This window comes from Heterodontus francisci, chromosome 31 (genome assembly GCF_036365525.1).
Source record: "Heterodontus francisci isolate sHetFra1 chromosome 31, sHetFra1.hap1, whole genome shotgun sequence".
NCBI lineage: Eukaryota > Metazoa > Chordata > Chondrichthyes > Heterodontiformes > Heterodontidae > Heterodontus > Heterodontus francisci.
The window spans coordinates 17736413-17880591 of record NC_090401.1 but is presented as its reverse complement, the minus strand read 5'-3'; the positions used below and the strand labels follow the sequence as shown (position 1 = coordinate 17880591).

Sequence of the window (144179 nt, the reverse complement as noted above, 5' to 3'; positions counted from 1 at the left end):
ATAAATTGTTCTTGCTCCCTTTGTCCTTGTGGTACATTGGGCCAGCACAATAACCCTTTCACCTCTGTGTCCTGTGGTCCAACCCAGCGCAGAGTGATGAGTTAAAAGACTCAACTGTGTACAAGTTGTAACAGCCCCCTGTGAAATTAGTTCATTCCCAATCCCCTTTCCTCTTGGACTTGGGCCCACAGCAGAAAACCACCTTTCATTGGTTCAAAATTGTTAATACTATTCAAAGGGTGGCTGGTGTGGGAAATGATGTCACTCTAGTGCAGTAGGGAACGCACTTTAGTATTAGGACAGTGTAGCGAGAGCTTTACCCTGTATCTAACCTGTGCTGTACCTGCCCTGCTAGTGTTTGATGGGACAGTGTAGAGGGGGCTTTACTCTGTATTGAACCCATGCTGTACCTGCACTGGAGCTGCTTGATGGGACAGTGTAGAGGGAGTTATATTTGGTGTATAACCTATGGTATACCTGCCCTGGGAGCATTTGATGGGACAGTGTAGAGGGAGCTTTACTCTATATATAACCTGTGTCGTACCTGCCCTGAGTGTGTTTGATGGGACTGTGTAGAAGGAGCTTTACTGAGGGAAGCGAGAGAGGAAATAGCTGGGGCCTTAACAGATATCTTTGCAGTATCCTTAAACATGGGTGAGGTCCCGGAGGACTGGAGAATTGTTAACGTTGTCCCCTTGTTTAAGAAGGGTAGCAGGGAAAATCCAGGTAATTATAGACCGGTGAGCCTGACGTCAGTGGTAGGGAAGTTGCTGGAGAAGATACTGAGGGATAGGATCTATTCCCATTTGGAAGAAAATGGGCTTATCAGTGATAGGCAACATGGTTTTGTACAGGGAAGGTCATGTCTTACCAACTTGGTAGAATTCTTTGAGGAAGTGACAAAGCTGATTGATGAGGGAAGGGCTGTAGATGTCATATACATGGACTTCAGTAAGGCATTTGATAAGGTTCCCCATGGTAGGCTGATGGAGAAAGTGAAGTCGCATGGGGTCCAGGGTGTACTAGCTAGATGGATAAAGAACTGGCTGGGCAACAGGAGACAGAGAGTAGCAGTGGAAGGGAGTTTCTCAAAATGGAGACGTGTGACCAGTGGTGTTCCACAGGGATCCGTGCTGGGACCACTGTTGTTTGTGATATACATAAATGATTTGGAGGAAAGTATAGGTGGTCTGATTAGCAAGTTTGCAGACAACACTAAGATTGGTGGAGTAGCAGATAGTGAAGGGGACTGTCAGAGAATACAGCAGAATATAGATAGATTGGAGAGTTGGGCAGAGAAATGGCAGATGGAGTTCAATCAGGGCAAATGCGAGGTGATGCATTTTGGAAGATCCAATTCAAGAGTGAACTATACAGTAAATGGAAAAGTCCTGGGGAAAATTGATGTACAGAGAGATTTGGGTGTTCAGGTCCATTGTTCCCTGAAGGTGGCAACGCAGGTCAATAGAGTGGTCAAGAAGGCATACGGCATGCTTTCCTTCATCGGACTGGGTATTGAGTACAAGAGTTGGCAGGTCATGTTACAGTTGTATAAGACTTTGGTTCGGCCACATTTGGAATACTGCGTGCAGTTCTGGTCGCCACATTACCAAAAGGATGTAGATGCTTTGGAGAGGGTGCAGAGGAGGTTCACCAGGATGTTGCCTGGTATGGAGGGCGCTAGCTATGAAGAGAGGTTGAGTAGATTAGGATTATTTTCATTAGAAAGACGGAGGTTGAGGGGGGACCTGATTGAGGTGTACAAAATCATGAGAGGTATAGACAGGGTGGATAGCAAGAGCTTTTTCCCAGGGTGGGGGATTCAATTACTAGGGGTCACGAGTTCAAAGTGAGAGGGGAAAAGTTTAGGGGGGATATGCGTGGAAAGTTCTTTACGCAGAGGGTGGTGGGTGCCTGGAACGCGTTGCCAGCGGAGGTGGTAGACGCGGGCACGATAGCGTCTTTTAAGATGTATCTAGACAGATACATGAATGGGCAGGAAGCAAAGAGATACAGACCCTTAGAAAATAGGCGACAGGTTTAGATAGAGGATCTGCATCAGGGCAGGCTTGGAGGGCTGAAGGGCCTGTTCCTGTGCTGTAATTTTCTTTGTTCTTTGTTCTGTATCTAACCTCTACTGTACCTGCCTTGGGTGTGGTTGATGGGACAGTGTAGAGGGAGCTTTACTTTGTATTCCCAAGGATCTATCCTTGTCCCCCTCCTATTTCTAGTTGATATGCTGTCTCTTGGCTACATCATCTGAAAACACAGCGTCAGGTTCCACATGCACACTGATGATACCCGGCTCTACCCCACTACCCACTCTCTCAACCCTTCCATGATATAGTGCTGTAGCGCAAATATCTATGGCTTCCTTAAGTGGATTCCTTCACATTTGCGAAGATCATATAGGACTTGCATATCGATAGCAATGCCGTGTCCATGTGCTCATTTGACATTGCTAGCCTATTCACCAATGTACCTCTTAAGGAAGCCATAGATATTTGTGCTACAGCACTATATAATGGCGACCTAGACCCATCCACCATTGCATGAATCAGTATTCATTGAACTTATGAACTTGGCAACTCGCGCAGTTGAGTTCAGTTTTAGCGACATCATGTATGCCCAAATAAATGGTGTTGCCATGGGATCCCCTGTAGGCCCAGCTCTCGCAAACATCTTTGTTGAGTTCCATGAGAAACGTGTCTTTGAAGGAATGACACCTAACCTCCTACCTCTTGCATATTTCTGATATGTAGATGATACGTTTGATATATTTGAATCTGCAGCTGCATGCAATAATTTCCTTACACGTCTTAATAGGCTCCATCCTGCACTCAAATGAGCTCCCTTTCCTTGAGAAATTTATTATGGGTTTCTCCACCACGGTCTACCGCAAACCTGCTGGTCAGTACATGAGTTGGGATTCTTACAGTTCTACACGCGATAAGATTGGCCTTATTGGCAACCTTGTAAATAGGGCTCGAGCTATTTTCTGACCATACAAGCTTGATGCTGAAATCGGGCAAATCAAAGACATCCTGCGTGACAATGGCTACCCTGATCAGATCATTTCTCACGGTATATTGCACAAACTTATGAACGAGCCTAAGGCCGTCATTGTCAGTCCTGAAACGTACCCAGTCTACCTCAAATTACCCTGGGAGGGTAATGTATCCCAAACATTTGAGCAACAGGTAAAACTAGCTGTTTCACGCTGCTACTGTGCAGCAGCAACACGTATAGTGTTTGCCACTAGTAAGATGTTGCTGTCAAGCCAAAAAGACGTCATGCCTATCACACAAATGAGTATTGTGATATATGAATTTCAATGCCAGTGTGATGCTAGGTATATAGGCCGTACTTCCCAACGACTGACAGATCATATCAAACAACATATCCCTTCCACTGTTTGCAATGGGCAAGGTACAGGTCGTACCCAACCAGCCCGTGCTTGCAAAACTCAAAACACAGTGTCCAACATTAGATGTGATTCTGCGATTGGACAACATTTGCTAAATAATCTGCAGTGTGCTAAGAATCATGCTGACAACCAATTTTAGATTGTCAGTAGGGCTCACAGTGTGGCGTATTTGCGTGCACAGGAAGCTACATATATCAATACACAGGGCCCTGTTCTTTGCAGACAGAAAGAACATGTACAAACATTGTGCCTGTTTCAGCTTAACAAAATAAGTGACAGCCATTCGCTGATTCATTCCTCAGGGCAATGTCTTGAAAAATCAGAGTCATGCTGCCTGTTTTAAATTTCAAACAAAGCTTGGCAGTTAACTGTCAATCACAGTAAACTGGTGCATACTCCATGGCAATGCCTCTACCAATCTGAGTTCACTTGCCAACCAATCAGAACTCTCTTCTCATGCAGTATAAGTTATTCTTACGTATTGTCCTAATGAGTGCAAGATAAAAAGCTTCTTCCCTCTTGTTGGTTCCCTCACAACCTGCCGCAGACCCAGTCTCGCAGCTATGTCCTTTAGGACTTAGCCATCAGTGGTGCCATTCTTGGTGATGGCCGTTGAAGTCCCCCACCCAGAGTACATTTTGTGCCCTTGCTACCCGCAGTGCTTCTTCCAATTGATGTTCAACATGGAGAAGCAATGATTCATCAGCCGAAGCGGAGCAGTATGTGATAATCAGCAGGAGGTTTCCTTGCTCATGTTTGACCTGAAGCCATGAGACTTCATGGGATCTGGAGTCAATGCTCAGGACTCCCAGGGCAACTCCCTCCCAACTGTATACCACTGTGCCACCACCTCTAGTGCCAGTGGTGATGGTGGTGTCTGGGACATTATCTGTCAGGTCTGATTCCATGAGTATGACTATGTCAGGCTGTTGCTTGACTAGTTTGTGGGACAGTTCTCCCAATTTTGGCACAAGCCCCCAGATGTTAGTAAGGAGGATCAATAGGGTTGGGTTTGCTGTTGTCATTTCCAATACCTAGGTTGATGCCGGGTGGTCTGTCCAGTTTCATTCCTTTTCTTAGGCTTCGCAGTGGTTTGATACAACTGAGTGGTTTGCTAGGCCATTTCAGAGTCAACAACATTGCTGTGGGTCTGGAGTCACACATAGGCCAGACCAGGTAAGGACAACAGATTTCCTTCCCTAAAGGACATTAGTGAACCAGATGGGTTTTTACAACAATCGTTAATGGTTTCATGGTGACCACTAGGATAGCTTTTAGTTCCAGATTTATTAATTGAATTCAAATTTCATCATCTGCTGTGGTGCATTAGCTAGGGCCTGTGGATTATGAGTCCAGTGACATTACCACTATGCCACCGCCTCCCCTATATATCCCCTGATAGTAATTTCACAGAAGAGGTAGTTAAAGGGGATAAGGGTTCTAAACCAATCCTTAAAAAGCCCAACAAGGGAAGATTTGCTATTGGATCTAGTAATGGGGAATGAACCAAAGCAGATAAGAGAAGTAAAAGTAGGGGATCATCGAGGCAATTGTAACCGTAATATAATGCGCTTTGAGATGATAATAGAGAAGGGCGTAAGAATGATAAAAAACAGGTTAATAGTTTGGAGAAAAACTGATTTTGAGGGGCTGAGAATAGAACTTGGGAAAATAAAATGGGCAACAATATTGGCAAACAACAATGGAGAACAACAATGGGAAACATTTAAAAATGGTGTTTAACAGAGTACAGGAAAATATATTCTGCGAAAAGGAAAGAACAAACTAAATACTTGTGAGACTCCATAGATGAATAAAGATATAAGGAAACAACTGAGGGTTAGGAAGGAAGCATACATTAAGTACATAGACAGCAGAGGAGTGCATGATAAAAGAGAATATAAAGGGATTAAGAGAGATGTAAGGAAAACAATTAGGAAGGCAAAGAGGAACTTTGAAATTAAACAAAACCATTTTACAGGCACATCAATAAAAAAGAAAGGCTGAGATGGGAACAGGATCATTAAGAGATAGACAGGATAATACCACAGGTAACGATAGAGAGATGTCAGAAATATTAAATAATTATTTTGCTTCAGTATTTACCAGCAAGATAAGAACAGATAGACATGACATTGAATGATGAGATGAGCAATAGATAACTGCATTTAAAATTTAAAAAAGGATATATTGAATAAACTAATCAAACTCAAAGAGGATAAAACCCTTGGTCTGGGTGGATTACATCTATGCATTTTAAAAGAATCTAGGGAACAGAGCAGAGGTATTACGACATATATTTGGTAATTTGTTAGAAAAATGTGTAGTGTCGCAAAACTGGCAGCTAGATAATATAATTCCTTTATTTAAGAAGAGGGACAGAACATACCCAGAGAATTATAGGCTAGTCAGCTTAACATCGGCGGTAGGAAAAATAATGGAATCCCTACTAAAGGAAAGAATAGAAGAACACTTAAAGAAAAATATAATAATGAATAGTCAGTCTGGACTTCAAACAGGAAAATCTTGCTCGACCAACCTTATTGAATTTTTTGAGGAGTTAACAGAGAGAGTAGACACTGGTAATGCAGTAGATGTAATTTATCTGGATTTTCAAAAGGCCTTTGATAAGGTGCCCCATGAATAAGGTCAGAGAATTCAGAACATAGGCACCTAGGAACATAGGAGCAGGAGTAGGCCATTCAGTCCATCGAGCCTGCCCTGCCATTCAATATAATCATGGCTGATCATCCACTTCAATGCCTTTTTCCCCACAATATGCTCATATCCCCTTATGTCATTTGTACTTAGAAATCTGTCAATCTCTGCTTTAAACATACTCAATGACTGAGCTTCCACAGCCCTCTGGGGTAGACAATTTCAAAGATTTACAACCCTCTGAGGAAAGAAATTTTTCCCCATCTCTGTCCTAAGTGGCTTCCTCTTAATTTTGAAATTGTGTCCCCTTGTTCTAGACTCCCCAACCAGGGGAAACATCTTATCTGCATCTACCCTGTCTATCCGTTTAAGCATTTTGTAGCTTTCAATAAGATCACCTCTCATTCTTCGAAACAAGCCCAGTTTCCCCAATCTCTCTTCATAGGACAGTCCTGCCATCCATGCAACAAGTCTGGTGAACCTTAGTTGCACTCCCTCTATGGCAATAATATCCTTCCTAAGGTAAGGTGACCAAAACTGCACACAGTACTCCAAGTGTGATCTAACCAATGTTCTATACAATTGAAGCAGGACTTCACTACTCCTGTACTCAAATCCTCTTGCGATAAAGGCTAACATACCATTAGCCTTCCTAATTGCTTGCTGCACATGCATGTTAGCTTTCAGTGAATTATTGACAAGGACAGCCAGGTCCCTTTGTACAACTACACTTTCTAATCTCTTACCATTTAAGAAATTCTCTGCACATCTATTCCTCCCACCAAAGTGGATAACCTCACATTTTTCCACATTATATTCCATCTATCATGTTGTTGCCCACTCACTAAGTCTGTCCAAATCCCCTTGAAGCCGCTTTGCATCTTCCTCACAACACACATTCCAACCTAGTTTTGTGTCATCCACGAACTTGGAAATACTATATTGGGGCCCAAGCACTGATCCCTGCGGTATCCCACTAGTCACAGCCTGCCAACATGAGAATGACCCGTTTATTCCTACTCTCTGCTTTCAGCTTGTTAACCAATCCTTAATCCATGCCAGTATATTACCTCCTATCCCATGTGCTTTAATTTTGCTAACCAATCTTCTGTAGGGGACTTTATCAAAAGCCTTCTGCAAATCCAATTATACCATGTCCACCGACTCCCCAATTCTGTTAGTAACATCCTCAAAAAACTCCAACAGGTTCGTCAAACATGATTTCCCATTCATAAATCCATGTTGACTATGCCCAATCAGATCATTATTATCCAACTGTCCATTTATCACATCCTTTCGAATAGATTCTAGCATTTTCCCAATGACTGTCTGTAATTCCCTGTTTTCTCTCTCCTTCCCTTCTTAAATAGTGGAGTGACATTTGCTACCTTCCAATCTGTAGGAACTGCTCCAGAATCTATAGAATTTTGGAAGATGATCACCAATGCATCCATTATCTCCATAGCTACCTCTTTCAACACTTTGAGAGGTAGAATATCAGGTCCTGGGGATTTATCAACCTCCAGCCTCATTAATTTCTCAAATACAAACTTCTTACTAATACTAATTTCCTTCAATTCCTCATTCCCCTTAATCCCTTGGATCTCTAATGCTGGGAGATTTTTTTGTATCTTCCTCAGTGAAGACAGAGACAAAGTAATCATTTAGCTTCTCTGCCATTTCTCTGTTCCCAATTATAAATTCGCCTGACTCTGCATGTAATGGACCCACATTTGTCTTAGCCAAACGTTTCCTTTTTACATACCTGTTGAAGCTTTTACAGTCTGTTTTTAATACTGTTTGCTAGCTTACATTCATATTCTATTCTTCCTTCCTTTAACAGTTTCTTCTTCTTCCTTTGCTGTATTCTAAAATCCTCCCAATCCTCAGGATTACTACTATTTCTGGCAACTTTATAGGCCTTTTCTTTTAAGCTTATACAATTCTTAACTTCCTTTGTTATCCATGGCTGACTGCCTATACTTTTGGGGATTTTGTGCCTGAAGGAATGTATAGTTGCTGTAAACTATGTAATATTTCTTTAAAGACTATCCATTGCCCATGCACTGTCATACCTTTTAATGTATTTTCCCAACCACCTCAGCCAATTTGCCCCTCATACCTTCATAATTTCCTTTGTTCAAATTTAACACCCTTCCTTCAGATTGAACTACCTCACTTTCAAACATAATGTAAAATTCTATCATATTATGGTCACTCATCCTTAAAGGTTCTTTTGCAACAAGATTATTAATTAGCCCTTTCTCATTACATAAAACTAGATCTAAAATAGCCTGTTCTCTAGTCAGTTCCTCAACATACTGCTCTAGAAAACTATCCCTAACACACTCCAGAAACTCGTCCTCCACAGCATTAGTGCTCATTAGGTTTACCCAGTCTATATGCAGAATGATGTCACCCATGATTACTGTATTACCCATGCCACATGCTGCTCTAATCTCCCGATTAATACCATGCCCCACACTACCACTACTGTTTGGTGGCCTATAAACAACTTCTACCAATGTTTGCTGCCCCTTGCTGTTTCTTAGCTCCACCCAAACAGATTCCACATTTTTTTCTTCTGATCTGAGATCCTCCCTTACTAATGTACCGATCCCATCCCTTATTATCAGCGCAACACCACCTCCTTTTCCGTTTTGCCTGTTCTTCCTAAATGTCAAATATCCTTGAATATTCAGTTCCCAGTCTTGGTCACCCTGTAGCCACGTTTCCATTATAACAATTAGATCATACCCATTTATCTCTATTTAGGCCTTTAAATGATCTACCTTGTTGCAAATACTGCATGCATTCAGGTAGAGTGCCCTTAACCTTTTCTTTTTGACATTATTCTGCATTCTAAGCCTAGTTGATGCTCGTCTTTGTTTCGCCTACCTTCTAATGTCACTTGCTACTTTTCTACCTCCTGTTACCTGCTTTACTTCCTTCCAATTCGAGCTACCCCTCAGGTTCCTATCCCCCTGACAAGCTAGTTTAAACCCTCCCCAACAACACTAGCAAATCTCCCTGTAAGGATATTAGTTCCGGTCCTGTTAAGGTGTAGCTCGTCCATCTTTTACAGGTCCCACCTGCCCCAGAACCGGTCCCCATGCCTCATAAATCTGACGTCCTCCCTCCTATACCAGTTCTCCAGCCACGTGTTCTCCTATTCCTATGCTCACTAGCACGTGGCACTGGGAGTAATCCTGAGATTACTGCTTTGGAGGTCCTGCTTTTTAATTTCCTTCCTAGCTCCCTAAAATCTGCTTTCAGGACCTCATCCCTCTGCCTACCTATGTCATTGGTACCAATGTGGACCACGACCTCTGGCTGTTCATCCTCCCCCAGAAGGATGTTGTGCCCCTGCTCCGTGACATCCTTGACCATGGCACCAGGGAGGCAACAAACCATCCTGGAGTCACATTTACTGCCGCAGAAACACCTGTCTGATCCCCTGACTATCGAATCCCCTATCACTATTGCTCTTCCACTCTTCTTCTTACCTTCCTGTGCAGCTGAGCCACCCAGAGTCAGGGAACAAGTGGCAGAATGGAATGCGAGCTGGCTTCAAGACAGAAAACAAAGAGTGGGAGTAAAGGGTAGTTATTCAGAGTGGCAGAAAGTGGGAAATGGGGTTTTCCACCAGGATCAGTGCTGGGAGCACTGCTATACACAATTTACATTAACAATTGGGACTTTGGAAGCAAAAACACAATTTCTAATTTTGCGTAAGACACCAAATTTCTGGGGCGGGGCGGGGTGGTGGGGTTAGTTAATACTGAGGAGGACTGCAACAAATTACAGGAGGACTTCATAACTTGCAGAATGGGCAAATAATTGGCAAATGAAGTTTAACACAGATAAATGTGATGTAGTACATTTTGGTAGGAATAATATGGAGGCCACTTATTATTTCGAAGGTGCAAGTGTCGGAGAGGTAGCAGAACAAAGGGATCTCGAAGTACAAATACACCAATCACTATAAGTTGTGCGACAGGTTAGGACAGCCAGAAAAAAAACTTTATTTCTGGAGGGAAAGAATTGAAAAGTACGGCAGTTATGCTAGACCTGTATTGAACCTTGGTTAGATCACACTTAAGAGTACTGCGTGCAGTTCTGGTCACCATATTATAAAAAGGATACAGAGGCACTGGAGAGGGTGCAGAGAGCATTTACAAGGATGATACCAGAAATGTGTGGGTATACATATCAGGAATGAATGAACAGGCTGGGTCTCTTTTCTCTTGAAAAAAGAAGACTGAGAGGTGTCCTAATGAAGATGGATTCTCCCGTTACTTCAACGGATGAGTGTTCAGCAAGGAGACTGGTTGGTTCACCATTTAGGTTATTGTTGTCTCATATGTGATGTTAAACCAAAACTTGATTTGCAGATCTGATTGTAGATATTGCATATAAAATCAGTCTTGGAGGGGTGGGGTGAAGGCACTAGCTTGCTTGTCCAGTAGGGACCCGACTTTGTTCTCCTCAAATATTGAGATTACTTGATAACAGAGACTTCTCCATTTCAATCTGTCCATGGTTGTTTTTTCCCATGTAGTGGGGTCCAACTTACAGGTTCTGAGATTGGCTTTCAGAATGTCTTTGTATCTAAGTTTGGGATGTCCTATGGTGGGGTTCCCATGCTCAGCTGACTATAGAATACCGCTTTTGGTATGTGGGAATCCTCCAAGTGAACCACATGGCTGACCCAGTGCAGCCGAGCTCTGATGATCGTGCTCTTGGTCCAGGTATGCGGCAACTTGCAAGAACTTCAGTGTTAAGGATTTTGTCCTGTCACTTGATGTTGCAGATAGTTTGTAAGCAGCGAAGGTGGAATGCATCTAGTTGCTTTATTTTAACAATCTCCTGAACCAAGAATCCACAATGTGCAATGATGTCATTGAATCACTTCCACAGCATTGCGTTCTGGGTGAGATTTTCCTCGATTCATCTCAAACCGCAGTCACCAAGGCCATAAAGCAACTGTCTGTCAGTACGCCTCCGGGAACCAATGGCATTCCACCTGTAGTATTCAAGTACGGAGGAGCTCACATGGTTCGGAAACTCACTAGCCTCTTCTGATTAATCTGGAATCAGGGAATTATGCCCCAAGATTACAAGGATGCTTCCATAACTCACTTGTACAAATGGAAGGGAAGCAAGTCCATCTGTGACAATCATTGTGGTATTTCACTTCTCTACAGCAGAAACAATTCTTGCAAGCGTTGGTCTCAACAGGATTGTCAGTCATCTTACAGAATCGGTGTACCCAGAATCACAGTGCTGTCATGCTGGACGAGGAATAGTTGACATGAACTTTGAGGTGCGTCAAATTCAAGAGAAGTCCCGCGACCAGAACAAGGAGCTCTACGTGGTGACCAAATAGAGGTATTTAAAAGTATGAAAAGTTTTGTTAGAGTGGATACAGAGAGAGAATGTTTCCACTTGTGGGCAAGAGCATAACTAGAGGCCATCAATATAAGATAGTCACAAAGAAATCCAACTGGGAATTCAGAAGAAACTTTTTTATCCAAAGAGTGGTGAGAATGTGGATCTTGCTACCACAGATGTGTTTGAAGTGAATAGTATAGATGCATTTAAGGAGAAGCTAGACAAGCATATGAAGAAGAAGGGAATAGAGGATTGCAATGATATAGATGAGGAAAGATGGAAAGAGGCTCGAATGGAGCACAAACGCTGGCAAAGACTAGTTGGGCCCAATGGCCTGTTTCTGTGCCATATATCATATGTATTCTTATGTATTTCTATGCACTAACGGCAACCGTCCCAACTATTAAATCATATCAGAATTTGGTAGAACCCAGCTTCAGCTTGGCCTTTGTCTTTCAGGACTGTATTGCAAAACAGCAAAGGGCACTTTGGCCTTTCTTCAATGATGGAAAAATCCCAATGCAGATTAAACTGGACAAAATGTCCAAAGAGTTCTCTGCCTCGGTTTGTAGCATGCAATGCTCGGACTTCCTCTAGCACAAGAGGAAACAGTTGCAGGGAAAGACAGCTTTCCCTATATAACCCTGTCACTGAGCATCCAGGGGTGGGTTGATGGTCAGTCAGGCTGAGAGCAGGCATGTATCTTTATTGAAGCTCTTCACAATTGGTGACCAGTGCTCTCCGTATGTGGCACGGTACTCAGATGTCAATAAACACAAGGAGGGAAGGGAAGGACTTACATTTACATTGCGCCTTTCATATCCAACTGACATGGTAAATCAATTCACAACCAATGAGTTACTTTTGAGATGTATGTTACTGTTGTAATGTAGGAAAGCACAGAAGCCAATTTGTGAACAGCAGTGAGATAAATGAGATACTATGTGTACGATCATGTTCGTTGAGGAATAAGTGTTGGGTAGAACACCAGGAGAGTTCCCCTGCTCTTCTTCAAAAAGTGCCATGAGAATTTTCTCATCCACTTGAGATGGTAGACAGGGCACTGGTTTAGCCTTTCATCCAAAAGACAGCACCTCTGACTGTGCAGCACTCCTTCAATATAGCACTGAAGGGTCAGCATAGCCTACGTACTTAAGTCTCTGGAGTGGAGCTTGAATCCACAGCTTGTTGAATCAAACAAGAGTATTACCATTGGAGCCAAGGCTCACAACACCCCAGGGTGGTTGATGAGATGTTCTTGTACCAAGCTGATGAGGAAAAGTTTTGAAGCTTGAGATGACACTTGCTGGAAGGCACTACCTGAAGGTCAGGTATGAAAACATTCACTCACATATTCAGAGTCCAGTGCCTATGCAGACTGTTTTGCAGAGTGGCAAGCGGCTGCTGCTGGAGTTCTGGCAATGTGAAAAAGAGCAGAGAAATTCTCCCCAGTGACCTGGCCGATATTTATCCCTTAACCAACATCACTAAAATAGATTATCTAGTCATAAGAGTGACTTCACTTCAAAAAGTATCTGATTGTTTATAAAGTGCTTCGGTCGTTCTGAAAAACGCTAAAGAAATGTAAGTTCTTTCTTTCTTCTAAGAGCTAGGGTGCAGGTTGGGAACAATGGTGCAGTGGTTAGCACTGCAGCCTCACAGCTCCAGCGACCCGGGTTCGATTCTGGGTACTGCCTGTGCGGAGTTTGCAAGTTCTCCCTGTGACCGCGTGGGTTTTCGCCGGGTGCTCCAGTTTCCTCCCACAGCCAAAAGACTTGCAGGTGATAGGCAAATTGGCCGTTGTAAATTGCCCCTAGTGTAGGTAGGTGGTAGGGAATATGGGATTATTGTAAGGTTAGTATAAATAGGTGGTTGTTGGTCGGCACAGACTCGGTGGGCCGAAGGGCCTGTTTCAGTGCTGTATCTCTAAATAAAAAAAAATAAAAATAAAATTTAAAAAAAGGTCTTGGGTACCCCAAGGGTGCACAGAGGTATTGCAGCTTAACCAGCTAAAACCATATGACCTGCCAGCACAGAGGGCACTGCTAACCTTCCTGCTGCTCATTCAGTCCGGATCACCTTATCATGAGAATATTGACTGGAAAAGCTGTCAGCAGGTGAAGGGTAACACCATCACCTGCAAATTCCTCTCCAAGTCACATACCATTCTGACTTGGAAATATATCACTGTTCCTTCATCATCACTGGGTCAAAATCCTGGAACTCCCTCACTAACAGCACAGTGGGTGTATCTACACCACACGGACTACAGCAGTTCAAGAAGGCAGCTCACCACCACCTTCTCAAGGGCAATTAGGAATGGGCAATAAATTCTGGCCTTGCCAGCAATGCCCACATCCCATGAATGAATGAAACAAAAGCTATCTAAAGTTGAATGGCTCAGTGATAGGTTTAGCCCTTCAAATTACTAAGAAGTGGGTCTGGCTGGGCATTAATCAGCTGTACCCTGTGGACCTGATTGCCTCAACCTTTTACATTTGTTTCAGAGGACATAGGGAGGCCTCAGTTTACTATCTCATTTGCGAGACGTCACCTCTGACAATGCAGCACTCCCTCAAGAACTGCGCTGTTGTCAGCCTAGATTCTTTGCTCAAGTTTCTGGAGTGGGGCTTGAACCCACAACCTTTGAATTTAGAAATGTGAGTGCTGCCACTGAGCCACTGCTGATATGCTCAAATAAGGTGAATGGGATTTATTCCCTAAAAGGTGAGGTGGTATGCACGCCACATCGGACAGACAGAATCTCTACATATGCGCTCAGTTTTGAGATGGGTTTCCACATGTGGCAACCAGCCAGCCAAGCACGAGTGTACCTGGGTCTGGCACCAGTAAATACAGTTGCACCATGGCTTACAAGAGTTATTGTATTGTTCTTTTGTGCTTTTACAGACCATAGCACAGAAAGGGCATTGTGCGGTGGAAGCACTGGCTACCAGCAGAGGGCCCGGCTGATCCAAGAAGGTAAGAAAAGAGGGAGGAAGAGGAGGAAAGAAAGCAATGTGGAGGGAAAGCTTTGCAGGTTCTGATGTCAGTAATCTGAAACATTTATAAAAAAGACCTCTATGAAGGAATTTTGTACGAAAACAGTAGGAAGGAAGATGGAGGGAGCATGCTCGCTGGGAAATTGGAGTTAAGACAGGTTTAAGCTTTCAATCTGTATGGTTTACAGTCGGATTTTCTGACTACAAAGTTTAAATAATAAGATTCTTGTACAAGTGGACCACCAGTGTCTCAGTTGCCCACCACCGCCAGGCTGCTCTCTCTTGGGCCCATCTAGCACTATCAAGCTGCCAGTGCCCAAGAAAAACAACCAGTGTGAGTGCGTTTGATACTCACTCAATGATCCAGCATCAGGCTGGCAATGTTTCAGATACCCACCCACCACCTGCCCTCTGTACCCATCCATCCATCATCAAGACAACAGGGTCTCAGATACCAACCACTCCCTAAGCTAGCATTGTCTTCGGCGTCACCCACTACCAGGTTCACAGCATCTCAGTCTCACCCACCACCAATTATAAGCCATTGGAGGAGATGGTTGCTTTCAAACCTCAGTTCCTGCCTTCCCACCCCAAATGCACAGGATTTCCCATACACAGCGGGACACAAATGTGAACTGTCTCCAGGCATGCTTTTTTTGTTTAGAAGCACCCACTCCAACTACATAGACACATCCAAAATTAATCCAACTTAACTCAACTCATTTTCAATTCCCTCCTCTGGTTAGTTGCTCTTTGCTAGGAGATGTACAGGGTGGTCAAAGACTGGAGCCAAGCGGGTACCAGTGTCCCAGCCCAGATTATGCAGGCAACAACCATGACATCAGTTACTTCCACCCTCCCACTCCAATGTGTGGCTTATCTGGTGAAGAAGAGATTAGAGATAAGAGTTTCCTAGATACTCGTGATTGGTTACCAATCTAATCTGGCAACACTTACCTGATAGTCAATACCTCTCAACTTTAGCCTCTAACCTCTCCTCCTTTGCAAGCTTCCATGTTTCTCTGTAATATGGTTAGGGCTTCTCTGAAACTTTCTATCTTGTTCCTCCTAAGTTTCAGGCCAGTGTTTGCCTTGCAAAGGCCCCGTTCAGTCTGGGGACTGGATCCCCTGATGCCCAGGTTGCGTAGCTCGAATGTCAACCCTGGGCTCAGCATGTTGGGGCTGCTGGTGACCAAAATTTTTTTTTTTATTCATTCAGGGATGTGGACGTCGCTGGCCAGGCCAGCATTTATTGCCCATCCCTAATTGCCCTTGAGAAGGTGGTGGTGAGCTGCCTTCTTGAACTACTGCAGTCCATTTGGGGTAGGTAGACCCACAGTGCTGTTAGGAAGGGAGTTCCAGGATTTTGACCCAGCGATAGTGAAGAAACGGCGATATAATTCCAAGTCAGGATGGTGTGTGACTTGGAGGGGAACTTGCAGATGGTGGTGTTCCCATGCATTTGCTGTCCTTGTCCTTCTAGTTGGTAGAGGTTGCGGGTTTGGAAGGTGCTGTCTAAGGAGCCTTGGTGCATTGCTGCAGTGCATCTTGTAGATGGTACACACTGCTGCCACTGTGCATCGGTGGTGGAGGGAATGAATGTTTGTAGATGGGGTGCCAATCAAGCGGGCTGCTTTGTTCTGGATGGTGTCGAGCTTCTTGAGTGTTGTTGGAGCTGCACCCATCCAGGCAAGTGGAGAGTATTCCATCACACTCTTGACTTGTGCCTTGTAGATGGCGGACAGGCTTTGGGGAGTCAGGAGGTGGGTTACTCGCCTCAGGATTCCTAGCCTCTGACCTGCTCTTGTAGCCATGGTATTTATATGGCTCCTCCAGTTCAGTTTCTGGTCAATGGTAGCCCCTAGGATGTTGATAGTGGGGGATTCAGCGATGGTAATGCCGTTGAATGTCAAGGGGAGATGGTTAGATTCTCTCTTGTTGGAGATGGTCATTGCCTGGCACTTGTGTGGCACGAATGTTACTTGTCACTTATCAGCCCAAGCCTGGATATTGTCCAGGTCTTGCTGCATTTATACACGGACTGCTTCAGTATTTGAGGAGTCACGAATGGTGCTGAACATTGTGCAGTCATCAGCGAACATCCCCACTTCTGACCTTATGATTGAAGGAAGGTCATTGATGAAGCAGCTGAAGATGGTTGGGCCTAGGACACTACCCTGAGGAACACCTACAGTGATGTCCTGGAGCTGAGATGATTGACCTCCAACAACCACAACCATCTTCCTTTGTGCTAGGTATGACTCCAGCCGCGGAGGGTTTTCCCCCTGATTCCCATTGACCTCAGTTTTGCTAGGGCTCCTTGATGCCATACTCGGTCAAATGCTGCCATGATGTCAAGGGCAGTCACTCGCACCTCACTTCTTGAGTTCAGCTCTTTTGTCCATGTTTGAACCAAGGTTGTAATGAGGTCAGGAGCTGAGTGGCCCTGGCAGAACCCAAACTGAGTGTCACTGAGCAGGTTATTGCTAAGCAAGTGCCGCTTGATGGCACTGTTGATGACACCTTCCATAACTTTACTGATGATTGAAAGTAGGCTAATGGGGCAGTAATTGGCCGGGTTGGACTTCTCCTTCTTTTTGTGTACAGGCCATACCTGGGCAATTTTCCACATTGCAGGGTAGATGCCAGTGTTGCAGCTGTACTGGAACAGCTTAGCTTGGGGCGCGGCAAGTTCTGGAGCACAGGTCTTCAGTACTATTGCCGGAATATTGTCAGGGCCCATAGCTTTTGCAGTATCCAGTGCCTTCTGTCGTTTCTTGATATCACGGGGAATAAATCGAATTGGCTGAAGTCTGGCATCTGTGATGCTGGGGACTTCAGGAGGAGGCCGAGATGGATTATCAACTTGGCACTTCTGGCTGAAGATTGTTGCAAATGCAGCCTTATCTTTCGCACTGATGTGCTGGGCTCTTTGAGGATGGGGATATTTATGGAGCCACCTCCTCCAGTTAGTTGTTTAATTGTCCACCACCATTCATGGCTGGATGTGGCAGGACTGCAGAGCTTAGATCTGATCCGTTGGTTATGGGATCGCTTAGCTCTGTCTATCGTATGCTGCTTACGCAGTCTGGCACGCAGATAGTCCTGTGTTGTAGCTTCACCAGGTTGACACCTCATTTTGAGGTATGCCTGGTGCTGCTCCTGGTATGCCCTCCAGCACTCTTCATTGAACCAGGGTTGGTCTCCTGGCTTGATGGTAATGGTAGAGTGGGGGATATGCCGGGCCATGAGGTTACAGATTGTAGTTGAATACTATTCTGCTGCTGCTGATGGCCCACAGCGCCTCATGGATGCCCAGTTTTGCATTGCTAGATCTGTTCAAAATCTATCCATTTAGCACGGTGGTAGTGCCACACAACACGATGGACGGTATCCTCAATGTGAAGGCGGGACTTCGTCTCCACGGACTGTGCGGTGGTCACTCCTACCAATACAGTCATGGACAGAAGCATCTGTGGCAGGCAGATTGCTGAGGACGAGGTCAAGTATGTTTTTCCCTCGTGTTGGTTCCCTCACCAACTGCCGCAGACCCAGTCTAGCAGCTATGTCCTTTAGGACTCAGCCAGCTCCGTCAGTAGTGGTGCTACCGAGCCACTCTTGGTGATGGACATTGAAGTCCCCCATCCAGAGTACATTTTGTGCCCTTGCCACCCTCAGTGCTTCCTCCAAGTGGTGTTCAACATGGAGGAATACTGAGTCATCAGCTGAGGGAGGGTGGTAGGTGGTAATCAGTAGGAGGTTACCTTGCCCATGTTTGACCTGATGCCATGAGACTTCATGGGGTCCAGAGTTGATGTTGAGGACTCCCAGGGCAACTCCCTCCCTACTGTATACCACTGTGCCACCACCTCTGGTGGGTCTGTCCTGCCGGTCGGACAGGGCATACCCAGGGATGGTGATGGCAGTGTCTGGGACATTTTCTGTCAGGTATGATTCCGTGAGTATGACTATGTCAGGCTGTTGCTTGACTAGTCTGTGGGACAGCTCTCCCAACTTTAGCACAAACCCCCAGATGTTAGTAAGGAGGACTTTGCAGGGTCGACAGGGCTGGGTTTGCCGTTGGCGTTTCCGGTGCCTAGGTCGATGCTGGGTGGTCCTTCCGGTTTCATTCCTTTTTATTAACTTCGTAGCGGTTAGGTACAACTGAACGGATTGTTCGGCCATTTCAGAGGGCATGTAAGAGTGAACCACATTGCTGTGGGTCTGGAGTCACATGTAGGCCAGACCAGGTAAGGACAGCAGATTTCCTTCCCTGAAGGATATTAGTGAACCAGATGGGTTTTTACAATAATCGACAATGGTTTCATGGCCATCATTAGACTAGCTTTTAATTCCAGATTTATTAATTAAATTCAAATTCCACCTTCTGCTGTGGTGGGATTCGAACCCATGTCCCCAGAGAAATACCCTTGGTCTCTGGGTTACTAGTCCAGTGATAATACCACTCCGCCACTGCCTACTAATGAAATAGTACTTCATTAAATACCTGCATCCATCAGGGGGCTGATAAGTTTCATCTCATTAAGAAAAGTGGCCTCTAAACAAAGGAAGAGGGAACTCCCAACGGAAGGCGTTCCCCACCTATCCCTGCCCACTCTGATGCAGGAGACCTTGTTTAGGATGGATGAAGGTTCTGCCCAAGATATGACGCCCCAGAAATGACCTGCCTATTTACTGCACATACAGCTTCACTCTTTGCTGGAAATTCCAGAGAGTTTTAGGGCCAGAATGTTAACAGGAGAAAGAGCTTGCACAGTAGAGATTGTTTATGGGAGGGACAGCACATGCAGGGGGAAATGAGTGCATGCAAAGGGAGAGTACATGCACAGGAAGGACAGCACTTGCAGGGGAGGGAGAGTGCACATGTGGGAAGCAGACAATGCGTGAGGAAGGGAGAGCGCGTGCGTGGAAAGGAGAGGACATGCAAGGAAAAAAAGAAAGGCTTGCATTTATATAGCATCTTTCACAACCTTGGGTCATCCAAAAGCACTTTACAGCCAATGAAGTACTTTTAAACTTGTAATGTAGGGAGGGAGAACCTGTGCGGGGGAGGAAGAACCTGTGCGGGGGAGGAAGAGTGCATACAGGACAGAGCACGTGTACCGGATAGAGCAGGTATACAGGACACTGAATGTGTACAGCTTTCTTGCTCTAATTCATCTTGTCATTTTAAACATCAGAGTACAGACACATGCAGTTGTAACAAAGCGGAATCAGGTCTTTAATGAGACATCACAGTTCACAATCCAGTATATGTACACCATACAGTGGTTCACTTGCACTCTTATGCTAATTCTACCTTTGAACTCTCCATTCCATGTGTACTATCAATAAATCACTGTACATTAATGGCACATAAAAGTGACATCAGAATAACAGCACGGAGTCAGCAAAATGCACTTCACTCTTAATCTCCTCTAATCATTCTGTTACCATGGTTACATAGCCTCTTAAGCTCCACGGTTATATTTCCCTCACAAATTCTTTGGATCATTTTATTACTATAAACACACCATAAACATAGGAGACCTGATTAACATCTTCCAGAGTATCAAAGACATGGCTGAGTGAATTTCACACATTCCTTTATCTGAGAAGATACCCTTGCCTTAGGCCTGCTCACACAATTCAATTACGCTCAGCAGAAAGCAGTTTTAACTCATTGTATGATGAACCCAGAAACTGCACAGGACGTTGAGGTACACGGGTTATGTGAACTCTTGTTCCCATGTACAATAAAGAGCACGTGTATAGCACAGAAAATGTATAAAGGAGAGTACTTACAGAACAAGCCCTGTGATGTGAAGAGGAGTTCCCTTCCTGGAGAAGAAATATTATTAATTTGGAGGCACTTTATCAATGTTTTGTCTGGCCACTGCATCCAATGTAAATATCAGTTGATCCAAAATTAGTTCCATGTTCTAATGTCCTTTCCCTAACTGGAGCCTAGTGCACCCCCACCATCCTTCACCCACCACCCTTCCCCTGCTCCCCTCCCCTGCTCCCCTCCCTCCCTGTTTAACTTGTGCAACCACAAAAGTATTCAGTGTCTTTCAACTGAACAGCTACCACTTGAGAAGGGTTGGGTGTGGGTGGGGGGGGTGGGGGGTGGGGGGGGGGGTGGTGGTGGGGGTCAGGGGGTTCTTTGGCTTCACCAGGATTTCTACCCAAAGTGAACCTGATGGGTCCAATGGGGTCCTGTGTCTGCTGAGAGTGGGTGTAAATTCCGTGCATGGCTTTAGCAATGAAGAAGCAAATGATAGTTAATGGAACTGCTTCAGTGACCCCATGCCTGGGATTTGGGACAGGGTCAGTGCCATGTGAAGGTGGTGGGGCAGAGCTCCCTGCTCCCTCCCCACCCCCTCAGTCTTGTACTTTCACCAGCTCAAATAGCCCTTCAGAAACTTAAAACCAATTGACTGAGGCTCAGGAAACCCGTGGGTGAGGGAGGGACTTTATGCAGGAGAGGCTAAGCTGCTATCTGTGAAAGCTGGGACGTAGTTGGGCACTAAAGAGAGAACTTGAGAACTCCATCCTCAGATTGATAATGGTGCAGATTTAGGTTTCAGCAGCAGCCAGAGTAAGGTTAGGGCACTAGCAGAGGGGAGCACTGAGGTGCATACTGATTTTCCAGGTGATGGTCCAGATAGGAAGTAAGAAGATTAGCTCTGGGTCGAAAGGACTCTGAGATTCTGCAATTCCTAGATTCAGCCTGAGATTGCAGCCAAGGAGGCTGATGGAGTTGCAGCCAGTGGCAGCTGGGTGCTGGGGAGAGAGGAATGGGATGGCTTCAGCCTTATGGATGTTGAGCTGTAGGAAATTTTGCCTTGTTCAGGACTTAAATAGAATTACATAGAAATTACAGCACACAAACGGGCCATTTGGCCCAACAGTTCAATGCTGGTGTTTATGCTCTAAATGAGCCTCTATCCACCCGGCTTCATCTAACCCTATTAACATATCCTTCTATTCCTTTCTCCCACATGCACTTAACTAGCTTCCCCTTAAATGAAACTATGCTATTCGCCTCAACTACTCCATGTGGTAGCAAATTCCACATTCTAAGCACTCTCTGAGTAGAGAAGTTTCTCCTGAGTTCCTTATTGGATTTATTCACGACTATCTTATATTAAACTCACATGGGGCTGGATTTTATGGGCCCCCTGAAACAGGGTCGGTGGCGGGGGGGCCCACAGAATCGCGACAGGAGGCAGGGGACGGAGGGCCCGTTGCCTCCCCGTCCCCAAGTGATGTTTTCAGGGGTGGGATAGGCCAAAGGCAGCCTTCCTGCCCGGAGGCCTATTAATGGCCACTTAAGGGCCTCTTCCCCACCTCTGCTGCTAGGATTTAATTAGCAGCGGGCGGGGGTGGGGGTCCCTCCTCTGTGGGCAATCTGTAGCCCATTGGGGAAGCTGCTGGCAAAAACTGCACCTCCCTGGACCCCCCTCCCTCTGCACTTAATGACCGCCCTCCCACCACCCTTTCACCAGGGCCTTCTGGACTGGCCCCAGTGACCCTGCTTCGCTTACCTGAGGTCCAGGTCGACAATGCTGGATTTGGTCCAAGGCGTCAGCAGTACCGGTTGTGGCCACCGCTCCCAGTGGCAGTGCTGATATTGCAGAGCTGCTGGCCCTCTGATTGGCCAGCTGCTCTTGGAGGCAGGATCCCCATCTTCAAAGGGATGGGATCCAAGCACTGGGCATTTAGGTTCCAGAACAACGTAGGATCGCGTGAGGGGGGGGGGGGGGGGGCTCGAAAAGGCCAAGGTGGGATTCCCCCACCTTTTTGGCCCGAGCATGCATCTGTGGCACTGCCCGCTGTGATGAGGCCAGGCGCAGGTGGGCCGTAAAGCATGAATATGGGCACCATGCCAGCTCCACAGCAGCAGATCCTGAGCAGGCAGATGCACCGGGACCACATGCCCCCACTGACCTCAGCACAGCAAGCATTAATGGGAATCATTAACTCCAGTATGCAGGCGGTCCAACAAGCTCTATCTGATCTAACTGAAATAGATAACTTACCCCCATTGGGGCAGGACATGGCATCCAAGGTGTGGATTCAGAACAAAGTGGATGAATTGAAGCCGGGTGCCTGCCTGTGCCACAATATCCAGCCCTTGATGTTGGACAGGCAGTGAAATAGTACAGTAACAGACTGGGGTCAATGGTAACAATAGAGTTGAGTAAAGAGATAAAGTTGGTTATAGCATAACCTGATTGTACCTATGATGGAAATTTTACTGTATACCTGCAGATGATATTGCTAAGTGGCAATCTGTAAGGGTCAGAGTGCTAGGGTATATTGGAGAGACGAAACTGCTTGTGGGGATTGTACTGAACCGGTGATGGTACCGGACTCATGAAAGTACTGGTCTTGTGAAGATACTGGAAGGATAGCAGGGCTTTCGAGAGGGTGTGAAGAAATTTACGAGAATGAGGATTGGGGATTTCAGTTACGTGGATAGACTGGAGAAGCTGGGGTTGTTTTCCTTTGATAGAGGTGTTCAAAATTGTGAAGGGTTTCGATAAAGTAAATAAAGAGAAGCTGTTTCCAGTGACTGAAGGGTCAATAACCAGAGGAGACAGATTTAAAGTGACTGGCCAAAGAACCAGAGGCAACATGAGAAAAAAATGTTTTACACAGTGTTGTGATCTGGAATACACTACCTGAACTGCTGGTGGATACAGATTCAAAAGTAATGTGCAAAAGAGAATTAGGTAAATAATTACAAGAGAAAAATTTGCAGGGATAAGAGGAAAGAGTACTGGGACTAACTGGATTGTTCTTCGAAAAAGCCAGTGCAGACTCATTGGGCCAAATGACCTCCTTCTATGCTGTACTATTCTATGATACTATGATGCACGATGGTACTGGAATCGTGAGGGTAATGGATTCATTCCAGGATGGGACTCGTGACGGTAGTGTGATCGTGATAGGACTGGACAGTTGGTGACTTCAAATCCCACACAGCAGGTTGTGAAATTGAATTCCATTAATCTGGTAATTAGTGGGTTGGCACCAGAAAAAGATGAACAGGAAAACTGTTAGACTGTCGAAAAAACCCAACTGGTTCACTAATGTCTTTCAGGGAAGCAAACCTGTCACCTTCCGCCATTCTGACCTACACAGTACTCCAGTCCACTCTATAGTTGACTCTTAATACCCTCCGAAGTGGCCTATCACTTCGATGGTACACAGTCAAGATAAACTTCCACCATCAATGAGTGAGGGGCAACAAACTCGTGGCCTTGCTGGTATCACTCATATTCTGCGAACAATTAGAGAAAAGCCCTATTTTTACAGAGACAGAATGGTGTATTTTCTATCCATACACTGAAGAAACCTTTGTTCTTTTGGTGTGAGGCTCTTCTCTCTGTGCATCGGTCAATGTTACATTCTACACTTTTGTGTTGGACTATTTAATTGAAAGCATGCAGAAAACTGGTCAGAGTTTGAGTCTCAACTACTGGTGCTTTATGTCTCATTGAAAACCAGCAGGAGGACCCAGGATTTAATCAGTCTGTACTGTCCGGTAATGGTAATGTGAACACAAACACTCCCCATGATGACTACATTAGAAGTGCCTGGGAATATGTTTTAATTCATCAGTCCTGAGTGAGGATGACATTTATATCTGTACTTTCAATGACAGAATAATGTACTGTTTGTACTATTTTGATTGTCAGGCAAAGTATAAATAAAGAATGAAAGAGCGGATGTTTCTCTGACTTCTGCAAGTCTGGTGGAGCTGACACTGAGACACACACAGGTCATGTTGTACTAGACATGAGTGAATCATTCCCTTTATTCCACTCTGTACTGTTCATGTACAGGAGCTGACACTAAGACACACACAAGCCATTTAGTACCAGACAGGGTGAATCGTCCCCTTTTACCCACTCTGTACTTACACGTACAGAAGCTGACATGAGCTATTCAAACCAGACGGAATTTGAGCTGGTGACTGGAGCTTCACTCAGTAGGAGTGCCGGTCAGGAATGTGAATGTGTGGTCCTCACCATTTCACTCCATTTGTTTTAAATTAAATTTGTAAATGTACTCGTTAAATTGTAGTCAGTTAAAAGGCACAGCTTGTCAAAAGGGATCAGAGCATTCTCCTTTCACTTCTGGGATGATGGTTTAAATCTAAGTCACCCCATCTCTCCGACAGCTGCACTGGGGTCCTTTATGCTAAGCCAAGAGAATCTCTGCTTATTCAGCCAGACAGTGATTAAAGCAATGTTGGTACAATTTGTATAATACAGGTGACTTTTTACTATCACGCGCTTCCTGACTGTTCTTGGGGTGATTGGGAGTTGGGAAATAGATCCAAAGACCAGTGTTACTGAACAGTATTTTAGGGTTGGTCCTCTGCTATGTCATGAGAAATTGAGTGGGATAGCATCAGAAAACAAGGGAAAATCAAATGGTGAGGCTTACTGCTGCGTTCCCATCCCGACCTCCATTTGCCTCCCCACACCCCTGTCACCCTGAGGTCTGGAGCAAAGGCGATAAATGGAGGTGAGGAACAGATCAACCACAATCCAGTTCAATGGTGGAACAGGCTCAAGGGGCTCAATGGGCTATTCCTGTTGCTATGACTGGATTAAAGGAAACATTATCAAGCTAAATCGTGACAAAAAATGTTTTACAAAGATGCTCCTGCTAATTTTAGTCATGGATTTCCTTTATCATGTAGATCACTTGGATGGTGCAGTGAAATTTAAATTCTGTCCTTTTGCTTTGAAGGTTAAACCCCAGGCAGGACTGATGGGATACAAGTTTCCTATCCCTCTTTCTCTATACTTTAAATGCAAAATGTAGGTTGGTGCAGGTTGTACTAACGAGTGCGACCTCCACAGCACAGAGAGTTAGCATCTCAAATGGTAACATCACTCAGGGAGAGACCACAAATACAGATCTGGGGAATGGGAAACCAGGTACTGAAACAGTAGGGGTTGGCTCTTCTGAGGCTGAGGCCGAGACAAATTGTATGAGCAGAGTAAAAGGAGCTTTGCTCTGAATCTAACCACAGTGTAACTAATCTGCGAGTGCTTGACATTGACACCAAAGTGTCTGAACTGGAAGCGTTCCATAGCATTTTCCCCAGTACTAACATCTCTCAAGACAATTTCCATTGGTGTTAGTGAAGTCTGGTCAGTGTCTCATCATCTGGAATGCATGAAACAAATGGGAGAAACCTGCAAAAATGGTTCTGGCCCACTGATTGACAGCAGTCCTGTCCCAGCCCCTCTGGTACCCCCGTAGCCTCTAGTCACTGATATTGGAAAGGTTAGCCAAGACCTGGCAAGGAGGCTGCAGTGTTATTCCAAGAGAAAGACCAACCATTTGGAAATTACTGTGACCCCCCCTCCCCACTCCAATTCCCAAGGAGTACTTGTACCTTGTGCACAAATAAATAATAATTACAAGATCAATGATTGGCATTTCACAAATTATATGTGATCGACATCTCATCACTCCTCTGACTGAGGGTGAACTTGGCTGTTGCCCATAATTGTCAGGACTTCTGAAAGGTCAGAGAGTAATGAGGAGCTGGAATGTTTGGCTTGCTTTTAAACCAGAGATTCCTTTCATCAGAGTATAACTTTCCTGTTGGCTGACAGGGGATGGGATAGATTTGTCTATAGAATGTGTAGCCCTTCCATTAAATAGCAAAGCTTTGTTTATATTTAACCCAATACAGGCCTCACACCATGTTAGTTATTAAATAAAAACTAAACTCATCTCTGAGTGAGGCAAAGAGTGCTTGCAATACAAAAGCTTCAGACTATTGGTCTATCCCTATCTCTGTCACCTCCTCCAGCCCTACAAACCCCTGTGGGCTCTACGTTCCTCCAATTCTGGCTTCTTGTGCTTCCAACCCATTTTCTTTGCTTCACCTTTGGCCCTGAGCTCTGGAAATCCCTCCCCAAACCACTCAGTCTCTATGATTGAGTGGAGGGCAGGAGTGATTCAATAACAAAAGTGATGATGGTGCAAAGCAAAAGAAGATGATAATGCAAGGAGTACGGAAATAAATGATGAGCCCAAAGGAGGTATAAATGGTTACAACAGAACAGGACAGAAGGAGGGAAGCATGGAGAATCTGGCAAAGAGGAGAAGGCTCCTTTGGCCTGGAAATGTGATGTAAGTACAGCAGGTAAACCTCTGGGGTGTAGACCACCCACCTGGCTGTGTACCGTTAGGGGGTCCAGTTGGATTTGTGTTCCAATCAGAACAGGGGAAAGACAGCACACCAGCTGTCAAGTTCCTGAATTGGCATTGGCTGGAGCTGGTGACAATATATTGCAGTCATGGCTGTGCCCGGTGCAACACGATTCTCCTTTGTTCACTAAGAACCTCAGTAGGATTAATAGAGCTGGTCTCACTGCAACAGTAAGGCTAGCAACCCAGGACACAGCTGTGAGCGACCCAGGAGAAAAATAGAAACATAGGAGCAGGAGTAGGCCATTCGGCCCTGCGAGCCTGCAACGCCATTCAATACGATCATGGCTGATCATCCAAACTCAGTACCCTGTTCCCGCTTTCTCCCCGTATCCCATGATCCCTTTAGCCCTAAGAACTGTATCTGACGGGTATATCTAAAATCATTCGGGTATTTAAAAATTATGGTTTCTTTTACGTTCTCTTGAACACTTTTGTTTATTAGCTCTAAAAGCATTTGAAACAGGAAAATGTGCTGTTTGACTGTGTGGGGGTGGTTGGAGGTTGGAGGTCAAATGATGAAATCTCCAGAAATACATCCAGATAGAGTTGGCAACCGACTGACATCAGCTGTGCTGCTCTCGGTTTCAGCCAATTGAACTCCTTTGCTGGTCTTCCTGCAATATGAGGGAGACTGGAACCCATTACCACTCACCTCTGACCTTTCTTCTTGATCCTCTATAGATTTAGGTATTTAAAGCAACTTTAATTACATAGCATCTGTAAATGTTTTTGTGTATGGATTGAACAATGAATACGCCAATCGTCACTGGGTGTAGATGAAGCTTGAAGGGATGGTGTTGCTGTACTGGGACTTTTTAGGAAAGCTCAGTCACTTAAAGACCCACCTTCTACACTTCCAAAAGTTCTTCATTGGCTATAAAGCACATTGGGATATCCTGATGTTGTGAAAGGCACTGTATAAATGCAAGTATAAATACAGTTGAAACCAGCTAACTGAGTACAGACCAGAGCTTGAACCTGGGATCCTCCTCACCTGTACTTTATATCTTATGGAGATTAATGAACACTTGTTTTTTTTTAACACTGAATATCAATTTTTTGACAGAAGTGCCATGACAGTGTGATTTGGACACCAGCTCTCACATGATGTTCGGTTACTTTAGATGGTGAGTTATATAGAAATTCAACATACTCTGTGCACAACAATGGATCCGTTACATAAAGATATTGTTTATTAGGTACTATATGGAGACAGAGAATTGTATAACATGTAACAAAAAAAGTGTACACAATGTGTACAGTGTCTGTGTATATGCTGTATATGGCTTCATCCCTCCCTATCTTAGTATCCTCCTCCATCCCTCTGAGAACTCTATGCCCCACTAAGTCCAGCCTCTTGTGCATCCTCAATTCCCTTCGTTCCACCTGTGCCCTCAGCTGTCTGGGCCCTATTTACTGGGCTTCTCCACCATTCTCTCCTCCTTTAAGACTCAGCTTAAAACCTTCCTCTGTGACCTAAGCTTTTGGTCACCAGACCTAATGTCTCCTTCTTTGGCTTAGTGTCAATCTTTGACTCATTATGCTCCTGTGAAGCACCTTTTGGCATTTTACTATGTTAAAGTGGCTGTATAAATGCAAATTGTTTTTGTTATAACTATTGCATAAAGTACTATTGTGGCTGCAATATTATATAAATTGTACACATACTGTCATCGTCCTAGGTGCACGTGTACATGGGTGTGCTTTATACAGCCCACAAGTGCTGTATGAATTCACATCCACTGAACTAAGAAACACAATGCTCAGCAGGGCTCGCCAACTTTCCAGGATTGCCCTGGACCCTCCAGGAAATAACAAAAATTCTCCTGGACATGGCTGACAGCAACCCAGCAGAAAAATCATAGGGGCAATAAAAAGAAATAATTGTATCTTATTTTCATTTTCTTTGAACAATTTCATTAATTTGTTATAAAAAATATTGAAGACTTCACAAAAAGGTTCTTTGACTAACAGTCAAGAATCATCCAATTGGTTAACCAAGAGTCTGTTCGATCTTTGATGGCAAGGAAAGATGGTATACCACGATGATTGGTGTGTTGGGAGACCAATGGCGATGACATGGGAGGTTGGTGGCGAAAGGTCATGTGATGAAACTTCCAGGTGTTGTGTATCGTATGTCGAGTGTTATTTAAAGAAGTCTTGGGGGTTTTTTTTCAAAAAAATATACGTTATTCATCAAAATCTGTAAAAAAAATACACTACAAAACAGTTCAAAACAGCACCAAGTTGACATTCCAAAAAGTGCAAAGGAAATCAGTTTTCTTCAATACAGGAGTGAGTTGCCTTGCAACCCTTCCATTCCATTTTACATGCCATGCACATTTTACAACAAACCCATATTTGGCGTATACAGCTCGAGGGGTTTCCCATGGGTCCAGCCCCTCAGTTCACTATGGCGGGAGGACCTTACACAGTGGTCTTTTCCCATTGAGCCTTTGCAGCGGCTGCCCCAAGCTTTAGTGCGTCCCTCAGCATGTAGTCCTGGACTGTGGAATGTGCCAGTCTGCAACACTCAGTAGTGAACAACTCTTTGCGCTGGAAGACCAGCAAGTTTTGGGAAGACCAAAGAGCGTCTTTCACCGAATTGATGGTCCTCCAGCAGCAGTTGATGTTTATCTCAGTGTGCGTCCCTGGGAACAGCCCGTAGAGCACAGACTCCTGTGTAACAGAGCTGCTTGGGATGAACCTCGACAAAACCACTGCATCTCTTTCCACACCTGCTTTGCAAACGCACATTCCAGAAGGAGGGGGTGAGGCTCTGGGCATGCAGGAAGGATCTGATGGGGAGGGCCCTTTTCACCACCAGCCAAGCTACGTCTTGGTGCTTGTCCACATTGGTAGCAAAAACAGGAAGGCAGATTACTATCTGAACAGCTATAAACTGAGAGAGGGGAATATGAAGCGAGACCTGGGCGTACTCATACACCAGTTGCTGAAGGTAAGCATGCAGGTCCAACAGGCGGTAAAAAAGGCAAATGGTATGTTGGCCTTCAGAGCGAGAGAATTCGAGTACAGGAGCAGGGATGTCTTGTTGCAATTATACAGGGCCTTGGTGAGACCACATCTGGAATATTGTGTGCAGTTTTGGTCTCTTTATCTGAGGAAGGATGTTCTTGCTGTAGAGGGAGTGCAGCGAAGGTTTACCAGACTGATTCCTGAGATGGCGGGACTGACCTATGAGGAGAGATTGAGTCGGTTAGGATTATATTCGCTGGAGTTCAGAAGAGTGAGGGGGGGATCTCATAGAAACCTATAAAATTCTAACAGGACGTGGCAGGAAGGATGTTCCCGATGTTGGGGGAGTCCAGAACCAGGGGTTGTAGTCTAAGGATACAGGGTAAACCTTTCAGGACTGAGATGAGGAGAAATTTCTTCACCCAGAGAGTGGTGAGCCTGTGGAATTCACTACCACAGAAAGCAGTTGAGGCCAAAACATTGTATGTTTTCAAGAAGGAGTTAGATATAGCTCTTGCGTCTAAAGAGATCAAAGGGTATGGGGCGAAAGCAGGGACAGGTTACTGAGTTGGATGATCAGCCATGATCATAATGAATGGCGTAGCAGGCTCGAAGGGCCGAATGGCCTACTCCTGCTCCTATTTTCTATGTTTTTATCTTTCTATGAAAGTTCCCGTGATGAGGCATTCTGCCAAAGTCTGCTCGAGGAGCTATCCGACAGGATCCACCATCTCCTTATCCATAGAGCCTTGAGGACATTCCGTGCAGTCCACCGCCTGATGGATTGGTGGTCAAAGGTGTTTTTCCGCAGAAACTTTTCCTCAAAGGATAGGTGGCACGGCAAGGTACAACTGGATGGAGCGTTCCGCGGGAATGTGACCAGACCCATCCTTTGCAACACTGGGGACAGATAGAACCTCAGCACGTAGTGACACTTGGTGTTTGTGTACTGGGGCTCTACGCACAGCTTGATGCAACTGCACACGAAGGTGGTCATCAGGATGAGGGTGATGCCGGATACATTTTTCCCGCCCTTATCCAGAGGTTTGTACACCGTGTCCCTCCGGACCCGGCCCACTTTGCATCTCCAGATAAAGTGGAAAGTGGCTCGGGTGATCGCCACGGCACAGGAGTAGGGTATGGGCCAGAACTGCGCCACATACAGCAACAACGTGAGTGCCTCACACCTGATGACCAGGTTCTTACCCACAATGGAGAGAGAACTCTGCCCCCACATGCTTAGTTTATGGTGTACCCTGCCTGCTCACTGCTTCCAGGTTTTGGCGCATGCCCCGGCCCTTCTGAACCATATCCCCAGCACCTTCAGGTAGTCTGACCTGACGGTGAAGGGGACAAAGGATCGGTCAGCCCAGTTCCCAAAGAACATGGCCTCACTCTTGCCGTGGTTAACTTTGGCTCCCAAGGCCAGTTCGAACTGGTCGCAGGTGCTCATCAGTCCGCGAATAGACAGCAGATCTGAGCAGAAGACGGCGACGTCATTCATGTACAGGGAGGCTTTGACCTGAGTGCCTCTGCTGCTTGGGATTGTCACCCCTCTTATGCCCGGCATCCTTCCTAATGGACTCAGCAAAAGGTGCGATACAGCAAACAAACAAGACAGGGGCAGAGAGGACAGCCCTGTCTGACTCCAGATTGGATCGGGAAACATTCTGATTCCCACCCATTGATTGAGACAGCACTATTGATGTTTGTGTACAGCAGTTTGATCCAATTGCAGATTCCCTCCCCAAACCCCATTTTGGAGAGCACATCCATAATGTATGTGTGCGATATCCTGTCAAAAGCCTTCACCTGGTCCAAGCTGATGAGGCAGGTGTCCACCCTCCTGTCATGTACACAGGCGATCGTATCCCTGAGTAGCGCGAGACTATCAGAGATCTTCCTGTCGGGTACAGTGCAGGTCTAATCAGGGTGAATTACCAACTCCAGAGCAGACTTGACCCGACTGGCGATGACTTTGGGCAGAATCTTGTAGTCAATATTAAGCAGTGAGAACGGCCGCCAATTTCTGATTTCCACCCTCTCCCCCTTCCGCTTGTAGATGAGGGTGATGATGCCTTTCCTCATGGATTACTGACATGCTGCCGGCCAGGAGCATATTCTCGTATACTTCCAGCAGGTCTGGGCCGATCCAGTCCCACAGAGTCGATTATAATTCAACCAGTAATTCGTTGCTTCCGGGAGTTTTATTCGTCTCAAAGGACCTGACGGCATTTGTCAGCTCATCCAGAGTTAGGGATTTGTCCAGTCTCTGCCGCGTGCTGTCATCTAAGACCTCCATGATAGATGACAGGAAGGACTGGGAGGCTGTGCTGTCCGTGGGCTTCGCGTTGTACAGCCCGGCATAAAAGGACTTGCTGATATTTAGTATGTCAGACTGCAATGATGTTACCAAGCCATCCTCTTCCTTCAGGCTGCTGATCACAGAGCTCTCTCTGTACCTTTTGGGAGAAGAAACGCGAGCACATCTCATCCTGTTCAACGGAGCGGACTCTGGACTGGAAGATGATCTTGGAGGCCTCCATGGCAAAGAGCAAAGCTTGCTGGCTCTTCATCTCTTGGAGATCCTCCTTGACCTCGACCCCCATTGACTGCAGCCAGAGCAGATTTTGCATTCTTTTCTGGAGTCGGGACATTTCCCTCTGTCTCTCTTGCGCCCTCTGAACACCTTTGAAGATAAAGAACCTCTTGAAGGTCTCCTTGGCTTCTTTGTACAGCTAAAGAATAAGTCATTTATTATATTCATATTTAGCTATTTACATTCTCCACAACCTGTTTAGCCAGCACACCTCAACTTGCTTCTAGCTTCTTCCCAGCCTAATACCCATGTGACTATTACATCATCATCACTACACTGGGACGGATTTACTCTCTTTGTCTCAACCATTAACCTTTTCAAGCCCTTATACTACATCTACCCCCCAAGTCTTTTTCCCTATCTATTTTTAATATATATTTATTCATTCATTTTGACTTTACATACAACCCCATCTACTCCCAAGTCTCTGTTCCTCACAAATTCAGCCTATCAGAAGGCTTCACGACTCTCCCTGATTGTGTTCTTATTGGGTTCGGAATATCGGTAATCTTGCTTGAAAGTCTTTTTGGATGATTTGGATGGCCTTGACCAATGTTTGTAGTATCCTTTTGACTCTGGGTTTCTTGATCATCATCCCATTCATCCAGATAAATGATTGATTGTTGCTTCTGTGGAATAGGGTTAATGTTTCTTCTATTTCATCATATAGTACTCTCTACCGTGTGTGCTAGATACAATCTCTGACAATTTTCATCTTTCTGGATGACAACACCTTCCTGTTCTAGGTCTTGTATCCATACCTTCTTGCCTTCCTTTAGCTGAGGTAAGTTTCTGATACAAAATCTTTTGTTGTAATTGTGAGCTTGTTAGTTCTTGTAGTATTTCTTTCTATCTCGGACTTTTTGGTAGTCTTTGACGTCTAGCCCTGGAAGTAGTTTTCTGGGCAAAATGGGAAGTTGAGATTTTATCTTCCTCCCCATCAACAGCTCAGTAGGTGATAGTCCACACAACAAAGAGTAGATCGATAGTTAATCAATGTGGTTGGAAGACCTTTGTTCTTCTTCAACAACACCTTTATGGTTCTTACTCCACTTTTGACCTCGCCGTTTGACTGAGGATATTGTGGTAAACTCGTGAGATGTTTAATTCCGCATTTTCTTGCAAATTGTGTCAAGTATTCATTAGCAAACTGTGATCCATTGTCTGACATGACTTCGTCAGGGATACCCATGTGTCACAAAAATCTCCTGCAGATTTCGGATAACAGATTCTGTTGTTGTTGAGTACAACCTTTTCACTTCAATCCATCATGAGAAATAATCGATCACCGTTATATAGGATTTTCCATTGTGCATAAATAAATCCATCCCTAGCTGTTCGCAGGATCTGTTTGGAAATTTTGTTGTAATCAGAGGTTCTCTCTGCTCCAGTCTATGTATTGCACATACTTGGCAGTTCAGGACCATGTTTTATGTCTTTGGATATTCCTGGCCACCACATGGATGATGACCCCATGCTCTGCACTGTGTTATGCCCCTGTGGCTGTGATGTAGACGTTCCAAGTTATCTGATCTGAGTGAATTCGGAATGACGAGTCTGTCATTATACACCTGCAAATCATCGATGATTGTGAAGTGTTTTCTGAATTTGTAGAAAGTTTTCATGATCTTACCACAAGGACGTTCTTGAGGTCAACCCTGTGTGCAGTATTGATGTATTCGAGTATACTCTTCATTCTGCTTTTGGGCATGATGACGATCTTGCAGTTTCTATATAGTTGCAGGCCATTGCTGTGCAGTATATTGTGAATACGACTCTATCTCATCCACAAAGTTCATGTCCTGTTGGGTTGGATGGTCTACCCTTGCTCTTGATCGCACATCAGCGGAAGTTTGCATCTTTCCCTGAACATATACAGTCTTGTACGTATAATCTGCTTGAAGGTGACTGTTTGACTTTGGCAGTTTGGCTTCATCCACCTTTTCATTTTTTTAAATTTTTTATTTTTAGAGATGCAGCACTGAAACAGGCCCTTCAGCCCACCGAGTCTGTGCTGACCAACAACCACCCATTTATACTAACCCTACAGTACTCCCATATTCCCTACCACCTACCCACACTAGGGGCAATTTACAATGGCCAATTTACCTATCAACCTGCAAGTCTTTGGCTGTGGGAGGAAACCGGAGCACCCGGCGAAAACCCACACGGGCACAGGGAGAACTTAAAAACTCCGCACAGGCAGTACCCAGAATCGAACCTGGGTCCCTGGAGCTGTGAGGCTGCGGTGCTAACCACTGCGCCACTGTGCCGCCCCTACATCAAGTAGATGTAGGTCTATATATGCTTTTCTGTTTAACAGGGAAAATTCTTGTCTTTTCAAAACATATAGTGTTTCCATAATCTGTCTTCCTTTATATTGGTGAGTTACTCAAAGCTCACCCTTAACCTTCAGTTAGATCCCTCTTGACCATACAACTGTGTGACCGCTGGTTGTAAGCAATGTCTCATCAACCATGGCTCTTGGTCTGACAGAACTGTAACACTTACACCTGTGTCTAATTTGAAATTAGTAATATGTCCATTGACATAGATGTCAGCCATCCAAAATCCTGGATTGGGGTCATTAATTTCCCCGAGGATGTCTCCTGGTTTAGCTTCCACTGGAAGTTGTTCCACCTCATTCACCACTCCATGGGTGAAGACTTTGTGTTTTGTATATTTGAGAGAAGAGGTCTTGCTCTTTCCGAAGTGGCCTGTCTTTTTGCAATTAAAGCATTCCGCTTTATTAGCAGGATACTGATAATGTCTGTGGACCTTTCTGGCTCCACAGCACTGCCACAGTTTCCTGGTCTCTTGCACTCTCTCATCTGTGTGTACCTTCTTATCCAGAGATAGCTTTTCCATCTTGGGCTTCAGGAAGTGAACCATCAACAGATTTTTTCTGACTCAAGGTCTCTCCTCAGGCCTCAGAGTAGCTCTGTTTTGTCTTTGGACTCCTGCCTGTCGCACCATCTGAATTGTTTTCTTGAGTGAGGTCATCTTTGGACTGCAAAAGGCCTGGCAAGGACTCGTCAGCTATTCCCACGACTATTCAATCCCTGATCAACTCAGACTTCCGTTCTCTGTACTCGCAACCCACAGCCAATCTGTACAAATTCTGAATGAAAGCATCCACAGATTCGCCGACCTTCTGGACTCTTATTAAATTTTGCTCTTTCCACGATCTTATTACTTGTGAAATTAAAATATTTGTCGTATGCTTGTAAGACATCTTCAAATTTGTCTGAAGCTTCATTTATACCTTGCCTCACGATCACGTCATCAGAAAAGGCACCCATAGAGTATAAAAGAGTATTAACTTGCTGAGACTCTGATTTAGTACGTGGCTGAGAAGCTATTCTAAATCTTAGAAATCTTTTTCTCCACATTGACTAATTCTGTATTTGATCGGTCGTTCCCAATTCTGGAAGCTTTTAGGCATCATATGTTTCGAATCCATTCTTTGCTAGACTTTTTTTATTTAGGGTGTTCCCCTTTCTTTAAGAAATTTTGTTTTTACTTTTAAGCTTGCTTGCCTTAATGGAGGTGTCCCTGTTCTTTTCGGGAGTTCCCATACTTTTTGGGGTTTTGCGCTCTTCGCCCTCATGTTCAGCCTGAGCACAGGATTTGTTTTTTCTCCATCTTTTTCCTTTCTGTGCGCAATGCCATTAGAAAATTACTTCAACCTTTCAAAAGATTTCTTACCCAAACCCCAACCGTCATTACCTTGACTCGGCCAATCTCTGGATTCTTCTTGCAGGCCACCATGCTTCTGTGGTGCAGCCTGTATTTCTGTGCACTAAGTCCCTAACTGTCGATGCTGGAGCAGCTCCAGAGCACTTCACAGCCTCTTCTGCAGGCAAGCAGTTTTCTTCAGTCTTCAGGCTGTACTGTCCCAGCTAGTATTTTTCTTTAAAGTTTTTGGCTGTTCACCACTGCCACCATATTGTGTCTTGCTGTAGCGTAGATCGAGTGTTGTTTTAAGAAGTCTTGGGTTCTTGGTAGGGCGAAAGAATAACTCTTTTATTATATACACATATAACTATTTACACTCTCCACAAGCCTGTCTAGTCAGCACCCCTCGTGCAGCTTCTAGCTTCTTCCCAACCTAATACCCATGTGACTATTACATCATCATCACTACAGTGAGAAGGGTTTACTCTCACGGTCTCAAACATTAACCCTTTCAGGCCGTTATACTATACCAGGAATATGTCCAAATTTGGCAACCCAAGGGTAGCCCCTCCCTCAGAGCACAATGAAGAACTGAAACGTCGTGTTGCATTCACCCAACAGATACTGCCTGACTTTGCTGAATGTCTTCTGTGCTTTGTTTCAGATGCTCAGCATCTGTTGTATTTTGCTTTCTCATTTCTACTGAATTGTGTGCTGTAAACCGAGTGTATCAGGCCTGTGTCCTCAGTACCTTGCTCTACGGCAGCGAGGCCTGGACAACGTATGCCAGCCAAGAACGACGTCTCAATTCATTCCATCTTCGCTGCCTTCGGAGAATACTTGGCATCAGGTGGCAGGACTATATCTCCAACACAGAAGTCCTTGAAGCGGCCAACACCCCCAGCTTATACACACTACTGAGTCAGCGGCGCTTGAGATGGCTTGGCCATGTGAGCCGCATGGAAGATGGCAGGATCCCCAAAGACACATTGTACAGCGAGCTCGCCACTGGTATCAGACCCACCGGCCGTCCATGTCTCCGTTATAAAGACGTCTGCAAACGCGACATGAAATTGTGTGACATTGATCACAAGTCGTGGGAGTCAGTTGCCAGCATTCGCCAGAGCTGGCGGGCAGCCATAAAGACAGGGCTAAATTGTGGCGAGTCGAAGAGACTTAGTAGTTGGCAGGAAAAAAGACAGAGGCGCAAGGGGAGAGCCAACTGTGCAACAGCCCCAACAAACAAATTTCTCTGCAGCACCTGTGGAAGAGCCTGTCACTCCAGAATTGGCCTTTATAGCCACTCCAGGCGCTGCTTCACAAACCACTGACCACCTCCAGGCGTGTATCCATTGTCTCTCGAGATAAGGAGGCCCAAAAGAAAAAAGAAAACCAAAAGACATTAAAATCACTTTCAAGCCATTGCTGCCCCCTGGAGGAATGGTATATTGTTACAAGTGGAATATCACCTACCAAGTTTAAATATCAATGGCAGGAAGTGCTGGAAACGCTCAACTGCTCAGTTGCTATTTTGTGGAGACAACAACATCTTGCATTTATATTGAGCCTTGAATGTAATAAAAACCTCCCAATTTGCTTCAAAGGAGTGTTACCAAACAAAACTTGACATCAAGTCACATAAGGAGATATTAGGGAAGACAGCAAAAAGCTTGGCCTGAGTGCGAGGTTTTAAGGAGCATCTGAAGGTAAAAGCGAGGTAGAGAGGCTTAGGGAGGGAATTCCAGAGTTTGGGACCTCGGCAGCTGAAGGCCCCGGTGCCAAGAACAGACAAGTTTTAACATCAGCTGTACTTTTCTACAATTTTATTCTTTGTTTTGGGTTTTTACAAGGAAGACCGTTTCTCCTTAGCAATGATTTGAAGTGTTTTTGAGACACACACTCTTCAGTGAAGCTGTGCCGAGGACAGATGAGCTATCACACATTACTCACACTACCCCAGACATATGTACAGTATTTTGGGACCACAACACCAGTACTAAGTGCCTGGCACCCCACTCAACTGTTGCCGAGCCAGTGAACTCTGCAACTGCTCACCAGACCCACAAGGAAAAATGGGGTCTCTCCATTGTCACGGGAACATGGTAGACTTATGTTCATAACTGGCTGCAATTTGGAAAAGCCTGTTGTTGACTGTAGTTTTCAAACAGAAAAAGAGTTTAAGATAGAACAGGATAAAATCATAGATTGGTTACAGTGCAGAAGGAGGACATTCAACCCATCATATCCATGCCAGCCCTCTACAAGAGCAACCCAAATAGTCCCACTTCCCTGCTCTTTCCCTGTTGCCCTGCAAATGTTTATCTTCAGGCGTTTATCCAATTCCCCTTTGAAAGGCCCAATTGTACCTACCTCCACCACACTCTCAGATGGTGCATTCCAGATCCAAACTACTCACTGCATAAAAAGGTTTTCCCTCACGTCTCCATTCATTTTTCAGCCAATCATATATTGGTGTCCTCTGGTTCTCGACCTTTCCACCAGTGGGAACAGTTTCTCCTTATCTACTCTGTCTAGACCCCTCATGATTTTGAACACCTTTATCAAAACACCCCTCACCCTTTGCTAAGGAGGACAACCCCAGCTTCTTGAATCTATACACATAACTGGAGTCCTTCATCCCTGGAACCATTCTTATAAATCTTTTCTGTATCCTCTCAAATGCCATCACATACTTCCTAAAGTGCAGTGCCCAGAATTTGACACAATACTCCAGTTGAGGCCAAATAAGTGTTCTATAAATGTTCACCATAACTTCCTTGCTTTTGTACTCTATGATGCCTTTATTTATGAAGTCCAGGATCCCATATGCCTTTTTAACCACTTTCTGAACCTGTCCTGTCACCTTTAACGATTTGCGCATTTATGCCCCAAGGTCTCTCTGTTCCTGCACCCACTTTAGAATTTTACCCTTTATTTTCAGGCGGCACAGTGGCGCAGTGGTTAGCACCGCAACCTCACAGCTCCAGCAACCAGGGTTCAATTCTGGGTACTGCCTGTGTGGAGTTTGCAAGTTCTCCCTGTGTCTGCGTGGGTTTCCTCCGGGTCCTCCGGTTTCCTCCCACAGCCAAAAGACTTGCAGGTTGATAGGTAAATTGACCATTATAAATTGCCCCTAGTATAGGAAGGGGAATATAGGGACAGGTGGGGATGTGGTAGGAAGATGGGATTAGTGTAGGATTAGTATAAATGGGTGGTTAATGGTCGGCGGTGGGCCAAAGGGCCTGTTTCAGTGCTGTATCTCTAAATCAAAAAAATCAAATTTTATGTTGCTTCTCCTCTTTCTACAAAAATGAATCACTACATGTTCTTTACTTTAAATTTCATTTGCCACATTCCACCCATTCAACCAGCCTGTCCATGTCCTCTTGAAATTTATTACTATCCTTCTTACAGTTCCCAATACTTACAAGGTTTGTGTCATCTCCAAATTTTGAAATTGTGCCCTGCATGCCCAAGTCTAGGTCATTAATGTATATATCAAGAAAAGCAGTGGTTCGAGTACTGATCACTAGGGAACCCCATTGTATACCTTCCTCCAGTCCGAAAAACAGCTGTTCACCACTACTCTCTGTTTCCTGATACTCAGTCAAGTTTGTCTTCATGCTGCAACTGTCCCTTTAATTCCATGGGCTACAACTTTGCTAACAAGCCCGTTATGTGGCACATTATCAAACGCCTTTTGGAAGTTCTTATAAACCACATCATCTGCATTACCCTCATCACCTCTCTGTGTGACCTCATCAAAAAACTCAATCAAATTAGTTAAACGTGATTTGCTGAATTCACCACACTTGTCCAAGTTGGATTATCATCTCTAAAATCTTTCCCACCACCAAGATTAAACTGGCTGGCCTATATTTGCTGGGTTTATCCTGACACCCTTTTTTTGAACAAGGGTGTAACATTTATAATTTTCCAGTCCTCCTGTTTCTAAGAAGGATTGGAAGATTATGGCCAGTGTCTCCGCAATTTCCACCCTTACTTCCCTCAGCATCCTTGGATGCAGCTCATCCGGTCCTGGTAACTTACCAACTTCAAGTACAGAGTCTTTCTAATACCTTCTTTTCATCAATTTTTAGCCCATCCAGCATCTCAACTACCTCCTCTTTCACTGTGACCTAGGTAACAATTTCTCCCTTGGTAAAGACAGATGCAAAGTATTCATTTAGTAGCTCAGCCATGTCCTCTGACTCTGCGTAGATCCTTTTAGTCCCTAGTCAGCCTCAAACCTCCTCTTCCTTCCTTTTCACTATTTATACAGAGGACTGTTGGATTCCCTTTTATGTTAGCTGCCAGTCTCTTCTCATACTCTCTTTTTGCTTCTCTTATTTCCTTTTTAACTTCCCCCCTGAACTTTCTATATTTAGCCTGGTTCTGACTTGCATTATCAACCTAACATCTGTCTTATGCACCTTTATGCTGCTTCAGCTTACTCTCTATCTCTCTTGTCATCCAGGGAACTCTGGCTTTGGCTGCCCTATGTTTTCCCTTCATTGGAATGTACCTCAACTCTACCTGACCATCTCCTCTTTAAAAGCAGCCCAATGTTCTTTTACAATTTTGCTTGCCAACCCCTCCCCAAAAGCATGAGCAAACCCCCCATGAATGCAACCTGTCTGGCTTGTACAGGTCCCACCTCTCCAGAACTGGTCCCATTGTCCCAGGAATCTAAGGCCCTCCCATCTGTACCATCTCTTCAGCCATGCATTCATCGGCTTTATCCTTCTATTTCTAGACTACTAGCGACTGGCACTGGGAGTAATCCAAAGATCATTACCTTTGCGGTCCTGCTTGCTAGCTCCCTAAACTCTGCCTTCAGGGCCTCATCCCTCTTTTTACCTATGTCATTGATACCGATATGGCAATGACCTCTGGCTGTTCACCCTCAGAGTGCTCTGCAGCTGCTCAGTGATATCCTTGACCCTGGCACCAGGGAGGCCACATGACATCCTGGATTCATGTTTGCGGCTGCACAAATGCCTGTCTGTTCCCCTAACTAATGAACCCCTATCAAAATTGCGTTCCCAATCTTCCTCCAGCTGCTCTGTACAATTGTGCCACTTGTGGTGCAATGGACTTGGCTCTGGCTGCAATGCACAGATGAATAATTACTTTCACCAATATTCAGAACTGAATACCGGTTCAAGAGCAAGATGTATTCAGGGGACTCTTCACGACCTGCCTGGTCCTCCTTTACTGCTTGGCAGCCACCCATTCCCTCTCTGCCTGCACAACCTTAAGCAGCGGAGTGACCACATCCAGAAATGTGCTATCCAAGTAGCTCTCAGCCTCACAAATGCACCACAGTGATGCCAGCTGCTGCTCAAGCTCCAAAACCCAGAGCTCAAGCTCCTCCAGCTGATGACAATTCCTGCACATGTAGTTGTCCAGGACACGAGAAGCCTTTTGGAATTCCCACCTGGAGCAGGATATGCACTCCATGGGACTGAGGTGTCCTGTTATCTCTCTATTTATTAGACAAACTAAACTTAAGAAATAAACTAAAGACTTAATAAAGATTTATATTAAAAAAAGCTACTCACCAATCACCACCTTCACTTGTACTAATGACACATAGTTTTTTTTACCTTGCTCCCTGTTTCTTGTGGTCCCTCCACTCTGCTGCTCCGCCCCCGAACCCCTTCAGATCCAGGCTCTCCGAACAACCAAACACCTAGCTGCTGTTCTGTGACTTCACTCCTTGATTTATTTTGTTGATTTGTTCTCGCAGTGCTCACTCTCACTGCCACTCCTTTTATCTCTGTTATGCTCTCGGGCCTCCACTGTTGGAAATGAGGGGCCGTGGTTTATTACAGTGGAATAACACCCCAGTACACAAGGACTAGGCTCATTGTTTGGGCTGACAACATGGTCTAGATGGGGAGGCGGTGGCTTAGTGGTAATGTCACTGGCCTAGTAATCTAGAGGCCCAGGCTCTGGGGACTTGGATTTGAATCCCACCATGGCTGGTGGTGAAATTTGAATTCAGCTAATAAATAGTCTAATGAACATAGAACATACAGCACAGTACAGGCCCTTCGGCCCACGATGTTGTGCCGAACCTTTAACCTACTCTAAGATCTAAGTAACTACCTACCCTTCATTCTACTATCATCCATGTACCTATCCAAGAGTCGCTTAAATGCCCCTAATGTATCTGCTTCTACTACCACCGCTGGCAGCGCATTCCACGCACCCACCACTCTCGGTGTAAAGAACCTACGTCTGACATCTCCCCGAAACCTTCCTCCAATCACCCTAAAATTATGCCCCCTGGTGATAGCCCTTTCCACCCTGGGAAAAAGTCTCTGACTATCCACTCTATCTATGCCTCTCATCATCTTGTACCCCTCCATCAAGTCACCTCTCATCCTTCTTTGCTCCAATGAGAAAAGCCCTAGCTCTGTCAATCTTTCTTCGTAGGACATGCCCTCCAGTCCAGGTAGCATCCTGGTAAATTTCCTCTGCACCCTCTCTAAAGCTTCCACATCCTTCCTATAATGAGGCGACCAGAACTGAACACAATATTCCAAGTGTGGTCGAACCAGGGCCTTATAGAGCTGCAGCATAACCTCGCGGCTCTTAAACTCAATCCCCCGTTAATGAAAGCCAACACACCATACGCCTTCTTAACAACCCTATCAACTTGGGTGGCAACTTTGAGCGATCTATGGACATGGACCCCAAGATCCCTCTGTTCCTCCACACTACCAAGAATCCTGTCTTTAAGCCTGTATTCCGCATTCAAATTTGACCTTCCAAAATGAATAACTTCACACTTTTCCAGGTTGAACTCCATCTGCCACTTCTCAGCCCAGCTCTGCATCCTGTCAATGTCCCGTTGCAACCTACAACAGCCTTCCACACTATCCACAACTCCAGCAACCTTCGTGTCATCGGCAAACTTGCTAACCCAGCCTTCCACTTCCTCATCCAAGTCATTTATAAAAATCACAAAGAGCAGAGGTCCCAGAACAGATCCTTGAGGAACACCACTGGTCACCGAGCTCCATGCTGAATACTTTCCATCTACTACCACCCTCTGACCTCTATAGGCCAGCCAATTTTGTATCCAGACAGCCAACTTTCCCTGTATCCCATGCCTCCTTACTTTCTGAATGAGTCTACCATGGGGAACCTTATCAAATGCCTTGCTAAAATCCATATACACCACATCCACTGCTCTTCCTTCATCAATGTGTTTTGTCGCATCTTCAAAGAATTCAATAAGGCTTGTGAGGCATGACCTTCCCCTCACAAAACCATGCTGACTGTCTCTAATCAAACCATGCTTTTCCAAATAATCATAAATCCTGTCTCTCAGAATCCTCTCCAATAATTTGCCCACTACCGACGTAAGACTGACTGGTCTATCATTCCCAGGGTTATCCCTATTCCCTTTCTTGAACAAGGAAACAACATTTGCCACCCTCCAATCATCTGGTACTACTCCAGTGGATAGTGAAGATGCAAAGATCATCACCAAAGGCGCGGCAATCTGTTCCCTCGCTTCCCGTAATATCCTTGGGTATATCCCGTCTGGCCCTGGGGACTTATCTGTCCTCATATCATTCAAAATTTCCAGCACATCCTCCCTCTTAACCTCAACCTGTTCAAGTATATTAGCCTGTTCCACGCTGTCCTCACAAACGACCAGGTTCCTCTCACTAGTGAATACTGAAGCAAAGTATTCATTTAGGACCTCCCCTACCTCCTCCGACTCCAGGTACAAGTTCCCTCCACTATCCCTGATCAGCCCTACCCTCACTCTGGCCATCCTCTTGGTCCTCACATAAGTGTAGAACGCCTTGGGATTTTCCTTAATCCTACCCGCCAAGACTTTTTCATGTCCCCTTCTAGCTCTCCTAAGTCCATTCTTCAGTTCCTTCCTGGCTACCTTGTAACCCTCTAGAGCCCTGTCTGATCCTTGCTTCCTCAACCTTAAGTAAGCTTCCTTCTTCCTCTTGACTAGCTGTTCCACATCCCTTGTCATCCAAGGTTCCTTCACCCGACCATCCCTTCCCTGCCTCATCGGGACAAACCTATCCAGCAGTCGCAGCAAGTGCTCCCTAAACAACCTCCACATTTCTGTCGTGCATTTCCCTGAGAACATCTGTTCCCAATTTATGCTCCCCAGTTCCTGCCTAATAGCATTGTAATTCCCCCTCCCCCAATTAAATATTTTCCCATCCTGTCTACTCCTGGCCCTCTCCATGACTATACTAAAGGTCAGGGAGTTGTGATCACTATCACCGAAATGCTCTCCCACCGAGAGATCTGCCACCTGGCCTGGTTCGTTGCCAAGCACCAAGTCCAACATAGTCTCCCCTCTAGTCGGCCTATCTACATATTGAGTCAGAAAACCTTCCTGGACACACCTGACAAAAACTGCTCCATCCAAACTATTTGCACTAAGGAGGTTCCAATCAATAGTAGGGAAGTTGAAGTCACCCATGACAACAACCCTGTTACTTCTGCACCTTTCCAAAATCTGTCTCCCAATCTGTTCCTCCATGGTGACCATGAAACCATTGTCAATTGTTGTAAAAATCTATCTGGTTCACCAATGTCCTTTCGGGAAAGAAGTCTGCTGTCCTTACCTGGTCTGGACTGCATATGACTCCAGACGCACAGCAATGTGGTTGACTCTTAACTGCCCTCTGAAATGGCCTAGCAAGCCATTCAGTTCAAGGCAATTAGGGATGGGCAAAATTGCTGACCTAGCCATTGATGCCCACATCCCATGAATGAACAAAAAAAAGATGTTCTTCTATTCTCTTCTCTACTAGGGGTTCCATTATTTTTCCTACTACCAATGATGAACAATTCCCTGTACAGGTTGTACTGCATTTTATTGGCCCCCACTGAGACACACTCAGAGGTGGGAGTGCCCATGAAATTGAGACAGGAGGCGGATGGTTGTGGGGGGAGGGGGCGGGTGCGGGGTGGAAGGCCCGTCACCTCCCTGTCACCAAATGATTTTGTTCGGGACAGGATAGGCCGAAGACAGCCTTCCCTCCCAGAGGCAAATTGCCCCCACTGCTGGGATTTAACCTGCGACAGGGGGCTGGCCTGCACCAGGCAAGGAAGTCGCACAGTTATAGAAGGCACCCTACCTGTGGGCTTGGGGGGGCCCTCCTCTTGGGGCAATCTGTGGCCTACGGTGGGCCCCAACTGGGAAAACCCCAACTCCCTGGACCTCTCTCCCCCTGCACTTAATGCCCACCCTCCCCGCACCTCACTGGGGCCTTCCTTTTAAAATACAAGAATGCAATCCATCCAGACCATGGGTTTTATCCTCATGGTTTGATTAATTTATTCAATACTACCCTGTATTTTATTTTTAATGCACTTATCTCATTGTCATCTCATCATTCAATGTCAGGTCTACCTGTTCTATTTCCCTGGTAAATAGAGAAGCAAAATAATTATTTAATATTTCTGCCATGTCTCTATCATTACCTGTGGTATTATCCTGTCTATCCCTTAAAGATCTTGTTCCCATTACAGCCTTTCTTTTTTATTGATGTGCCTGTAAAATGTTTTACTATTTTGTTTTACGTTCCTTGGTAATTTAATTTCATAGTTTCTCTTTACCTTCCTAATTGTTTCTTTGACTTCTCTCCGAATGACTTGGTATTCTGTATCATCATGCATTCCTCTGCTGTTATGTATTTAATGTATGTCTCTCTCCTAACCCTCAATTGTTCCCTTATGTCTTTATTCATCCATGGAGTCTCTTTAGTGTTTAGTTTATTCTTTCCTTTTTGTGAAATATATTTTTCCTTCACTCTATTGAACACCGTTTTAAACATTTCCCATTGTTGTTCAACATTGTTGTTTGCCAATATTGTTGCCAATTTTATTTTCCCAAGTTCTATTCCCAGCCCCTCAAAATCAGCTTTTCTCCCAACTATTAACCTGTTTTGCATCATACTTATGTCTTTATTATTATCTTAAAGTGTAATATGTTCTGGTCACTATTGCCTAGATGTTCCTCTACTTTTACTTCTCTTATTTTCTCATTATTTGCTGTGGTTCATTGCTGCACTGTCTGAGGAGCGGTACTGAAGGAGTGCTGCATTGTCAGAAGGGCAGTACTGAGGGAGTGTTGCCCCATTGGATAGGCAGTACTGAGGGAGTGCCGGACTGTCAGACAGCCAGTACTGAAGGATTTCTGCACGGTTGGAGGGGCAGTACTGCTGGAGTGGTGCCCTATGGTATGGGCAGTACCGAGGGGGTGCCGCACTGTCAGATGAGTGGTACTGAGGGTGCGCTGCACTATCGTAGGACAGTACAGAGGGAACAGTGCACTGTCAGAGGGGATGTACTTCGGGAGTGCTGCCCTATTGGATGGGCTATACTGAGGGAGTGCTGCACTGTCAGAGGGGCAGCACTGAGGGAGCGTTGCATTGTTGGAGGGTCAGTACTAAGGGACCACTGCACTGTCCAAGGGTCAGGACTGAGCAAGTGCTGCACTGTTGGAGGAGCAGCATTGAGCGAGTGCTGTGCTACTACAGGGGGCAGTAGTGAGTGATTGATTCACTGTCAGAGGGCCAGTACTAAGAGTGTGCTGCACTGTCAGAGGGGAACTATTGAGGGAGTACTGCATTGTCAGAGGTGCTGTTCTTTGGATGAGAGATTAAAACAAAGCCCCATCTGCCTATTCCACTGGATATTATGAAATCCTACAGACAGGACAGGCCCACAAGAGGTACTGACCCTCCGACAGCACAGCACACCCTCAGTACCTTCGCTCCAATAATGTAGTGCCGCAGTAGTACCATTATTGACCTAGAAGGCTGCGTCCTTAAGGACATAGCATTCAGATTGGACTTATAGCAGGTATTGATAGAACTAACATGAGGAGCCATCGTCCTCACCAATCTACCTTTCACGGATGCCTATCTGTCCTTGACAACATTGGTTAGAGTGTCCACTGCATAGTCCTTGTGGAGATGATGTCCTGTCTTCACACTAAGTATACCCTCCATCATGTTATGTGACACTACCACCATGTTAAATGGGATAGATTCATAACAGATCTAGCAGCTCAAAACTGGCATTCATGAGGTTCCATGGGCCATCATTAGCAGTAGAATTGTATTCCATCCCAATCTTTAAACTCTTAGTCTGGAATAGCCCATACTCTACCATTACCTTCAAACCAGGAGTGTAGAAGTGGATGCCAGGAGCATAGGAATATAGGAACAGGAGTAGGCTGTTGAGCCGTTGAGCCTGCTCCACCATTCAATTAGATCATGGCTGATCATCTACGTCAGTGCCACTTTCCCGTGCTATTCCCATATCCCTTGATGTCATTAATATCTAGATATCTATCAATTTCTGTCTTGAACATGCTCAATGATTGAGCTTCCACAGCCCTCTGGGGTAGAGAATTCCAAAGAAGCACCACCCTGTGAATGAAGAAATTCCTCCTCATATCAGTCTTAAATGGCCTAACCCTTATTCTGAGACTATGTCTCCTAGTTCTGGACCCACCAGCCAGGGGAAATATGCTATCTACATCCACCCTATCACGCCCTGTAAGAATTTTATAAGTTTCAATGAGATCACCTCTCATTCTTCGAAACTCTGGAGAATACGGGCCCAGTTTTTACAATCTCTTCTCATAAGACAATCCCACCATCCCAGGGATTAGTCTGGTGAACCTCCATTGCACTCTCTCTATGGCAAGTATATTGTTACGACCAGGTGAGAAATGTGTCTAGGGGTCTTTTGCTGTCTTTATCTGGACTTATTGTAACAGTTTTATTTTTAAACACACTGTGCTTTGAGCTTCCCCTTTTTGTGAATCCTTGTTCACAGCTTTCCAATTATAAGGTAAAAAAACCAACACACCAGGTTTTCTCGGGTTTAAAGGAGAAAAGTGAAGTTTATTAAAATTGAAACTTAAACTCTAATACGCTTCACGCCTACGGATATACAACACGCCCACACTAGCATGCACACGTGATATACCCATGCAGATAGGGACAGAAAAGAGAAGAGGAAAATATAGTAGAGAGGGGTTTGAGGCAATATCAGAAGAGTTTCTTGTTTACTGTGCTTCGAGCTCACTTGATTGTAGGTAGTCTTGCTGTTCGTCGGGGCCCAGTGTTCTTCTTAAACCTTGTTCACATAGGAGACTTTTCTGTCTTTGAGGTTCACGTGTTTTCACAAGATCCAGTTCCGTGGAAAAGAGATGGTAGCAGGCAGAACTGGAGAGGTTCTGCTTCAGTTCCAGGAGCACACGGCTTTCTGATTTCAAACACTCTGTTGGAAGTTCAAATTCCAACAGCCAGCTAGTCATTTGACTAAAACTGGTCTGACCACTTCTTCTGTATTTGTGGATTCTGCTATCTTAGCAGTCAATCTGGAATGCTAGCTCCCCCCACCTTCAATGTCTGGTAATCAAAAGTTCATTGTTGGTTGAATGGGTCAGGGCATGGTACTTTGCCCCTTGTTCCAACACTGTCTGTTTCCAGTCAGGGGTTTGCAATTTTAAGTTTTAATGTTCATGTGGCAAAATAATGTGTCTTGGCAGGTGGGGGGTTTGTCTGACAATCTCCTTCCTTAGGTGAGGAGACTAAAACTGTACACAATACTCCAGGTGCGGTCTCACCAAGGTTCTATACAATTACAGCAAGACTTCTTTACTCCTATACTCAAAACTCAACATACCATTTACCTTCCTAATTGCTTGCTGCACCTGCATGTTAGCATTTACTGACTCATGAACCAGGACACCCAGGTCCCTTTGGACATCAACATTTCCCAACCTCTCACCATTTAAGAAATACCCTGCATTTCCATTTTTTGTACCAAAGTGGATCACTTCACACTTATTCACATTATATTCCATCTGCCATGTTCTTGCCATTCACTTAGCCTGTCCAAATCCCCTTGAAGCCTTCTTACATCCTCCTCACAACTTACATTCCCACCTAGTTTTGTGTCATCAGCAAATTTGGAAATATATTTGTTCCCCACATCCAAATCATTTATACAGATTGTGAACAGCTGTGGCCCCAGTACTGATCCTTGCAGTACCCCACTAGTAACAACCTGCCATCCTGAAAATGACCTGTTTATTCCTACTCTCTGTTTTCTGTCTGTTAACCAATTCTCAATCCATACCAATATATTACCACCAATCCCATATGCTCTAATTTTGTTTACTAACCTCCTGTGCAGGGCCTTATCAAAAGCCTTCTCAAAATCCTAATACACCACATCCACTGATTCTCCTTTATGCTATAAATAACATCCTCAAAAAACTCCAATAGGTTTGTCAAACATGATTTCCCTTTCATAAATCCATGTTGACTCTGCCCAATCATATCATTATTTTCTAAGTATCCAATTATCACATCCCTTATAATGGATTCTAACATTTTCCCTACTACTGACGTCAAACTAACAGGTCTGTAGTTCCCCATTTTCTCTCTCCCTCCTTTCTTAAATAGTGGGGTTACATTTGCTACTTTCCAGTCTGCAGGAACCTTTCCAGAATCTATAGAATTTTGAAAGATAACCACCAATGTATCCACTATCTCTATAGCCACCTCCTTCAACATTCTGGAATGTAGCTCATCTGGTCCAGGGGATTTATCAACTTTAAATTCAGTTAAATTTTCTTACTACCTCTTTATTAATACTAATTTCTTTCAGTTCCTCATTGTCACAAGTCCCTTGGTTCCATAGTATTTCTGGGAGATTTTCTGTATCTTCCTCCGTGAAGACAGACAAAATAATTGTTTAGTTTCTCTACCATTTCCTCTTCTCCATTCTCTTTTCTCTGCCTGTAATGCACCCACATTTGTCCTTGCTAATCTTTTCCTTTTCACATAACTAAAGAAACTTTGTGTTTCTTGCTAGCTTGCATTCATATTCTCTTTTCCCTTTCCTTATCAGTTTCTTGGTCTTCCTTTGCTAGGTTCTAAATTGCTCAGGCATACCACTTTTTCTGGCAACCTTATAAGTGACTTCCTTTGATCCAATGCAATCTTTAACTTCTTTTGTTAGCCACGGTTGATTCATCTTTCCTGTTGAGTTTTTGTGTATTAGAAGAATGTATATTTGTTGCAGACTATGTAATATTTCTTTAAATACTAGCCATTCCCTGTCTACCACAAAATCTTTTGGTGTATTTTCCCAATCCTCCATAGCCAACTTGCCCCTCATACCCTCATAGTTTCCTTTGTTCAGATTTAAGACTCTAGTTTCAGAATGAACGATATCACTTTCAAACATGTAAAATTCTATCATATTATGGTCACTATTTCCCAAAGGCTGTTTTACAGCAAGGTTATTAATTAGCCCCTTCTCATTACATCATACTAAATCTAAAATAGCCTGATCCCTAGTTGGTTCATCAACATTTTGCTCCAGAAACCCATTTCACACACACCCCAGGAATTCATCCACCACAGCATTAATGCTGATTAGGTTACCCAGTCTACATGTTAATTGAAAATCACCCATTATTACTGTATTACCCATGTTACGTGCACCTCTAATTTACTGATTTATACTGTGCCCAATATTGCCACTACAGTCTGGTGGCCTATAAACAACTCCCACAAATGTTTGCTACCCCTTGCTGTTTCTTAGCTGCATCCAAACTGATTGAGCAGCACCAGGCATACCTGTAAATGAGGTACCTTGCTGGTGAAGCTACAACACAGAACTACATTCATAAAATAGTCATAAAATAGGACAGTGTTACGACCAAGGTGGGAGGAATGCATTGTCTTTTCTAGTTCCACTTCTCCACAGATCACAACATATATTTAAATGTTTACCCAGTTACCGATAAGATCAGTCATGTACTCTACTCTTTATCCCAGAGTAAAATACACCAACCATGTTTCTTTACTTTCCCGTTACCACTCTCTTTGTCCCTGCACCAGTAACTCTCGTCATTTAATCTCTCCTGTCCTCCACCCCATTATAAACCTCCCCTTTTGTTCTTTATCCTGCTCTTCCCCCTGTCACTTGCTTAAAACCTATTACATTTCCAACTTTTCCCAATTCTGATGAAAGGTCACAGATCTGAACCATTAACTCTGTTTCTGTCTCCACAGATGCTGCCAGACCTGCTGAGTATTTCTAGCATTTTCTGTTTTTATGTTAGTCAAACACTATTTGCCCTTAACAAATCCGTGCTGACTCTCCTTTATTGGGGTATGTTTGTTTATCGCCTGTTAATTTTCACCTGGATTATTGTTTTCCCATCTCTGACATTAAAATAACTGGCCTGTAATTGCCTGGATTGTCCTTCTCCACTTTTTTAGACAAAGGTGTAACATTTGCAATCCTCCAGTTCTCCAACACCACCCCTTATCTAAACAGGACTGGAAGATTGTGGCCCAGTACCTCCACAATTTTGACCTTTACTTCCCTCTCCAATCTAGGATGCATTGCATTCAGACCAGATGATTTATCCCCTTTAAGTACTGACAGCCTTTCTAGTACCTCCTCTTTATCTATTTTTAATCTGCATCCTGACAACCTCCTTATGTGCCATAGGTTTGGCAACATCCTTTTCCTTGGTAAAAAAAAAATGCAAAATACACATTTAGTACCTCAGCCATGTCTTCTACCTCCAACAATAGATCTCCATTTTGGTCCCTAATTGGTCCCATCACTCCTCTGACAATCCTTTTACCATATGCCTATAGAAGGTCTTTGGATTGTACTGTATGTGTGCAGACTAGAGTCCTGAGTGATCAATTTATATTTTAATATAAATATATTATATATATTATAATAAATGTTAAAGCAGCATCGTCAGCAAAGAGGAGTTCTCTGATGAGGACTTTCCGTACTTTGGACTTCGCTCTTAGACGGGCAAGGTTGAACAACCTGCCCCCTGATCTTGTGTGGAGGAAAATTCCTTCTTCAGAGGATTTGAACGCATGTGAAAGCAGCAGGGAGAAGAAAATCCCAAAAAGTGTGGGTGCGAGAACACAGCCCTGTTTCACACCACTCAGGATAGGAAAGGGCTCTGATGAGGAGCCACCATGTTGAATTGTGCCTTTCATATTGTCATGGAATGAGGTGATGATACTTAGTAGCTTTGGTGGACATCCGATCTTTTCTAGTAGTCTGAAGAGACCACATCTGCTGACGAGGTCAAAGGCTTTGGTGAGATCAATGAAAGCAATGTAGAGGGGCATCTGTTGTTCACGGCATTTCTCCTGTATCTGACGAAGGGAGAACAGCATGTCAATAGTCGATCTCTCTGCACGAAAGCCACACTGTGCCTCAGGGTAGACGCGCTCGGCCAGCTTCTGGAGCCTGTTCAGAGCGACTCGAGCAAAGACTTTCCCCACTATGCTGAGCAGGGAGATTCCACGGTAGTTGTTGCAGTCACCGCGGTCACCTTTGTTTTTATAGAGGGTGATGATGTTGGCATCGCGCATGTCCTGGGGTACTGCTCCCTCGTCCCAGCACAGGCATAGCAGTTCATGTAGTGCTGAGAGTATAGCAGGCTTGGCACTCTTGATTATTTCAGGGGTAATGCTGTCCTTCCCAGGCCAATGAATTTGGCCTAACCATCAGCCTCAAGAAAACGAACATCATGGGGCAGGATGTCAGAAATGCTCCATCCATCAATATTGGCGACCACGCTCTGGAAGTGGTTCAAGAGTTCACCTACCTAGGCTCAACTATCACCAGTAACCTGTCTCTAGATGCAGAAATCAACAAGCGCATGGGTAAGGCTTCCACTGCTATGTCCAGACTGGCCAAGAGAGTGTGGGAAAATGGCGCACTGACACGGAACACAAAAGTCCGAGTGTATCAGGCCTGTGTCCTCAGTACCTTGCTCTACGGCAGCGAGGCCTGGACAACGTATGCCAGCCAAGAGCGACGTCTCAATTCATTCCATCTTCGCTGCCTTCGGAGAATACTTGGCATCAGGTGGCAGGACTATATCTCCAACACAGAAGTCCTTGAAGCGGCCAACACCCCCAGCTTATACACACTACTGAGTCAGCGGCGCTTGAGATGGCTTGGCCATGTGAGCCGCATGGAAGATGGCAGGATCCCCAAAGACACATTGTACAGCGAGCTCGCCACTGGTATCAGACCCACCGGCCGTCCATGTCTCCGTTATAAAGACGCCTGCAAACGCGACATGAAATCGTGTGACATTGATCACAAGTCGTGGGAGTCAGTTGCCAGCATTCGCCAGAGCTGGCGGGCAGCCATAAAGACAGGGCTAAATTGTGGCGAGTCGAAGAGACTTAGTAGTTGGCAGGAAAAAAGACAGAGGCGCAAGGGGAGAGCCAACTGTGCAACAGCCCCAACAAACAAATTTCTCTGCAGCACCTGTGGAAGAGCCTGTCACTCCAGAATTGGCCTTTATAGCCACTCCAGGCGCTGCTTCACAAACCACTGACCACCTCCAGGCGCGTATCCATTGTCTCTCGAGATAAGGAGGCCCAAAAGATTATAATAAATAATCAATCAGGACCTTCCCAGTCTCTGCATCTCAGCTACTCACTGGCTAAGCTTGCAGCAGGTATTTCAACCTGTAAAGCAGGAGTCTAGGTAATGTATAATGATATTTTCTGAGCCTTTGGGCAATTGCTGTGTTTATTTTAAGCAATACAGATACTGGTTCTGTGTGGTACAACCTGTCTGGGCACAACTCCATGGGTTTCTGTTTAACTCGTGACCAAACAATCACTGACTTCGTGGCTCTAAGCTTCATCTTATTAGATGACCTTTCAAGTCCAATTAATACTGTGTGTGACTGACCCGAACCCAGCCCGAAAGCCGGACCCGGAAGAGCGACCCGACCTGACCCGAACCCGACGGGACCTGACGACGTGTCGTAGCAGGCCATTACCTCACAGTTCACAATAGTTCCAAGTTTGGTGTGATCTGAAAATTTTGAAATTGTATTCAAGTCTAGGTTATAATCTATATCAAGAAAAGCAGTGGTCCTAGTGCTGACCCCTAGGGATCCCCACTGAGTACCTTCTTCCAGTCCCAAAAAACAGCCATTCACCACTACTTTCTGTTCCTGTCACTCAGTGAACTTTATATCCATGCTGGCATTGTTCCTTTTATACCATGGGCTTCAACTTTGCTGACAAGCCTGTTATGTTGCACTTTATCTTTTGACTTTTGGAAGTCTATATCAGCCACATTACCTTCATCAACCATCTCTGTTACCTCATCGAACAACTCACTCAATTTCGTTAAACACGATTTGCCTTCAACAGATCTGTGCTGGCTTTCCTCAATTAATCTACATTTGTCCAAGTGACTGCTAATTTTGTCCCAGATTATTGTTTCTGAATGCTTTCCCACCACCTAGGTTAAACTGATTGGCCTGTAGTTGCTGGGCTTATCCTTATGCCCATTTTTGAACAAGGGTGTAATGTTTGTAATTCTCCAGTCCTATGGAACCACCCCATATCTAAGAAGGATTGCTAAAGATTGTGGCCAGCACCTCTGCAATTTCCACCTTTACGTCGGTCAGCATCCTTGGATGCATCCCAACCAGTCTTGGTGATTTATCAAATTCAAGTATAGCCAGCCTTTCTAGTTTCTTTGATTTATCAATTTTAAGCCCATCCAGTATCTCAACCACCTCCTATTTTTATTACGGCTTTGGTAGCATCCTCTTTCTTGAGAAAGGCAGATGCAATGTGCTCATTTAGTACCTCAATCATGCCCTCTGCCTCTCTATGAAGATTCTCTTTTTGTTCCTTAATCAGCCCCACCCCTCCTCTACAACCCTTTTAGATTCTCTTTTATGTTAGTTGCCAGTCTCTTCTCATACTCTTTCTTTGCCCCTCTTATTTCCTTTTTCACTTCCCTTCTAAACTTCCTATATTCAGCCTGGTTCTCATTTGTATTAACAACTTGACATCTGTCAAACACCCCTTTTTTCTGCTACTTCTTTCTTTCATTATCCAGGGAGCTCTGGCTTTGGTTGCACCTATTGTTCTCTCTTTTGGGAATGTGCCTCAACTGTACCCAAACCATCTCCTCCTTAAAGGCAACCCATTGTCCAATTATAATTTTGCTTGCCAACCTTTGATTCCAATTTACCCAGGACATTGTCAACCCACTGAATCTGGCCCTCCAATCCAATTCTCCAATTTTTTTTACTCTAGATTGCTCCTGGTCTTTTTCCATAGCTAATCTAAACCTTATGATACAATGATCACTGTTCTCTAAATGTTCTCCGACTGACACATGATGCACATCATTCCCCAGAAGCAGTCCCAGCAATGCTTCCTTCCTCGTTGGACTGGAAATGTATTGCTCAAGAAAATTCTCCTGAACACCTTACAGAAACTCCTCCCCTCTTTCCTTTACACTATTGCTATCCCAGTCTAGATTAAGATAATTAAAGACCCCATTATTCCTACCCTATAGTTCTTGCCCCTCTCTGTAATTTCCCTGCAAATTTGCTCCTCCATAGCTTTCCCACTAGTTGGTGGCCTATAGAACACACCCAGTAGTATAATGACATCTCTATTTTTTCTTAATTCCAACCAAATAGATTCTGTCCTTGACCCCTCAAGGACATATTTCCTCTCCAGCACGCTAATATTCTCCTTAATCAATACTGTCAACCCTCCTCCTTGCTCTCCTTCCCTATCTTTCCTGACACCTTGTATCCAGAAATATTTAGTCCTGCCCTTTTTGAGCCAGGTCTCTGTTATCGCCACAACATCATATCCCCATGTGGCTATCTGCGGCTGCAGCTCATCCATCTTATTTACCACACATAGATGCACTGTAAACCTGAAATAGATTTTCATAGAATCATAGAATGGTTACAGCACAGGAAGAGGGCATTTGGCCCGTTGTGTCCGTGACAGCTCTCTGTAAGAACATAAGTACTAGGAGCAGGAGTAGGCAATTCAGCCCCTCGAGCCTGCTCCGCCATTCAATACGACCATGGCTGATCTCATCTCGGCCTCAACTCCACTTTCCTGCCCATTCTCCATAACCCTTCAACCCATTACTAATTAAAAATCTGTCCATCTCCTCCTTAAATTTACTCAATGTCCCGGCATCCACTGCACTCTGGGGTAGTGAATTCCACTGACTCACGACCGTTTGAGAGAAGTAATTTCTCCTCATCTCTGTTTTAAATCTGCTACCCCTTATCCTAAAACTATGACCTCTCGTTCTACATTGCCCCACAAGAGGAAACATCCTCTCTATGTCTACTTTGTCAATCCCCTTAATCATCTTATATACCTCAATTAGATCTCCTCTCAGTCTTCTAAACTCAAGACAGTAAAGGCCTAAACTGCTCAATCTCTCTTCATAAGACAAACCCCTCATCCCTGAAATCAATCTAGTGAACCTCCTCTGAACTGCCTCCAATGCAACTACATACCTCCCCAAGTAAGGGGACCAAAACTGCACGCAATACTCCAGGTGCGGTCTCACTAATGCCTTGTACAGTTGCAGCAACACTTCCCTACTTTTATACTCTATTCCTTTAGCAATAAATGCTAAAATTCCATTTGCCTTCCTTATTACCTGCTGCACCTGCATACTAGTTTTCTGCAATTCATGCACAAGGACACCCAGATCCCTCTGCACCGAAGCACTCTGAAGGTTCTCTCCATTTCGATAATAATTTGCCTTTCTATTCTTACGACCAAAATGGATAACCTCACATTTATCCACGTTAAACTCCATCTGCCAAATTTTGGTCCATTCACCTAACCTATCCATATCCATTTGTAAATTTCTTTTTTCTTTATTACAACTTACTATCCCACCTATTTTAGTGTCATCTGCAAATTTGGCTATAGTACCTTCTATCCCTGCATCCAAGTCATTAATATAGATTGTAAGTAGTTGGGGCCCGAGGACCAAACCCTGTGGCACTCCACTAATTACACCTGCCAACCAGAAAAGAACCCATTTATCCCAACTCTCTGTTTTCTGTTGGTTAGCCAATCTTCTATCCAAGCTAATAAATTGCCCCTAACCCCATATGATCTTGCCTTGTGTATTAACCTTTTGTGCAGCACCTTATCAAATGCCTTCTGGAAGTCCAGATAAACTACATCTACAGGATCCCCATTATCCACTTTGCCTGTTACAGCTTTGCAGAACTCTTAGCAAATTAGTCAAACACGATTTACCCTTCATAAAACCATGCTGACTCTGATGGATTGTGTTTTGACTTTCTAAATGTCCTGTTATTACTTCCTTAATAATGGATTCTAACAATTTCCCAATGACAGATGTTAAACTAACTGCTCTACAGTTTCCTACTTTCTGCCTCCCTCCCTTTTTGAATAAGGGCATTATATTAACTTTTTTCCAATCCACTGGAACCTTTCCCATATCCAGAGAATTTTGGAATATTATAACCAATGGATCCACTATCTCCGCTGCCACTTCTTTTAAGACCCTAGGATGTAGGCCGTCAGGCCCTGGGGACTTGTCTGCCTTCAATGTCAATAGTTTGCACAGTACTTTTTTCCTAGTGATGATAATTGTTCTAAGTTCCTCCCTTTCTATAACCTCTGCATTACCTGTTACTATTGGGGTGGTACTAGTGTCCTCCACCGTGAAAACTGAGGCAAAATACAGATTTTGTGTCTCGCCATTTCTGTGTTCCCCTCTATTAACTCCCCAGTGTCTCATCCTCCAAGGAACCAACATTCACTTTAGCTACTCACCTAAGTAAGAGCAACTCACCTAGTCCCACTCCCCTGCCTTTTCCCTTTAGCCCTGCAAAATTTTCTGTTTTGGTAATTGTCCAATTCTCTTTTGATGGCCTTGATTGAATCTGCCTCCACCATTCTCCCAGGCAGTACATTCCAGATCCTAACCACTTGCTGCATGAAAAAGATTATCATCATGTCACTGTTGCTTCTTTTGCCAATCACCTAAAATCGGTGTCCTGTGGTTCTGGATCCTTCAGCCAATGGGAACAGTTTCTCCTCATCTACTCTGTCCAGGCCCTTCATGATTTTGAACACCCCGATCAGATCTCTTCTTAATCTTCTCCTCCAAGGAGAACAGACCCAGCTTCTCCAACCTATCTGCATAATTGAAGTTCCTTATCTCTGGACCCATTCTCATGAATTTCATCTGCACCTTCCCTCTAATGCCTTAACATCCCTCTGAAAGTGTGTTGCCCAGAGCTGAAAACAACACTCCAGTTGAGGCCAAGCCAGTATTTTATACAGGTTTGTCATTACCTCTAAAATAAAAGCAAAATACTGCAGGTGCTGGAAATTTGAAATAAAAACAGAAAGTGCTGGAATTGTTCAGCAGGTCAGGCAGCATCTGTGGAACGAGAAACAGAGTTAATGTTTCAGGTCTGTTTCAGAACTGATGAAAGGTCGGAGACCTGAAACGTTAACTCTGTTTCATTTTCCACGGATGCTGCCTGACCGGCTGAGTAATTCCAGCACTTTCTGTATTTATCATTACCTCCATGTTTTTGTACTCTATGCCCCTATTTATAAAGCCCAGGATCCCATATGCTTTATCAACCACTTTCTCATCGTGCCCTGCAACCTTCAATGATTTGTGCACATATGCTCCCAGGTCCCTCTGCTCCTGCGCCCCCTTTAGAATTATACCCTTTATTTTATATTGCTTCTCGTTCTTCCTACCAAAATGAATCACATCACACTTTTCTGCATTATATTTCATCTGCCACTTGTTTGCCCAATCCACCAGCCAGTCTATGTCCTCTTGAAGTTTATTACTAGAATTAGAATTAGAACATTACAGCGCAGTACAGGCCCTTCGGCCCTCGATGTTGCACCGACCTGTGAAACCATCTGACCTACACTATTCCATTTTCATCCATGTGTCTATCCAATGTCCACTTAAATGCCCTTAAAGTTGGCGAATCTACTACTGCTGCAGGCAGGGCGTTCCACGCCCCTACTACTCTCTGAGTAAAGAAACTACCTCTCACATCTGTCCTATATCTATCACCCCTCAACTTGAAGCTATGTCCCCTCGTGTTTGCCATCACCATCCGAGGAAAAAGACGCTCACTATCCACCCTATCTAACCCTCTGATTATCTTATATGTCTCTATTAAGTCACCTCTCCTCCTCCTTCTCTCCAACGAAAACAACCTCAAGTCCCTCAGCCTTTCCTCGTAAGACCTTCCCTCCATACCAGGCAACATCCTAGTAAATCTCCTCTGCACCCTTTCCATAGCTTCCACATCCTTCCTATAATGCGGTGACCAGAACTGCACGCAATACTCCAGGTGCGGTCTCACCAGAGTTTTGTACAGCTGCAGCATGACCTCGTGGCTCCGAAACTCGACCCCCCTACTAATAAAAGCTAACACACCATATGCCTTCTTAACAGCCCTATTAACCTGGTTAGCAACCTTCAGGGATTTATGCACCTGGACACCAAGATCTCTCTGTTCATCTACACTACCAAGAATCTTCCCATTAGCCCAGTGCTCTGCATTCCTGTTACTCCTTCCAAAGTGAATCACCTCACACTTTTCCGCATTAAACTCCATTTGCCATCTCTCAGCCCAGCTCTGCAGCCTATCTATGTCTCTCTGTACCCTACAACATCCTTCGGCACTATCCACAACTCCACCGACCTTAGTGTCATCTGCAAATTTACTAACCCACCCTTCTACACCCTCTTCCAGGTCATTTATAAAAATGACAAACAGCAGTGGCCCCAAAACAGATCCTTGCGGTACACCACTAGTAACTAAACTCCAGGATGAACATTTGCCATCAACCACCACCCTCTGTCTTCTTTCAGCTAGCTAATTTCTGATCCAAAGCTCTAAATCGCCTTCAACCCCATACTTCCGTATTTTCTGCAATAGCCTACCGTGGGGAACCTTATCAAACGCCTTACTGAAATCCATATACACCACATCCACTGCTTTACCCTCATCCACCTGTTTGGTCACCTTCTCGAAAAACTCAATAAGGTTTGTGAGGCACGACCTACCCTTCACAAAACCGTGCTGACTATCTCTAATGTACTTATTCTTTTCAAGATGATTATAAATCCTGTCTCTTATAACCTTTTCCAACATTTTACCCACAACCGAAGTAAGGCTCACAGGTCTATAATTACCAGGGCTGTCTCTACTCCCCTTCTTGAACAAGGGGACAACATTTGCAATCCTCCAGTCTTCCGGCACTATTCCTGTCGACAATGACGACATAAAGATCAAGGACAAAGGCTCTGCAATCTCCTCCCTAGCTTCCCAGAGAATCCTAGGATAAATCCCATCTGGCCCAGGGGACTTATCTATTTTCACACTTTCCAAAATTGCTAACACCTCCTCCTTGTGAACCTCAATCCCATCTAGCCTCGTAGCCTGAATCTCAGTATTCTCAACAACATTTTCTTTCTCTACTGTAAATACTGACGCAAAATATTCATTTAACACTTCCCCTATCTCCTCTGATTCCACACACAACTTCCCACTACTATCCTTGATTGGCCCTAATCTAACTCTAGTCATTCTTTTATTCCTGATATACCTATAGAAAGCCTTAGGGTTTTCCCTGATCCGATCCACCAATGACTTCTCGTGTCCTCTCCTTGCTCTTCTTAGCTCTCCCTTTAGATCCTTCCTGGCTAGCTTGTAGCTCTCAAGCGCCCTAACTGAGCCTTCACGTCTCATCCTAACATAAGCCTTCTTCTTCCTCTTGACAAGCGCTTCAACTTCTTTAGTAAACCACGGCTCCCTCGCACGACAACTTCCTCCCTGCCTCACAGGTACATACTTATCAAGGACACGCAGTAGCTGCTCCTTGAATAAGCTCCACATTTCGATTGTTCCCATCCCCTGCAGTTTCCTTCCCCATCCTACGCATCCTAAATCTTGCCTAATCGCATCATAATTTCCTTTCCCCCAGTTATAATTCTTGCCCTGCGGTATATACCTGTCCGTGCCCATCGCTAAGGTAAACCTAACCGAATTGTGATCACTATCACCAAAGTGCTCACCTACATCTAAATCTAACACCTGGCCGGGTTCATTTCCCAGTACCAAATCCAATGTGGCATCGCCCCTGGTTGGCCTGTCAACATACTGTGTCAGAAAACCCTCCTGCACACACTGGACAAAAACTGACCCATCTAAAGTACTCGAACTATAGTATTTCCAGTCGATATTTGGAAAGTTAAAGTCCCCCATAACAACTACCCTGTTACTCTCACCCCTGTCGAGAATCATCTTCGCTATCCTTTCCTCTACATCTCTGGAACTATTCGGAGGTCTATAAAAGACTCCCAACAGGGTAACCTCACCTCTCCTGTTTCTAACCTCAGCCCATACTACCTCAGTAGACGAGTCCTCAAACGTCCTTTCTGTCGCTGTAATACTCTCCTTGATTAACAATGCCACACCCCCCCCTCTTTTACCATCTTCTCTGTTCTTACTGAAACATCTAAATCCCGGAATCTGCAACATCCATTCCTGCCCCTGCTCTACCCATGTCTCCGAAATGGCCACAACATCAGGATCCCAGGTACCTACCTATGCTGCAAGCTCACCCACCTTATTCCGGATGCTCCTGGCGTTGAAATAGACACACTTTAAACCAGGTTCTTACTTGCCAGTGCCCTCTTGCATCCTTGTAACCATATCCCTGACCTCACTACTCTCAACATCCTGTACACTGGCACTACAATTTAGGTTCCCATTCCCCTGCTGAATCCTCCTCATTGTTCATAATACTTCTAAGTTTTGTGTCGTTCACAAATTTTGAAATGTTGCCCTGTACACCCAAGTCTAGGTCATTAATAAAGATCAAGAAAAGCAGGGGTCCAAACACTAACCACAATATGTAGCTTCCTTCAGTCCAATGGAACAACTGTTCACAACTACTCTCTATTTTCTGTCCCTCAACTAATTTTGTATCCATGCTGCTACTGTCCTGTTTATTCCATGGGTCCTAACTTTATCAAATGCCTTTTGGAAGTCCATGTGCACCACATCAACCACATTACCGTCATCAGCCCTTTCTGTTACCTCATCAAAAATCTCAAGCAAGTTAGCTAAACACGATTTGCCCTTAACAAATCCATGCTAGCTTTCCTTAATTAATCCACATTTGTCCAAGTGACCATTAATTTTGTCCCAAATTATTGTTTCTAAGGTTAAACCGACTGGCCTGTAATTGCTGAGCTTATCGTTACATCCTTTTGAATAGGGGTGGAACATTTGCAATTTTCCCATCCTGTGGCATCACCCCTGTATCTAAGGAGGATTGGAAGATTGTGGCCAGTGCCTCTGCAATTTCCACCCTTACTTCCCTAAGTATCCTTGGATGCATCTCATCTGGTCCTGGTGACTTATCAACTTTTAGTCAACCTATCTAATACCTCCTCTTTAATCAATTTTTAGGTGATGCGGTGTTTCAACTATTTTTAGCCATCCAGCATCTCAATCTTCCAATATTTCCTCTTAGTCTGACCTCACTTAATAACTTACTATTTCATACTCTAATGCTATCTGTCTCTCCCAATCCTTTGTACACCTTGTTTCTCCTTCCTAATACTACATCCCAGTTTCCATCCTTCTGACAAGTTAGTGTAAACCCTCTTCCGCAGCACGAGCAAACCTCCCATGAGCACATTGGGCCTAAGTCTATTGAGGTGCAACCTGAGGCCTGTCCAGGCCCTACCTCCCCCAGATCCATTGCCAATGTCCTAGGAATCTAAAGCCCTCCCTCCTGCACCATCTCTCCAGCCATGCATTTATCTGCTCGATCCTTCTATTTCTATGCTCACTAGTGAGTGGCACTGGGCATAATCCCGAGATTACTACCTATGAGGTCCTGCTTGCTAGTCTCTTCCCTAGCTCCCTAAAACCTGCCTGCAGGACCTCATCCCTCTTTCTACCTATGTTGATTGTATTGATATTGATCAGTGACATCCTTGACACTGGCACCAGGGAGGCAGCATACCATCCTGGAATCACATATGTGGCCACAGAAATGCATGCCTGGTCCCCTAACTATAGAATCCCCTATCACTGTTGCTTTCCCAATCTTCTTCCTACCCCCATGTACAGCTGAGACAGACATTATGGTGTGGACTCTGCTCCAGAGGAACTGAATACCGTTGGTGAGCAAGATGCACTCTTGCACTGCCTGCCTGATCATCCTCGACTGTCCTACCCATTCCTTCTCTGCCTGCACACCCTTAAGCTGCAGGGTGACCACCTCCAGAAACGCACTATCCATGTAGCTCTCAGCTTTGCAGAGGCACCGTAGAGATGCCAGCTGCTGCTCAAGCTCTGAAACCTGATATAAAATAAAAACAAGAAATGCTGGAAATACTCAGCAGGTCTGGCAGCATCTGTGGAGAGAGAAGCAGAGTTAACGTTTCAGGTCAGTGACTCTTCTTCAGAACTAGCAGATATTAGGAATGTGAAAGGTGTTAAGCAAGTAAAGCGGGTGTGGGGCAAGCGATAACAAAGAAGGTGTCGGTAGGACAAGGTCACAGAGAATAAACGACCAGAAGGTCATGGAGCAAAGGCAAACAATATGTTAATGGTGTGTTGAAATACAAAGCATTAGTACAGATAGGGTGTTAATGGACTGAAAATTGAACAGCCACAGGTACAAACATGAAAAAAAAAGTGGGTAGGCAAACTGAACAAACTAAGATAAAATAAAATAAACACAAAAAATATATAAAAAAAAAGAAAAAATAACTAAAAATAAAAGTAAAATGGGGGGCCCCGTCATGCTCTGAAATTATTGAACTCAGTGTTCAGTCCAGCAGGCTGTAGTGTGCCTAATCGGTAAATGAGATGCTGTTCTTCGAGCTTGCGTTGATGTTCACTGGAACACTGCAGCAATCCCAGGACAGAGATGCGAGCATGAGAGCAGGGGGGAGTGTTGAAATGGCAAGCAACCGGAAGCTTGGGGTCGTGCTTTCGGACTGAGCGGAGGTGTTCCGCAAAGCGGTCACCCAGTCTGAGTTTGGTCTCCCGAATGTAGAGGAGATCACATTGTGAGCAGCGAATACAGTATACTACATTGAAAGAAGTACAAGTAATTCACTGCTTCACCTGAAAGGAGTGGTTGGGGCCTGGGATAGTGAGGAGAGAGGAGGTAAATGGGCAGGTATTACACCTCCTGTCAGTGCAGGGGAAGGTGCTGTGGGAAGGGGACAAGGTGGTGGGGGTAATGGAGGAGTGGACCAGGGTGTTGCGGAAGGAACGATCCCCTCGGAACGCTGACAGGGGAAGGGATGGGAAGATGCGTTTGGTAGTGGCATCATCTGAAACCTGATGCTCAGGCTCCACCAGCTGATGACACTTCCTGCACATGTGCTTGTCAAGGCGATGAGAAATGTCCTAAAGTTCCCACATGGAATAGAATGTGCATTTCACAGGATTGAAGCACCCTGCCATACTTGTATTTATTAGACTATTAATTAAAGTAAGCAAAATAAATTTAAATTAAGACTCATCAGCTATTCACCAATTAATTGCTACCCTTTTGCTGATGTCACTTCATTTTAGCAGTAGGTTAACTTAAATGTTTTAGAGTCCTAGAGTCATAGAGTTATACAGCACAGAAACAGGCCCTTCGGCCCATCATGTCCGTGCCGGCCATCAAGCACCTAACTATTCTAATCCCATTTTCCAGCACTTAGCTATAACCTTGTATGCTATGCTGCTTCAAGTGCTCATCTAAATACTTCTTAAATGTTGTGAGGGTACCTGCCTCTACCACTCCTTCAGGCAGTGTGTTCCAGATTCCAACCACCCTCTGGGTGAAAAAACTTTTCCTCAAATCCCCTCTAAACCTCCTGCCCCTTACCTTAAATCTATGCCGCCTGGTTATTGACCCCTCCACTAAGGGAAAAAGTTTCTTCCTATTTAACCTATCAGTGCCCCTCATAATTTTGTATACCTCAATCATGTCCCCCCTCAGCCTTCTCTACTCTGAGGAAAACAACCCTAGCTTATCCAGATAATAAAAACAAGAAATGCTGGAAATACTCAGCAGGTCTGGCAGCATCTGTGGAAAGAGAAACAGAGTTAACATTTCGGGTCAGTGACCCTTCTTCGGAACCAGAGAAGGGTCACTGACCTGAAACGTTAACTCTGCTTCTCTTTCCACAGATGCTGCCAGACCTGCTGAGTATTTCCAGCATTTCTTGTTTTTATTTCAGATTTCCAGCATCCGCAGTATTTTGCTTTTATTCTAGCTTATCCAGTCTCTCTTCATAGCTGAAATGCTCCAGCGCAGGCAGCATCCTGGTGAATCTCCTCTGCACCTTCTCCAGTGCAATCACATCCTTCCTATAGTGTGGTGACCAGAACTGTACACAGTATGCCAGCTGTGGCCTAACTAGTGTTTTATACAGCTCCATCATAACCTCCCTGCTCTTAAATTCTATGTCTTGGCTGATAAAGGCCAGGATCCCATATGCCTTCCTAACCACCTTATTACCTGTGCTGCTGCCTTCAGTGATCTATGGACAAGTACACCAAGGTCCCTCTGACCCTCTGTACTTCCTAGGGTCCGACCATCCATTGTATATTCCCTTGTCTTGTTAGTCCTCCCAAAATGCATCACCTCACACTTCTCAGGATTAAATTCCATTTGCCACTGCTCTGCCCATCTTACCAGCCCATCTATATCATCCTGTAATCTAAGGCTTTCCTCCTCAGTATTTACGACACCAATTTTCGTATCATACGCAAGCTTACTTATCATACTTCCTATATTCATGTCTAAATCATTAATGTACACTACAAACAGCAAGGGTCCCAGCACCAATCCCTGCGGTACACCACTGGTCACAGACTTCCACTCGCAAAAACAACCCTCGACCATCACTCTCTGCCTCCTGTCACTAAGCCAATTTTGGATCCACTTTGCCAAATTGCGCTGGATCCCTTCTTAACCAATCCCCCATGCGGGACCTCATCAAAAGCCTTAGTGAAGTCCATGTGGACTACATCAACTGCTTTACCCTCATCTACACATCTAGTCACCACCTCGAAAAATGTAATCAAGTTAGTTAGACTTCACTCATTATCTATATACCTCAGATTTTAATTTGATGAAAAATAGGAACCCTTTCGTGTTACTATCCTTTAATTTTAACTTTATCCACCTGGATCTAATTATTAAACACTGATCATAACTATATGATTTTTAAAATTCTTTCATGAGATGTGGGCATCGTTGGCAGACCAGCCTTTGTTGCCCATTCCTTGTTGCTCTAGAACTAAGTGGCTTCCTAGGCCTTTCAGAGGATAGTTAAGAGTCAACCACATTGCTGTGGGTCTGGAGTCGCGTGCGGGCCAGACCAGGTAAGAACGGCAGATTTCCTTCCCTAAAGGACATTAGTGAACCAGATGGGTTTTTACAACAATTCATGATAGTTTAATAGCACCATTACTGAGACTCGCTTTCAATTCCAGATTTTTATTGAATTACATTATACAATATATAATGTATAGGATATGATATGGAAATGTGTGCTTCTTCCTATTCCCTGTATCACACAGAAATACAGACTAAAGCTGAAACTACATATCAGTTCAATCAGCATCTGAAAAATTAAGATGGGCTTGAGTTTCTGTCATCAGAATTGGTGCATTTTGCAGTATCTGTGCTTTTTCTTTACATCTGTACTGCAGAGAATTAACACTCTGGTCTCCATATCATAAAAGGATATAGAGGCACAGGAAACAGTGCAAAAGAAGATTTACAAGGATGATACCAGAATTAAGAAGTTATAACTATCAGCAAAGTTTGAACAGGCCGGGTCTCATTTCTCTAGAAAGGAGAAGTCTGAAAGAGGTCTTTAAGGTTATGAAATGGTTTGATAGGTTGATGTAGAGAAGATGTCTCCATGTGCGAGGAGACCATAAATATCAGATAGTCAGTAATAAATGCAATAGGTGATTCAGGAGTAACCAGTTTACTCAAAGACTGGTTACAACGTGGAACACATCATCACATGGAGTAATTGAGGCAAAAAATATTGAAGAGAAAGCTAGCTAAACTCTTGAGGGAGATAGTAACAGAAGGATATGCTGATCAGGTTTGGATGAAAAGGGTGAGAGGAGGCTCGTGTGGAGCATAAACATCAGTTGGGGTGAAAGGCCGGTTTGTCTGCTGTAAATTCTATATAAATCTCAGTTTACTACTGGTTAAACTGCACCACTGCATCTAATCATGGACAAGCCTGCCTTTTGATTTGGTTCACCATGGTAATGCCCTTCATTTTGGCTTCCCCCTCTCACAGCACTTAAATGAACCTAATCCAAAGTTACAGTTGATGTCCTCTGTGATTGTGATGCATTATCCCTTCTTCTTCTCTGCAGCATTCAACATTCGACCACAGAATTCTCTTGATGTCTCTCCATCCCATTGAGCTCTGGATAACTGCCCTGGTTTCATTGCATTCCAACTGAACAAGGCCAGGCCAGCTCCAACAATCTCTACCTCACACCATTTCCTTCAGAGACCCCTCCAAGGATTCCATTCTCAGCTTCCTACTGTCCTGCGATTAACATCATCTGCACACATGACATCAGCTTCTACATGGACGCTGACGACATTCAGCTCCGTTTTCCCTCCCCTGCTCTGTGCTGCTTGTCTGACATCCAGTTTTGGATGAGTCCCCAAACCTTTGGCTCCCACCACAAATTCTACTTCCTTGCTGCTGACCTCAAGCTCAACGGGTCTATTTATAGCCTTCGTATTCTGTTTCAATTTCACAACCCATATCCTCCCCATCATAAAGGCTGCTTACCTTCACCTCCATAATACCACCTATCTCCACCCCAACCTCAGCTTCTCCACCACTGAAATCCTTAATTATCTATAGATGTGACCATTACAATGTTCTCCTTGCTGGTCTCCCATTCTCCAGCCCATGAATTCCATGACAACTAGGCTGATCATCTCCAATGAGCTCTTCTCACCCATTACTCCTGTTCTCACTGAAATACACTAGTTCTCTCAGCTTTGTCTTTAAATCCCTCCACGTAATGGTGCATCCTGATCTCTTCTACCTATTTCAGTCCTAAATACGCCCCTTACTCCCAAACACACTGTTCCTCTGATTCTAGCCTTTGCATCTCCTTTTCCCTCCAATGCTGGCAGACTCTTTAGTCACCTTAGCCCGTCACTGTGCTGTTAACTTCCTACAATTCTCCATCCCTCTTCCATTCAAAACCTTCCCAAAGCCTGTATCTAATACCCAGCCTTTGTTCAGCCATCCGACCCAATCTCTTCTCTGCTCAGCCTCAGTTTTCCTCATGTCTATCTGTGCAGTAAATTGGGATGTTTCTTGGGATGATGTGCATGTGGGCATGTTTGTTGCCACTATAGACATCACATACTGTATAGCAAGGGCTGAATCTGCTGGGGGGGGGGGGGGGGGTGGGGGGAGGGGGGGCGGCGGGTGGTGGTGGTGGTGTGCAGTATCAGCTCATGGTTACATGATTTCTCGGTTTTTACGCTATAGATATTATTCTCAGACTGAGCCTCAAAAGCCACTTGCATCCGATCTCTCAGTTTTGAATCACAGTGTACCTCGACCACTTGCCAACCTAGATTGCTTGTAGAAAGCTCAGTGATCAAACAGAGAGCCCTAGTCATGGCTTCGTGGTTTACTGGTTATATCAGGTGCCCTCATGATCTCATAGGGCAGTGGAAAAAACACCCGATTAGACAATCAATGCGGCCAAATGGATTTATTAAACAGTTACTGGATAATTCCACAGTAATAATGACACACTGTATGAGTTACTCTGGCCTATTTTTTTCTCTCTCTGATGGTTTAAGATCAACTATTCAGTAGGAACAAGGCAGGCTAAGAAATACTCCCAAAATTTTACTGGGATACTGGAAATTTAAATATGCACTTCTAAAACTCACTAAGAACTGCCAGCAAGACAAATGAATAGAAAACCTTCAGGATGCTTGTATTTGAATTGACTATCCGAAGCCATATTTATCCCTCAATCAACATCACTAACAAGATCATCATGACATTGCTGTTTCTGGGACTTTGCTGTGCGCAAATTGGCTGCTGTGTTTCCTACATTACAACAGTGACTACACTTCAATGGTATGATACTGGCAGTAAGGTGCTTTGGGATATCCTGTTGTTGTGAAAGATGCTATACAAATGCAAATCTTTCTTTCTTTGAATCTATCGACCCCTCCCTGAGATGTTTCATCTGTTCTGGGACAACTGGATCCTTGTCAAGGTTGAACTTGGTTTGTAACCTTGCATGTAACTATGGCAAAGAGAGAAATCAATTGCATAGAAGTGCAAATGCTTTGTTTTTTTAAATCACACTCGTCTTTATAATTTGCAAGTGCAGCATCACTTCCATAAGCACGAAGCGGTTAGAGGCTGTACTCAGAGATGCCCTGTTATATCTGGGAATGACGGGCATGGAACCAGAGGAAATGGCAGAAGCAATCACTGCTAAAATCACTGCAGTCCATAATTTCTGATGCTTCATGTCATTGAGAGACTCTCGGGGTTCTGTCAGATGAAGAATTGCCAGCTCAAGGGCCAGAGGAGGCCAGAAAAAACCAGTCCAACATTGCACCTGCTTTTCAGACATTGGATTCACCGCCTGTTGAAGCAACAGTTAATCTGGAAATGGGTCACTTGGTTAAATCCTTTGGGTAAGTACTCCAGATTTTCCCAAGAACTGAAGACACTAGGGATAGGTTGATCTTCAACTACCTGGTCTGACTGTGAAGAGGCTTCCTTGCAATTTTGAGGCCCTGGCCTCATGTAAATTTGACTGGTGAGCTACGGGGCATCAAACAGGTGTCCAGGTGCAGCTTGCAGAATTGAAGCCTCAGGATGGGGCCGAGACAGGTGCTAGCAGGGGGACTAGCTGCTGGGGGCCATTTGGGGTGGTGGGGGGGGGGGGGGGGTGGGGTAGTGAAGGGAGGGTATTGGTCTTGATTGCAGAAGGTGGGGGTCTTCGGGCTGCAGCGGCCCAGATTATTATAGTGGTCCTTACAATGTAACCCTTTTGCCGGGCCTCTTCTCTTCCATCTCTCGTGGTATTGGGTGGAATGTGCAAGGTGCAGGCTCCCTTTAGCCCTGACTGTAAAGGGCAATTGGGTCCTATTTGCACCATAGGACCTCGATTTTCATATCAAAATGTGGAAACCAGACACTTTAGCTACCTGGCGAGAGGCTCCTTTCAAAATGGAGCCGGCTGCATCATTAGTCCTAAGGGGCAGTAAGACTACCAACCCTCTAAGAGCCGCTATGCCCTTTATGGCCAGGTGAAGAGAATGAAAAATTAACCCCATTGACTTCCTCCTCTATGTAGTGGGGGGGGGGAAAGAGTGGGTTCAGGTGCAGCTTCTGCAATTCACTGAGCTGCCAATAGAGGGTGTTATAGTCTTCATTATTGGTGATGTGACTTTCCAGCAGGAGGCAAATCCCAATCAGTAGCTGAGGGGAAGGAGGGGGAAGGGGACGGAAGGAGGGGGGAAGGGGACGGAAGGTGGGGGGGGGGGAGGGAAAGGGGACGACTAGGAGAACTGAGAATGGCTGTAAAGCTATTATAAAAGACAATATGAGCAATGCTGTTTGCCAGAGATACAGCAGCAAGACTGCATTGTTTCCACAGAAACAAAAGCAAGTGTTCAGCTCTAAATTCCAAAGCTTTTGAGCACAGAGTTTTTACAATTTAAAGAAGGATTTGTTGACCATAAGATGCAAGGAGACTTTGCTAAAATGTTACATTAACGTGATGAAACCCAGCCATCCTCTCACAGGTGTACAGTACAATACACACTTACACTGCGGATACAAATACTGCTAAAAGATTATACAGACAAAAATATTTGACCCATTTTTCAGACAATGATGCAATCTCATGTTGTACAGGCATTCCTAGAACACTTGATAATTCTACTTGTAGTTTAAAGCACCACAAGAAACGGGAGATTGAACAGACTTTTACCAATGTTTATGCAGGTTGAACTCTGATTCTCATTGTTGGTCGTTGCTTCGTCAACAGGGTTAACGCTGTCAACACTGACCCATTAAACACTCGCAGGGCAGGTACAGCACAGGGTTAGATATAGAATAAAGCTCCCTGTACACTGTCATATCATGCACGAGTACAGTTCTGTCTAGATACAGAATAAATCTCTCTACGCTGTCTCAGCCCTAACTTCAGTTGAGTATTCCCACTGGACTAAATATGTTTGACAATTTAGGGACATTATATTTTGCCATTGTCTCTTCACAAACTGATTTTCACTCTGGATCCTCTGAGGCTCCAGACACTGAAACATTTATCCAATCATCTAGACAGGATTCGAGTCCCCATCCTAGTCATGTTAGTGTCTCGCTCTCTGCCTCATTCCCATTTTAAAGACAAATTTTTCCTTACAGACACATCTGCTTCAAGGTTTGTACTTCACTTCCTTAAAGGGGAATGCGCTTTCTGCTTCATTCGTGTATGTCTAGTTTTCAGATACAGATTGTATGTCTGCGCATGGTCAATTAGAAGACTGTAGCCTTCCCGTCGCTCAGGCTTTGTCAGATGATATTTATTGACAGGAGGTCACACAGAAAGAAAAAGTAAGAGTTACAGACAGTACTGGAAAATAAAATTAACACAAAGTTGGCCAAAGTCTATGGCAGTAGTGTCCACTTTGTTAGTCATTAGCTACATGTGTCGAATTGGGAATCCAGGTGTGGACAATTGCATTTCTGATCAGTGAATAAAAATGAGCAATGGACACCGTCATTGGTCATGTGATTTCAGTACTCCTTGCACAAAATGTGAACTTTAACCTTTCCGTGTGCCTGGTGGTAAATTGGTAAGATGAAGAGCCAAGTGCACGAGTATTTTTTTTCAATATTGTGAATGCTTTACTTCTTTCAGTTACTGAATGGTGGTAAATGTTTGTTAAGTAAATGTACACACCTGACCTGTATTTATCAGTATTGCGTATAAGGCTTTACTTTTACTAAAATTAGTCCATGTGGTTAAAACTGTGTCATTGCAACCACACCTGTGCCCAGTCAGAGATTGGACAACACTGATTTAGTTATCAGGTCCTGCCATCATGGAGGCATCGAGGCTGGCTCCAGGATTGTAGTGGAGAATGAGTGTGTGAGTGAGAGACAGAATGAGCAAGATAAAAAGATATACGGTCCAGATCCTGCAAAGTCTCACACACGCACAGTTTTTTTGTGCTCTCTCGCTCTCCCTTCCATGGTTATACAATGTGAGCACAAGAGAGTTAGAGAGTGAGTCTGAGTGAGAAAACCAAGCATGTGGGTGAGAGAAAGAATGAGATAAAAAGATACACATTCAGTAAGAGAAAAACACACTGGGCGTGTAAGAGTGTGTGAGAGAGGCAGAGAGAGAGATACAGAAAGAGCCGTAGAACCCCTCTTTGGAAAGACTTTGAACTCAGGTGTCAAAGGTAGAAAGACAATTATAATACACACTGCCCCTCTGATCCCCTTCACTGGCTTATCACAGAGCAGTGTGTCAGTTATTCCCCTCTCCCAACAGTGTGCCACACATAACCTTGTCCCAGCACAAAAATGACCACTCAAATCTTGAATGAAAAGAATGGAAACTCGGGAAGGGTTTGGGTAGGATGGAGGGTGGGGCTGAGAGAGGGAGCAGCGTCAATCAGACAATGCAGTAATGGGGCTTCCTGGCATAACACTGAGGTTTATTTACATTATTCACATACATTGTACCCAGTAGTTTATTATAATTTCAAGTTAAATAAGAACATGATCACCAGTGATACAATAACCATTACGTTGCCACACTCATCTGTCCAAATGCCTTTTCCTCTTCACTGACTATAATGAATTAGAGTGTCATTTTTTTTTATATAAGGTGCACATTAGAGACAGCATCATGTCAGTACGCTGTGTACAGTACAAGTGAAGGAAGGCTGTGGGAATGGCTGCGTCTTCCACAAGGTTACTCCATACTCTTCCGGGATTTTTTTTAACCCCACCATCTCTTCATGTGGAAGTTACTTTTCCGTAAACACTTTTAAAACATTTAAAATAAAACAACACAACAAAATAAAAGGAAGCGTCGCTTGGAAATCGTAGGGATTTTGCAGTCCTTAGAGGGCTGGCAATAACACACCTCGCTCTTGTCTCTTCCCCTTTAACTGGCGGGCTCCTGCGATCGCTTCCAGATCCAACACTGAATAGAAAGCTGTGCGTGGTGGCTCGGGGAAGCGGGGAGAGGAGGGGAGGTTCCTCCTCTCAGGTCTTCAGAGGATTTCTGAAATAAAATAGAAAATCATTATCACCAGAGGTACAGGATGCTGCTTTGAGCAGACAAGTGGATAGTGAATACAGTCTGCCAGGAGTGGGTGGGGGGGAATGCTGCTATACTACAGTTAGCATGGGACGTGCAGGGGGGCTGACACAGTGGAGGGAGTGGCGCAACACAGAGGGAGGAATAGAGATCTTTGCAACAGCCTGGTTTGGAGTCTGGTCCTAGAGTTCAAAGGTCAGTGTGTTGACCCACTATGCCACTCATACGAACTAGGAGCAGAAATAGGCCATTTGGTCCCTCGAGACTGCTGCGCCATTCAATATGATCATGGCTGATCTGTTTGTGTCTCACATTCCACACTCCCATCTACCCCCAATAACATTTGATTTCCTTGCCTAACAAGAATCTATCTACCTTCGCCTTAAAATTATTCAATGATCCCGCCTCCACCACCTTCTGAAGTCGAGAGTTCCAAAGTCGCACAACCCTCAGAGAAATACATTTCTCCTCATCTCTGTCCTAAAAGGGCGACCCGTAATTTTAAAACAGTGTCCCCTAGTTCTGGACTCCCCCACAAGAGGAAACATCCTTTCCACATCCACCTTGTCAAGACCGTTCAAGATCTTATTTACGTCAATCAAGTCTCCCCTCACTCTTCTAAACTCCAGTGAAAACAAGCCCAGTCTGTCCAACCTTTCCTCATCAGACAACCTGCTCTGAACCGCCTCCAACGCATTTACATTCTTCCTTAAATAAGGAGACCAAAATTGCACTCAGTATTCGAGATGTGGTCTCACCAATGCCCTGTATAACTGAAGCATAATATCCATCACTTGTTTTTTCAAATCCTCTCGTAATAAAGGATAGCATTCCATTAGCCTTCTTTATTACCTGCTATACCTACATAGTAACTTGTGACTCATGCACTAGAGCACCTAGATCCCTCTGCACCTTGGAGTTCTGCAGTTGTTCTCCGTTTAAGTAATATTCTGCTTTTTTATTCTTCTTGCCAAAGTGAAGAACTTCACAATTTCCCACATTATACTCCAGCTGCCAGATTTTTGTCCACTCACTCAACCTTTCTATATCGATCTACAACCTCCTTATGTCCTCTTCACTACATACTTTCCTACTTATCTTTGTGTCATCTGCAAATTTAGTTACCATGCTATCGCTCCCCACATCTAAATCATTGATATAAATTGTAAAAAGTTGAAGCCCCAGCACAGACCCCTGCGGGACTCCACTCATCACATCCTGCCAATCAGAAAAAGACCCATTTATGCATACTCTCTGTTTTCTGGCAGCCAGCCAATCTTCTATCCATGCTAATGTGTTATCCCCTACACCATGAGCTCCTACTTTGCACAATAAACTTTTATGTGGCACCTTGCCAAATGCCTTCTGGAAATCCAAGTACAGTACGTCAACGGGCTTCCCCAATATCCACAATGCATGTTACTCCTTCAAGGAACTCCAATAAATTGGTTAAACATGATTTCCCTTTCACAAAACCAGGCTGACTATTCCCGATTACCTCGTGTTTTTCTAAATGCCTAGCTATAGCCTCCTTAATGATCAATTCTAACACCTTCCCCATGACAGACGGCAAGCTAACTGGCCTACAGTTACTTGTTTTCTGCCTCGCCCCCATCGTGAATAGAGGGGTTATATTTGCTACTTTCCAGTCTGATGGAACCGTTCCAGAATCTAGCGAATTTTGAAAAATTATCAATGCAGCTACTTCTCATTAGCCACCTCTTTTAAGACCCCAGGATGAAGCCCATCAGGACCCGGGGATTTGCAGCCCGCAGCTCCATCAGTTTGCTCTGTACCTCTTCCCTGGTGATTGTAATTTCACCAAGTTCCTCTCTTCCTTCCACCTCCTGATTTACAGCTATTACTGGAATGTTTTTTGTATCCTCTATAGTGAAGACAGAAGCAAAATATTTGTTCATTTCATCCGTCATTTCCTTATTATCTACTATTAACTCCCCTTTCTCACTCTCTAGAGGACCAACACTCATTTTACTTACTCTTTTCCTTTTTAAATACCTGAAGAAACTCTTGCTATCTGTTTTTACATTTCTAGCTAGCTTCCTCTCATATTCTAATGTCTTTCTCCTGATTAACCTTTTAGCCATTCTCTGCTATTCTTTATATTCTGACCAATCATCTGACCTGCCACTTATCTTTGCGCAATTATATGCTTTTTCCTCAAGTTTGACGCTTTCCTCAAGTTCTTTAGTTAACCACGGATGGTGGGTCCTCCCCTTTGAATTTTTCTTTATAGTAAGAATATACTTATTCTGAGTATTCTGAAATATCCCCTTAAATGTCTGCCACTGCTTCTCTATTGATCTATCTCCTAATCATGTAACCCAGTTACCTAGGAGGTGCCTTTACTCTGAGGTCAGTGATTAATGCTGTCACATTACACAGTATCAAGTCTAATTTAACCTGCTCTCTGGTTGGTTCCAGAACATGCTGCTCTGAGAAACTATCTCGAAAGCATTCCATGAACTCCTCATCCAGGCGACTATTGCCAATCTGATTTTTCCTGTTTATATGTATATTAAAATCACCCATGATTATTGCCGTCCCTTTATCACAAGCACTCAATATTTCTTCTTGTATACTTCATCCTATACGATTACCCCTAACTTGGACAGGAATTGCCACGTTTTTACACTTGGTTGAAGCAGACGTCCCCCTGCCCGCCCATTAAATAAATTAAACAATTTGCACCGCCTCCACTGGTCAGGAAACCAGTTTTGTTTTCCTTGCAACTGATACCCATGATTTATCATATGCTGACATTTGGCCGACTCCAGTGAGTAATACATCAACTCCACTCTCATATTCACACACACACAAACACACACTGTGGTTGACTCTTAACTGCCCTTTGAAATGGCCCAGAAAGGCATTCAGTTGTACCAAACCACTACAGAAAATTTGAAAAAAGAATAAAACTGGACAGACCACCCAGTATAGATCTAGCCACTGGAAATGACAACGGCAAACTCAGCCCTCACGACCCTGCAAAGTCCTCCTTACTAACATCTAGGGGCTTGTGCCAAAGTTGGGAGAGCTGTCCCACAGACTAGTCAAGCAACAGCCTGTTTTCGTCATACTCACAGAATCATACCTTGCAGACAATGTCCCAGACTTCTCCACACCGTCTGTGGGAATGTCCTGTCCCACCAGCATGACAGACCCACCAGAGGTGGCGGCACAGTGGTATACAGTCGGGAGGGAATTGCCCTGGGAGTCCTCAACATTTGACTCCAGACCCTATGGAGTCTCATGGCAGGTCAAACATGGGCAAGGAAACCTCCTACTGATTACCACCTACCGCACCCCACCCCCCGACCTTTGACTGATGAATCAGTGCTTCTCCATGTTGAAAACCAACTGGAAGAAGCACTGAGGGTAGCATGGGCACAAAATGGTCTCTGGGTGGGGGGGCTTCAACTACTGACCGAGCCCTAAAGGACATAGCTGCTAGACTGGGCCTGCAGCAGGTGGTGAGGGAACCAAGAGGGAAAACTCTACTTGACCTCGTCCTCACCAATCTACCGGTCCATGACAGTATTGGTAGGACCACCGGAGATAAAATCCTGACTTTGAGGATACTGTCCATGGTGTTATGTGGCACTACCACCGTGCTAAAAGAGATAGATCCAGAACAGATCTAGCAGCTCATAATTGGGCATTCATGAGGCACTGTGGGCCATCAGAAGCAGCAGAATTGTATTCAAACACAATCTGTAACCTCATGGCTCGGCATATACCCAACTTTACCATTACCATCAAGCCGGGAGATCAACCCTGGTTCAATGAGGACTGCAGGAGAACATGCCAGGAGCAGCACCAGGCATACCTAAAAATGAGGTGTCAACCTGGTGAAGCTACAACACAGGACTACTTGCATGCTAAACAGTGGAGGCAGGGTGTGATCGACAGGACTAAGTGATCCCACAACTAACGGATCAGACCAAAACTCTGCAGTCCTGCCACTTCCAATCATGAATGCTGGTGGACAATTAAACGACTCACTGGAGGAATGGAGGCTCTACAAACATCCCCATCCTGAAAGATGGGACAGTCCAGCACATCAGTGTAAAAGACAAGGCCGCAGTATTTGCAAACATCTTCAGCCAGAAGTACCGAATGAATGACCCATCTTGGCCTCCTCCTGGGGTCCCCAGCATCACAGATGCCAGTCTTCGGCCAATCCGATTCACTCCACGTGATATTAATAAACGGCTCAGAGTACTGGATACTGCAAAGGCTATAGGCCCTGACAACATCCCGGCTATAATAATGAAGACATCTGCTCCAGAACTAGCTGCACCCCTAGTTCCAGTACAGCTACAACACTGGAATCTACCTGACAATGTGGAAAATTGCCTAGGTATGTCCTGTACAACCCAGCCAGTTACCGCCCTATCAGTCTACTCTCGATCATCAGCAAAGTGATGGAAGGGGTTGTTGACAGTGCTATCAAGCGGCACTTGCTCAGCAATAACTTGTTCATTGACACTCAGTTTGAGTTCTGCCAGGGCCACTCAGCTCCTGACCTCATTACAGCCTTGGTTCAAACATGGACAAAAGAGCTGAACTCCAGAGGTGAGGTGAGAGTGACTGCCCTTGACATCAAGGCAGCATTTGACCGAGTATGGCATCAAGGAGCCCCAGCAAAACTGGAGTCAATGAGATTCAGGGGGAAATCTGTCCGCTGGTTGGAGTCATACCTAACACAAAGGAAAATGGTTGTGATTGTTGGAGGTCAATAATCTCAGTCCCAGGACATCACTGCAGGAGTTCCTCAGGGTAGTGTCCTAGGCATAACCATCTTCAGCTGCTTCATCAATGACCTTCCCTCCATCATAATGTCAGAAGTGGGGATGTTCACTGATGATTGCACAATGTTCAACACAATTCGTGACTCCTCAGATACTGAAACAGTCCGTATCCACATGCAGCAAGACCTGGACAACATTCAGGCTTGGACTGATAAGTGGCAAGTAACTTTCACACCAAAACAAGTGCCAGGCAATCACCATGTCCAACAGGCAGGAATCTAACTATCTCCCCTTGATGTTCAACGGCATTATCATCACTGAATTCCCCCACAATCAACATTCTGGGGCGTTACCATTGACTAGAAACAACTGGAGTAGCCACAGAAATACTGTAGTTACACGAGTAGCTCAGAGACTGGGAATTCTGCGGCAAGTAACTCACCTCCTGACTCCCCAAAGCCTGTCCAACATCTACAAGGCACGTCAGGAGTGTGATGGAATACTCTCCACTTGCCTGGATGGGTGCAGCTCCAACAACACTCAAAAAGCTCGAACACCATCCAGGACAAAGCAACTCGCTTGAATGGCACCCCATCCACCACCTTAAACATTCACACCCTCCACCACCGACGCACAGTGGCAGCAGTGTGTACCATCTACAAGATGCACTGCAGCAACGCACCAAGCCTCCTTCGACAGCACCTTCCAAACCCACAACCTCTACCACCTCGAAGGACAAGGGCAACAGACGCATGCGAACACCACCAATTCCCCTCCAAGTCACACACCATCCTGACTTGGAACTATATCGCTGTTCCTTCACTGTCACTGGGTCAAAATCCTGGAACTCCCTTCCTAATGGCACTGTGGGTGTACCGACCCGACATGGACTGCAGCGGTTCAAGACTACGGCTCATCACCTTCTCGAGGACAATTAGGGATGGACAATAAATGCTGTTCCAGCCAGCGATGCCTACATCCCATGAATGAATAAAAAAAACACACACATCCTCTCTCACACACATGCACACACCCACACAGACCCGCCCCCCTCTGTGTTTCACACAAACACAGATACCCTTCTCCTTCTCACACACTCTCGCCCTCGCCCTCTCCCTCACACGCACGCGCCCTCACATGCCCTCGCCCGCCCTGTCCCGCACTCGCCCTCTCCCACGCACCCGCACTCGCCCTCTCCCACGCACTCGCCCTCTCCCTCCCTCCCTCTCCCGCACTCGCCCTCCCTCCCTCCCTCTCCCGCACTCGCCCTCTCCCTCCCTCCCTCCCTCTCTCCCTCCCTCTCCCGCACTCGCCCTCTCCCTCCCTCCCTCTCCCGCACTCGCCCTCTCCCTCCCTCCCTCTCCCGCACTCGCCCTCGCCCTCTCCCTCCCTCCCTCTCCCGCACTCGCCCTCTCCCTCCCTCCCTCTCTCGCACTCGCCCTCTCCCTCCCTCCCTCTCTCGCACTCGCCCTCTCCCTCCCTCCCTCGCACTCGCCCTCTCCCTCCCTCCCTCTCCCGCACTCGCCCTCTCGCGCACTCGCCCTCCCCCGCACTCGCCCTCCCTCTCCCTGCCCCGCACTCGCCCTCTCCCTCCCTCCCTCTCCCTCCCTTTCCCGCACTCGCCCTCCCTCTCCCGCACGCCCTCTCACGCACTCGCCCTCCCTCCCTCCCTCTCCCGCACTCGCCCTCTCCCTCCCTCCCTCTCCCGCACTCGCCCTCTCCCTCCCTCCCTCGCACTCGCCCTCTCCCTCCCTCCCTCTCCCGCACTCGCCCTCTCGCGCCCTCGCCCTCGCCCTCCCTCCCTCTCCCGCACTCGCACTCGCCCTCTCCCTCTCCCTCTCCCTCCCTTTCCTGCACTCGCCCTCTCCCTCCCTCTCGCGCACTCGCCCTCTCCCTCCCTCTCGCGCACTCGCCCACCCTCTCCTGCACTCGCCCTCTCCCGCACTCGCCCCCTCCCTCTCCCGCACCCTCCCTCTCCCGCACCCTCCCTCTCCCGCACCCTCCCTCTCCCGCACAAAGAAAGGAACAAGAGAGGACATCTTTAACTTGAGAGTAGTGATCGAAAGATATCTGAAAGTATAAAACCCTGTGTATGTCTGCTCTATAGACTATGAGAAGGCATTTGATAGAGTCTACCATCATAAAGTAATGGAGTGCATAAACAAACTAGAAATGGACAGGAATGATAAAGAGATAATTCAGAATCTATGTTAGAACCAATCAGCAGTGATGAGACTTGATAGCGGCTTGTCAGACAGTTTCCCAATCAAAAGAGGAGTGCATCAGGGATGTGTTATATCTCCAAAATGGTTCAACCTGCACACTGAAGCTATCTTCAGAGACATAGAACATCTACCAGGTTGCAACATTGGTGGGTTGAATAGTAACAACTTGAGATACACAGATGACACTGCACTGACTGCAGAGTTAGAAGAGGCCCTACAGGAAATTGTGAACAAAGTGAATGCAAGGAATATGGATTAAGAATGAATGTGAAGAAAACCAAGACAATGGTGATAAGCAAAGACTTAATCCCGCAAGTGAAAATTGAAGTAAATGGACAAGTCCTGGAACAAGCGAAAGGGTTTATATTCCTTGGGCAGATTATCACAGATGATGGGAGATGTGACTGTGAGATCCGAAGGAGAATTGAGATAGCCAAGACCAGCTTTGTCAGAATGATGGAGTTGTTATCAAAGAAACTAACCCTGAATCTTAGGAAAAGAATGCGGAGGTGCTACATTTTATCATCTATGTTGTATGCCTCGGAGACATGGACAACAAACAAAGAGACTTTTGAGAAGCTGAATGCATTCGAGATGTGGACATATCAGAGGATGTTCTGCATAATCCTACACAGACTGAAAGATTAATGAGGAAGTGCTGGATATGGCTGGAGAAAAGAGGAAATTAGTACATAACATCAAAGAGAGAAAGATACAATATTTTGATCACATCATTAGAGCAGAAGGTAGACAGAGACATTGAAAGGAAATATCAACAGAAAACATAGAAGAGGGAAGCAGAGAAGAAAATGGATGACGGATATAATGGACTGGATGCAGTTGACCTATGTAGAATGTGTAAGGACAGCACAGGACAGACAGAGGTGGAGGTCCATGGCTGTCAATGTTCGGGGAAGAGGATGACGCTAACGAACGCCCAGTTAAGGGCCTCAATTGGTGGCAGGATGGGAAGGCCATTCACAGGCCTTCCCCCACCCCCAACACCCCCCCGGACTAAAGTGTGGTGGAGGCAGGCACCACCCCCCGGCACCGTCTCACCTGCTTGTATAACACACACACGCACACCTCCCCATCCCCGCACCATACAATCCCTCGGGCTGGAAATTCTATCTCAACTGTTGCTCCAACCTGGTTGTCCTTACCTGCTACATGCTGGGACTGAATTCCTGTTGCTTTCTTAATGAAGGAATTTTCTTCCTCAAATGCGATGATGGGATTGACTGGAATCTCATTGGCTGTCAGGCTGCCGAGACATTCTTTCTCCCCATTACTGTCCACATTCTCCTTTAAACAGCCCGTGTGATTCGAGAGCTCGACAATCCCTTCGAAGTCCTGTGACACCACCGTCTTGTGGCAAATCCCATTTTCCTGTTTGTTTGACTGGACTCCGTTGGTGAGGACAGCTTGTTTCTCAGAGCCATCTTCTTTTGGAGTGACTCTAATGAATACAAGAAGCTGGCTTTTAGTTTCCTTTTCTATTCATTCAGCCTTCCTCCCCACAAAACCCCTCCAAACCCTAAGCTCAGTCTGAGTGTAATACTTCCCATTTCAAACTTCTTTCAGCACAAAATGATACTGGGGCTGAAAGGGTTAAATTATGAGGCCAGGTTGCAAAGACTAGGCTTGTATTCCCTTGAGTTTAGAAAAATAGCGGGCGATCTAATTGCGGTGTTTAGATGCTTAAAGGATTTGACAGGGCAGGTAGAGAGAAACGATTTCCCCTGATCGGGGAGTCCAGAACAGGGAGTCATAGCCTTAAAATTAAAGCTAGGCCATTCAGACGTAATGTCAGGAAGCACATCTTCACAAAGGATGGTGTCATAGAGTCATTTACGGCATAGAAGGAGGCCATTCAACCCATCAAGTCCATGCCGGCTCTATACGGAGCTATGCAGTCAGTCCCACACCCCGGCTCAATACCCATAGCCCTGCAAGTCTATTTCTCTCAGGTCCTACTTAATTATCACAAATGTTATTTCTAAGTATCTTTCCCAAACATATTATTTCACAGGAAATAATGATTAAACTATTGCCCTTATGAAAAATAAACTGCTTGTTCATTCACAAACTAAAAAAATGTACCCAGTTTATCAAATACTGACAGAGAAACTTGTTTGTGATGAATCCTTATCCCAAAATGTTGATGCAAAAGCTAGTTTATTTACAACATAGAATCAGTTGAAATAGATAGCACCAGCTCCCCCAACACCCACAGAGATTTTTTTTACCTGTGACAGCGTTCTACAAATTAATTTATTTAATCACTTATCACAATTTGATTCCTGGACTAAATTCTATTGAGAAAAATTGATAATCTCTATCCTTTTCGAGCAAAATATCTTCAGCACATGGGACATTAGCCAACTGAACAGTAAAGAAATTTCAGATATCCAGCATTTCTTGTTTTTGTTTCAGATTTCCAGCATCCGCAGTATTTTGCTTTTATATTAGTAAAGAAATTAAACCATCCACAACGGAAATCAATCCTTGTTCCCGTTCCTGTAGCTGCTCATGCAAATGTCAGTGTTACAACCAGTTAACTAAGGAACTTTATTGAGATTATAGGATATTCACTCAAAACCATCTTCTAAACACACTAACCAGCTCACTTTTGTTTTAAAATTAAAATTAGTGGAATCTGGAACTCTCTCCTTCAAAAAGCTGTTGAGATTGAGGGTCAATGGAAAATGTCAGAACTGAGATTGATAAGGTTTTTGTTGGCTAAGAGTATCAAGGGCTACGGAACAAAGGGTGGGTAAATGGTGATAAGGTGTAGATTAGACATGATCTAATTGAATGGCAGAACAGGCTCGAGGGGCTGAATGGCCTCCTCCTGTTTTTCTTTCCAACAGCCTCGCAGAGATGCTCGAGTTCCATTCTGGGCACCAGAATGAGCACTGGGTAAGGAGGGGGCAAGGGGTGATGGGAGGTGGCTGCGGAGTGCCCTGGCATCCTCAGTGGTTACGAAGCCTGTTTTGTACCCGAGGGGACACATTCTCCTGCCTTTGTTCCCTGGCTCACTACAATGCAAATACACAACGGGTAATTCTGACTTTGTGTGATCATGTAAAGCAGGTGATAGCGAAGCCACTGCCTGCAGAAGACTGTGACAAAAAACAGGAAGATATGAATAAACTTGCAGAATAGGCTTGTAAATGGCAAATGAATTTCAATATAAATAAGTGCGAGTTGCTGCACTTTGGTAGGAAGAATAATGTCACATACTCTTTGAAAAGGAAGATTCTAACTAGGGTGAAGACACAAAAGGTATCTCAGGGTACAGATGCACAAATCGCTAGAAATAGTGACACAGGTTAACAAAATCATAAAAAGTACAAAGTACTGTGGTTCATTTCTAGATGGGTTGAATTCAAAAACAGCAAGGCAGAGAAGTCATGTTAAACCTGTACAGAACATTGGCTGGACCACACTTGGAGTCATGTGAACAGTTCTAGTCTCTATACTACAAAAATATAGAAGCACTGGAGAAAGTGCAAAAAAGATTAACAAGGATGATATCAGGACAAGTAAGAGGATATACTTCTCAGAAAGGGTTGAACAGGTTGGGGCTCTTTTCTTTAGAAAAGACTGAGTGGTGACCTGATAGAGGTCTAGAAAATTATGAAGGAGTTAAATAGGGTAGACACAGAGCAGATATTTCCAGCTGCGGGGGAGTTCAAAACTAGGGCCATAAATATCCAATCAATTAATAATTTAAATAGGGAATTCAGGAGCAACTTCTTTACCCAAAGAGTGGTTAGAATGTGGACCTTGCTACCGTGTGGAATAGTTGATGTATTTAAGGGGCAGCTGAATGGTCTGTTTCTGTGCTCTAAAGTCTATGTCTATTATTCTATGCATGTAAGATACTTGAGAAAAGCAGGGATTATAGGGTCAATTAGCACCTTTAAATGAAGATCTGGTTGTAAATGGAATTGAAGTGTTGGGGCTAAAGGATTCAGGATATGTACAGACAAGAAGGAGCAGCCCAAGTACTGAATCCCATTTTCATTTCCAGCTACCAAGAACCTGAATCCCAAACCTTCTGGCCTCAAATCTTGCGCTCAGCTGACAAACCGGCACTCTGATCGTCAGAATAAGATAAGCAAACACCCTCTGCTACCCAGAATTTGGAAATGCAATCAGCAAACAGGGAGAACTTTCAGTCAGGTTAAACTGGAAGAGTTGAGCTATCTCCCATGATAGGATAGTTGATATGTGAACTATGGAAGGTAGAAAGAGGCTTGATAAACTGAATGGTCTCTTCACAACTTGCCCAAAGTGGATTCACAGGTGGTGGGGTGTTGGAAAGGATAAGGAAGCTAATCCCAATGGATTTTTAATTGGTTGATTTGTAAAAATGGCTTCCAATTACAACCTCCTCTTTAATATTAAACAGGTATGCTGCATAAAATCCTCATACATCGTGAAGGTCCTCTGCTTCCAACTCCGTTGTCTACTGCCGTGTTAATGCACAAATGGAAAGGATGCCTTTGTTTTTAATCTTACCCCAACTCTTCGAGCGGATGATCCTGTGATGGGCAGTCCGTGGCACTGACAGACGACTCTCCAGCTTCCTGTTCAACTGGTGCCTCCTGCTGATCTTCCGCAGCGTCAACGGAGCCAGCTTCTGTGAAAACCATAAGAGCCTTTCAAAAATCAAACTGGACCACCTACTCTCCCCAGAGAGACAAGAAGTGCACAAAATGGGAGCAGCACAGGGAGTTCCGACACAGGTTTGTAGTAGTATCTGCACTTTATTATCAAGTAGTGTTAAAACTCAACTGCCCTCTCACTGACCAGCATCCATCTTAATACTCCTAATGTATTTCTCCTTCAATTGCCCATCTGACAAATTACTCCAAACATTTATCACTCCAAGCTAAGAAATCCCTCCCTTTAGCTTTAACATTTACTTTTAAATCCTTTACATTTATGTCATTTGATCTTTATTCCCTGGTTTAATTCAAAGTAATATTCCATATCTGCATTATTTATGCTCTATGTATTGGTGAGGTGCTCTCTTGACATTTTCCCATTTTTCTTTGTAGCTCAACCCCATTATACTCAAGAACATGGGAATTACTAGATGATAAAAGGCCACTACCTTCCTGGTGGTCACATGACACAATAAAGGAGTTGTTGACAATCATAGCAATCAATCTCTATCAATTAGTCTTCAATAAACATGGCATGAGGAAAACCCTCAGTGGTGGAGAGCTTTGGGGACCACAGGTCCACAGTCATCTATTCATCCAAACATGGTACACTCACCATGTCATTTTTCAGATTTCTCTTATACAGTATCCCAAAAGGCCTTTTGATGTGCACCCTCTCCAATGTGCACAAGTCCCTATTTGTAGCATATTAATGAGAACTGAACAAGTATTCCTCACATTGATCTAAGCATTGCACTGTGAAGCCTCAATGTCACTTCTACCGTCTTGTACTTTATTGATGATAGAATAAGAGAGCATAGAAGGAGGCCATTCAGCCCCTCATTACTGTGCTGGCTTTTTGAATTTGAGTTACCCTATTAGTTCCCACCAACCCTCCCCCCTGCTCTTTGCCCATAAAGAACAAAGAACAGTACAGCACAGGAACAGACCATTCCGCCCTCCAAGCCTGCGCCGATCTTGATGCCTGTCTAAACTAAAACCTTCTGCACTTCCGGGGACCGTATCCCTCTATTCCCATCCTATTCATGTTTTGTCAAGATGCCTCTTAAACATCGCTATCGTACCTGCTTCCACCACCTCCACCAGCAGCAAGTTCCAGGCACCCTCTGAGTAAAGAACTTGCCTCGCACATCCCCTCTAAACTTTGCCCCTCGCACCTTAAACCTATGTCCCCTAGCAACTGACTCTTCCACCCTGGGAAAAAGCTTCTGACTATCCACTCTGTCCAGGCCGCTCATAACTTTGTAAACCTCTATCATGTCACCACCCCTCCACCTCCGTTGTTCCAGTGAAAACAATCCGAGTTTATCCAACCTCTCCTCATAGCTAATGCCCTCCAGACCAGGCAACATCCTGGTAAACCTCTTCTGTACCCTCTCCAAAGCCTCCACGTCCTCTTTTTCAGGCATATATCCAACTCCCTTTTGAAAGTTACTATTGAATCCACTTCTGCCACCTTTACAGGTGATGCTGGGATCAGAGTCTTTTAAAAAAAAAAAAAAATTGGTCTGCATATAACCTCAAGATGAACAGTGAATAGTCCATTCTCACTCCCAGCCCCTTTCCATATCTCTCTGCTATTTCCATTACATTCACTAGAATTTTAGGTTGGACAAATTAAGCCTAATGTACCACAATGCATATCTAATCAGGACTGAATTTCAGTTTGTCACTTGTGTGCTCAGATCCATAACTTGCCTAAATCATTCCACCAGTCATAAATTGCACCCAATCGCCTTTCTGATCTTTTGATTTTAAAATCAAAATTAACAAAGATATAATTGCTTCCCAGCATCCAAGCCATTTAACTTTGTGATGAAAATGACAACAGTTCATGTATTGATTTCTGCAAACTTTATCAAACCCCGTCCCCTTATCTGATGCTACAACCTCTCCACGTTGGATATTACAATTCCCCACCTAATCGCTGTTAGCGACCAAAAAGGTAACTTGCGTGTGGAGGTGAGAGGTGTGGATACGGTTCTTAATGAATACTTTGCGTCTGTCTTCACAAAAAAGGGCAATGCGGACATTCTAGCTAAGGAGGAGGAGTGTGAAACATTGGATGGGATTATAACATAGTGACAGAGGAACAATTAAGCAGTTTAGCATCTTTGAAAGTAGATAAATCGACAGGCCTGGATGAAATGTATCTCATGTCTGAGTAACTTGATTGACATTTTTGAGGAGGTAATAAGAAGGGTCAATTAGGGTAGCACGTTTAATGTAGTCTGCATGGAATTTAGCAAGGCTTTTTACAAGGTTCCACATGGCAGGCAAGTCAGTAAAGTAAGAGCCCATAGGATCCAAGGGAAAATGGCAAGTTCGATCCAAAATTGGCTGAGTGGCTGGAAGCAAAAAGGTAATGGCCGATGGGTGTTTTTGCAACAGGAAGGCCGTTTCCAGTGGGATTCACAGGGCTCAGTACTATGTCCCTTGCTTTTTGTGGTATATTTTAATGATTTAGATTTAAATTTAGGAAGCATGATTAAGAAGCATGCAGATGATACAAAGATTGGCCATGTGATTGATAGGAAGAAAGCTGTAGTCCACAGGAAGATATCAGTGTACTGGGCAGGTGGGCAGAAAAGTGGCAAATTGAATTCAATCTGGAGAAGTGTGAGGTAATGCATTTGAGGAGGGCCAAAAAGACAAGGGAATACAGAATAAATCATAGGATACTGAGAAGTATAGAGGAACAGAGGGGCCTTGAAGTACATGTCCACAGATCACTGAAGGTAGCAGGACAGGTAGATAAGGTAGTTAAGAAGGCATATGAGATACTTTCCTTTACTAGCCAAAGCCTAGAATTTAAGAGCAGGGAGGTTGTGCCAGAACTGACTCGAAACTTATCCCTGTTTGTCTCTCCACAGATGCTGCCTGACCTCCATAGATTTCAAGTAATTGGTAGAAGGATTAGAGGGAAGTTGAGGAGGAATGTTTTCACGCAGAGGGTGGTGGGGGGTCTGGAACTCACTGCCTAAAAGGATGGCGGAGGCAGAAACCCTCATCGTATTTAAAACATGCTTAAATGTATACCTGAAGTGCCGTAACCTACAGGGCTACGACCCAAGAGCTAGAAACTGGGATTAAGCTGGACAGTTCTTTTTCAGCCAGCACAGACACGATGGGCCGAATGGCCTTCTTCTGTGCTGCAAATCTTTGATGTTTCCCTGTTTTTCCTACGTTACTCCACCTCCAGTAATGGCACTGCAAAACACCCCCATACCGTCTACATTCTACTTCTCATGAGTATTCCATGCTTTTTAATGCAGTCGCATGTTCAATCCTGTATTCCCAAGGATTTGAATTTAACTAGAAGTCTTTCATGTGGAACTTTATCAAAAACTTTCTGAGACTTCACATAAACAAGACAATGTGAGTTCCAAGAGGAGTCAAAAGATATTACCCAGGCGAGATCTTCCCTTCCAAAACAATGCTGCAATTTCTTATCATGAATGAACAAAATTACTTAACAGGTTATAAATCCAAACAATAGTTTTTGTACCCATGTTTATATAATTTTACTCTTTCTGATTAAGTTCCTGTATTTTTTTTTTTACATCCTGATTGGTTATTTTCTGTTTCATAATTCATCCTCTCACCAATCACCCTTGATAAGGGTACATTGGAATAGTGTGTACTGTTTGGGCTCCATACTGGAAGGAGGATGTTGAGGAAATAGAGAGAGTACAGCGCACAAGGACATTGCACACTGAGAAAATACAGATACTAAGAAAGCTGTGAAAAATTGAGGCCGTTTCATTAGAAAACGGAGATTATAGGGTAATTTGACAAAGTGCTAAAAATTCTGAATGGATGGCACAGAATGGATAGAAACAAACTATTTCCAGTGATTGAGGGGGTGTAGAATGAGGGAAAAGCGACATAAGATTAAAAGGTAACAGATTTAGGGGACGGAGTGGGCAAAGCATTTTAATGGAGGGTGTGTATTGGTGATTGAAGCGGCGAGCATGTCAACATTTAAGAATAGGTTATGGGAACAGGGTAGACACTTGGAATGCTGCTGGTTGGGAGGATGAACACCACCATGGCCTCCTTGTGTGTAATTTCCATGTAACATTACGGAACATTGATCGAGAAAAACTCCTTGTGCTACAGTGTGGAATGATTCAACATGTGAAAGAACAAGAGACAGAAAGTGTGGACAGAGGGAGAGAAAGGGAAGAGAGATCACATGGGTGGACACAGAGGGCTGGATTTTGTTGAGCTCCCGACGTTGAGCTCCATGGCGGGGTGGGGGGGGGGGGGGGGGCTGTGGGGAGGTGGTGGTGAGAGATCGTAGCGATAGTGACCTGCCACGGAGCCCAACGCTGTGATTGCCGGGCCCGATCTTATTGGCGGCAGCGAGTGTTCCTGGCAGTCCCATCGCTGCTCGGGAACTGACTTTAAATATTTAACTAAAGAACATGAATAAATGAACATACCATTCCCCGCAATCTTATCGGCTGTCCACGATTCTCCATGCAGCTGCCAGCACTCACTACCTTCACTTTTCTGTCCAGGGAAAGCTGGCGCCACCGATGCAGAGAAGGGGGTGGTGGAAAGCAGAGTCAACTCTGCATCTCCAGTGTGGTGAGGGGGGGGGTGATGACTGCGTATGGAAATGAGCCACCGCACGCTAGATCACAGCGGCATGGCAGCACATGGCCCGCTTTTCACTCACCACCGCTCTTGGAGGTGGGAGAATAAAATTCAGCCCAGAGTGTGTGCACTGAGAAGAGACACAGATTAGTGGAAAGAAAGAAAGAGCGAGAAATTGAAAAAGTGGACAATGAGATAGAGGGATAGAGTGCGCCAGCAGGTAGAGATTACATGAGGGAGGGTGGATGAGCATGAGAGAGCGAGAGAGAAAGAATAGGAAATAGAGGAAGAGAGCACACAGGCTTCAGATATACAGAGCGCACGAAGCACAGCGCACAAGCAGGGAGAGTGCACGCATAAGTAACAGGGAGTGAGAGTAGAGGAGTGTGCAAGAGAGAACATGTAAAGTGAAGTCAAGAGGGACCAAGGGCATGAGGTTGAGAGAAAGGCATGGGGGCAAAAAGGTAGCACAGCAAAGAAACAGCATATGAGAGAGTGCAGGAGTGAAAGATAGAAAGAGATAGAAACTGCCCGGCAGCACAAGACAATGAGAAGTGCAAATACGAGTATGAGAACAAGAAATGGAGAAGACATGCAAGAGAATGAGATAGAGAAAAGGCAGGCAAAAGAGAGGGAGGGATTGTGCATGTGTGTGTGCATGTGAGAGAGAGACAGAGAGAGAGAGAGAGAGAGAGAGAGCACGTGCCTGAGCACAAGAGAGCTTCTCCCCTTTACTCCATGAACTGTTTCTACTGACAGATGTGGCATCCCTTCAGACTAGAATGGAGGAAAGTGGTCGTTGAAATGAAAAGGTGAGGTGGGTCAGCCACAAGTAGTCTGAACCAGCACTGAGCTATTTAGAGAATAGAGGACTGCACTGAAGTGTGAACATTGTATATATTTTTGGACTGGTCACGAGGAATACTTTGAACAGTAAGTCGTGCCTTGTACTTAGCTTCCCCTTTGAACCCAGTTACACAATGCAGCATTAACAGTGAATGACTATGGGAACCATGGTCAGCACTGGATGACAGCAAACATCCCTTAAATAATCCAACTGCCCAACAAGCCGATTGCTGAGCAAACTGCTCATCCTTCTCGTCTTTCAGGTTTTAGGCTATATAAATGTAAGTTGTTGTTTTAAACTGTTTCATTAGTGAATATTTTCAACTTAGCCCCCCAGCTGTACCCAACTCTGCATTACCTGATTCCCTCCAACTCCCTCCCCATCTTTCCATGCTGTTTTACTCACATTTTCCCATCTCAGCCTTTTCGCTTTTGCTGTCCCTCCTTCCCATCTTACCCTGTGTCTCTGCTTTCGTGTCCTTGTCGTCTGGCTCCCCATCAGTAGTTGATTTCTTGTCATCTTTCTACAGAAGAAAAAAAGAGACAAAAGACATCGATTTGCATCGAGTCACACAAAGCAACACAACCCCCATCGCCAAGGGCACAGTAATAGCCGTCGGCAACTGTCTCCTTCAATCAGCCACAAGGAGAGCGGTGATAGTCATCAACAACTGTCTCCACAAAGCAGACATGAGGAGGAGAGCGGTTATAGTCACCAGCAACTGTCTCCACCAATCAGCCACCACCAAGACAGCAATGATAGCCGTCGGCAACTGTCTCCACCAACCAGCCACCACCACCAAGAGAGTAATGATAGCCGTTGGCAACTGTCTCCAATCAGCCACCAAGAGAACAATGACAGCCGTTGGCAACTATCGCCACCAACCAGCCACCATCACCAGAGTAATGATAGCCATTGGCAACTGTCTCCACCAACCAGTCACCACCAGAGTAAGGATAGCCTTCGGCAACTGTCTCCACCAACCAGCCACCACCAACAGAGTAAAGATAGCCTTTGGCAACTGTCTCCACCAACCAGCCACCATCACCAGAGTAATGATAGCCTTCGGCAACTGTCTCCACCAACCAGCCACCACCAACAGAGTAAAGATAGCCTTTGGCAACTGTCTCCACCAACCAGTCACCACCAGAGTAAGGATAGCCTTTGGCAACTATCTCCACCAACCAGCCACCGCCAGAGTAAGGATAGCCGTTGGCAACTGTCTCCACCAACCAGTCACCACCAACAAAGTAAGGATAGCCTTTGGCAACTATCTCCACCAACCAGCCACCGCCAGAGTAAGGATAGCCGTTGGCAACTGTCTCCACCAACCAGTCACCACCAACAAAGTAAGGATAGCCTTCGGCAACTGTCTCCACCAACCAGTCACCACCAACAAAGTAAGGATAGCCAATGGCAACTATCTCCACCAATCAGCCACCACCAGGAGAGCCAAGATAGCCACTGGCAACTGTCTCCACCAGCCAGTCATCACCAACAGAGTAAGGATAGCCGTTGGCAACTATCTCCACCAACCAGCCACCGCCAGAGTAAGGATAGCCGTTGGCAACTGTCTCCACCAACCAGTCACCACCAACAAAGTAAGGATAGCCGTTGGCAACTATCTCCACCAACCAGCCACCACCAAGAGAGCCAAGATAGCCACTGGCAACTGTCTCCACCAGCCAGCCACCACCAGGAGAGCCAAGATAGCCACTGGCAACTGTCTCCAACAGCCAGCCACCACCAAGAGAGCCAAGATAGCCACTGGCAACTGTCTCCACCAGCCAGCCACCACCGAGAGAGTAATGATAGCCGTAGGCAACTGTCTCCACCAGCCAGCCACCACCGAGAGAGTAATGATAGCCGTAGGCAACTGTCTTCACCAATCAGCCACCACCAAGAGAGTAATGATAGCCATAGGCAACTGTCTCCACCAGCCAGCCACCACCGAGAGAGTAATGATAGCCATAGGCAACTGTCTCCACCAGCCAGCCACCACCGAGAGAGTAATGATAGCCATAGGCAACTGTCTCCACCAGCCAGCCACCACCGAGAGAGTAATGATAGCCATAGGCAACTGTCTTCACCAACCAGCCAAGATCAAGAGAGCAGCGACAGTCACCAGCGACTGGTTCCACGAAGTAACAGGCAAAGAAAGTTAATTGACTCCCGTCAGCATATGGTTACACAGCTCTGCCAACCCACCCCAGATAAAGAAGGGATACCCATCCAAATCGAGTTCCACCGACCAGCCCACACTGGCACAGCATCCATCAGTACCTGGCTACACAAAGCAGACAAAACTGGTCGGGCAGCAGCACCAATCAGCATCTGGCTACACCGTATTGTCAGCCAATCCGGGCCCGAGAACAAAAACCGATCATCACACAGACAGGACTGAAAGCCATCACACACAGACCCCAATCGGATCAACTCACTGTGCAGTAAAAATTGACAGCAATCCTTCAGTAAAAAAGAATTGAAGCAAAAATTTGTTTCTCTCATTATTGCATTGATACTTGTGGCTTCTCCAACTATTACACAGGAACAGCAGTAGGCCATTGAGTTCCTCGAGCCTTTTACACCATTCATTCAGATTTTGGCTGATCTGTACCTCAACTGCAACCATGTGCTATTGTTCCTCAATCCTTAATGCCCTTGTCTAACAAATATCTATCAATCTCAGTATTAGATATTTGCAGTTGGCCCCCAACCTCAAAAGCTTACAGGGGAGAGAGGATTCCAGATTTCCACTACTTCCTCACAGCATCCCTGAACAGCCTAGCTCTAATTTTAAGATTACTCCCCCTTGTTTTGGAACAAAGTGATTCTTGACAACGCTGCTGTGTTTCCTCCATTGCAACAGTGACTACACTTCAAAAGTACTTCATTGGCTGGAAAGTGCTTTGTGGTGTCCGATCGTAGTGAAAGTCACTATATAAATGCAAGTCTTTCCTTTTTTGTATATAGAATATTAAGGGTGATCTAATTGAGGTGTTAAGATAACTTAACAAGGGTAGATGAACAGAAATTACCTCTGGTGGGGTTTCCAAAACGGCTGCGTTTGCTGACAGTGCAACCACTAGGTGGCACTGCAGTGGCACATGCGCAAATGCAGCCTGTGCCACTAAAACGTCACAATCTGCGACGTTCGGGCAGCTGCCAGGACTAAAGATGGTGCTGCTCAAATAATCACACAAAGGCGACGTAAACATATGGCAGCACACAATGGCCGGAGTGAGCGAGCGGGCCAGGGGAGGGGGCCAGGGAGGGAGGTAGAGAGCAAGCAGGCCGGGGAGGGAGTGAGCGAGCGAGTGGGTCGGGGAAGGAGAGAGTGGGGGGGGGGGGGGGGGGGGGGGGTTGTGGAGGAGAGCGCTCCAGCTGACATAAACAGACTGCGCCAATCTGCGCTCATGCGCAGACGGGCTCCTGCTCTCTGCGCATGCGCTGCGTTCCGCATTACCAGGACTGGTTAGCACATGCGCAGATGATGTCATCGCATAACGCGGCGAGAGAGCGGGGGTGGGGGAAGCGGGAAGAGAGCGGGGGTGGGGGGAGCGAGGAGCGAGCGGCCGAACACCTTGGTGGTGGCGGGTGCGCTCTCCTCCACCACCCCCCCCACTCTCTCCTTCCCCGACCCAGTCGCTCGCTCACTCCCTCCCCGGCCTGCTTGCTCTCTACCTCCCTCCCCGGCCCTCTCCCTCCCTCCCTCCCCTGGCCCGCTCGCTCACTCCGGCCATTGTGTGCTGCCATATGTTTACGTTGCCTTTGTGTGATTATTTGAGCTGCGCCATCTTTAGTCCTGGCAGCTGCCCGAACGTCGCAGATTGTGACGTTTTAGTGGCACAGGCTGCATTTTCGCATGTGCCACTGCAGTGCCACCTAGTGGTTGCACTGTCAGCAAACGCAGCCGTTTTGGAAACCCCACCAGAGGTAATTTCTGTTCATCTACCCTTGTTAAGTTATCTTAACACCTCAATTAGATCACCCTTAATATTCTATACACAAAAAAGGAAAGACTTGCATTTATATAGTGACTTTCACTACGATCGGACACCACAAAGCACTTTACAGCCAATGAAGTACTTTTGAAGTGTAGTCACTGTTGTAATGGAGGAAACACAGCAGCCAATTTGCACACAGCAAGATCCCACAAACAGCAATGTATTAATAACCAGATAATCTGTTTTTGCGATGTTGATTGAGGGATAAATATTGACCAGAACATTGGAGATAACTCCCCTGCTCTTCTTCCAAATAGTGTCATGGGATCTTTTACATCCACCCGAGAGGGTAGACGGGGTCTCAGTTTAATGTCTCATCTGAAACGTGGCACCTCTGACAGTTGTCAGCCTTGATTTTTGTGCTCAAGTCCTGGAGTGGGCCTTGACTCTACAACGTTCTGATTCAGAGGCAAGCATGCTACCCACTGAGTCGCAGCTGACACTGGCAGAAGGACTGAGGAAAAACAAGCATTGTCCATACTACCTGTCTTCATAACTTAACAATTTTGGAACTGCGCTGTGCCCCTTCGAAGGCCAATATCCTTCCTGAGGTGAGGTTTCCCAAACAGAACATTCTACTCTCAATAAGGTATAACCAAAGCTTTGTACAGCGGTAACATAACTTTCACCCCTTTTATATTCCAGCCCTCTTGAATAAAGGGCAAAATTTCATTTGCCTTTTTAATCATTTTTGTGCCTGTCCACGAGCTTTTAGTGATTTCTGTACTTGGATCCTAAATCTCTCTGCTCAGCCACAGTTCCTAATTTCTCACCATTTAGAAAATACTCATTTATTTTTCTTACATCCAAAGTGGATAACCTCACACTTGCCCACACTGAACTCCATCTGCTGCCTTCGTTTCTCCCTCCCATCCTCTTTTCTTCATTTTAACTGTGAAGTCTGGTGCATTCCCCATTCTGCTCGAGTTGCTTTTGCTGCCCTCCTCTTCCTCTGCTCTCACTCTCCACTTTGTAAGCAGAGCAACTTTATTATAAATAAGGAATTTCATTGGTTGAGAGCTAAGCGAAGCGACACATTTTCCAACCAATCAAAGCCCCCATCCCAGGCCAGCTGCGTCAATGTCGGTAAATTTGTTCACACAAAGAGTTAAAAACACATATTACATGAACATTAATTTAATAGAGATGTGATACTGAGTGATTCACATAGAAGGTCTCAGGAACTGAATATTCTAAAGTACCTTATCCGGACAATCAGATCTCCTGGTCCTTTTCATTATCTGTTCCAGGCGCTGCAGACAAAGATAAAAGGAAATAAAATGTTACAATGGCTGAGGAAGATAAAATGATTTCCCTTCAATCCACACTACTGACCAAAATGTAGCCCAACATCTCCACCCCCATCCTTTGGACAGGATCTAGCTCGTTGTTACTATCCCACAACAATCATGCTCAATTCATTCATGAGGGATCACATCAATCTGGCTTGGATTGAATCACAAGCCTCAAGAGTTAGAGAGACATATTCTTCCAACCAACTGCATCTCCCCCATCCTCACAAAAAAAACTCCACCCCCATCACCCAACCCTTGATGTGGCACTGCTGGGCTCCATTGTTGCTAATGAGTTTTTTTATCCTACTGATCGCTACAGCCACACCTCCTGGAAACATACCACACCTTATACCCCTCCTCTTGCACAGGGAGACTCTAGCCTGGTGTTGGAGCGTCAATACATAGCACCCCATCTCAGACCAGGCTGCATGAGAGAAGGCGCTAGATGGAGGTTCATCATTGTCCATAGACAATGGAGGAAAAGCAAGGATGGAGGGATTGCTGTGTGACCATAAAATGTTCTTCGAACAGCTTTCACAACCTCCCATCATTACAATATTTTTCTGGATGGGGGGTCATACTGGCAAGGCTGTACTTGTTGCCCATTCCTAGTTGCTCTGATGGCATTATAAGTCAACCACACAGTGTCCATGTAAGGCCACTAAATACAGTTGTCGGACATCTACCTGGTTAGTGATTAGTGAACCAGTTGTCTTCTTCGAAAATGTTGAGCAACGCAAGGACATTTTCTCGTACCAGTCCACAAATTACCAGGTTTGTTGGATTCAATTCCACAAATTCCTTTGGTGGGACTCATAATATTTGGATGGTTCCTCTGGTGCAAAGCCACTAGGCTACCATTACCCAAAGTGACTGGAGTACATCTTCACCCTGGGGAGTGCCATTTTAATTCAATTTAAAGTTTTTGCTTTGCTATAGTTTATTAGTGGTGCCACTTTAAGAAGGGGGCACCTATTACATCTTTCAATTAGTAGAAACATCCAATTGGTTGGATATAACAGTGGTAGGCTACCATTACCATGGCAACATGCTTATGGAATGGTTGCCGTAGTGAGCATGCTCCTGGAGATGAGTTACCTTCTTTCTCTCCGACCGCTCTTGCTCTTCCTTCTGGAAGTGCCTTTCTCGTTCCAGCCGTTGTTTCTCTGCCTCCTCACGCGCACGAGCCTCTGCCTCTTCTCTCTGTCGGTAGGATAAGAGGTTCCACTGCTGTTATTTCCATTAAGAGAAATTACTTCAGTTTCCTCCTGTAGTCTTACAATTCCTCATAATTGCAGCCTAACCCCCCTCATCACCCCATCCGTACTTTACGCCCTAGTCTAAGTGGCTCTAGCACTACCATAATTCAATCTTCCGATGGGTGGCCGCACTACTTGGCGAGTCATTGATCAATATAGGTGATGAGTCAAGGGAGGTTAAAAATAAAAGGAATTGCGTGACTCAACTCGGACCCGCCACTTTCCCACCTGCCGCCATTTTTGCAGCGACAAGTTGCAGGCCTTTTCTTTGCCCGTTTGAGAGGCGGGACAGCTCATTATAATATTCCAATCAGACTCCTGCAGTGCAGGTGTGAGCCTGATTTCAATGCAACACTGGCCGGTTGAGTTTCCCAGAGCCTGGGAAACCCAGCAGCTGAATGGAGAGATAGCTGGAGCAAGCAGCTCAGTGCTTTTCGTAGTACTGCTCATGAGACACAAGGAGCAGGAGTGCTCGCCTCCACCCCCCAAAGTCCTCAAGCAAATCTTCTGTCGCAATTGGCCACCACTACACCCCCATCACACCATCCAACCTGTGATCCAGACCCTTCTCCCCCAACATCTCTCCCAGTCTCCCTTCCCCACTCAATTACCAATATGACACACCCTCACCAACCCTCAATCTTACCCAGCTGCTGAAGACCATCCCCAACGATCCCCATTTGAGACCTTCTCCTGCAGGCCTTCCTACTCAGCAGCCTCTCAATCTGGCCGGCTGCCAGATGGGAAACAGAGGACTGCCATGTTCTCAGGTTTCCCCCAGTCGCCTCCCAGCAAGCATGCTCCCCCTGCTCCCTCCCCATAAATATCGGGCCCACTGTGTGAAGATCGAGCTTGGCTCTGACCGCTGCCTAACCAGGTTTAACACCCAGTTTTTGGATCCACGCAAGAATGGCCAATTGACTGATGTTCCAGGAGGTAAACAGAATTCCAGAAGCTGAATGTGTATCTCAACTGTCAGTACCATCAGGATAGAGTGGAGACAATAACGGTGGTCACAGCAAGAGGAACTGGTAATTCATTGTGTTAGAGATCTGAGCCATTGGGAAGTATGCTTATGTCACGGCAATAATCCATCTTCCCAGTGCACTCATGTTCCAGACACCACCTCTCATTTGTGTCTCATTGTCCCGACTTTCCACTGTGTCACAAACAAAACTAAATCCGACTTTGAATTCTCTGCCTTACATTAACAGCAACTTATCACCGGCCGACTATGGAATGTACGGAGGTGACGGATGTGTAGCTCTGTTTTACCCCAAGTCCAGATTGTTCCTCCCAACCTGTTTTTGCAGGCGCTCCATTTCCTCACGCTCCACTTCAGCCTCTTTCCGCTGACACTCCTCTTCCTCGAGCCGCCGTTCTTCTTCCTTTTGCCGGCTTTCTTCCTCTAGCCGAAGAGCCTCGGCCATGCGCTGGGCTTTTTCTTCAGCCTTTCTACGGGCCATTTCCTCTCTCATCAGCCTAAATGGAACATAGAGCGAACTATTCATGTTCTTCAAGTGAAGGAAGCTACCTCCCACTTTCCCAGGACTCTATCCACAAGTGTTAGCAGGAAGGAGACATGCATCCAATGTATGGATGCAACAGCCTGATACACTCAGTCCCAGGATTCTCCATGAATACTCTTGGAGGAATTTACAGACTCCAACCCACCTGTGGGCTTCTTTGTGTGGTGGACTTAGGAATTAGGTTGCAGTTTCCCAATTTATTTGTACTTGACGCCGTCAGCCAGCGGAGAGGACAACTTCACCCCACCAGTCTAAGCCAAGTTCTCAAGATGAAAGGACAACATGTTGACACACTATGCTCAGACTCGGTGTGAGGGAGCAGTGTTTGTCTGAGCCTACAGTGTGACGGGGCAATGTGTTAACCCACCAACTCCTAAACCCAGACTGTGAATGGGAATGTGTTAGCCCACTAACCCCCAAACCCATTGTGTGAAAGAACAGTGTATTAATCCACTCTCAATAAATCCAACACCCACCTCTTCTTCTCTTCCTGTTCCTTTCTTTCTTGCTCCTCCCGCTCTCTCTGCTCTCGAGCCAGTCGTCGTTTCTCTGCGAGGACTCTTACGGCCTCCTCTGGGTCCGTGGTGCCTGCTATTGTTTTAGCAGGTGAACCTAAAGCACAAGGTGTGTGCATGTTAAAAAGCCAGAAAAGCAGCATCTGAAGTCCTTGGGATGTCCTAAAATGTTTCACAGTTAATCGATTACTTCTCAATTGCAGTTGGTGTTACTATCTCGGCAAATGTAGGAATGACAGCCATCTTCCCTTGTCTCAGACATGACCCCAGCCATTGGAGGATTTTACCTTTGACCCCAACTGACCTCCGCTTTGCTCTTTGGTGCCATACTTATTGAATGCTGCCTTAATGCTGAGGGCAGCTACTCTAACAGGAGTGCAGAATGGCTGGACAATTGCAGGCTGCAATGTCATAGAGTCATAAAGTCATAGCGTTATACAGCACAGAAACAGGCTCTTCAGCCCATCTTGCCCGTGCTGGCCATCAAACACCTATCTATTCTAATCCTATTTTCCAGCAGTTGGCCCGTAGCCTTGTATGCTGTGGCATTTCAAGTGCTCATCTAAACACTTCTTAAATGCGGTGAGGGTTCCTGCCTCTACCACACCTTCAGTCAGTGTGTTCCAGATTCCAACCACCCTCTGGGTGAAAACATTTTTCCTCAAATCCCCTCTAAACCTCCTGCCCTTTACCTTAAATCTATGCCCCCTGGATATTGACACCTCCGCGAAGGTAAAATGTTTCTTTCTAAGTAAACCTATCAATGCTCCTCATAATTTTGAATACCTCAATCAGGTCTCCCCTCAGCCTTCTCTGCTCTAAGGAAAACAACCCTAGCCTATCCAGTCTCTCTTCATAGCTGAAATGCTCCAGCCCAGGCAACATCCTGGTGAATCTCCTCTGCACCTTCTCCAGTACAATCACATCCTTCCTATAGTGTGATGACCAGAACTGTACACAGTACTCCAGCTGTGGCCTAACTAGCATTTTACACAGCTCCATCAGAACCTCCCTGCTCTTATATTCTATGCCTCAGCTAATAAAGACAAGTATCCCATATGCTTTCCTAACCACCTTATCTACCTGTGCTGCTGCCTTCAGTGATCTATGGACAAGTACACCAAGGTCCCTCTGACCCTCTGTACTTCCTAGGGTCCTACCATCCATTGTATATTCCCTTGCCTTGTTAGCCCTCCCAAAATACATCACCTCACACTTCTCAGGATTAAATTTCATTTGCCACTGCTCTGCCCATCTTACCAGCCCATCTATATCATCCTATAATCTAAGGCTTTCCTCCTCACTATTTACAACACCACTAATTTTCATGTCATCTGCAGACTTACTGGTCATACCTCCTATATTCACGTAAAAATCATTAATGTACACTACAAACAGCAAGGGTCCCGGCACCGATCCCTGTGGTACACCACTGGTCACAGGCTTCCACCTGCAAAAACAACCCTCGACCATCACCCTCTGCCTTCTTCCACTAAGCCAGTTTTGGATCCAATTTGCCAAAGTGCCCTGGATACCATGGGGTCTTACCTTCTGAACCAATCTCCCATGTGGGACCGTATCAAAAGCAATAGTGAAAGTGGTTTGACAAACCTCACATACCCTCATGGTGAACCATGATATCTAATTATAGCAAAGAAAAAGAGGATGCCATCAAAATCTGGCGTCCAGTTGGCACTTTAAAGGGGTATTGCCCCAATACAAAAAGCTCCAATGGAAAATGGCTTGTCAGGCTATTTTTCATGGAGCTGCTGCCCCTTTAAATATCCTTATTTGGGTTTTTTTTATTGACTTGACTACAACACAAGTATAAGCCTTTGCCATTGTACACAGAGACAGGGAGTAGCTCCCGAACCAGTCTTCCACTTACACTGCAAATAGATAAACCCTTCTTAAAGGGGCCACTCGTGACAGCAATTGAATCTCACAAGAACTGGTAACAGTGCTGACCGCTTGTGCGAGTTTCTTCGTGGGGCTGTATTTGCATCATTCCTCCTGTCACAATGGTGGTGGTGGGAGTTGGGGGGGTTAGTGCAACTCCTTCCTCCCTAGACTCCACTCTGATTTCCACTGCAGATGGGCTGGACCATAATTTGCTCCCATCTCTGTGCCAAAGCTACATTTAAACCAGCTGTCTATAGCTGTAGCAGGTGGCAAAGTACCCGGACTCCAGTTGGCACCCACTTTTAAAAATAAACTTATATTTATGCAGCTTTCCATCACATCAAAGTGGGCCATACACAAGGAATGACTCTGAAGTTCAGTGATGATTGCTGCGCAGCTAAAACCTGGGAGCCATCTTGCACTTGGTAAGATTGCCCGAAGGGCAATCAAATGAATGCATGGCAGAGACTGGAGTCTGGAAACTGTCCTAAATCTCTATGACACAGACTGTTGGAAAAGCCAATGTGCACCAACAATCAAACTCGGTGCCAGGTAACATTCTTGCCTTTGAGGCAGAAGGTTTTGGGTTCAAGTTGCCAAGCAGCAAAGGATGACCAAAAAGCTGATTAAAAAGGGAAAATATAGAATGCAGTCATCATCCCTTGCATTCTAGGGAACACAGCAATGGTGCTGAAGGCTGCAGACCTTGCTACCTGGCTGTCCTCACCTACAGGTAAGTAGATGGCATAACGAAATAGGGCATTGGTCACCTCTTTGAGACACCTATGGGTCGCAGACTATGATATGCCACATATGTCGCCCGTTGATCCCTGGAAGGTACCACTCGCAAAAAGATTGAGTGCAGCAATCACCCTGGGGGCAACTGGCATAGGATTCCCACTGAAGCGGAGTGGTTGCAGGTCATTTTGCAGGATCCTATAAATTTCCGTGACTATTTCATATGACATCCTGAGGCGTCTCTGGCATTGATGCTCTGACATTTGAAGGTAATTTGTCCTTGTCCTGAGGATGCCGATGACGTGCCAGTGCTCATCTTCGATAATGCCTTTCCTGGATGGCATCATTCTGAGCATCCTCACCTTCTTGTTCTGTCTATTGCCTACGTTCAGGCATCATGCGTTGAGGGAAAAGAGCCTTCCTCAGCTCTTCTTCCCATGATAGTCGACCAATTGGGTGTATGAGCCCCATGTCATTGCAGCTTTGCAAATAATGAAATGAGCAGAGTGTTCCAATTCAGCCTTTTGTTGCCAGTCATCTGAACCATTGAGGTAATGAGCAGTTTGCTTTTGTGTGCCTTAAAATTGCACCCAGCAGAAAGTCCCATTCACCATTACTGGTCTCCTCCCACTTGACTTGCAATCCTTGAGTGGCCACATGGTTTGCATTGCCCTTCGGGAAAATCTTGCGTTTACACTACCAGGCAAGTTTCCTCACCTACCAACCTCCTCCTGCCACCTTCCAACCTGCACCCATCACCCGTGACCCACCCAATGTAACCTTAACCCTTTCCTCCGTTAACATTGAACTTCCCCCCGATTACCCTGGAACAGATCATCATCAATTTATTTGTGCCATTCCAACCTCTGCCAGCCAGTACCCTGATTTCGCCCCACAAGACCCTGATGTAGACAGCACTCATCCCTCCCTTTAGGCCCCTCATGACCACCTGTTTACTGTCATGCACACATCAACCCACCACCCCCTGTAACCGCCCACAATCAGTTTCAGCATCAATAATAACCACTACACACTCTGGACACTTGGACACTCCCCTCCTCGCTCCCCTGTTCCTCCACCCACCCTGTCCTGCCTGTGTTCCCTCCCCGGCTCCTCCATGCACACCCCATGCCTTCCTCGTCATCATCTGAGAAGAATCGCCCTTGTTGGTGCCGAGCCTGGAGCTAAACATGCATTCCCATGTTTCCCTTCCTTGTGCCGATGTGTGCAAGACATGAAACCACTGACCTCAGACACAACTGCACAAAGCCAACTAGTGTATGCCACCTTTAAACAGACGTGAACAGGGTGGCACGGGAACACCATTTGCCACTAACTTAATCTGGCAGGTAGGACTTAATTTGAAATAAGCGTAGGGTAATAAACGAACACAAAGCTGCAATCCGCCACCGTGCAGGGGGAGCCTGGACTGCTGCAAACAAGCCGCTGACTTAATTGCGATACAAAAACCCGCTGTCCGAAGTCTGAAAAAACAAATCACGCCTAAATAAATCTGCCTGCCACCAAAGCAGCTCATAAAATTCCCCCCTTTGTGTCTATCTTCACTGAAAACATAAATTACACACCAGAACTAGAGGGTAACCAGGGAACTAATAAGAGTGAGATACTTAATGTAGTTTATATCAGCAGAGAAAAAGTATTGGAGAAACTTAAGGGACTACAGGCTGACAAATCCCTAGTTCCTAATGGCCTACACCTAAGGTTCTAAAAGAGGTAGCTGCAGAGACAGTAGATGCACTGGATATGATTTTACAAAATTCCCTTGATTCTAGAACAGTCCAAGTGGATTGGAAATTAGCAAATGTAACATCCATCTTCCACAAAAGAGGGAGAGAGAAAACAGGGAACTAGAGGCCAGTTAGCCCGATGTCAGTCATCGGTAAATACTGGAATCTATTATTAAAGAAGTCTTAGCAGTGCACTTAGAAAATCATAGTATGATCAGACAGAATCAATATGGTTTTACAAAAGGGAAATCATGTTTGACAAACGTATTATAGAGTTTCTTGAGGACGTAACTAGTAGGGTAGATAAAAAGGAGCCAGTGGACGAAATATATCTGGATTTCCAAAAGGCAGTCAATAAGGTGTCACGCAAAAGGTTAATATGCAAGATAAGTGCTCATGGAGTGGGGGGGGGCAATATATTAGCATGGATAGAGCATTGGTTGATGGACAGTGAGCAGAGAGTAGGGGTAATTGGGGCATTTTCAAGTTGACAGGCTGTAACCAGTGGATTGTCACAAGGAACGGTGCTGCAGCCTCAGGTATTTACAATCTATATTAATGACTTAGATGAAGAGACCGAGAGTAATGTATCCAGGTTTGATTATACAAAGTTAGGTGGGAATGAAAACTATGTGGAAGACACAAAAAGGTTGCAAAGTGATATAGACAGGTTAAATGAGTGAGCAATGTGGCAGATGGAGTATAATCTGGGAAAGTGTGAGGTTATTCACTTTGGAAACAAAAGAATAGAAAAGCTGAATTTTTTTTCAAAGGCATGAAACTTCTAAATGTTGATGTCCAGAGAGATTCAACTGTATTCGTACAAGGAACACAAAGTTGGTATGCAGGTACAGCAAGCAATTAGAAAGACATGTTGGCCTTTATTGCAGGGGGATTGGAGTACAAAAACAAGGAAATTTTGCTCCAATTGTATCGGACTTTGGTGAGACTACACCTGCAGTATGGTGTGCAGTTTTGGTCTCCATATCTAAGGAAGGATATACTTGCATTGGAGGCAGTACAGTGAAGGTTCATTAAATTGGTCCCTGGGATGAGAGGGTTGTCCTATGATGAGAGGCTGAGTAAATTGTGTCTATATTCTCTGGATTTAGAAGAATGAGAGGTGATCTCATTGAAACATATAGGATTCTGAAGAGGCTTGACAGGATAAACACAGAGCGATTGTCTCCCCTGGCTGGGGAATCTAGAACCCCAGAGGTGGGGGGGGGGGGGCACAACCTCAGGATAAGATGTCAATTATTTAGGACTGAAATGAGGAGAAATTTCTCCGCTCAGAGTGTTAAGAATCTATGGAATGTCTACCCCAGAGGGTTATGGACACCCCATCGTTGAGTACATTAAAGGCTGTGATAGATAGATTTTTGATCTCCCAAAGAATTGAGTGATATGGGGAGCAGGCGGGAAAGTGGAGCTGAGGCAGAAGATCAGCCATAATCCTATTGAATGGCAGAGCAGGCTTCAGGGGCCAAATGGTCTACTCCTGCACCTGTTTCTTATGTTCTTATGTTCCAGGTACTTGAGCACAAAATCTAGGCTAACACATCAGTGCAGCATTGAGGTGGTAATGCAGTGTCAGAGATGCTGTCTTTCGAATGAGAAGTTAAACCGACGCCCTATCTGTCCTCTCAGGTGAATGTAAATGATCACAAGGCATTATTTAAAGATGATCAGGGGAGTCTTCATTTGTGTCCTGGCGAATACTTATCCTTCAATTAACATCACTGGCCAAACAGGTAGTCTGGTTATCACACTGCTGTTTATGGGAGACTCCTGTGCACAAATTGCCTGCCTTTGTTTCCTACATAACAGTGACTACGCTTCAAAAGTATTTCATTGGCTGTAAAGCACTTTGGGATGTCCTGCGGTCCTTTAAGATGTTATAGAAATGCATGTTATTCAGTTATCACTATTACATTTTATTGAGAACTTCATAATTGCTATAGGAGCCATCAATTGGTGCCAATTCCCTTACCATGAGCTGGCTCAGGAGCCTCTACTGATGTCTCCTTATTTTGTAGTCCACTGGCTGATGAAGGCCTTGAACCCTCCTTTTGCTCCTCATCCTTTTCTTCCTTCCGTTTTGGGTGGTTTTCTTTCTGCTTGCGGTTCTCGCCTTTGGCTTTCAACTTCTTAACCGGGGTGGTGCTGCCCACTGTCGGCGGCACGGGACCTTTACTGGTGCCCGAAGACCTACGTCTGGGCGAGCTGGGCAAAGACCGGTTCTTCAACCTCAGACTGTTTAGGAAACAATAACAGGGCAAATTCTTTGAAAATGGGACTAGAGATTGGAGCACCTCTGTGCTCCCTGACCTACACTGACTCCTGATCCAGCAAGGCCTCGAATTTAAAATTCACATCTTCACTTTCAAACCCTCCATGTCCTCACCCCTCCCTATCTCTGTAACCTTCTCCAGTTGTACAATCCTTCGAGATCTCGGTGTTCCTCCATTTCTGACCTCTTGAACATTCCCAACTTCCTTTGCCCCATCATTGGTGGCCGTGCCGTCAGCTGCCAAAAACCCTAAGTCTGGAATCCCTCCCAAAACTTCTCCACCTTTCCAGCTCTTGCTGTTCCTTTAAGACACTCCTTAAAACCTACTTCTTTCACCAAGCTTTTGGTCACCTGTCCTAATAAGTCTTTATATTGCTAAGCATCAAATTTTGTCTGTGAACAGTGCTGTGAGGTGGCTTGGGACATTGTTACTGCTGTAATTCAGATCACAACAGAGATGTCGCTGACGACGGTTCTTTTCAAAGGTCATCACAGAGTGAAGCATTGGTTCAAGAGTATAATGCAGTCTGATTCAGGCCAGGAACAATGACAACATTGAGGGTAGAGGTTTACATCAAGTCACCTCAGTATTGCCTGTGCAATCAGAAGCTAGACCCTGTGGAGCTCAATCAGAGAGAGGCGAAAGGGTTCTATACAGGATGGCTGATGTCCCCACTGGTCCGTCAGTATATGACCTCCACCACATAACAGGACAAGGTCAGCAAGTACACAGGAACACCTTCAGCTCTCAGGCACACAACAACCTGACTTGGACTTACATTGTTACTCTTTCATCATTGCCGGGTCAAAATCTTGAAAACCACCTTTTGTTTCTTCTCCCATTACCACTCCCTTTTGCTTTGCACCATCAGCTCTTTTCTCATGTAATTTCTCCTGCTTTTCATCCTATCACAGGCCTTCCCTTTTGTCCTTTTCCCCCTTCTCCTTCCCCTGCCTCTGAACTCGCTTAAAACCTGTCACAACTTTAGCTTTTTCCAGTTCTGACAAAAGGTCATTGACCTGAAAAGTTAACTCTTTCTCCCTCCATTGGTGCTGTCAGACCTGCTGTATTTCCAGTATTTTCTGTTTTTATTTCAGATTTCCAGTATTTTGCTTTAGTTTTAAGGCAAACTAACCCAGCACCAGTTCCAGATGATAAAGTGAGCAAGGGGATTACACTTTAATGAGGTGCAAAGTATTCCCCGAGAGTGATTAACAACACTCAGCCACTTGCCAACTTTATAATTGATTAACGGAAAAAAAAGGTTACTGCTTATCTCCCCAATTTAAACATGGCCAGTTTAAGTAGGTGGGGACTGATTTACACATTCCCTGACTGGGGTTGCTGTGGCCAATTGTGACACTCTCTTACTACCTGCACCCCCCATCCACCCCCTGGACCCCCACTGTGATCAGAGAACCCAGCACAAGGCCAGATATTGAATCTGCAGCCTACCACTCTGTATGGCTCAATAACCCATCTGGGGTGCAATAAATGTACTTATGGGGCGGCACAGTGGCGCAGTGGTTAGCACCGCAGCCTCACAGCTCCAGCGACCCGGGTTCAATTCCGGGTACTGCCTGTGTGGAGTTTGCAAGTTCTCCCTGTGTCTGCGTGGGTTTCCTCCGGGTGCTCCGGTTTCCTCCCACATGCCAAAAGACTTGCAGGTTGATAGGTAAATTGGCCATTAGAAATTGCCCCTAGTATAGGTAGGTGGTAGGGAAATATATAGGGACAGGTGGGGATGTGATAGGAATATGGGATTAGTGTAGGATTAGTGTAAACGGGTGGTTGATGGTCGGCACAAACTCGGTGGGCCGAAGGGCCTGTTTCAGTGCTGTATCTCTCTTAAAAAAAAAACCCGACTAAGCAATGGGGCATCCTTGAGAATCTTCAACTGCTTTTGCGGCTGGAGTCAGGGACAAAAGAGCAGATGAAAGTATGAGCTCACCTGGCATACTGCCCGACTACATAAATACACCTTACACGTTGGCATAGATACACAGTAGTTTGTTAAAAGCAAAGAGAGAGCTGGGACAATGCAGCAGCATCGATATCTTGTGCCATTCACATATTGTATCCCAGATGTGAAGAATGAAAGAAGTTTTTTTTTTAAAGAGAATGAGATACAATGGTTGCTGGGGCAGGAGGTGCGGGGGGGAAAGAGGGAATCATTACCCAATCTGATAACACAATGCCTGTACACAGTATATAGAGAAAATGTAAATGAAATTATTCTGAGTGCCTCAGCAGATCCTGTGGAAACTCTGCAGTGTTCGCAATGCAGCATTCGTCCACAAAAGGACACTGGGGAGAGGGATAATGAAGCCAGACTGGAATTTGCTTATGTAACTTGCTACAAGTTGTATTAAATTATGGAATAAAAAAAGATACCCAGGAGTGAGTTACAGGCTGAAATCTAATCAGGGTGTTTGGGTTTTATATATAGAACTGCAGATACCTGGGAGTGAGTTACAGGCTGGAATCTGATCAAGGGATTTGGCTGATTTATATATAGAATAACAGATACCCGGAGTGAGCTATGAGATGGAATCTAATCAAGGGGTTCAGGCCAATTGATGAGTGATGACTACTAAGGCTGAGGGGACACTTTGATTTGATCTAATTGTAGTTTTGAATATAATGAAGGGGAGTGAAACATAGGAGATTCCATGACCAAGAGGGGGGCATTCATTTAAAGCAGCAGAGCTGACAGTGGCGGTTGGTTGGGCTATCGGGGAGTACCTGGCTTCTCTTGCCACAGACTCTTTACTCCTGACAATGGGAAGAGACTGTCGCTTCCTCATCATCTTTTCAGCCACACTCCCAGAATTCAACAGGGCATGCTTTTCCTTTGCATTCTCCCGCTCCTTGTCCTTCTTCTCCTTTTTCTTGCTTTCAATCTGGTGACAGAATGGAAAGAGGGTTCAAAGTTCGATTCAAACAACAGGCAAAATGGCAGCGATTGGTTATTCTATAACTCCAGAACTGCCTGTTGTGCCAATCAATGCTCAAGCGCGCAGTGAAACAGTGGCATGGTCCAGCGAATACACATTGTGAGACGAGGGTCCATATTCGAAGGAATCTGTGATGGGCTGATGGGGCACCCCTTGATACCAAATCTGCCTCTCTTTCAGCCTGTCTCAGACTTTCATTATAATGAAAAGTTTCCTCTTAATTGATAAAGGGATATGAGAAGAGAGCAGGCACATAGGATTAGAACCAACAGCACATGTGAAGGATACACACAAGCATGGACTGGTTGGGCTGAATGGCCTGCTTCGGTATAATTTATAAGATGAAGGACAGACTGTCAAATACTAGCATGGGAGAGCGTGAGGGCTTTATCATCATTAAAGACGGGACTCTGCTGATGAACATAGAAACTACAGACAATAGGAAGTGAATGCTACCATTGGTCTTTAACACACCAATCTCACAAACTATTGGGACTGGTCTCACTCTCAGGTTGAGTCAATACTCAAGTACAACTGTAGAAACCCCTGTCCCCTAGGGTTGTCAACTCTAGCTGGATGAATCCCTGCAGGTTTCATCACAGCCTCCATCCACAGCCTTCTTTCCCCACCGGCAATACTTTTTTATAACTAATAAATGAAAGCGTTCAAAGAAAGTGGAAAAAAGGTCTCTCAGTCTAGACAGGGGAGATACCAGGATAAAAGCATACAAAACTGGAGCAATCTCCGCACCCAACACACACCAACAGCTTATTATACAAGTTAGCAATGCACTCTTCTGTAGCAGGAGGGTCGCGCTGCCTCCTCGTCAGCTCCGTGAACCGATAAGCAAGCATTTCCTTGGAGTTTGGAGCAGCTTCTGCTTCATCGGATATTCTCCTCAGGCTGTGCACTCCCAGGCCAGTATATGGTGGCGGTGATGTTGGAGTGAGCAGGATTGGGGTGGGTTTGATGCCCAGAAGTCCCGTCGGAAATGGAGGGCAGTTTTTCCCTTGGCAGGCTCAAGCGAGTGAGATGGAGAGTGCTTTGGGCACCAGAAAGAAACATGGGCAGGAGAAGGAAGAGCCAGAGGGAATGGCCTAGGGTCTGTGTCAGTGACTGGGAAACAGGGCCAGCAAGGGGGAATTGGGATGTGCATCCAGCTACCAAGGACCACAGAGAACTAGCTAGGGAGCACGGAAGCCTCAGAGATTGAGAAGCCCTGAGATGCTGAAGAGGCCTCTGGTAATCAGAATATCCAAGTAATCTGTGGCTCACAGGTTCGAGTGGAACGAGCAACAGGGGGGCCACGAGCGTGCCTGATCTCAACTTTGTTCTTGCGGTTCTCCGTGGTCCTTGGTAGCTGGATGCACATCCCAATTCCCCCTTGCTGACCCCATTTCCCAGTCACTGACACAGACCCTAGGCCATTCCCTCTGGCTCCTCCTTCTCCTGCCCACGTTTCTTTCTGGTGCCCGAAGCGCTCTCCATCACACTCGCTCGAGCCTGCCAAGGGGAAAACTGCCCTCCATTTCCGATGGGACTTCTGGGCACCGAAACCCAACCCCGCTCACTCCAATGCCACCGCTGCCACATACTGGCCCGGGAGTGCACAGCCCGAGAAGAATATCCGATGAAGCGGAAGCTGCTCCAAACTCAAGTTTGTTTCTTGGACATAAATTTGTTTTTTTCATAAGTGTACTTTCATGTTTGGTGTCAGTGCAATAAGGAGACACTGAGCTGGAACCTTCACGCATTCAGTCTGCTTTTTCCTATGTTTACACTTGCACTCTGTTGGTTTCATAGTTCACGGTACTTGATACCGATTTGACCCGTGACTTTCACCAGAACGACATATTGGGAACAGGACAAATACGGAACAATAAATTTAATACTTGAAGTGCAGTAACCATTGTTATGTCAGTGAACATGGCAGCCAAATAATACACAGCAAGATTCCACAAACAGCAATAAAATGAAATGACCAATTAATCTGATTTTGGTATTGGTTGAGGGAGAAGTATTGGCTAGGACACTGGGAGAATGCCTTGCTGCTCTTAGAATAATGCCGTGTGATCTTTTACATCCACCCGAACAACCAGAATTGGACGACAAGACCTCAATTTAATACCTCATTCAAAAGACGGCATGTCTGTCAGTGCAGCACTCCTTCAGTATTGCAGTGCAGAGTCAGCCTGGATTATGTCCCTAGAGTGAAACTGGAACTCACAACTTTCTAACTCGGGAGGTGGGGGGGAGGAGAGGGGGGCGGTGCAGGTGCCATCAATGAGCCAAGCTGGTCCTCTTATTTATTTTCTCCCCAGCTTTCCTGAATACACTGCTCTTTGCTATGAACTGTTGACTAGCAAATAGGGCCCCACTGGTACGTCACTTGAGGTGAGCCTGGACAGTAAGCAGGGAGGGTCCAAACCTGCCTGACTACATGCCCACACTCAGGCACTACCAGCTTGGCTCACTGGGAAACAAAGAAGAGAAGGAAGCTATCATTCCCTGCTCTAAGAACATCAAGGGCAGTTAACGCAGTCCAAACTTCCAGCCCTGCTGGGGTCAACTACCTCAGCACAGACCGGGAACTAGGCTGAGGCTTTTCATGATCTAAACAGCTCAATAACAATATTCAAGAGATTTGAAGATAACTCATTGCTCTCCCAATGAACTCAGCGAGTTAATCCAGTGATTTCCTTCACCGTGTAGACCCGGAAGGTCACAGGTTAAATCTTCCCCTGTGCTGATTTAACCGAGTTGAACTGGGTCAGTATTGGAGGTGAGACCATTAGCCTCAGCACCTCTAGCTTAGGGAGAGGAAAATCAGCCAGGGTTCAAGGACTCCTTCTCCTGGTCCAATGAGCTCGGCAGGAAGCATTTGGATGTTGGTGAGGACAAGACCAGGAGTGATTGCAAAGCTACCCTCTCCTGCCTGCCTGCTCTTGCAATGCAGGCTCTCACACAAAGGACGACTGCTTGGCGGATGCTGGAGGCTATCTGTGGAATGGAATCCCAGAAAGGAGTCAACAACTTCAAGTGTGGAGAGGAGGAAACAGGCAAGAGGAGAAAATAAAGGCCAATAAATAATTAATTCCTTATCAACTCACAAAAGATTAAGCATGAATAATTTAGTCTGATGCAGTGCCTTAGAGATGAACATTTAGTGGGTGTACAGGGGGAGTGAGATTATTGATTGTTATCTAGGAAGGTCTTATTGACAGGGACTTAGTTATTCACACAGCGAGCATTAACCATTCCCATCGGTTACCAGACTACTCACCAGATGGGGCTCAGTCTTGTGCCGTCCAGGGATATCCGGGGTACTGAGAGCAGCTCTCCATCGATTAGAACATCTGTGTAGGGCTTTGCCACTACTTGGGGCTATTGGGCTGGCTGAGGCTGAGCGAGGACAGAGAGGGACAACTAGCATGTTTACAGAAACAGAGAGTGGGGGCGGGGGGGGTTAGATGCAGAGGGGAGGGAGAGGGCGGGATTGGGGAGGGAGAGATGGAGCAGGGATAAAAACACACAGAAGGAAAACAAATAGAACATAGTGGAGAAAAAGGAAAGCAAGAGAGACAGAGCCATGCACAGAGGGAGTGGAGAGATTGGGAGAGGAAGAAGCAGACACAAAGACAAAAGAGAGGTCGCAGGAGATAAGACAGCCACAGCAAAATAGGAGAGATGGAGAAAGACAAACAGGGAGGCAGAGTGCAAAAGAGAGCCAGAAAGAAAGAGAGAGAGAGAGAGGAGAGAGAGAGAGAGAGAGAAAGAGTCGGCATGATAGGCAGCGGTGGAGGGGAGAGAGAACAAAGATTTGATACAAAGTTATTTTCTATTTTTAAAACAAGAGCTTGACCAAAATCACTCCCAATTGTAAACCATGTGGGATCAGTGAGGGCACAAACCTTGATCTCGGCCATTACCCATTAAAACAGCGACACTTCTGCTCCTGGCGAGGAAGGACAGTGTTGGGGTCATCAGTCGGTCCACGATACTGCTCTCCCAGGGACTCAGCTGCAAGCGGCGAGCTACAGGCAAGACAAAACACATTCACTAATCAGATACTGTAGAGAGCACACCGGAAGTGGAGTGGGAGGCAGGGAGGGGAGCGAGTACTGCGGGTCCTAAGGTATCTATCAGACGAGCCAACCCAGAGAGAGACTGGACTACAGGCTGCAGCATCTGCATTAAAACACTAAGGTCAGCGGATCCTGTTAATATCCGACATACATCGAAAACAGCTGAGAAGGATTTGAAGGGCTGGAATTCAATCTCAGCATTTACCATCTACCTGGAGATCTGATTCCCCTGGCATGATGATAAAATCCTACATCATGGAAGGAGATCATTCGATCCATTGTGCCTGTGTCAGCTCTTTAAAAAAGCTATCCAATTAGTCCCCTTCCCCAACTTTCCCCATAGCTTTGTTAATTTCCCTTTGCAAATATTTATCCAATTACTTTTTAAAAGTTACTATTCAATCTGCTTCCATCACCCTATCAGACAGTGCATTCCGGATCCCAACAACTCACTGTGTGAAAACCTTTCTCCTCATCTCCCCTTTTTACCAATTATCTTCAATCTGTGTCCTCTGATTAATGACCCTCCTGCCAGTAGAAATAGTTTCTCCTTACTTGCTCTATCAAAACCCCTATAATTCAGAACATCTCTGTTAAATCTCCCCTTAACCTTCTTTAATATAAAGAAGACTCCCTGCTTTTCTAATCCCCACATGTCATTACCTGAACCCCCCATTTAAATTTTTACAATTTATTCCTGAGTATTGTGCAGTGGACTCCTTCAGAGCGGTGTAATGCTGTGATGTGTGAGAGACTCAAGCCTAGAATACAAGCAGGTCCCAGATTCAATCATGGGCCTTAAAGCTTTTCCTGGCCCCAGCAGTATACAGCACTGTGATTGGCCTTAGTTGATCTGGGCTAGTGAGAAGTCAAGCAATGAAAAGATGTGCAGCTTACTAGATACCATCAGGTTCAACTGTGATGCTCCCCGTGTTCTGATGGCATTCAAAGATTGTATATTAAGCTTGGCCACTTGGGCAGCTCTAACAGAGGGTCACAAGGTCAGGAGTTATTTCAAACAGAAGGCCACCAAGCCAGGGCTAGTTCCGCCAGAGGGCCCCAGGGCCAAGACTAGAGCCAGTACAGTCAGACAGCCACACAGATAAGCATAGGGTCGGCAATACCAGAAGGCATGGAACCAAGGCTAGGGCAAATGAAGGCTATCACTGGCCACAGCTCTGTTGGAGGGCAACGACTAGGGTCAGCTCCATCAGAGCACAATAGGCCAAGGCTAGTGCCAGCTCTCTGAATGGTCCATGGGGCACCAGCCAGCCCTGTCGTAGAGTGATATAACCAATATCTGCAGAGTGGCATGGGCAGTGTTTCTAGCACTGAACTGCAGGGGATTATAACCCCAGCTTTTGAATCTTTTGGCTCAATTTGCAGTTACCTTCAGAAACCAGTGACCTTTGAACACATTATGAAATGTTATGTAAAGATCTGAACAATTACCAGAAATTGGGCCCTTTAAGCAGTGGATTGTAAACAAGCCTCTGGGATCCTGTCAGTGTAATCCATCATACTCATTAACACTGGCTTGTATTGAAATTTCTATTTACAACATCCTATTCTTTCCTAATTTGAAAAGGGTATAACAATGCATTTGAGATTGAAGTCCACGCTGTTTTGCCCATGACCCTGAGGGAGATCCTGTTTGTGGATACTGTTGTACCCACCTTCGTCCTCCCAGCCCATGGTGACTGAGCAGAATCAGACTACCACAGAAAGCAACACCACAGAAAGGGACTGGTTGTGTTGGCCTCAGCAAGTGAACCCAGAACAATGCAGAACATTTTGGAAAATGTTCTTTTCCATTTCCACAGAAGCCACTTGCTTTTCGTCCAAGAAAAGCAAGTTTTCATTAAATGTTAGCACGTTGCCGACATGGCCCTGCCCGACACAGGGCCTCGCTCCACTTCAAACTGGCATTCCCCTCCCCGCTCACCCACAGAGAAACATGCAGCACAGATCATTTAGGATGAAATCATGAGCAGTAAAGGAAATGGTTGGGCTGGTGATGCGATCACTTTGCTGCAGCACCAACTCCTAACTGCACCCAGCACCACCATCACCGCCACCAGTACCAGCAATACAAGCTCCTAAATTAAGGTCACCTCCAGCAGCACCAACTCCCAATGCTTGGTGACAAAAACATGCACAACATCCATGAGTTTCATGTCACCACCTCTTCCCTTGCTCCAACCCCCACCAACGGGAGAGTCTCTGCTGCCTTGTGAAAGCTATTACACTTTAAGCCAACAGTGAGTCAGGAGCATTTCTGACCCAGTACACTATACAGCAGCACTGAGCCACTACAAGCAGAGGGAGGCACAGGGCTGTTAATTTTCATCAGGCTGCCACGTAAGGGACAGTAATCAAAGTCGTCTGTGGATCTGAATAGCAGCGTGACGTTCTGGCAAACATGCTCAGCAAAACATTCCTTAAAAGGGGCAGGGTGTCGTTTTGAAACATTTTTTTAAAAGCAGGCTAGGTGCTGTAAAACACCAAAAACCAGGCAACATGGCCCTTTAAATCACGACACCCTGTGTAATTTTTTTTTTGTAATCAGGAGTTTCAACGACTGTTCCAATCCAGAATAGTCGGAAAGTTAACAGCCCTGGAGAAGGCGCCTTGGAGTTTAATGGGGGTGGGAGAAAGGGACAATGAAAGATTCCATACTTCTGCTGGGGGAATTCCAGAGTGTGGCTGAGGACTTGGAGAGTCTTTTGTTTAAGATGGAATCCACATGTTTGGGCAGATTGACAGCCGATATAGAGCAGCCCTCTGACCCTGGAAGAGAATGGAGAGACAGACAGAAGAAAGAGAGAGAAATAAATACCTCTGAGGCTTCCTCAACTGAGCAACTCTGGGTCAGACTTCTGCTGGTCAGGGGGGTGGGGGGTAGTGCTAGGGTAGGAGAGGGGCTATATGGATGGGGGGATGGAAGGATTTGAAGATGGTGTCATTCATTTCAGGATATATCTGCAACTGCAGAACAAGAGAAGACCATTTGACCCATCAAATCCGCCCCTTCCTCAAACTCTACACAATCTACATCAGCAACTATTCAATCCCCCGAGAGCATATCTTGTAAAACAACTCCCCAACATCTCAATCAAAATCAAGCAAAGCACCATCCATCCCGACATTGCCACTATTCCACTGTCACCCTCCAGAGGCAACATTCTACAACCCCTTTTCACCCTACGATTACGGTTTTGTCCCATCATCCCAATCATTCCCAAAACTATAAACCCAACTTGATTCCTAACCGGACATGTGTACAAGTGATTTGGAAGGAATCAATCAACAGCATCAACTGCTTTTTCTGGCCCAGCCAACACTCCATGTATAAAACGTTCCTTCAGTCTTTAGTCTCAGTTATTCCTCTAGCTCTGAGCTTACAATCTCAGTCCCATGTAAAGTTTACATTCACATCACCTCTGGATCTCCACATGTTAAACACAGTCATTTCCTCTCTCAATCTTCTCTCTAGTGTGAGTCCCTTCTCATGAACTCTGAGGTCCACCCCTAGAATCATCCCATCAGTTTTTCTCTACTGCAGTTGGTATGGCTGACAGGCCGGGGCTAATCATCTCCTTATTAACACTTTCTACAATACTCTACACTCCAATACATCAACATCCTCGGACTGTAGGATGTCTAAACATGCATTTAATACTCCTAATGTGGCCTCAGTAATGGTCTATTTAAAAACTGGAATAGGAACAGGTTAGGCCCATCACTCCTAAAGTTCTTCATTGGCTGTAAAATGCTTTGGGATGTCCTGAGATCACAAAGATGCTACATAAATGCAAGTCTTTCTCTTTTTAAAAAAATAGGTTATGGTTGATCTGTATCTCATCTTCATTTACCTGCCTTTACTCCCTATTCCTTGATACCCTTACCCAACAAAAATCTCAGACTTGAAAATTCCCCATTGACAGCCTTTTTTTTTGGTGGGGGGTGAGGGGGGGGGGGGGGAAAGAGAGGTCCAGATTTCCACTACTGTTTGTGGGAAAAAGTACTTCCTGATTTCACTCCTGAACGGCCTGGCTCTAATTTTAAGATTGTGCATCAACTTGCAATCAATTGCCCTTGAGGTACATGCCAGAGTTGATTAAATTCATACTGGCGTGATGCTTTCATTGAATCAGTCAGTCAGAGCCAAACCCTTTTCCCTCTCCATTATTGTTGGTGATACTAATAGGACAAGTCTTTGCAGTCCTCTGCAAGTCTGAAACAAGTCACTCGCTGCAAAATTATCCAATTCACCACCTTGCCTGCCAAGCCTTGTTGGTATTACGTCAATCACTCACCTTGGTGCCCTTTCTCAACACTGTGCTGACACTAGGATTAGTGTAAAGTGTAACACAGAAGGGTAAAGTATTGGCGCTCATAGGTCTGTCACCAACACTAGTTAAGCAAGCAATAAATGTGTTGAATAAAGAATAGAATAGTGTATCATAATATTGATATGTACTGGCTTCTCTGAGCTGTTGTCCTATAACAATTCACTAAGTAAACTATGTTACAATACTGTAGAATCCTAGAATGTTACATTCCGGAATGGGGCATTTGAATAGTCCGGCCCAATGGTTTTCTCTGCACAAGCCACCTAATCCCTGTTCTCCTGCCCATTCCCCGCAGCTTTTAATATTGCAAGGTTACTTTGAGTAAGATGAAAAAATTGTAAATTTTATAATGAATCATCCAGCTGCAATTCTCAATACAACAAGGATATTTCTACTGTTACAAATAAAGGAGCTTCAGACAGCAGCTTGATCCTGGTAACTCTCCTTCCCTTCCCCCGAAGGCACTTACTTTTACTCGGTACACTTTGAGGCAGAAACCCACTACCCATTCTTCATTTGTGTTCCAAGGCTAGGAGTGTTGGTGGCCTAATCAAGTCCACCTCGGTCCTGTCAACACCTCATGTCCAAACACGTACACTCCCATTGGGAGACAGGAATTAAACACTGGGATCAGTCAGTCCCCATTCTCGTGTTGGGGCACTGAGGCCAAATCCAGGCTTCCTGATTCTAATATAGCACAGAATGGGGGCTTGTGGGGGTGGGGTGTGGACAGACAGCACAGACAGGGGAGAAATGCTTCTTTAAATGGTTCAGTTCTGCACTGGGCAGTGCACTCACCCTCTGAGGCATCGGTTTCTTTTTCTTCTTTATTTGCAAAAGTGACTAGAAATATTCTTGTATTGAGGATTGTAGCAACGTGATTCACTGTAAAATTATATTTTTAGCTTGCAAATTCTCACTATCTACAGCATCATGACCAAGCTTATTCAGCTTTACTGGTACCAATTGTTACAGGGAGAAATACACGTGTTCTAATTAGCAACAGAATACAAGTCGTCACAGAGGTTTCTTAGGTGCTCAATGTGCAGGATTTTCACAGTAAAATCTGAACTATAAAATATCATTCACACTCTAAACTGCGGAGACTTGAGCACAATATCCAGGCTGATATTGCAGTGCAGAAGTGAGGGAGTGCTGCAATGTCGGATGTGACATCTTCCAGATGAGACGTTAAATCGAGGCTCTGTATGCTCTCTCATGTAAAAGATTCAGTGGCACTATTTCAAAGCAGAGTAGGTGAGTTCTCCCCAGTGTCCTGGTTAATATTTATCTTGCTGTGCGCAATTTGCCAGGTTTCCTATTTTACAACAGTGACATCACTTCAAAAAGTGCTTCGCTCAATGTAAAGCAATTTGGGATGTCTTGAGGTTGTGAAAGGTGCTTTATAAATGGAAAGTTTTTTTTGTACATTGAAAAAAGTGCAAAATATTCTTTTCACCACTCCCCTCCCGCTCCCTTCTGGGAACAGTTGGAACAGTTTCCATTACTGGTGCTGCCACTTTACAACACTTCTAGTGGGTTCACAGTTTTATCCACGATAGAGGGTTGTGGAAGCTGCCACTTCTCCCCGGGGGTGATTACCAATCAGGATGATCAGTCTGCTTGAGCTCTCTCAGCATCCTTTGGGCACAGTTTCTCCAATAAGCTACACTGGATTACCCATACTAGCATCATTCAATGGAACAAGTGCTTCATCTAATCTAGCACAGGTATGTTACATCACTGGGTATGTATAAAGTTATACCATTGGTTTGACTCACACTGGACGCTATTCTTTCTTCTGTCTCCCCTTCCCCCTTCAACCAATGTAAGTTTACTCAGGCCTTACCCTGGTAAAGAGGACAGCTAGGGTAACTGGCCCCACAAGCCTCCAACAATAGCCACAAGCCTCTATCAATGTCATGCTATAATCAACCACCAGGTGATGCCCGAGAGAAGCCCCATAGCTACTGCCCAAGAGGAGAGCCACTGAACCAGTTCATACTGCTTCCACTTTAGCAATGCATCCCAAGCTTGAAACCTTCTTTCTGCAGGTCTTCCATTCACAAATTATTTGTTACATCTTCTCATGCCCAGTGGGATGATGGTTGGAGAATAGTTCCAAGGCCTCTCGACAAGTTGGGTCTTTTTGGATTCATACTTACAACTGTAGTAGATGGGGATGATACAACAAAAGCTTCTGATTGGCTGAGATTCCAGAATTACACCATTTGCACACAGGTATACCACCATGTGTTGTCCTACAGCCAATGAGGGAGGGAAAGGTAAAGCTGCAGAGATTCCACACCCTCTGTGGTCAAAACAAATCCAAAATGGAACAATAAACCAGCTTCAGGCACATCAATGGCAGCAGAGCCCACTTCAGCACAGAGTCTCACCTTGTGCCAGATCTCATCCTGATAGATAGGGCAAGAGGACCTCAGCAAATTGGGCACCCCAAATACATGACCAGGTTAGCAGTACCTGGACATCCTGGATCTCTGTTAAAAGGGCACCAGTTCTTCAAGGATTGAAGAGAACATTCCAACATACCGTTGTGTGTTCCTGGAAACCTATTTTGGAGAGATGGATGGACCGGTAAAATGGGTAGACAATATAAATGAAATGGTACAATTTTATAGAGGGTGCAGGAATAGAGACCAGGGGCAGGTTCACATTTATAAATCTTTGAAGGTAGCAGGCCAAGTTGAGAAGGCTGTTAATAAAACGTGTGGGATCCTGGGCTTCATAAATATAGGAATACAGTACAAAAATCAAGAAGTTGTAAATCACTAGTTAGCCCTCAGCTGGAGGATTGTGTTCAATTCTGGGCACCACACTTTAGGAATGATATCAAGGCCTTGGAGAAGGTGCAGAACAAATTTATCAGAATGATACCAGGGAGAAGGAACTTCAATTATATGGAGAGACAAGGGAATCTGGAATTGTTCTTATTAAAGCAGAGAAGATTAAGGGCAGATTTAAATAGATGTGTTCAAAATTATCACAGACTAGAATTATACAGCACAGGAGGCCATTCATCCCATCAAGTCTACTTCAACATATTAACATTGAAAGGGGGGAAGTGTTAGATGTTTTCGCGGGCTTAAAAGTGGATAAATCCCCAGGCCCAGATGAGATGTATCCCAGGCTGTTATGTGAGGCAAGGGAGGTGATAGCAGGGGCTCTGACGCACATTTTCAGATCCTCTCTGGCCACGGAAGAGGTGCCAGAGGACTGGAGGATAGCGAATGTGGTACCATTATTCAAGAAGGGTAGCAGGGATAGACCAGGTAATTACAGGCCGGTGAGTCTAATATCAGTGGTTGGGAAACTATTGGAAAAAATTCTGAGGGACAGGATTAATTTCCACTTGGAGAGGCAGGGAACAATCAGGGATAGTCAGCACGGCTTTGTCGGGGGAGATCCTGTCTAACTAACTTGATTGAATTTTGAGAGCCGGTGACTAGATGTGTAGATGAGGGTAAAGCAGTTGATGTAGTCTACATGTACTTCAGTAAGGCTTTTGATAAGGTCCCGCATGGGAGATTGGTTAAGAAGGTGAGAGCCCATGGGATTCAGGGCAATTTGGCAAATTGGATCCAAAATTGGCTTAGTGGCAGAAAACAGAGGGTAATGGTCAAACGTTGTTTTTGCGAGTGGAAGCCTGCAACCAGTGGTGTACCACAGGGATCAGTGCTGGGACCCTAGCTGTTTGTAGTATACGTTAATGATTTAGACCTGAATATACAAGGTATTTATTTATTTTTATTTAGAGATACAGCACTGAAACAGGCCCTTCGGGCCACTGAGTCTGTGCCGACCATCAACCACCCATTTATATTAATCCTACACTAATCCCATATTCCTACCACATCCCCACCTTCCCCTACCTCCTACCTATACTAGGGGCAATTTATAACGGCCAATTTACCTATCAACCTGCAAGTCTTTGGCTGTGGGAGGAAACTGGAGCACCCGGCGAAAACCCACGTGGTCACAGGGAGAACTTGCAAACTCCACACAGGCAGTACCCAGAACCGAACCCGGGTCGCTGGAGTTGTGAGGCTGCGGTGCTAACCACTGCACCACTGTGCTGCCCAATGATAAGTTCACAGATGACACAAAAATTGGTGGTGTTGTAAATAGTGAGGAGGGAAGCCTTAGATTACAGGACGATATAGATGGGCTGGTAAGATGGACGGAGCTGTGGCAAAAGAAATGTAATCCTGAGAAGTGTGAGGTGATGCATTTTGGGAGGACTAACAAGGCAAGGGAATATACAATGGATGGTAGGACCCTAGGAAGTACAGAGGATCAGAGGGACCTTGGTGTACTTCTCCATAGATCATTGAAGGCAGCAGCACAGGTAGATAAGGTGGTTAGGAAGGCATATGGGATATTTGCCTTTATTAGCCAAGGCATAGAATATAAGAGCAGGGAGGTTATGATGGAGCTGTACAAAACGCTAGTTAGGCCACAGCTGGAGTATTGTGTACAGTTCTGGGCACCGCACTATAGGAAGGATGTGATTGCACTGGAGAGGGTGTAGAGGAGATTCACCAGGATGCTGCCTGGACAGGAGCATTTCAGCTATGAAGAGAGACTGAAAAGGCTAAGGTTGTTTTCCTTAGAACAGAGAAGGATGAGAGGGGACATGATTGAGGTGTCCAAAATTATGAGGGGCATTGATAGGTTAGATAGGAAGAGACATTTTCCCTTAGTGCAGGGGTCAATAACCAGGGGGCATAGATTTAAGGTAAAGGGCAGGAGGTTTGGAGGGGATTTGAGGAAAATATTTTTCACTCAGAGGGTGGTTGGAATCTGGAATACACTGCCTGAAGGGGTGGTAGAGGGTAGGAACCCTCAACATTTAAGAAGTATTTAGGTGAGCACTTGAAACGCCATAGCATACAAGGCTACAGGCCAAGTGCTGGAAAATGGGACTAGAATAGTTAGGTGCTTGATGGCCGGCACAGACACGATGGGCCGAAGGGCCTGTTTCTGTGCTGTATAACTCTATGACTCTATGTCTATGTTGGCTCTTTCAATGAACAATCCAGTTAATCCCACTGTTTGCCTATATCTCTGCAATTGTTTTCCCTTCAAGTATTTATCCAATTCTCTTTCAAAGACCAACCTATCAGGCAGTCCACTTCTTAATCACTTGTTGCATAAAAAAGATTTCCCTCATGTCATTTCTGGTACTTTTGCCAATCACCTTAAATCTGTGCCCTTGGGTTAGTGATCCTTTAGCCACTGGAAACAGTTCATCCTTAATTACTTTATCTAAACGTTTGATGATTTTAAGCACATCTATCAAATCTCCTCTTAACCTTTGCTGCTCTAAGGGGAACAACCTCAGCTTCACCACTCCATCCATGTGACTGTAATCCCTCATCCCTGGATAATTAGATGATTAAATGTTTTCAATGGTTTGTACCTCTACAGATTTTATGAATATAAAAGATAGTATCTGCTACCTTTATTGCAGCATCAAGCATGACTTCTTAATTGAAAGGGATGTAATCTTAAGTGAATTCATCATTTATTCTTATACATACTTGGAGGATGCAACAATAACCTTGACTAGGATGTGTTAGTTGTGTGTTATAGTGATCTGAAGGTTTGTATTATTTAATTTGTCTTTGATCCAGCATGTTGTGTGTTAAAGATGGCAAGAATCTGTGCAGCTGCCTCATGGTATCATCAGATATGATCCCAATAGGTAAGGCTCTCACCGCCAGCACACAGTTAAATAGACCCCCTGTTATGTGTAATGAACCAGAGGTGCCAATTGCTATACAACACTGAAGAATTTTGATAAGAGTAAATAAGGTGAAACTGTTTCTGGCTGCAGGGTCAGTAACCAGAGGAAACAAATTTAAGATAACCGCCAAAAGAACCAGCGGGGAGATGAGGATTTTTTTTTTTTTAAACCGAGCATATTATTGTGATCTGGAATGCACTTCCTAAAAAGGGGGTGGAAGTAGATTCAATAGTAACCTTTATAGGATTAATAGCTTGAATTTCCTTGAAAAGGAAAAATACACAGGGCTCTTAGGAAACAGCAGGGGGATGGGAGTAATTGGATACCTCTTTCAAAAAGCCAGAAAAGGCATTATGTACAGTTTTGGTCTCCTCATCTAAGGAAGGATTTTCTTGCCATAGAGAGAGTGCAAAGGAGATTCACCCGACTAATCCCTGGGATGGCAGGATTGTTTTATGAGGAGAGAATGCAGAAACTGGGCCTGTATTCTCTAGAGTTTCGAAGAATGAGAGGTGATCTCATTGAAATGTACAACATTCTTACAGGGTGTGACAGGGCAGATGTGGATAGTGTCATGCAAGTGTTTGTTTTTCCTCTGATTAAAAACTAAAGGGGGCTCTATGTGTCATTAAGACTGAGAGAAGTTTTAATATTCTCTGGGAACAGTGTGCAAGCTACAAGCCTGTTCCTCAGCAACAGCAAGAAAGATGTGGTCACATGCCATATTGCATCAGTTTGACTGTGTGTAAACACTGGCTAGAACCAGTTTCATCCAGCAGACCAGCGAAGCATGCTCTCCTTGAAGGAATGATTTGTCTGTCTCTCTCTCAGCAGAAAATCTGCATTGGCCTACAGGCTGTGTTTCATCTAAAGAGGAAAAGACCCCTGGAAAGGAATCTTTGCATTGTTGGAAGTAGCAAATTCCTTTTTACTTCCAGTCCAGGCACTCCTGCCTCAGGAGTGACTTTCTGTTGTCTTTTGTGTTTCTGGGAGTTCTGGAATTCTCAGTAAAGGTTCTACTGATAGATGGCTAATTCAAAATCTAAATAGACCTGTTGTCATACACCTAGTTGAAAGATCTGTGTGGCGCCTATTGCAGCCGAAGTACCTTGAATGTCTTTCCATTATAGACTGTTCATCAAACTCACCAAGAGACGTCGAGTGGCATCTGATTAATTGACTCTGGGACACCTCAATGATCTGGGAAAGTAACTAACCAGGACTTACAACCCAGCTATTTATTTATTCCTAAAAAAACAGCTCTAATTTAAAACATAATTTTTAAAACCGGTTAACTGTTGATTTTTGAACATATGTGTGTATGCATGAGGGTTGAGGAAGAATAAGAAGTTATAAAGTCTTTTGAGACATAGATTTATCTCAGTATTGTTTAAGATTTAGTTTATAAATAAATTGTTAATTTGTTGTTGTTTAAAAGATACCTGGTTTGGTATGGTTTATTCTGGGGGTTAATGAAGTGTTTAATTTGGCTAATTTCCAGTAGGTGGGAAACTTTAACAATATGCTGTGATCTGTGGAGTAGTGGGACTGAATTGACAGTGCATTGCTCCCACCTCGGTGGTAACAATAGGATGTTTCATCTGGCTAGTGAGTCTAGAACCAGGGATTTCTTTACTCAGAGGGTGGTGAATCTGTGGAATTGTCTGCCCGAGGACTGCGGAAGCTCAATCATTGAGCATGTTCAAGAATGAAACCGATAGATTTCTGAATACTACCGACATAAGGGATATGGGGATAGTGGGAGAAAATGGTGTAGAGGTAGATGATCTGTCATGATCTGTTTGAATGGCAGAGCAGGCTCAATGGGCTGAATGGCCTGCTCCTGCTACTATTTCCTATGATCCTATGACGGGCAGACTGTTCTCCTTTTGCACTTTAAGATTCTATGATTCTGAGAAAAGACAAATCACAAGAAGAAGAGCTGGAGCTAGGATGCCTAGCGCCGGTGTGTACTCACACAGTATGAGGAAGAAAATGGAATTTCTCCATCTGTTACTGCATACAAGGAATAGTGAGAATGGGTCTCAGAGAGCAGCAGCGATTGATGGAGATCAGAGAAGGGTCAAAACAACTCGGTGAAGTTGCAACAAATTCGCAGTAAAGCACAAGCAGACTGCTTACTGTTGGAGTATTTCATAATCTCCAAGGACCAGGTTCTTCCAAGGATTTGAAAATGATGAACACATGGAGAAATCCCAGCATTTGTCTCCAATGTGGAGATTTTGAAGAATGAAATCTCTCTTCAACCGAGCTGGAGTTTATTCGAGTCATATGCTGGCAATTTTTGCAGTTTCTCTTGATCAATCATTGTAATTTACAAAGAACTACACAGATTACATAGAATATAAAGCACAGAAAATTGGCCATTTGGTCTGAGCATGCCAGGATTTATGGTCCACTCGAGCCTTTCCTCACCTTACTTTATCAGCATAACCTTCTACTCCCATCTACTCCATACGCTTACCTAACTTGCCCTTAAATTCATCTGTACTATTCTCCTAACCACTCCCTATGGTAGCGAGTTCCACATTCTCACCATTCTCTGGGCAAAGAGGTTTCTGCTGAATTCACTATTGGATTTCTTGGTAACTACCTTATATTGATGGCCTCTAGGTATTGCTCTTCCCCACAAGTGGAAACATTCTCTGTGTCTGCTGTATCAAAACCTTCCATAATTTTAAAGATCTCTATTATATCACCCCTCAGCCTTCTCTTTTCAAGAGAAAAGGGGCCCAGCCTGTTCATCCTTTCCTGATAAATATGTGCTCTCATTTCTGGTATCATCCTTTGAAATCTTTTTTGCACCCTCTCCAGTGCTTCGATATCCTTTTTATATGGTGACCAGAGCTGCACACAGTACTCTAAGTGTGGTCTAGCTAAGGATCCACGCAAGTTCAGCAAGTTCAGTTTGATCCTTCTGGAGATAAACCCTCGTGCTTGGTTTGATTTTTTATACATTATTAATCAGTGTTGCTACTTTTACTGATTTCTGTGTTTGTACTCCCAGATCCCTTTGCTCCTCTACTCTATTTAGATTCTTAATTTTCAAGTAATATGCAATCTCATTTTTTTTTAACCAAAATGTAATACCTCACACTCACCCGTGTTGGAGTTAACTTGCCAATTGTATACCCATTCTGCGAGTTTATTAAAATAAAAGCAAAATACTCCAGATGCTGGAAATCTGAAATAAAAACAAAATGCTGAAAATACTCAGAAGGTCAGGCAGCATCTGTAGAGAAACAGAGTTAACGTTTCAGGTCTGTGGCCTTTCATCAGAACTGACACTGTTCTGATGAAAGATCACAGACCTGAAACGTTAACTCTGCTTCTCTCCACAGATGCTGCCAGACCTGTTGAGTATTTCCAGCACTTTCTGTTTTTACTGCAAGTCTATTAATGTCTGCTTGAAATTTGTCCCAAGCCTCCTCAGTACTGAATATCCCCCTGCCCTCCTTATTTGGGGTCATCCGCAAATTAAGAAATTGTGTTTTTGATTCCAAAATCTAAGTTGTTGATATAAATTGTGAACAACAGTGGTCCCAGCACTGATCCCATTTTCCACCTTTACCCCGATTCTTTGCTTTTAGTCTTGCAGCCAGCAAGCTATCCATTCTGCTACTTGTCCCCTGGCCTCACATGTTCTGACTTTATTCATTAGTCTCTTATGTGGCACCTTATCGAAGGTCTTTTGGAAATCTAGATAATTACATCTACTGCATTACCCTTGTCTCCTCTCTTCAAACAATTCAATGAGGTCTGTCAAGCTAGGCATTCCCTTTTGAAATTCTTAAGGGGAAGATTTGCAGAATCCCCACTTACCAGGGTTTCTGTTGATCTTCCACACTTGATTGGGAGGAAACTCTCAATGATTGAAATTTACAGCACAGCAAGAGGCCATTTGGACTGTCGCACAGACCTGATGAAGGACAAAGTCTCAACTCTGTAGTGTGTTCACCATCCATCGCAAAGTGTGGTGCTCCTGACATGCAAGTGACAGACCAACAGCAGCTCCAGCAGCCCAAAGGTAGGCCTTCAGGAAGCACTGTGGGTCATCATCATCAGCAGCAGAATTGTTAATCACCATAATCTATAACCTCAGGCCCTGACTTTTCACTCACTCCTCCAGCACCATCAAACCAGGAAACCAACCCTGGTTCAAAGTAGATGTTGAGGGTTGTGCCAGGAGCAGCACCAGGCAAATCTTAGAATGAGGTCTGAACTTAGTGAAGCTACATCACAGGACTACCTACATACTAAATATCAAAACAGCAGGCTATTGATAGAGCTTAGCAGTCCCATAATCAATGGAATAGCACAAATATTTCAAGTCCTACCACATCTGGTCAAGAAAGGTGCTGGACAATCAGGCAACTAACAGGAGGAGTAGGCTCCAATGGACATCCTGATCCTTAACCAGCAGATAGTACAAGAGACGAAGCTGAAGTGTTTGCAAGTGTGTTCAACCAAAAGTGTTGAGTGGATGATCCTCTATCTGAGGTCCCTATCACAGATACCAGTGCCTAGCAAATTCAGTTCACATTAAGACATTAAGCAGCTGCTGAGCGGAGTGGGAGTGGACACTGTCAAGTCTACGGGCCCCGCCAACTTCCCAGGTGTGGTACTGACGACCTGTGCAGCAGAGGTAGCTGCTTCCCTTCATAATCTCATTAAAGAGTAAGGAGATAGGACTATCCAAGTCATTAACCTTATTGAGTGGGAGGGAGAGAGAGTGGGTTAAAAAAATTGTACATCTCCATATAAAGCAAACTGTGGCACTGAAATTCATTGATATTTTTACAAAAATGTCATGGGGGTTCTGGATGACACACAGGGCAGGCAGGTGGACTCATGGGTGCACAGTCCCACCTTTCTATTTTTGCAAACTGGGTTGGAACTCAACCCAGCCCAAAGGAATGAAAGTCTTGCCCTTTCTGTCAGCTGTGCGAGTCACAGTGGGCTTGTTTCAATTCTTGAGTTAAGGCACAGTATGGGGGCAAAGCAAGAGAGGGAACTTTACCCAATATCAAGCTTGTGTTATAACATGTGAATGTTGGCTGGAGTGCAACGACTATTTGCATCAGTGGCCAAGTTTATTGCCACCACATCCTTCAAACTCTGTCCCTACAAATCCTCTCTCCACCTGCAGAAACCTCTTTTAAACTGACTGTGTCTCCAGTCACCTCCCATCTCTCCATCCCTGCTACTTTTGTAAAGCACCATGATAGGTTTTAAAAGGCGACATGTAAATATTAAAGACAGTAGTTATAGTCACAGAGAACATGGCTGTACTCTTTCAAACCTTGCGTGATATGGCACTGGGTACAGAAGAAAACCAGGAATGTGTTCCGTTCCTCGCCACTGAGGCCCCTCAACCAGATGAGCACAAACAAACAAGAACCTCCATTCTTTTACTGACCCAAACAACGTACAGCCCTGAGAATCAAATTGTCTGCAGCAGCCTGCTATCCACACACACACACACAAACTTCTCAACCCTGCACTGCTACAATAAAGAAATAAACACACCTGAATCAGTTCACAAAACACAAGTCAAAGTGTGGTTGCTGGGATTTAATACCATGCCAGTAAAGGTTATTTAAAGCAAATATCATGAGTTAACCATGCAATACCAGTGGATATAACTTTCCATTAAATGACTCACTCTCTTTATGTGCACTCAGGGTATGGGGGAGGGCTCCAGTCCATGACCACCTCTGCTGACGGATCTCAGCCCAGGTTTTCTTGGTCGACCGCTGTACCACAGCTTCGTATCGCTCCTGTGGAAATGCACGAGAGGAGGGTGAGAGAAAAGACTGGAGGGCAGCTCCCAAGAAGCCAAAAGGTCACCCACTCAGTTAACATTCAGAGGTTGCATAACTTTCTTCTTCATTAAAGCAAAACGGTTGGGATTTATTTGAATGAAAAAAACCTAACTGTAAAGGCAAATTACAGAGGGTTGCATTTGTGCTTAGGATGTGGGTAATACTGGCAAGACTGTATTTATTCCCCATCGCTGGTTAAACTGAGAGCTTTAAGAACCAAACACATATAGTGAGAGACTGGACTCACATGTAGATCAGACCAGTTAAGGGTGGCAGGCTCTTTACCCTGAAGGACACTGCAGTCTTTTTGGTCTTTTTCTTGTGCCAAGCCACAAGTTATCACATTTATTAAATTTAGTTTCAGAACTTGCCCTGATGGAATCTGAACCCACAACCTCGGAGTTGTTGGTCCAGTACCAGAACCAGCTTCCAGACTCTCTTTTGAGTCATTCTGTACAGAGTAGGAAAGATTTGGAATCCTTAAAAGCAGTTATCTAAAAGCTTGGTTTTCCCCAGATTTTATCCTCTGGTATTCAACTAATTGTAAGGACAAATTCAACATTATTGTTGGCACAGGGAATGTATGTATGGAGCAAAGTTGGCAACTGCCATCTAAGTAATCATCTATCATTGCCATCTGGAGCCCTGCAATATGAAATTGGTCTTCAACGATAGTGCAGAACAGGACGTCAATAGAAAAAGAAATGTGTAAAACAGTGCAGATCCGCTCACTGCCCTGTTACGCTGTAGCCAAAGACCAATTTCACCCTCCAGGATATTAGTTGCCATAGCAACCAGTTGCAAAGTCACATGAATAGAGGACAGCAAATGGTTTGGTGTCATCTCGTTAAAATATGGCTTTCTCAATGTGATGCTCATTGTCATAGTACTACTTGGAAGACGTGATCTGCTCTAGTTAAAGCCGAGTTGCAAATCTCAAAGGTTTTACTGTGCAGTAGATTATTCTAATTGGGCCTATTCAAAAAGGCCTCAGAACAGGGTTCTTGTTTCTTCACATGCTGGACTCACTGATTTTGCTACAAGCAATGTTGCATCCCCTCTTAAAGGAAATTGATGAGGTAACTGTCTAGTGACCAGGCCAAGAACCATTAAGTCTCTCATCATATTTGAGTCCGAATATCAGTGAAGGCTGCAATTCAAACCTAAGTTTCAGGCTCTCTCTCGGGAAAGATGCTACATCTGGAACTGCCAGCCTTCCAACAATGCTAATTCCTGCAGTAAAGCTGAAATGATATGCACCTTATTTTTCTGAAGCTTCAGTCGCTGCCGTTCCTCTAGTACAGCTCGTCGCTTCTCTATTTTCAGCCTTTGTTCTTCTAACCTTCTCCTCCGATCTTCCATCTGCTTCTCTCGGAGCATTTTTGCCTTTTCTTCCCTTTCCAGCCATATTGATTTCTTAGCAGCTGAGAGGGAAAAAAAGAGAAAAGGGAGCAATAGAGAAAGATAGGAAGAAAGAGAGTGGGGAGAAAGGAAGAGAGGAGACAGAAAAGATAGAGAAGAGTGAAAAAGAGGGTTAGAGAAAGGAGAAAAAGAGGAAAATAAAAGTGGAGAAGGAAAGATGCAAGATGGGGAGAACCGAGGGAGAAGGAAGAGCGAGGGTGGAGGAAGAGAGGAGAGGAAGAAAGAGAGGTGGAGAGATACAAAGAAAAAAGAGAAGGAATGAAAAGAGAGAAGGAAGGAGCAGGGGTAAAGTCAAAGAGAGAGCAGAAGAAATAAAACAAAGATGAACTACAAGAATGTAATATTTGTGAACCACATGAAATTAGCCAGAGACCATTTCCTTCCCTCCCTCTATCTGGTTCAGTAAGTGGGCATCCCACAGATTACAGGGTGTGAGGGGGATGGATTTGCAGCAAAGGAAGTGAAACCATCATTTATCACCAATGGACTGAATCAATGTTTTGCTTATAGCTGCAGATGTCATTGGTTGAAAGTTGCTGGAATCCTGGGTAAGGTGGTGAGGTGGGATTGTGCAGATACAAACTCCACTGCGGTCACCTGTGTTTATAAGTGCCTTGGTGCCTCATAATAAAGATTCCTAATCTCATTTCTTTTGAAGAAACAAAGAAGAGGGTAGGAGAAACAAAAAAATGCTCAGTGTGGCGAATGTGCATTCCCCATGGAGAGATCAATGGATTTGCGGGGGTAGGAGGGAGGGAGAACCAAGGAACTCAAATCAAGGCTGCTTCACTCAGCTTCAGCAGCATTGGATCTAAAGCAGCATTGGTAAATGCCCTGCATTACGCCATCCTCTAGATCGTGCTATATGGGGCAGGAGGAGGGGGGACATGAGGGGTGGGGGGGGGGCAGTGCGGGGAGATCAAATATTGCATACACTCACTCCCTCATACAATGGGCTTTGGAGATACATTCAGACTATGAGGTCCGTGTACTCACATCACATTAGGTAGATACCATCACAGGGCAGGAATCATTGGAAGCCTAGTACAATCAGGGAGGGGTAGAAACCATCCGGGGGATGGGGAGAGCAGGTACCATCTCAGGTACCTCACCAACAAATTTTAAACAAGGAAATAAGTCACCACACATTTAGGGGAAGATAAACATCTCACAGCTACACCAACTCCGTGCCATTCTCAATGCAGCTCAGGTTGGATGGGAAATGAAGTTCACTCACTAAACTGAACATAACTGTGAACTTTATATTCTCCAGTTTGGGCACCAGAAACAATATTTAATAAGGAGACTCGACCACAATAATAATAACACAAACAGACAGTATGCACAATAAACAGATACTCCATCCTCTGTGAATTGCAGAACACACATGAGGGGAGTGGGAGGTGGGGCGGGGAGAGACAGTGGACTCAAAGTTTCTTTTTCTTCCCTCTACTAACTTATCCAACTGACCATTGTTCATATGCAAATCTAGACAGTAAGTGTTGCTAAGCTTTCCACAATGGGAAGCATCATGGTAAGAATTAATACATTATATGCGTATATAGCCACTACAAAGAATACACAGACTGAAACAGTTCAAGTGTGAGCCCACCATCTGCTCAAGGGTAACTCACAATGAGCAATAAGTGCCAGCCTTACCAATGATGCCCACATACTAAACTATACCAACTAGGAAGGTCCTAACTTCAATCCTGATCTGTGTTGAGTGAGCCCACAGCTCTGGCCTGCAGTGAGCTGCTACAACTGGAACTCAGGAGAGATAAAGGAAACACGGCCAAGGCTCCCTCAGCTGATGGCTGTCCATGGAAATTAGATCGATTTCTTTTATAAAATAACATACTGGGATTCAGTGTAGTGTAGCATGTTTAGGAGGAACAGGACCTATTGTTCTCAAAGTCTTCCTCATGTGGACTAATTGATAGAGATTGATCAATATCATTTTATCGTGTGATTACCAGATTGGTGGAACGCGGGCTAGATGGACCTTGCTCTTTTATCCTCTAGCAATTCCTGCGTTCCTACGTATGTGAATACCCAGTGAGGGTAGAATCAGGCTCAGCTGTGATGCCCTTCATCACCAAGACTGGTACTAAAGCGAGGTAGCTGCCCACAGAAGTAGCACTTCAGTTGTAGGGTCTTGATAAGCCCCCATCAGGAGCACGGCACTTGTTTCTGGGCATCACACCTCAGCAAAGATATACTGACCTTGGAGGGGATACAGCATAGATTCTCCAGAATTATACCAGGACATAAAGGGTTAAATTAGGAGTTGGGATTGCATAAATATGGTTTTTATTCCCTTGAGTTTAGAATGATGAGCTGTGATCTAATTAGCACCTTTAAAATGATAAATGATCTGACAGAAAGGTAAACTATTTTGGTGGAATCTAGAGTAAGGGGACATAAAATTAGCACAAGGCCAGTTAGGAGTGAAATCAGGAAATACCTTTTCCACACAGGAGCAGTGGAGATCTGCACTGTGTTCCATCAAAGGGATATGGATGCTGGGGATCAGCTGGAGCTTTCAAGACAGATAGTAGCTTTTTTGTTGGGTAAGGGTAATAAGCGATATGAAGCCAAGGCTGGTAAATGGATCTGAGATACAGATCAGCCGTGATCTCATTCAATAGTGTAAAAGGTGCAGGGGCAAAAGGAGAAGAAAGTTGGCCAAAGTAATTGATGGGATGGTGGGATGAGTTGGCAACTGAGAAGGCCTTCTACGAGACTGGACTCTCCTTCCTGGTGAAACTCTCTCTCATTGTGTAAATGGAGCTGTCCCACTGTCAGCAGGCTGAAAACCTGAAGTCAGCTATGAGGAGGAAATGAAAGAATTGGCATTTTGAAAGGACCTTGTGTTCTCAGGGCATATCAAACTGCTTCACAAGCAATGAGTTACTTCTCAAGTATTGTCAGTTGTGTTTAATTGGGGTGTAACTGAATGATTCAACTCCTTGTTCAAATGAAAATGAAAAGATTAATTTCAGATTCTTACGCCTGTCCAATAATCAAAAGAGCTCTTAGAATCAGATACCGATAGGAAACAATGTCACGTTTCTTTCAAACATTCAGAAATGGCAGGCCAGCTTTAATTAACTGGGTAATTGGCTGAGAGAATCTCTTTGATAATGAACTGGGTAAGAGTTGCCCTGAGGGAGTGATTCTTACTGAAGATACTGTGGTTTAGGGGGAGATTAATGTAATTAAATCACTTGCTTAGTCCAAAAACTGCAACGATCCAATTAGGTTTAAAGGAGTTTGCTCCTGATAGATTAACCAATGCATGGAAGTCAACTTTTCTCTATATGTGCCATCCCTGTGGTCCAATAGGTTATCGATTGTCTCCTTAACCATCTAATCTGATATTTCAGTGGAGGACTGAGAAAACACTGCACACCAAAAATGCTGTCTTTTGGATAAGACATTACACAGAGACATGATCTGCCGTCTCATTTGGGCATAAAAGATCCCACGACCATATTTTCTCCAATTAAATCTTGGGGAGACTGAAGCCACTGTCTTTGGTCCCCACCACAAACTCTGTTCCCTTGCCACTATTTGCATTTCTAGCAACTGTCTGAACCTGAACCAGACTGTTCGCAAACTTGGTGTTGTGTCTGATCCCAAGACGACCATAGATCCACACCATCACCAAGACTCCTTCCTTCCACCTCCGTAACATTGCCCACCTCAGCTCATCTGCTGCTGAAACCCACAACGATGCTTTTGCTACCTCGAGACTTGACTATTCCAATGCAATCCTAGCCAGCCTCCCACATTCTACCCTCCATAAACTTGAGATCATCCAAAACTCTGCAGCCGGTATTCTAACTGACATCAAATCCCATTCACCCATCACCCCTGTGCTCTCTGACCTGCATTGGCTCCCGGTCAATCATGCCTTGATTCTAAAGATCTCACCCTTATTTTCAAATTCATTAATGGCCTTACCACTCCCTGTAATCACCTCCAGCCCCACAACCCTCCAAGATATCTGTGCTCCGCCCATTCTGGCCTCTTGATCATCCCCAATTTTAATCACTCCACCATTGCTGGCTGTACATTCGGCTGCCAAGTTCCTCATCTCTGGAATTCCCTCCCTAAACATCTTCGCCTCTCTACCTCTCTTTACTACTTTAAAATGCTCCTTAAAAACCTACTTCTTTGACCAAGCCTTTGCTCATCTGCCCTAATATCTCCTTATGTGACTCAGTGTCAAATCTTCTTTGATAACACTCCTGTGAAGTGCCTTGGGGCATTTTGCTATATTGAAAGCGGTATACAAATACAAGTTGCTGTTGTACGCTCATTGCTGAGCACTCCCAGCGTGTGTTAGGTACAGAGTAAAGCTCTGTCTGCACTTCCCCATTCTAACACTCCCAGGTCAAGTACAGCATGCATTAAATATAGGGTAAAGCCACTCTACACAGTCCCATCAATCACTCACAAGGCACATACAGCACATGCAGAATAATGTAAAGCTCTCTGCTTGTTGTCATTAGCCTGCTAAGTGGTCCCCACTATCGCGAATTGGGTGTCCTCTGCAGTGCCCCACCAATGGGGTTGTCACCACACCCAACACCCTATTACTCCAGCTGTGATATTTGTACTTCCCACAGGGCCTTTCTGAACAAGGTCACGACTACAGAGTCAGATAACGTGTTAGTTTGCAACTGTATCACCTCATTTTTGGGCCTGGCATTTAATGTTGCCCTTGAGATGGTGGTGGCAGGCCTTCTTCTTGAACCACTGCAGTCTGCTTGGCGAAGCTGCTTCTACAATGCTATTAAGTAGGGAGCTCCAGAAGTTTGATCCAGTGAAGATGGAATGGTAATAGATATCCAAGTCAGGTTGGTGTGTGATTTGGAGGGAAACTTGGAGGTTGTGTTCCCATGCATCTGCTGCCCTTGTTCTTCTAGGTGGTAGAGGCTGCGAGTTTAGAAAGTGCTGTTGAAGGAGCCTTGGTGATTTGCTGCAGTGCCTCCAGGAGATGATACACACTGCTGCCACTGTGCGGCTGTGATGGAGGGAGTGAGTGTTTAAGATGTGATGGAGTGCTGATCATGTAGACTGTTTTTTTTCTGGATATTGTCAAGTTTCTTGAGTGCTGTTGAAGCTGCACCCATCCAGGCAAGTGGAGGGTATTGCAGCACACTCCTGACTTGTGCCTTGTAGGCAGTGCAAAGGGTTTGGGGAGTCACTTGCCACAGAATACCCAGCGTCTGGCCTGCTCTTGTAACCATGCATTTTTCTGTATGTTCCAGTTGAATTTCTGGTTAATGGCAACCCCCAGGATGGTGGTGAATTCGCCAATGGTAATGCTATTGAATGTCAAAGGGAAGTGGTTAAGCTCTCTCTTGTTGGAGATAGTCACTGCCTTGCACTTGTGTGGCATGAATGTTACCTGCCACTTGCCCAAGCTTGGTTGTTGTGCAAGTCTTGCTGCATGAGGGTGTGGATGCTTCATTATTACCTTACGTTACTGTGCTGTATTCAAGGGACTTTGTGAACCGCCCCTCATACTGGCAGGAAAGTGAGAACAGGATGTAGGTTGTCTAAAGGACAATGCCTCACATTGGGTTCTGATGAAAGGTCATTGAAACATTAATGCTGTTTTTCTCTCTCCACAGATGCTGCCTGACCTGAGTATTTCCACCATTTTCTGTTTTTATTTCAGATTTCTTATGGCATCTGCGGTATTTTGATTTTGTTTTGCCTCAGACTGTATTATTCAGTTAGCTAGCTCTCCTCAGCTCCCGCCACAATCTTCAATACTTGTCAATCAAACCTCCGGTTTCACGATTTTCCTGCAATGCAGGGAATTGTCATCTTTGCTGGCAATGTGTTCCATGCAATGATACGGTGCCATTCATTCAATCTGCTGGATATGTTGGGTGGTAATCTTTGTGACTGCTGTAAGGGTATGGCTCAAACTAGGGTTAACATAATGAGAAGTTCTGTTAAGTATAATCAGCGAAGAACTTTAAAAGACTTATTCAACTCTGCTGCTCATAATGGCCAACATTGGGCTTCTTGGAAGTTACTTCATATTTATAAAAAAAAAGGACAATTTTTTTTATAGTTCCTGTGTCCTAATGGTGTGGCTCAGCCTCATTCAGTCAAGGAAACCAAGTTAAAAATTCATGAAGCGCAGCCTGCTGTTTTTGAAACTGATAAAATATTCAATGTTAATGAATCTTGCCAAGAAATCTAGTGCTGGATTTTAACTCAAGTGGTTAGAAGGCAAAATTATTGCAATCCCTCCGGGTCCCTTCATCCCCTTGTTAAGCTTTAAGCCTTACATCTGCTCCTTCGCTAGGTCTGACGCTTCCTCGTCCTCAGTGCTCCAGATCAACACTTTGAGGATCAAATGTTCTCTGGTTGGCTCCCCATCACTACCCTTCACAGGCTTGAAATCTTTCCATGGCCTCATTGTGCCCAGCTGGGAAATCTCTTCCCTCCCAGCTCCATCAGACTCGGGTTAATGCCATTCTCCAATCCCTCACTGGAGACCCATCTTTTAATTATTATGGCCCATCTGTTGGAATTTTGTTTCACTTGGCCTGACTACCTCCTTTCCTTCCCTCAACAAACCTCTCCCTTGAATTGTGCTTCAACCTTTCCCCACCTCCCCCCAGATTCCTTCACTTGATTTCCTTCTGGCATAATATGTTGGTTAGTTGTTGTCCAATAACAGTAAAATGGTCACACTGACGGAGATAGGGATGGTCTCCTAAGGTTAAGTTGAGACACTCCACTGGAATGTGAAGAAACACACGGAGACATGATCGAGCCCAACAAAGAATTGGCAAGTTGGTTTAATGCGATTGCCAACCTGGCACCCATTCTAGGAATGACAATTGGTTCGTTATCTGCAGCCATGGTTACATGGACACACCTTGATGTTTAATTGATACTCACTGAAAGTCTTTAAGCAGCAGTGACAATATTGCTTTATTAAGACGTTTCCAGGAAATTACATTTATCTGTGTACTTCCAAACCTACTCAACCTTCACTGGGAGCCAGAAAAGGAAAGGTTATCACAAGTACTATCGTTCAATTTATATATATATATATATATATATATATATATATATATATATATATAGAGCCTCTCGGATCGAACTTTCCCCTCCATTCCATATACAATTGCAGGATGGAGCTCATAATTCCTCCCTTCCTCCAAACATCCCCAGCCCTCCCTTCCCCCATTCTTCTTCAATACATGAGCTATCTGCAGCTTTTACACTCTTGGAGCGAGAGATGAATTATATTCTGGCCACGTTTACGCAATATTATAGCCGTGACACCTAACTGCGTCAGGTTTGGAGGTGGGGAGAGCATATAAATCGGGCCTGCCACCTTACCACCTCCACCCAAATTAAGCCTAGGGTGGGAAGGCCTGTGTATGGCCTTCCCGCCCCATCGCCAATTGGGGCCCTTAAGTAAGCAATTAATGCCCAATTAAGGGCCTCATCTCGCCGCCGGAATTAGCCCAGTGGGGAGCACGCCAAGCAAACCCATGCTTGCTGTCTTGGTCGGTGGTTGGTTGTCGGGGTTGGGGGGGGGGGGGGGGGGGTGGGTCCCTTGTTAAAAGGCATTTAGTGCAGAGAGCCACCCCCCTGCCCTTCCTCCTGACCCCGTACACTCCCCTTCCCAGCAACTCCCACCCTGCAAAACCCCTCCCCACTTAGACTTATCAATGGCCTGGGTCCAGGCCTCAGGTGAGTGCTCTACCGGCAGCAGCCACCACCTCTGTTGTGGCGCTGCTCAGTTAAACAGTTAAACAGCTCCCAGCCTCTGACTGGCCAGCAGCTCTCAGCAGGCAGGACTTTCGCTGCCAGGGTCCTTGATCCCGGGAAGGCCCGCTGCTGCCCTCTTAAGTGCCTAATTGATTCGGGTGGGCCTTCCCCAGAGAAGGCAACGCTGGTGCTTTTGCCACTGGTCAAGACCCCTATCACCAAGACAAAATCCTGGCCGACATCTTGTGAACAATTACCATTAGCATCCTTTTAACTTTTACGCTTGTTACTTTGAAATTTTGCTGAAATAGCACACTCCCATTATGACGTCATTAGTGCTGTTTCTAGACTGAAGTAGAAATGAGACAATAAAGAGCGGCACAGTGGCGCAGTGGTTAGCACCGCAGCCTCACAGCTCCTGGGACCCGGGTTCGATTCTGGGTACTGCCTGTGCGGAGTTTGCAAGTTCTCCCTGTGACCGTGTGGGTTTTCGCCGGGTGCTCTGGTTTCCTCCCACAGCCAAAGACTTGCAGGTGGTAAGTAAATTGGTCATTGTAAATTGCCCCTAGTGTAGGTAGGTGGTAGGGAATATGGGATTACTGTAGGGTTAGTATAAATGGGTGGTTGCTGGTCAGCACAGACTCAGTAGGCTGAAGGGCCTGTTTCAGTGCTGTATCTCTAAATAAAATAAAATAAAGTGTTGGCTTTCAGTGGTCTCAATGCGGAGATCATCCCCGTCCCATAAAATGTCACCATACCTCAAACAGTCCAGAACAAACATAGCAGGTTAGAATAATACTAATTCTTACCGAGATTTTTTGCCCGTTCCTCTCTGCGCTGTCTAGCCAGCCGCTGCCTCTCCTCAGCTTTCAGCCCATCTAGGAGCAGAACAAGAGAGAAGAGTTAACATAATAATTTGCACTGATGGAGTGTCTTCAATGCAGTAAGCAAGCATTGCAAGGTGGCTCACGGTGGGGAGATGAGTGGGCGGGGGAAGGGTGGGTGCAGGGGGGCAAGGGAAGAGATGGGAGATAAGAACTGCTAGAAAAAAAACCACAGTCCATCTAGTTCACCTTCTACCATCCTGGTACTTGCATAATACAACAATAATGCAATTGTTGACCAACCCTACCAATCAAACTCTATCAAATAGTCTACAAAAGACCCAGACATGGGGTGAGGAATACTCCAGTGGTGGAGGGCTTTGGAAAGCTCAGGTCCAAAGCTACCTTTTTCCTCCCAAACACGCTACATTTACCACACGTTATGTCTCAATTTACGCATACGCTATATCGCAAAATGTTTCAAGCAGACTTTGAGTTTCTTAGCAAGAATCCACTCGCATAAATTCCAGTGATATGAAGTCATCTTCGGGAACAAGATTTTTTGTAGGCAACAGTCAGCTCCTATTTCCACTGAAGTTGTCAAATTCAGTTCCTTTCAATGCAAATCAAATATTTTAGCTGTACACATTCTGCACAATTGGAATCTGGAAGCAAAGATTGGCTTCCAAGTATAATGAGTCTAGACTGACAATTGTAACTCCTTCCACCTGGTGAAAACAGGCACAACAGGAGTTAAAACCTGGTACTTTCTGCCATTTGGTTACTGCCGATAACTGCTTTAATGCAGGGCGACTGACGTGTCTGCCAAACTCAGGCAAAAATCCTATAAATATATGCATCTCAGGGTCCCATCCGACAGGCCAGGACACAGTCAACGAGCTCAGTAGATTCAATGTGGACATTGCAGCACTTCAGGAGACTCGCCTCCCCGCGAGTGGCTCTCTAGCAGAGCAAGACTACACCTTCTTCTGGCAGGGCAGGGATCCTGAAGAACCAAGACAGCATGGAGTGGGCTTCGCCATCAGAAACTCCTTGCTCAGCATGATAGAGCCTCCCTCAAATGGCTCGGAACGCATACTGTCCATCCGACTGCTCACCACCTCTGGTCCAGTACACCTACTCAGCATCTATGCTCCACCACTCTGCTCCCCACCTGAAGCTAAAGACCAGTTCTATGAACAACTCCATAACATCATTAGCAGCATCCCCAACACCGAACACCTATTCCTGCTGGGGGACTTTAATGCCAGAGTTGGGGCCGACCATGACTCATGGCCCTCCTGCCTTGGTCGCTATGGCGTTGGAAGGATGAATGAGAATGGGCAGAGACTGCTTGAGTTGTGTACCTATCATAACCTCTGCATCACCAACTCGTTCTTTCACACTAAACCCTGTCACCAGGTTTCATGGAGGCACCCAAGATCACGTCGTTGGCACCAGCTAGACCTCATTGTCACAAGGCGAGCCGCCTTAAACAGTGTTCAAATCACACGCAGCTTCCACAGTGCGGACTGCGACACCGACCACTCCCTGGTGTGCAGCAAGGTTAGACTCAGACCAAAGAAGTTGCATCATTCCAAGCAGAAGGGCCACCCGCGCATCAACACGAGCAGAATTTCTCACCCACAGCTGTTACAAAAATTTCTAAATTCACTTGTAACAGCCCTTCAAAACACTCCCACAGGGGATGCTGAGACCAAGTGGGCCCACATCAGAGACGCCATCTATGAGTCAGCTTTGACCACCTACGGCAAAAGTGCGAAGAGAAATGCAGACTGGTTTCAATCTCATAATGAAGAGCTGGAACCTGTCATAGCCGCTAAGCGCATTGCACTGTTGAACTACAAGAAAGCCCCCAGCGATTTAACATCCGCAGCACTTAAAGCAGCCAGAAGTACTGCACAAAGAACAGCTAGGCGTTGCGCAAACGACTACTGGCAACACCTATGCAGTCATATTCAGCTGGCCTCCGACACCGGAAACATCAGAGGAATGTATGATGGCATGAAGAGAGCTCTTGGGCCAACCATCAAGAAGATCGCCCCCCTCAAATCTAAATCGGGGGACATAATCACTGACCAACGCAAACAGACGGACCGCTGGGTTGAGCACTACCTAGAACTGTACTCCAGGGAGAATGCTGTCACTGAGACTGCCCTCAATACAGCCCAGCCTCTACCAGTCATGGATGAGCTGGACATACAGCCAACCAAATCGGAGCTCAGTGATGCCATTGATTCCCTAGCCAGCGGAAAAGCCCCTGGGAAGGACAGCATTACCCTGAAATAATCAAGAGTGCCAAGCCTGCTATACTCTCAGCACTACATGAACTGCTATGCCTGTGCTGGGACGAGGGAGCAGTACCCCAGGACATGCGCGATGCCAACATCATCACCCTCTATAAAAACAAAGGTGACCGCGGTGACTGCAACAACTACCATGGAATCTCCCTGCTCAGCATAGTGGGGAAAGTCTTTGCTCGAGTCGCTCTGAACAGGCTCCAGAAGCTGGCCGAGCGCCGTGAACAACAGATGCCCCTCTACATTGCTTTCATTGATCTCACCAAAGCCTTTGACCTCGTCAGCAGACGTGGTCTCTTCAGACTACTAGAAAAGATCGGATGTCCACCAAAGCTACTAAGTATCATTACCTCATTCCATGACAATATGAAAGGCACAATTCAACATGGTGGCTCCTCATCAGAGCCCTTTCCTATCCTGAGTGGCGTGAAACAGGGCTGTGTTCTCGCACCCACACTTTTTGGGATTTTCTTCTCCCTGCTGCTTTCACATGCGTTCAAATCCTCTGAAGAAGGAATTTTCCTCCACACAAGATCAGGGGGCAGGTTGTTCAACCTTGCCCGTCTAAGAGCGAAGTCCAAAGTACGGAAAGTCCTCATCAGAGAACTCCTCTTTGCTGACGATGCTGCTTTAACATCTCACACTGAAGAGTGCCTGCAGAGTCTCATCGACAGGTTTGCGTCTGCCTGCAATGAATTTGGCCTAACCATCAGCCTCAAGAAAACGAACATCATGGGGCAGGACGTCAGAAATGCTCCATCCATCAATATTGGCGACCACGCTCTGGAAGTGGTTCAAGAGTTCACCTACCTAGGCTCAACTATCACCAGTAACCTGTCTCTAGATGCAGAAATCAACAAGCGCATGGGTAAGGCTTCCACTGCTATGTCCAGACTGGCCAAGAGAGTGTGGGAAAATGGCGCACTGACACGGAACACAAAAGTCCGAGTGTATCAGGCCTGTGTCCTCAGTACCTTGCTCTACGGCAGCGAGGCCTGGACAACGTATGCCAGCCAAGAGCGACGTCTCAATTCATTCCATCTTCGCTGCCTTCGGAGAATACTTGGCATCAGGTGGCAGGACTATATCTCCAACACAGAAGTCCTTGAAGCGGCCAACACCCCCAGCTTATACACACTACTGAGTCAGCGGCGCTTGAGATGGCTTGGCCATGTGAGCCGCATGGAAGATGGCAGGATCCCCAAAGACACATTGTACAGCGAGCTCGCCACTGGTATCAGACCCACCGGCCGTCCATGTCTCCGCTAAAAAGACGTCTGCAAACGCGACATGAAATCGTGTGATATTGATCACAAGTCGTGGGAGTCAGTTGCCAGCATTCGCCAGAGCTGGCGGGCAGCCATAAAGACAGGGCTAAATTGTGGCGAGTCGAAGAGACTTAGTAGTTGGCAGGAAAAAAGACAGAGGCGCAAGGCGAGAGCCAACTGTGTAACAGTTCCGACAAACAAATTTCTCTGCAGCACCTGTGGAAGAGCCTGTCACTCCAGAATTGGCCTTTATAGCCACTCCAGGCGCTGCTTCACAAACCACTGACCACCTCCAGGCGCTTATCCATTGTCTCTCGAGATAAGGAGGCCCAAAAGAAAGAGGGTCCCATCACTCAGGTAGGACCCTGAAGCAATTTTGACGGCTTATTGAACACAGCTGGCATGCTTTTCCAGACCCCACAAGGAAAGTTTGGGACTCTGCAACTCTGAGTTTCCCTCCTTCTTACCTGTGACATCCCCTCAAACCCTCTCTCATGACTTACTTCAGTGCCAATGGACATTTTGAAACGGTAGCCAGCCAGCTGGCTTTTTACACCCATTTTTGGCAGACATCTGACTGATGAAATATGAGCAGCCTGGCCATTATGTTTGACTGGGCCTCCCACAGTAATTCCCAGGAGGGAAACCTGGTGTCTCTGCCCTGCCTTCCACCTGAAAGTTCCCCAGCTCCCTGCTTCATGTTCACCAGAACTCTGGTTCTAATGGTGATCACTGTCCAAGATGGAAGAGATCCACCATCATCCTCCTGCACCTGACTGACGTACAAGTAAATCGTTGTTTTACCCGGGAGGAGTATTTGGGGCCTTGGATGTTGGAAGGGAGAAGGTGAAAGAGAAAGTGTTACATCTCTTGTGCTTGGATGGAAAGGTGCAATGGGAAGGGGAGGTGGTAGTGGGAATGGACCATGGTGTCAGGGAGGGAATGGTCCCTTCGGAATGCTGAAAGGGCAGGGGAGGGAAAGATGTGTTTGATGGTGGCATCATGCTGCAGGTGGCAGAAATGGTGGAGAATGATCCATTGAATGTGGAGACTGGTGGCATGGAACGTGAGGACATGGGGAACCCCATCATGGTTCTAGGAGGGAGGCAAAGGGGTGAGATGGAAAGTGGGACGGACACATTCAAGGGCCCGGTCAACCATGGTGGGGAAATCCTTAGTTGAGGAAGAAGTAAGACATATCAGAAGTGCTGGTATAGAAGGCTGCATTGTCAGAACAAACGCGACGGAGACAGAGAATGCAATAGAGGAAGCAGGGTGTGAGGGAGCTTTGTCAACGTCGCTGAGTCATTGGGCTTATAGTGGATATTGGTCAATGGTCTATTCCCAGAAATGGAGATAGAGAAGTCGAGGAAGGGAAGAGTCAGGGATGGACCATGTGAAGATGACGGAAGGGTGCATTCTGAAGTCTCTGTCCATTTAAATAATATCTTGCTTTTCTATTCTTCCGTCCAAAGTGGATAACCTCACATTTTCCCACATTATACTGCATCTGCCAATTTTTTCCCCATTCACTTTACCTAACTATATCCCTTTGCAAACACAGTGTCCTTCTCACAACTTGCTTTCCCACGGGATAGTTAATAATAAATCCAATAGGAAAATAAGGAGAAATATTATAACTCAGGGTGTGGCTAGAATATAGAACTCACTACAACAGAAGTGATTGAGGCAAATAGTTTGGATGCTTTCAAAAGGAAACTAGACAAGTACATGAGAGAAAAGGAATAGAACAAGATGCTGAAAGGCTGAGATGAGATAGATAAAGTGAGAGGAGAATTGTATGCAGTATAA

The 144179-nt window shown here is 45.1% G+C and overlaps 1 protein-coding gene across 1 annotated transcript; it reads right to left on the bottom strand.

Moving 5' to 3' along the window:
* Positions 1–66422: 66422 nt before the first annotated feature.
* Positions 66423–139238, bottom strand: map7d1a (MAP7 domain containing 1a). Its single transcript, XM_068011040.1, has 17 exons — positions 139235–139238; positions 138764–138832; positions 130032–130195; positions 128612–128726; positions 115480–115590; positions 112627–112749; positions 111999–112141; positions 108504–108661; positions 105458–105720; positions 99038–99173; positions 98334–98514; positions 96872–96976; positions 95681–95731; positions 90928–90994; positions 84850–84970; positions 81483–81778; positions 66423–73286 (listed from the first exon to the last, which is right to left on the bottom strand). Exons 1-17 carry the CDS (start codon positions 139236–139238, stop codon positions 73276–73278), a joined length of 2118 nt encoding a protein of 705 aa, XP_067867141.1. The 3' UTR covers positions 66423–73275.
* Between the last annotated feature and the right edge of the window lie 4941 nt (positions 139239–144179).

Bases quoted from the DNA above. Each gene is read 5' to 3' on its own strand.
- map7d1a (XM_068011040.1), bottom strand. The intron at 130,196-138,763 runs GTAAGAATTAGT...TTTCCCTCTCAG, and splicing joins GGAACGGGCAAAAAATCTCG to CTGCTAAGAAATCAATATGG. The intron at 98,515-99,037 runs GTGGGTGTTGGA...TGTTCCATTTAG, and splicing joins GAACAGGAAGAGAAGAAGAG to GCTGATGAGAGAGGAAATGG.